The following is a 116390-nucleotide window of genomic DNA, read 5'->3' as shown; positions in this document are numbered from 1 at the left end:
CCTATGTTTTCCTTCTTTTTCTGCTTATGGTTGACATGTCTGAAGTACCCTTTCTTGGTTTTTTTTTATGTCTACAGCCAGTTTCAATTCAAATTGGGCTTTTGCTTTTCTAACTGCATCTCTGCACACTCTGGCTATGCCCTTGTAGCTCTTGATGGATAATTCTCCACTTCTCCATCCCTGGTGTGCTTCCCTTTTGGATTTGAGTAGACCCAGGAGGTCATGGTTGAGCCATGCGGGCCTCTTGCTCCGCTTACTTCCCCTTCCTTTTATGGGATAAATTGGCTTTGTGCTTCCAAGAGAGAGTTCTTGCTCCTTTGTCTTCCATGAAAGCTTCCCATCGAATCCCTCCCAACTGACCCCTGCGTGAACTGAAGTTTGCTCTTCTAAAATCGAGAACCCTTGTCTTAGAGCTGACCTTCAGCACACTCAACAGGATCCTGAACTCCACAATATTGTGGTCACTGCAGCCAAGGCTATCACTAACTGAGATATTCCAAGTCAATATTTGTTTTTATGACAAATGCATAAGGCACATTAGCAGGTAGTTGTTTTACAATTATTTCACATCAGCAGGAAAAATGAAGAGTCAATTAATTAAACTGAGCATGATCACATGGGTTTAAGAAAATTGCTTAGCCCTACTAGGCAAAGAGCAAAAACCAGGGAAACCTGAGACTCCTGTGAAAGTATAAAACCCCCAAAGCTTTCCAATGTAGCAAGGTATCCAACTCCTGCTGTGATCCATATATGACTCATGGAGTCCACACACATCTCTTGTGTTGGAGACTAATTCAGATTGTCAATGTGAAGACTGGTAATGGGAGTGCTCGGTCTGCAATGAGACCGAGCTACCTAATTAAGTATGCTACAGATGCTACTATTAAGTAATTTCCAAGCACATTAAGGCCTAAAGTTGATTAGTAGAAGGTGATTTGTCTATTGGCTGTGTTAATATAAATTCTTACTTGTAAAAAAAAAAACCAGAGGTGAGATATGCTATTGCATTGCAATGTTCAGTCACTGTCAAGATGCTTCTAAACATAGAACTTTGCTTTAAATTTCTCTCAGCTTTCTTGGGTTTCTTCTGATTTGTTTTTGACACAAAGAGAAAAGATGACAATTTTGTTATGTTACAGTAACAAGAACCTAAAGTTTACACAGCTTGCGCATTTCTCTGTTTCAATAAACTAACTAGAGGGCACTGTGCTCTTTCTTGTGACAGTACATCTGCAGACATGTCTTTAATAAAATCAAATGAAATAGTGCTTGGCTGGAAAGCACAATGAAAGCATTTGAACTATGGTATGCACAAGTTACATGAAATAAAGGCCAAATGCTCCCATCTTGAAAAGAATGATGAAGAGCAGCGTAAAAATAAGCGCCACTGTGCCAATAATTTGCTCGACTACTCTTCTTTAACAGCTTTTTCATATGCAGTAATCACTGCAGTGTGCAGTACCATACACAACGCTATGTTTATGGTAATGCTGCACTGTAACACATTTTAGGTTTTTAATTCAAAGGACTTTTTCACTGTCATTAAATCTAGGGCTTACAAAAAGTACAGATCAGAGACTCACATCTCCTGCTTATCTCTACGAGGGTAGCAGCCTTTATTTTGACCTAAATGTACTGCCAAAAGGTGAGAGGGTGAATCAGTTTTGATGCCCCTTTTATGGACAGTAACTAACAAGGTGACAATCATAGCCAGCTGTTGAGTTTCATGAGGTACCTCATTTTCCACTGCTTACTCAGCTGAGGCCATTTGCTTTGTACATATAGATAACTAAGCAGTCATTATACAAGGCTTTGATCACTTAAAATACAGGCTGGATGTGAAGCTGGTATTTCAGTGGTTATACCCAGAGAGAAAACCAGATAGATTCACAGTCCAACCAAAGAACATTTCACAATGTAGCAAACTGGAACAAACTTCTATAACCTCTTAAATGAAAATATGGTTTATTAAATAAGTTAATTGTCATGCAAAATGCTCATCTATAATTCCTGCTCCTTAATAACCTGAATTCTGATTTTTAGACCTTGTACTCCATTGAGGTGCCTGGTACACCCAGAAAGCCCCAGAGCAAAGCCTGCCAGGTGCTGTGAAGAATGATGCTGATGGTTGCCTATGAGAAGGCAGTGACACAAACTACAAACAAAACCCTACTGAACACAGTTCTCTGGCTTGACAGGGAAACACTGATTTCCCACACCCCATCACAAATCAGTCAGTTCAACACAGAGACACAAAGGCAAAAACACTTCTATATTACTGCACAACAAAGCTGAAAAAAAAGACGTGACAAAAACTTCATCTGTCTCTTGGTTCTGCTTTCAAGAGATGCTTTGCAGTGTGATGAAAGGTGCCCAATTGTGTGTATCATCGTAATACAGCTCTTCCTGGGCTGCATAAATTTGTGAAATGCAAAATTTCACTCATATCAACACCAACTTTGTAGACTGCATATCTGATTCCTTTTAAGAATCTGCTGACATCGATACGCCTAACTTGTCATTTCCTTATATCCTGGAATATTGGTTTTTAAGTTCTTCTCTTAACTGTTTTAAGCCAACATCCTTCTTATAACAGGGCCTGCTAATATCCAAAATCCTGTGACTTAAGTAAAATAAATCTGTGATCCACAGAGTCTTGATTTCATAGCAGAAATCCAAACACAGGATTAATGTGTGTACTTCATTACAGCTGCCAACTCTGATTAATTTTGTTCTTTGGACCCAGAGAGAGAACAAGACGGAGAGTGACATGTTTGTTCACATGAAGGAAAAGCAGAAGCCATGGTGCTGTCTGGTTGGAGTCCTGTGATAAAAAAACCTATAGGCCTAGAGATTAGGTTTTGCTCTCTGATGCAGGAGATCAATGCACATGCATATGTGAAAGCAAAATTTAACCTCGGATTTTGCCCTAACACTTACCAAATAATTTTTTTTTTATTTTTTATTAAGGGTGGTGGACACATTAATTGCAGGCAGGGATAGAACTCTAGATTAATGACATTTTGTATTCTGGAAAATATGCCTAGCTTTCAGGGTCACTTGTTCCATGTATCATTTCTAGTTTACTGTACCAAAAGACCCGACTAATTCAGGAGTTCAATATTCACACCAAAGCATCATTTTGTTTTTAACATTGGTGACCGAAACATAGTAATTTATAATCTATTTGGCAAAATGTTTGTTTAATATGTATGAAATAAAACCCATTTTGACAAGGTCAACATTCATTTTAAATGCTGTGAAGCACGTATGATATAGGTAACACTGAAAACACTGAATGATTTTATATTATTTTATATTATTTATATTATTTTTATATATTATATTATTTATATTATTTATATTATTAAAAATATTTGAGGTCCAGGTATCTATGGCAAGCAAAGTATGGGTTTCACCCTCATCGGCTAACATAAGTTGAATACAATTCACTCTGCACTGGAACTTCAAAACTGCTAAGTTTAAGCATGCCAGCAAAAACCGAACAAACAAACCAACCAACCACAAAAAATAAAACCCAACAATATACTCATTCTGTTTTCTGTAGTAAGGCCCACAAATTCAAGCCATTAATCTAAATCAAAATTAGTGATGAAAATTAGTGATGATAGAACTTTTAATTCTAGCGTGGGAGCAATCCATTTTCATGAGGCAGCCCACACTTATACCAATATAAAAATATGAAGAATCATATAAAACTTCTGCAAAGGTCAGAGCTCATAGGTCAAATGACTCTCCCTTGATAAAAAGTCCACACCATTTAAAAATTATTTTGATGTAATATCTTTCTATCTACCAATGAACTTCTATTCTTTCTGAAAAATCTTATAAGCAGCATTTTCCCTGATATTACTGTTTGGAAATTTGCCTTATCAAAATGCCTCTTTTCTTGCAGGACTTCCATTTTCATTGTGAAAGGTAAAAATGCTTAACTCTTCAATAGAAAGATTTATAGTTAGTTTTCTAATAAGGCTTTAGTTAGTTTTATAATAAAGCTATAAAGTAGCTTTTTCTTATATTAAGACTTTTCAGAAATGGAACAGTCAAGGTGTTTGGCATATTTTACATATATTTTTTACATTCTTTTTCTATTTAAACCTCAGCATCTTTCAGTGTTATAAAAGCTTGAAATAATTTTAATTTTTGTCCCACCAAAGTGTTGTTTAGAAACATACGACAGCCAATCTGAATACCACCTCAATCACATTAGTTCTGCAGTATCAAATCAAACCCTACAGTGAAAGTTTCTTTCCTTCTCTCTTTTTTTCCCTTAGGAACAGCAAATATATAGATTTCATTCTACATTAATCCAGAAGCTGATTCACTGCCTGTTGCCTGACCTTCGTATGACAGCTCTCACCTTCCAGCTCCTGAGGATCTGCGGGCAATCCGGTAACCGTGCCAGTCAGTACAACCCCATCACTCAGGAAGAGCTCAGCAGCTGAAGCGGTCTTGGCCACACTGACATCTGCCGTCAGAGTGTGAGCACTGTAAACAGCAGGAATATACCCTGTGGTTACTGTCGGCACACACATTTGTTATCCATCTTATTGAATGTTTAGACTGCATTTCTTCATCTTCCCCGCTGTCAGAACAACCAAAGGCAGGCTTTGTGAGAGAGAGTAAGTGCCCTGTTTTAAAACAGGAAGTAAAACTGCAATATGAACAAGAGGAAAAAACCGAACCTTTTCCATCAGGGACCCATAATTGATCAGTCTATTGCTCTGGGTCTCCTATCTCTAAAGAGTGATTGCTAAGTATGAACTACCAAGTGTCAATTGAGACAGCTGCTTACATGTTGAGCACCTGTATTTCAGAAATGTTGAGCACACACAGCTCTCTGACTTCAAGTGGGAGTTGTGGATGTGCAGTCATTCATAAATCAGATTCTGTTGCCTAGAACAGAATTAACACCCTCCGCTTCATTTCATTTAGTCCAACTAACAGAAAATATAGTTTTTACCTATGATATAATCACAGGAATCATCTTACTCAGCAGTTACAAACATCGGTTACCTGTAACCTAGCTTTTTAATGGCAGTCTTTGATATATGGGCGACGTACTTTGAAACCTAAACAATAGCATCTTTTAATTTAAATGGTTCTAAACTCTGAAAGAATTCCAGCCATTGCTGGTTCACCACCTGACTTTGTTGTTTCTATATTTCCATTTAAGTAGAAAACAGTGACTATGGCCAACATGTTGCACTGATGAGTGGCAAGGAGCCACCTCTTTCCTGGATCAGCCTGGATAGACAACGCCCTTTGGGGGGGCCATGTTCTGGCCATATTCAGAGGCAGCTTGTGCCTGCAGTGCATTCCACTCATGGCGATGGATGCAAGAGGAAGTACACTAACTCCCTTTCTGCAGCTGGAGAAAGGCAGGACTAAGTACATAATACATACAATGAGGTTGAAACAGGGCTTAAGAGTAGTAGGCACCCTAAAACTTGCATGTGGAGGATAGCCATGACACTGCAAGTAGACTACAAAAATTGTTTCTCCTTATTTCAAGAACAGGAGACTAGCAGTTCTCAGTGGCAGGCATATTTTTCTACATTAAAAGACTCAACCAACAAATCCTTTAACATTTTCCTTCTCAGCTTATGAATCTGCCTGAAACAAAAACCTTTCTTCCGTTCTTAAAAAGCAAACCTTTTGTATAACAGCAAGTATAATCCAAATATCAATTCATAAATTGTCAAGACAAAGAAAAAAAAATCACATGATGCAATAGATTTTTTATAGAAAAGTCTAATGAAATATATTTTTATACATACTTGTTTTACACATATTTATATATTTTATATACATTAATTTTTTATATAAATAAATCATTAGAAAGAAACCACTCTGAAAAGACCTTTAGAAGTTAATTTGACCATGCTGCCTTGCTTCCTTTCTATTTTGAAATTTATTACATCTTTATTAGGTATTTAAGATCTTCCAGACTTGGTTATTCTCATGATTACCCACATACTACACACAAACATTTTAATTAGGTTATTTAGCATGTATAATACATAACACTTGAGCAGTTCTTCTGAGGAAAAAAAAAAGAAAAACAAAGAGCAACATCTAAATAGCTGAAAATACCATGTGACAGGTATGATAAAGTATCAGCAGAAAAGAAACTGAATTGATCTGTCATAAGTTCCTTCTGTTTGGTAATCATAGAACATAATCTGTACATAGACAGCACTGATTTATGTAGAAGAAACCAGTATTATTGGCAGGAAGGAGAAAAAAAGATAATAGCTTTTTAAAATGCAAAAATATTATGATTTGGATGTTTTTATGTGGCAACTGCTTGCATAATTAAAATATTCCTGGATGCCTAGTCTCTAGAAACAAAATGTCTTTAAAGATAATAGGCATATACACAAGTATACAAAATCTCACCTAATGCAAGATGCAAGACTTTTACAGTCTGCACTTATAAATCCTGAAGGTTAAACAACTGCAAACTTCATAGATGCAGCAACCTGCAGCTTACAGGTGCAAATTCATTTTTAAACATATCCCCTAACAGCACTGCAAGACCTTGCTTGAACAACAAAGTTCTCCCTATATCATTAATTTCCTGACACTAAACAGGCATTAAAAAATAAATCAGAAATGGAAACAAATAAGACCATTATTATATTCATATTTAGACAAAATATTGCTTGTATTTACCTATGTTTCTTTTAATATCAGCAAAAATCTAAATGTTCTCTGCCCCAACTTGTTTTCTGTATTGTAGCAGGTTACCTGCACAGGCGTTTATAATCCCTTCATCAGCAACGTGAGAAAACACAAACCCTTCAGCCCAGATAAAATCAAGACCTGGGGAAAAAAAGAATTAATAATATCTTAGCTAAAACTGAAGACTGAAAAACAGAAGTACTAAAGCCAGATAAAACCCCACCTTATTGCCCCTCTTATTTCATCCCAACACATGTTGTTCCATGTGCTCTAGGACTAACCAACCTTGCTTTTCCACATATTTAAGTTTTATATTCTTATTTTCACCCATATTCTTTCCAACGTCTTCTTTCCAACTTACTACCTTCAACTCCCTTCTTTCCCATAGAGTCCCTCAGTTTTCTCCCTATCCCCATGGTTCCCTTCTCTTTCTCAGCCCCTATAAGTTTGTTCCCTGCCCCACCTCTTGCCATGATGTGCCAGTGGTCACGTGCCAACAAAGAAGCAGGTTGATCAAAACGTAGCTCCTTCTGTCCTAATGATGTGTCTTCTCTCCAAAAAGGGTCACTAACTTGAGTCTCTCCCCTCTTTCCAGATACTCTTCCATTGTATTACTTCTTTCCCAACACCTATTCCCCTGTCAAATATGCCTGAAGTTGGCCATCAGGTCAAAAAGCATCAAGGACATGAACACAGACAGAGGAATAGCATTAAATCTTCTTTCTTTAGGAAATCAGGCAAGAAAACACAGTCAGCGGCACATTATATACAACCTGTTTGACCCTCCATCTGAATGTAGCTTGTGTTTTCTACATAGCACCACATCAACGAATTACTTCTAGAGTTGTGCCAAAAGGTACAAAAAATTAAGGTTTGGGAAGAGTGAAACATTTTCTACTCCACTCTGAACTTACTCTGACCATCAACTCTACCATGTCTTAGCAACACATTCCATCCACCATATTCATTCATTTTTTGCAACTAGGAAGGTTTTGTGGGATGGATACTTAGAAGGAAGATTACAAATAGCAATGACTTCACACAGGCCATTCACCCACTCTCAGGGATCCCCTACAAGGCCTTGAAATATGTGTTGAAATACTGAAGCCTTAGGCCATGGTGTAGTAAGCTGTGAGGCACAAGATTGGAATCTGACTCCCTTATTGTATTTCCCTCTTCTCTCCAGTCTTTCATAGCCTTGAAGTTTCATCTGTCATGTAACTTACATGTAACTTACATGTACAAGCTTTGCACTCATCTTGTACAGCTTTTGCTGTTCTTCCAGTTTACTTTAGAGGTCTCTTCCAAGCTCTTCTGAAGCTCTGCTGCTGCTCCAGCTTTGGAGTCAGCTGCACATTTAATTAGAGCTGATATCATACCAAGGAAACCAATGCATGTGAAAGCAGCCACAAAGGATGCAATCCCACCCACCAGAGAACTGCTTAGGCAACAGAGGCCTCATCTTAGCACATTTTAAAGGTAAACTGAAACAATCTTTAAAATGTATTTACCAAATGACAAGGTGCCTATTTATTTTAAAATTTCAGTCTTGTTCCAAAATCCCTGAAGTTGCAGAAACAGAAGCTAATGCCTGATAGAGAAGAGCCTGTATTGCTTAGCAACACAGACTCCAGCAAACAAGAAACATTACAGACAGATGCCTAATTAAATATGAGCTGTCCTGTGCCTTGAGATTAGTGGGTGAAAAGCATGGAGTATTCTCAGGATCCAAAGACAAGAGTGTGCCACAAGTATAGTTAGAGGTGCTAGTAGACATTGGGTAAATAAACACAGTGCAAATAGCTAGACTGAGATTTCTGCATCTAGGAGCAAAAGCTATAGGTTCTGTTTAAATCACCCAAGCTTACTGTACAATTCAGCGTTAAGTAAGAAAAACTACTTCTCCTCTAATCATAATACTATCAATGAGTCCAGAGATAGGTTACGTTTTCACAGCAATCACAATGTCTAACTCAGGACAGGGGCTATTCACAGAGTAATATTATTTTTTGAAGTCACTGCCTACATGTCGTTTGTTGATGCTTGCTTTGTGGTTCCTTAACTTAGTAGTTTAAGACTTTCTGCTAAACATTAGGATTGTACTGAAGTTTAACAAGGCTGCACTCTCTATCTTGTTTTTGGGGACTAAGAAAATATAAATTTTAACCAACTCTAATATGTGCAGGCACTAAATCATTACCCTTCTGTTTTATGAAGCCAAAATCAGATTCCGCTAATGAATTTGTTTTTACACTCATAAAATTGTGAGAATGATACTATTGTTTACTTTCACATTTGGCAAGTTGAAAAGTAATAGCTGTTGAATAGTTAATAGGCAGTCCCATTTCAGACTTATATGGGAACAAAAAGATTTTTTAATTTCACTGGAAAACAAGAACAGGAAATTTCCAACAAAACCTAATAAACAGAACCTCAAGACTATATTAAGAACGTGGAATTAAGTAACCAGCTGCTGCAAGGCCTGTTCAAGGAACTAGAGCTTGTCTCTTCTTCAAAAGTTAGTGTTACTCCAATTACTTTAATCCTACTTAAACAGCTTTACCTAATCAGCTGTGGAGGTCTATCAGTTGTAGAGACAAGCTATACTTTTTCTTTCCTTCCCATGATAATCCATGATTAAAAGGAAAAAAATGACAGACTGAAGCATTTCTTTTGCTGGGTGAGAAAATACTGCAATGACTGAGTTGGAGGAAATAGTACTTTTACTTTATCCACCTTTAATGCTGCAAATGTGCATATCATGGTATTTTAACACCACAAAACAGTGAATTGGATGCAGCCATGGAGAAGCCATTTCTCAGGTATGTTCCTTCCTTGAGTTATAAAGTCAAAAGGAGCTGGGAACTAGGATTTACTGGTTTCACAGAAATAGGATCTGGCCTCTGCAAGGCAGCAGCTCCTGGTTGCTGAATTTTGGACTTCAGGCAAACATTTTTGCCTTTACACAAAGGCAAGATGCTGCAGGTAACTTTACTGGTGATATTTTGTTTTGTATGTGCGGTAAATCCTGGCTCCCAACTCTTCTTAATTTCTCAATTCAAAAAGAATCTGAAATGCTAATTTTGTGCTCAAAATGAAAACTCGGAGCAGTATTGACTTTGCCTGCTATTGATGCTAGAGGCATACAGTCTCCATGCTGCAAAGACCCTTTATACTTAGGACATTGTCTTACAGCAGCTCCTTCCACACTCCGCAGGAATTGCAGGCCGGGGGGAAGCATCCCCAACAGAGTTCACAGCAGAGTCTGCAGCACTCACTGCCTTGCTCTACAGGACCTGTGGATGCTCCCAAGGCATGCACGCCCCCGCTGCAGTTCTCAGCTTAGCTGCCTCCCCCACCCCCACCCCCATTAATATGGTGGCCGTTAAAAAGAATAACAAAACAGCAGTATAAAATTCTGCCCAATTCCATCCCACCTTAAACAGTATCATGGGTTGTAGCAAGTGAATTCCCATGGAGGATATCTCTGCTGGTAGGTGAGGGAAAGGAATGGACATGAAGCTTAAAGGAAAAAAGGGGAGTTTTCATAGTCAGGTAGAGGTGCAGTTGGACTAGATGATTATTTTAAGTCCCTTCCAACTGAAGTATTCTATTCTAAATTATGAGATGAGAGAAGATAAACTTAAAAACTGAGCCCTGATTCATGTTGAGTGTAACACAGGCTCACCCAGGTATAGGGAAGTTGCACTTTACAGAAGACCCTACCATCCTTGTTCCCAGGCACCCAGACCAAAGCTTTGGCCAGAACCCAAAAGCATAACTTGCCTCTGGCCCACATGCCTAGGTTTTCCACCCTGTGGGTCAAGATGCAACAGGGAGGGGTACCTGGAATATCAGAAGTGTTCCGAGCATCACTACAGAGATACAGCTATGGGGACTGTTTTATCCCTCAAAGATCAGCAAATGGCCAGGCCAATATTCCACAATAGCAATGTTTCTTGAAATCCTTCTCAACATTAACTTTATATCCAGTAGGTTAATGATGGGACAGTCATTTACTTCTTCTCAATCGCTGCTACGTGTTGGTAATGGAGAGCATGCAGAATGTGCAAAATAATAAAGGGAGTATCACCAGCATATACTGCCTGTATTATAAGGGCTCTGCATCTCCTCTGCAAAGACCTACACTGGTAGATTAGAGCCAAGCAGAACATCTTCCTAACACAAGGAAAAACATAAATAGCAGCTAAGGGCTTTTGGGCAATTGCTTTAGACACAACAGTCCCCTCTGATATGAACAGTGCTTCATAATTAGCAAATTTTCTATAAAATAAAAGCCATGTAATTTGGAAGTAGATCAACAACAAACAACATGAGTACATGAAATTAACACAATAGCTAGCTTCAGGAAACAAGACACACTGATAATTAAGTACGGAAAACCAAACACTATGCCTAAATTTGACCCAGACTTAGGGAATATATTGTGGGCATTCCTGAGCACTGAGAAAAGATAACCAATAATATTTGTTACACAGAAATAAAGGAGCTTTTGTATGTTTATCTCCTCTACAAATGCTCATGGAACCTGCTTATATACATCATTCTGTTTCAACCTCAAGCAGACATAGTTAATTAAATCAGAAACTACAAACAGGAAATGATACACCTCTAAAAAACCACATGGTACACCTGTTAATAATGAACCAATTGAAAGTAACCCTAGCAAACAAATTCTGACCTGCTTCTCTACAATGAGCATTTTAGGAAAGAAGGAAGGTAATAGAGTCTTTGGAGGATGTCATTAGAATGAACTATTAAGAAGGGTTGTTAATCTCAAATTCTTATTCTCAGAATAAGATGGCTTCCAGCCAGAAATATAAATACAAAACTGTACTATTCTATATTGTCTCTATGTTTTGCAGTCAATGGTTCCTTACTGTATTTTAAATTACAATACCTACATTAGAAGAGTATAAAAACTGAGCAGCAGAGGACTTTAAGATTAAAGAAAGCTGTGACATGAATCTCTCCCACCATTTGTGTATATAATGACACTAATTTTTGAGTGGGCTAACGTTGCCATATCTGCCCTTAGGAACAGAGGGAAATCCAGCAGCTTTCAGCATAACCTCTTGAAGTCAAAAGCGAAAGCAAAAGATCAGATGCAGTGATGCTGGTTTGTGGGGCAAAAGGAAGGGGAACCCAGGCCCTGCAGTGAGGTCCATGGCAGAAAAATGCCATGGCCTGCCAGGTGGATGCCCTTGGGCAACAGCCTCCTTCAACCCCTTGTGGTGGACCTGTTGGTGCGCTAAACCAAGAGCAATGAAAGCTGGAGTAGCAGTCTGTAATAACCTTTTGGAGCTGGGAGGATGTTGGCAACAACTGCTTTGGCTCAGTAGTTTTTTTCTGACAACATAAGGAACTGCTTGTTTCTGTCAGAAGAGTGGAGACACAGTGGTTCCCTTTTTCCTCAAGATCCTCCGCTATTTTTCCTACCACTGCCCCATACCTGTGCTGAAGCAGCCAGCACAAACATGTTTTTGCTGGCATTCCTTCCTGTAGGTGCCTAATTGAATAAATAAATCTCAACCTTCCCAGATGCCTCATCTCCTGATTTATTACTGTTATTTTCAGATTTATCTAATACCTTGTCAACATACTAGGAAAACTCAGTAATTTCATCTGTTATTATTTGGCTACCCACAACATGTTTATTAGCATAACCATGTGTTGCTGGTGTTGAGTTCCTTCTAGTCACTTTGTAAACCTGCTGACTTTTCTCCCCCATTACAAAATAAAATCATTACCTTCACCGAGAGACCACTTACGATTTCCTTGTGCAGTTCTCTTCAGAACGATTATTTCTACCAAAGATAGGAGTTTCCATGGAGAAAATTAAATGACTGTGTAGTAGCAGGAGATGCTACATATGCTTTTTAGTTAAAACACCTTCAGCAAGTATTTTTTGTAGTGAAAGCATGCAGGGCTTGCTTTATTAATAGCCACCTATTAAAACTGTATTGACATTAATGTCACTACTAGTTGTTACTGAAAAATTACTGAAAGATTTGGTACCTAGAAAATAGCACTCACTTTACTATGGCTTTGCTTAAAGTGATTTTCTTCTATTTTTGCTTTCCCATTCAGTGAACTTGAGACAATCATTTTTAGAGAAGGGCAATGAAATGCATTAAACACAGGCCTTTCCTAGCTGGCGTTCTCCAGTTGCAAAGCAAATAGTGCAGAACAGTAGTAGAGCTGAGCAAAACCCAAGCCCTCCAGGAATTCTCTTCCTCATTAATAATTTTTGAGGAGAAAGAGAAATATATTTTTCCCACACTAAGGCCCTTATTTAGTAATCAGTTTTACTCCTAAAAGGATGCATAACTCACTAACAGTCTGACTATTGCTTTTAAAAATCAGATGTGTAAATATTTTCGCAAATGCCTGTGTAACTCAAGTATCCTACATGCGTACAATCCCTAAAAACTCAAATTGGATTCTTTTAGCATTTTTATTTTAGGTTTTCATATAGGTTCTACTGCAGCAATAAAAATTAGGTTTTGTCAGTTTGTCAAGCAGCTAGATACCTTGAAAGTGTCAACTTCTGATTTTAAAACACTTAAATCTGAGTTCAAAACACATCTGCTAACAAGAATTCCCTCAAGAAAAAAGGAACTTAAGACTTCTAGAACATGTTCAACTTAATTAAAACTGCCCTTGCAGATAAGTTAGCCTACATTATTTTACATGAAGTATGGTTTGCAATTAATACCAGCATCTTCTAGTTTTGCATTCTTAAAAAATTCTGCCTGTGTATAAAATTTGTACATTCAAAAAAGTACAACCTTACTGTAATCACATATGCAATTTGGGCAAAAACAGGCATTAACCCTTAATAAATTAAGTATTTAGGAAGCAAAAGCCTTCCATATTAAGCCAGCCTCCATCTTTAAATCATGGAACGTTACATATTGAAAAACTTAAATTGCTTCAGCAAGTAGTAGGAGCAGAAAGGATAGCAAGTCTAGGATTCATGCAATAAAGATAGATTAATTTATATTTAATTTCCCAAAATGTGATTTAAGTAGTTTGGCTAGTTGTACACTCAATTTTTTGTTATTATATAAAAAGCTTCATTCCATCCATTCATTTAAAAAGGCAATGAAAACTTAGTTTTAATGGATAGCAGTAGTAGCAACAACCTATAATTAGATGCTGGAACAGGATGCTTAACCACAGTGGGTTAAATTGATCCTCAAATATAATTTAACTGAAGTAAACAGAGTTACACCAAAGGTGGCTTTTAGACATGAGTAGGTTTAAACTAATCATTATGTTTAGACAGGTTTCACCTAGAAAGCTGCAGCAGCGGCCTTGAGCTTTTCAGATGCCTCCTACTGAAGCAGTGCGCAAGTATCATCTATTATAATAAAGCAGGCATCTTTCTCAAAGTCTAATTTCTGCTTTTTCAGGGTACAGTGAGCTTTTCATGTCTCATTTTTCATGGTATCTATGTTAGTACAATGCACAATTTGCAGAGACTAAATGCCATAGCAAACAATAGTAATAACTGATGAGTCATTTCTATTACCTGCAGCAAGAGCAACTGCTGTCGCCTGATTTGCAGCACACAGGATCTGGACACCCAGCGTGAGATGGGGGCAGGTTTGTCTCACTGCAGCACTAATGACTGTCATTGCTGCAGTGACTTCACGCCCGGGACACACTGTGTAAGGAAGATCATGCATGTTTTCTACTATCAAGCCATCCTGTGGAGATTATTATAAAGAAACATGATTAAACTGGAAAAAAAGGAACTGAAAAAACATGGCTAGTTTACCATTACACTGTTTTGTATTAAAATACACAGGAGTTTAAAGGTTTTCCTTTAAAGGAAGGATTATCTATGGTAAATTGCGTTGATGCATACAACCACTTATAAAAGTGCTTTCATCAATAGCATGGTATTTGCAGGGAAATCATGAAGAGAAATAAATGTGATTTTAATTATACATTCATCAATTTAGTTTCCTTTGATCCATCCTAAAATGTGAACTATAGGCAAATGAGTTAAATCTTATACCTCATTAAAAACAGTGTAAAGTCAAACTTCAATTATCCAAGTGGAATATAGGATATTGAGTATGTTTGGATAACGGAGGATTTAGAGATAATTAAGGCAATTTTTCAGTTCAATTAATGTCAGAAAGTAAGTGTTATTTTGGATAAAGGAATTTTTGTTTGACTGTTATTGTGCCTATTTGCAGTGTGCCTAATACCATAGTATTAACTATTGATATTTCTCCCATTCTGGATAGAGAATTCCTTGAAGGAAGATACCGATATCTATTATCTACTATACCTCTCACTCCACATGGACATACTCTTAGCAAACAATGGAGTGATGATAAAATACTCTGCTGATATAATTTATGTGATTTATTGAAAATCTTTGTACATTGTCGGGTACCTTGTACTTTTCCAATCATTGTATAGTACATACCAGAAAGTCTTCAACAACTGCAAATCATATGTAATTACATCAAGGACTAAAAACAAGAGTAAAAGTATGGCCTTGAAACATATTTCAAGCCTGATGTTTTGAATTTGCAGTAAGAATGTTAAAAGAAGCGACAAATTTCTCACCTGCTTCAACCTAAAAATACAAAAGGTTTAATAGACAAATTGATTGTATATATAGAAAATAAATTCCGCTCTCTCTAGAGTCTTATCACACATCTTAATCCTTTAAAATTAGAGCTTTACATTTCAAAGATATTGTAACTGAACCAGAATAGAAAGAAGAACATTCGGCAAGAAAAAATTACAATTAGAGCTTAAACAAAGAAGTTTGGTTAATAATAACGTAGAGAATCAGGAAGGGGGGAAAAAGCTTTCCTTTTTTGAAAACTTTCATATGTAATGCTTCCTTAATCTTTGTTGTATTGTAGAAGCCCATTTGGCTGTAAAAGATGAGACAGTATATAAAATGCATTCAGCATTTAATGGTTGAATTACAGCCTACGCCACAGACATCATAAATGAACATCTAACATGGAGGATGGGGAAAACTGAGAATGGAAATTATCTGGTGGAACAATATGGTCACAAAGCACATGACCCACATAGGTTCAGTGCACCAGGATACAGCTACCTTTACCAAATGACTTAGAGCTGAGTGTTTAAATACACGCTACCTTAAAAACAAAAGGACACAATCTATTAACAGAAAAAGTGATCTAATATTATGAGCACCCAACATTAGACCTACACACTATTTGGTGCCATCCATCAGTGTATTTAACTACAGAATTCCAGTCCAAGAAAACCTCAACTCAGCAAAGGAAAACCAGATATGATAACAAACCAAAACATCTGTCCTTTATTTTGTTTCTACATCCAATTCAATGTATAATTTAACATCCACACTTCTCTACACCTGTGATGGGAGGTTGCCTTATGACAAAGATGACAACCAGTCCTCAGAAAACCCACAGCATTTTCAGAAGTGAAAAAAAAATCACAAACTTTTGGTCTGTTTCTCTGGAATGAGGTCAGGAGCGTTCCAACAAACCTGAACTGACCAGATGGTCTTGTACCTCAGGCACAACTACTGAACCCTTTGTGGTACCAACAGAAAGAGAAATCCCTTAGCCTTTTGCCATCTGTACACATAAATATATTAGGTCAGTCTAAGCAAGAATGCAAAGTTGGTCAGTAGTAGTATGTGACTAAAGAATCAACATAGAACTATAATATTTTAACAAAATAAAACAAACCCAAAAAATGCAATGAACCCTCAAAACCAGATAAGTCCTTGAGGCCACAAAACCTGGACGTCTTTGGTCCTTGGCTCAAGAATGGTCTACTTGGGAGACTTCACCAAAACTTGGATATCTGGGGAACTCTGAGCTTATCATAAGGGCAAGGAGCTAGGATCTGCAAACCAGAAACGTCAGGCTTTCAGGCAGTCAAGAACCTACCTTAACAGGACACGCAGGAAGAAAGGTGTCTGGGAATGAGGTTTCAGATGCTCAGCTCCTGAAGAGCCATGCTAGTAGCTGGAAAAGCAGCAGAACAGGCAGGCAGAATTCCACAGGAATTCAGCAGTAAAATTGAGCTTTTTGTGAGTTGCTACTACTTTGACAGCTCAGGATTTGCATAAAGCAAATTATTCCATTAGGTGCATTAATGAATTAATTCTTTTAAAAATTAATTTAAAACCCTAGCCACACTACTGTGCATAAAAAGTATCTGATTGAATTTTAGTTCAAAATGCCAGGGAGGATACCAACTTTTCTGCCTTAAACTTACTATGTTCACTTTTCAGCAGTTGTCTCTTCCTATGGCCTCAAGGTCCACAGTTGCAGTGAGAATTTCTGGTATTACTTCAATAATATGTTATTCTTTTGGTGCCATTCAATAGACTATGTTCTTCTGCATATTATGTTTTGTTTAATTAAAAAAGGAATACATATATTCTGCAATACAGAGCGCTGAATTACAGATGCATTAACTCAAAGCTTTCTGTCATATTTTATATAAAAATATAACACCACAGATTTCTGTGTTTACTGAAATGATATGTATATAAAACAGATTTCAGTACTATCAGACAGCTAATTAAAATGGTGGAAACAAAACAGTTATGCTAGATTAAAGTTCTTGGAACTTAAGCTTATGGTTTAGAAGTCTATGGGAACAGTTACTGTATTACACCCTCCAAAGCAGAATTTATTTGGATAGTACAAGATAAAATTCTAGCAAATACTTTTTTTGTGCCTTTTCTATTGAATATTAAGATGACTTAAGTGTTGTTTATATATAATAGCCTTATCATAAGTAATTCTCAAACAATATATTTCCTTTTTATTTTGTAACCTCTAAAGTGCTACATACGCACAAAGTGCCTCCTGCATCACAGTTAGCTACTGGAAAATAGATCATTTAAATAGCTTTCTGATTACATAGAAAAATAATTTCCTTAGCTTTATTCCACTTATATAAATGACCTCTTAAAACACGTCAGCCGCATGCACACGTATCACAGTAGAAAAGCCTCAAAAATAGTCACAACACTATAAATCACAACAGGTGTAACAATCATACAAGCTTTAATTCAGCATCTACGTAATGTAACTTTTACCTAGGGCAACTTTAACCCCAGTGCTTCCCGTAACAGGAAGGCTTTACATGCAAACATGGCCATACTAATACAAACCTTTGCAAGCTTAAAACAACTGCTTTTTCCTATGGGAAGAAAGGGGGGGGTTGCACCATACCCATTATTATATCGGCTTAGATGTACACTAAGACAGTTACAGCCTTTCCCACCACCACAGTCATGTGCCCCTTACAAAGGAAATCAGGTGCCTTTGTATGGCATTTATGTGCTGTGTCTAAGCACAGCTTCCTAGCAATTCCTTTAAAAACTCTACCTCCGCAGCAAGAGATTACTGTCTTAATATAGGTAAATAGGTATCTTATGTTCTCCTGCATATACCATAGGAGGCAGTTGTGGGCAGGTTTCTCTGCTATATTTTCCTACAGTAATATAGCTACGATTTGAAATGTTAACCTCTGTAATCCAAGTGATAATTACCTACATGTTTCTATGCAGAATACTAGTTTATTCGGTCTCAACTGTTATTAAATTACAAATAATTTGAATTCCAACTATCATTGTAGTTATAAGAGTAATAGTCTTGAAACCTTTCATTTTTCAAAAACATCAGTGTAAAACATGTACTGGCAACTACCCTTCCAGGTACAGAGACAAAAGAAGGGTCAGGAGGATCAGAACAGCAATGAATGCATCTCCAGAGACACCATTGGAAAAAAGAGGCAAACCTAATATTTTGTGTGGTAAGAAGCACCATAATATTTGCAACTCAGTGTAATATAGTTTTACTTAAATATCTCTATCTTTAATGTCAGCTACTCAAGTAGCTACATCTAAGTAACAGCAACTAGTAGTAATGTGATCTGTATCAATGAAATTAGGGGGAACTTGTGCTCTATTTTCTGGCTACAAAGTAAGCATCACCCAGGCTGAACAGAATGAATAAAAGTTGAATATATATTTTGCATTTTTCTTAAACAAAAGCAGATACAAATTGGAGGGATTGTAATGCCTCATAGCTTGCTGCTTATAAAATCTTGCCTAGGGAATTTCATTGTGTAGCAACACACAAGTACACGGCACATTTTGAGCACAGATGGCTTCCTAACTGAGCACTCTCTTGTCCTCATTACTCCGCTCTAATATCACAAGTCTTTCATATTTATTATGTTAAGCTGCTGATGTGCCAGATAAGTCACCTTTTTCTGAATATACTAGGATTTACTTCCAAGTGTGATGCATATTGAGAGAGCAAGACCATATACTTTATTTTTAAATGTTAGCACCAAGTCAAGCAACTTGAGATAATATATAAACATCTAGTAGCAGCAAAATGGTTAAATATCTTCTTAAATTCTACTGTAGGCAGCATTTGGAAATACTGTCAGCAGAAACATCTGTGGAAAAAATCTTGAAGTTTCTAGCACTTCCACAAGAAAAACAGACAGCTTTTAAGTTTGCTTGGAGTACTGAGGGGGAAACCCAAATATATTACAGAATATATTACAGAAGCAGGATAGCTAGTTTGGAAGAGTGGTGTTCTCTGTGCAAAAGCCAGGAAGCTCCAAAGTGTCTGTCATGAAAACTTGCATTTCTGCAGAAAGTGTTCGGCAATCATACTGATATTTTATGGAAGCTCTCCTAATTATCTCTGACCTTTATGGCATTAGTAAAGTATTTGTTTGTCTTATTGCTGTAACACTATTTTGTACAGACCTTTAGAATGAAGATTGGTGTGGAACATATACTGATGTCCTTGTCACTTCTACAGGAAATAGACAAAGCATAACTTTAAGCCCTGAATTTGTCCAAACGTGTAGAGAAATGACTGCATTCTCCTCATCTGAAAAGTAGGTTTAAAAGTATATTAAAGTTCACATACTGCAACGCAGTAGGAGAAACGGTAAACCAGTTAGACCTGGAATAACAGAATTTATTACAACTGTTGAAAAGATAATGAAATATAAAACCCAAATTAGAATTTTGTGTTAGTATTCATTTTAAAGCCTGTCTTCATGCTTCCAGCTTTGTGCATGTCAGCAGTGAAAGTAACTGCTCCTGCACCCTCCCTCACCTTTAGGTATACTTGGTGTTTTCTCCCTCCTGCTAAATGTGTAATTACTATGTAACAAGTGCTGCAAGCTGGGGCAAGGGCTTTAACAGTTACAGATCACTTGTGTAACCACTGCCTCTAACTTAAGAAGCCAGAGACCAGTACTTGCCACTCTTCCGATGTAGGTCAAATCACATTACACCTCATGTTGATACTGTAACTGTAAAGACAAAATATAACATCACAGTACAGAATACAGAGCTTTTGCACACCTGTACTTTCAACAGGCATGAAAAGGAAGAAAACTTACTCATTCTGTACAACTTGAAGTTAGAGATTATTCTTACTGGGTGGACATCTTGCACATACTGAATTGGTTACTTTCTATAATTCTGGTCTCAGGATTCTTTCCTAATTTAGCCTGACTAGCACAGCACCCTGCCCATAACCTACTTCATGTGACTTGTCTTGCATTTTGACCTTGGTCTTCTGTAATTTAGACTAAGCTGTTACATTCAATTTTGTTCAGTTGGTAACAGATAAATCTAATTTATGGCATTAAAAAGGTTTCAACTTGCTTCTTATTAATGTTTTGCAGAAAACAGCAGCTCAGAGCAGTGACTACTTGCTCATTTAAGACATTTTCAAGCCTTGGACAGTAGGAGACCACTGTACCATGCCAGAAAATGTACATAATACTCTACACAGGTCAAAGAAAAAGCACATCAACACCCAAAGCCAAGGTGCAATGAAATGTTTAAAACATATCTGACCTTTCAAAAGGACACACACCCTATTAAAATGTACTGACCTATAAAGATTACAACACCACTTTAGGTCCAACAGCAATTCAGTCAGTAGTACCTGCTTCTTCTTGCCTCTGGATGAGACTGGCCTTTTGGACCTCCTCTTCTAGATGCACAAAGCAGGCATGCTTGCTGCCAGGGGGCTAGGATAGAAGGGTTAAAGAGGGCAGAAAAGGGACTAAACTTTGCCTTTTTTTTTTTTTTTTTGTTAGAATAATCTGCACTGTTTTGGTACAAACACAAATGTGGGGCTATCCTGTAGCCTACAAGTGATTGAGGTACATACGCGGTGTCTCAGCTGTGCTGTGACTTCATGAAACCAGTGTTGTACAGAGCTAACACAGTGGCTTGTCAGACCGGATGACAAGCCATTCTACAGCCAGATACCTAGAACATTAGCAACCATCTGTATTGCACTCAGTTTTCGCTTCCCCTCCCTCCCTTCAAATTGACTTGATTCTTAGCAATTGATGGTAATCCAACTTAAGAAACTTGTACCGCACAATTTGAATCTAAGCTGTTTCAATTGTTTTGGGTGCATGTTATACTTATTTTAGGTTTTGTAATCTAGAAGGCCTACGTACTATGTTGAAATAAAAGATGTGGATTTAAACATCTTCCTAAACTGTGTGGTTTAAGATGCTTTTGATGAATTATAGACTCAATTTAAAATATTGACTATGCAGAAGCAGCTTTGTGCAAATGCTGCCATAGGAAGAAGGAAACAAAAACTTACAACTCCAGCATCCTTGTAAGATTCTGCCTTTTGACAAGCTTGGTCAATGATGTGGGTCAATGGAAGAGAATTTCTTGGTGTCCCTGCAAGATAATACTGCTTACCCCAGGGCACGCACAAACCAAAACCACATACAGTAACAGCTTTCAGGTTGAATAACTATAGGGACTGACATACTGAAATAGGGAGAAACAGGCTAACCTTACTACAAGGCTGCTGTATCTCCTTTTGACATGCCTTATTGGCATCCCTTTCCTTAGCTGAACTTGAGAGATCTGCTGTACCATTCAGCTCCTAAATCTAATTCACAAACTTGAGGAGTATCTGCTATAATCTTTTATTGTACTGGGTCAGCTCTTAGCTTGTTACTCCTGTACTTATTATAGCTTATCCTGCATTAGGGATGCCCCACGCAATATAACCTATGGCAAGACCAACCTCTAGGTCTGCAGAATACCTATGCTAAACACCAGTCAATTTAAAATCAGTTAAAGCTATCTTAAACTCTAATCTGCAAGGTTGATTGCATCTGATCTTCACTATAAGTAGGCAGAAACGAATGTGCACGGATTTTGTTGGAGTTCAATGGGTTTCCCTTAAGATCAACTCCAAAGTCTTTTCTGATACTTGGGCTCCCAAAGCCAGGCACTGAGAATCTGAAATGGGGACTGCAAGGAGCCCTCTGACAACTTTGTTAGATGGTCTGATTTCACAGCGTGGAGAAAGCTGGCCATAGTACCTGGAGACTGCTTCTCCAGGTGGAAAACCTGGAGCATGGTGAGCTCTGGGCACCAGCCTGTCAAGGGGAAGCTCAGCAGCTGTTATCAGCTCTGCTTACCCTAATCCCCTGGAAGGGGGAGATGAAGCGGTCAGGGTGGAACAAACCCTGCCTGTTGCCTGGGTGTCCTGATGCCCCTCAGGACCTTCGAGAGCTCTATCCAACATCGACCCTGTCCCAACGCTCATTTGCATGATTCATAACCGCTGCCTCTTACACCTCAGCAGCAGAGAGGTCACCAAAACCAAGCTCCTGTTTTCTCAGCCTCGCTCCCCAGGGAAGGTGTCTCCTGGCTCTTTTACCTCTAGAAAGGAGAGACGACGAAACCTGTGGCGATTCGTGCGGGGCCCATAGCGGTGGCTGAAGGGACAGGCTTCCAGGGGAGCGGGCGCTGTCCGGGAGCCGCAGCCGGGGAGAGGGCAGCCGCAGGCGGAAGGGCCCGGAGCCGCTGGCGGGAGGGCCCGGTCCCGCCGGCTGGCCGCGCTCGGGGCGGAGGGGAGCAGCGGCCCCGCCCGGCCGCAGCTTACCTGGCAGCGCTCCCACGTGCAGCACCCCGACAACCGCGCCTTCAGCCGCCCGAAGAGCCCGGGGACCCGCATGGCCTGAGGGGAGGGAGGGGACCAGTGAGGCCCGCGGGCAGGCCCCAGCCGGCCGTGGCGGTGGCCCGCCTGCCGCCGCAGACAGGCCGAGGCCGATGCCGATACCGGGCCCAGGCCCGGGCCCGTTCCCGCTCGCGGGCGGGGCGATGAGGGGCGGGGCGGCCCGGTGCCTCTCCTCGGCTCCCCTCACCTCACCTCAGCTCACCCCGGCGGTGTCCACCCACGACGGCCCCGCGCTGCCGCCACTGCTTCCGCGTCGGTGCCGCCGGCCCCGCCCCAAGCCCGGCCCCAGCCCCGCCCCGCCGCGGGATCCCGCGCCCCGCGGGGCACTGCGCCGTTCCTCCCGGTCCCGCCAAGGGCCGGCGGCGCCCCGCCGCGCCCCCCGCAGACCCCGCCCCAGCCGGGCGCCGCCGGCCCCCGGCGCTGCGCGCGGGGCCACGTGTGCGGGCGGGGAGGCGGCCCCGCGCCGCGCGTTTAAATGTCCCGCTCGGCGCGGGCCGCGCTGTGCGCAGGGACGGGAGCGGCCGCGCCGTGAGGCAAGAGGCGCCCAGCGGACCCCGCCCGCTCCATACTCCTGCTTTGCGCCCCGCCAACCCCGCTGCCCGGTGGGCATCTACCCACCCGCCCCCCCACCCACCCGCCCGCCCCTTTCGCCCGGGAAGGTACGGGGCGGCCGGCGCGGTGGTGAGTGAGCGAGCGAGCGAGTGAGTGCGCGGGCAGGGGGCTGCGGGCGCCCCTGCCGCCTCCCGGGGTGCTCGGCCGCGGGGCCGTCCCGGGGCTGCGGCCGCTCTTTCCGCACCGTGCGCCCGCGCTTCTGCGGGCCTTCGTGGGGGCTGGGGCCCGGGCCTGCGGCCGCTCCCTGTACGGCACTCCACTCCCCCCGACCCGGCCCAGGCGGGCACCATGCGCCGGGAGAGGTGAGTCCGTCGGCCCCGCCGTGCGCGGGGCCCTGTAGGCCGAGGTCTCCATCAGGCGCGCCTGAGGGGCCTCCCCGCGGCCGGGGCTCCCTTAGCTTCTCCTCTCTTGGCAGCGACAGCGTGGAGGAGAAGGCTACCGCCAAGGGGGACGGGGGCGCGGAGTGTGCCGTGCGAGCCCGCAAGAGGAAAGCCGATGTGGCCACGGTGAGTGCGGGCCCGGGGGCCCACTCCAGTGCCCGCAGGCCGGCGCCTGCCCCGCCACTGGGCTTGGCCTCCGGGCCCTCGCTGCCTTTTGTTGGGTGGCTGGTGGCCATGTGGTGGTCTAGGTGTTGGGTGGGCGGTGGTCTGCTGTGGATCCTGAGGGACCGGGCGCTCATCACAGTGGCTAGCAGTCACTTGTCCTGTGGTCTGTACTCCTGAAATTATATATTGCATATTGTAGTTCTTGCAGGATCCTGATGAAGAAATTTTTAAAATGGAGATGACTAGAAAAAAGCAATATGAAAACCAGGTAACTGATGTGGCTTTAGATCATACTTTTGTAATATTACTTAATCCTATTATTATTTTGCAGTAGTTCGTTATTATTATAACAAATGTGGTACAAGAGAGATACAACTACCACATGCTGCATAGCAACGGGTGAGGGGGACTATCAACCCTGGCTGATGAAGAGTGAAACACGTCAGGTCACACAGGTTGCTTTGGAGTCTTTGAAAGAGATGAGGCCTGTATTGGTCTAAAATATTATGTTAGTACTTCAGTATATCTGGCTGTCCTGGGGTTGCAAGGGTGCACCTTACAAACACCTTAATGTGCATTTAGGCCTACATGGACAGACTGCGCTGACCTCTCTAGAGAGCTGCAAGTGTACAATCACGTACTTACATGCCGTATATTGCAGGCCAAAGCACAAGACACTTAAGCATAGAAGCAGAATAATCTTTTGCGATTGTCTTTGCAGCAATGTCTCTACATATCACCTGGAGGGTGGAGAGGAAGGATCCCTCATTCCTTCCACCATCAGCTCTATTCCTATTGATAAGTGTCATTATCAGACTGACCGAGAGTATGAGGTTCCTGATTAGAACTTTGAAGTTTATACTGGATGCTAATATGGTAATAAAAGAGGCCTCATTTTTCTGCAGAGCAAAGGGATAATTTCTGTAAAGTCACTTAGCTGTGGAAATCAAGCCTGCAGTGGATGTTAGTAGCGACCATTGCCAGTTTTCTCAGTAAGACATTTAGAATGATCTGAGTTACAAAGTCAAAACTAACTTCAGTAGTGTCTTCTTGCTCCCTTAGTGTCCTTCCTATAATCTTTGAACCTGAGATGCTACTGATATCTTTATTGGATGCTATGTTTTTATATGGTATTGAAAGCATGATGCTTTTGTACATTGAGATGCCCACACTAAATAAAACAGAATAGCTTGTTTTCTGAAATAAGTTTATTCCCCTCTGCTTTTGTTTTTTTTCCTGCGTGCACACATGCTTGCTCAGTCACTGTCAGTAGGATTTCAGCCTGTTAATGCACATGCAGGGTGATACTTAAGCTGCAAAAGTCATGATCAGGGAGTACAGACTGTACTCATTTGGTATGCAAGGCTATGCATAATGTGGCACATCTAACCAGAAGTGGCAGCTGCAAGTTCTAAGACTAAAGTGCTACCATAGCAGATGGGCATCATTGTTTGGAACGGCCTCTGCTTGTTGCAACTGCATATACTAGTTATCAGTCAACATATTAAGCAGGGCTCAAATGGTGAGCATTTAATGAGGGGATCTCTCTTTCCCTTCTGTCTTTCTTTTGTGCAGTATATTAAACTAATTTCTCACTTCTGTCAAGGAAGAGCTGCCTGTCCTTCACCACAGTGCTCTCTTTCATTAAAAGATTCATTCTGTTTGAGCTGAGCAAGAGCTTCTTGTTTGTGTTTACTGCATAATAATAAGGTATTGTTAAAAAACCCTCAAGAGGGATCTGATTTTACCTTCTTCCAGAAAGCCAGTGGAAAGAAACTTGAAGTATATTTTGTATACGTTGACCTTCAACTTTGAAAGTAGATAAAGACTTCCAATTTTTTGTTCTTGTTTGTGTTCCTGGCCTGGTGGCCATTCAATGTTACTTTGGGAATTGATAGGTAAACGAAAATTGAAATAATTCAGGCAGTAGGCATGCAAAATACTTACTTGGGAATTTTTCAAGTTAAGTTTAGATATTGGTTGGATTTGGCCCCTTGATTCTTTAAATGGTAAATAAAATGGGTACCTGTGTATCCATCCCTACATAGAGAAGGTTATTTGTTGAGACAAAGTAGCCAGATTGTTAGAGGTCTGTTTAAAAAAAGCTAACATTTGGCTGCACAGCAGCAGCTCTTCAGTCTATGGTGTAACACAAGCTATTCTCTGATACAAATTGCCATGGGCTACTAATGAGAATATGTTTACGGTTCCAGCAGCAGTATAACAGGCTTGTATGATAGCCAGTGAGATAGTTATTCTGTTGAGGCACAACAATTCTAAAATGCAAGTAGCTATAAATCCACTGTAGCCTATACCACATAACTTCTACATTAAATAAATTGTTTACTGATGCTAGTTTATGCACAAGGCAAAATATCATAGTCACATCCCACTTTATGGCATCTTCATAGTCAATTCATTAGTTTGCTTCTGTTGAACATAAGGCCTGAGTTCTTAATTAGGATGCTGTTAGCCTTTATATGATGAAAGGGTGGCTATATCATCAGGTTTGTGACAGCAGAATATTGCATAAATTCTGTGTTTGATTTTAGGGAACTGGTGCTGCTGTAATTCTGCTAGCAATTCTCATATTAATTCTGGCTGCTTTCTGTGTATGGATACACTTCCAAGGCTCCACGTAAAACAAAATTCATCTAACTAGATTAGAGTCATTGTGCGATTGTGATACAAATTACATGGCCACCTCCATCTAGAGTGGAGAATTGAATCTAGAAGTTAGTTTCTTTAGATTAAACTAATGTTTTTGGGTGAAAATAAGATGGAGTAAACTTTCAGGAAATAGTTTTGATCGATTTCTCACTAGACATTTTTCCAGAATCCAGTCTTACTGTTGTCAGAATGTTCCACCTAACTGGCTTGAAAATATTGTCCAAAAAGTTTCTTTAACTAGTCTAGATTATCTTTGGAAGATCCAATTTTAAAAACAAAACAGAAACTCTCAAAAACAAATTGCAAGTCTTCAGACAAACAGATAAAGAATGTAAACTATATCTAGGTTGAGAGCTTGACTTGTCCCAAATCTGGGGCAGGACAATATTCAGACTTTTTAGGAAATGAATAGAAGTAGAAGCTCCTATGCTATTCAGAAAGAATTGGAACAACTTAATGTGAGTTGCTCTTCTCTCTCCTATTTATTAATTCTGGAATCCCTTTCCCATGGCAAAGAAAAACCCAATGCTTCAAACTAATGCATCCTGTGAGTGAAAAATGGCTAGAATTATAGGTCTTACTATTTTTGATGGGCAAACTACAGCTGCAGTCTAGTAGTTGGTGCTGATGTCTTTGTTTGAGGTGCCCCTTTTTAGGGTGAGACAAATAGGCCTATCCCTATCCTGTTCCTCTGCCTTTGACTTCCATGCTGAAATCCCTCTGACCTTGCTGCTTGAATGCAGTTCTGGGTCACCCTCTTCCTCTGCTTTCCTGCTGCCCTCCTTATCCAGGGTCTGTGGAAGCTTGTTACGGTGGGTCCCAGCTCATGCTGAGATGCACGAGTGTTTCAGCAGCTTGTATTCTTGGGTGTGGCTGCCTCAGTGAAGGCTCTGCCTGTAACCAGTAACCCCAATGGCTGCTACCTGCTCCATTTTGTGTTTGGCCTATGTGCCTGAAGGATGTCCAAAAGATCTGTTTAAATGAACATTTGATATATCAGTGAATGATGACACACTGCAGAAAACTGAGGTGTGGGAACATTTAAGCTTTAAGAAAAACCCTGACCTCTGAACTCCTGGGTTTTCTTTGGAGCTGTATAGGCTTGACTTCTCTGATGGACTTCTTTGGTCACCTTCCTTCTGCCCTTCTTGGTGCTCCTTCTCCTAATAAGCCTTCTCCATGTCCTCAGTTCAATTTCTCTAATCTGTATCTAGTCCTCAGGTCTGAGATACAGACCTGTATCTCTGATCAATTGTTCTTCTTTCTGTGTCTGGAATATTAGTGTGGGTGTCACCAAGATTTCTTGCTGGGCTCCATATAGATATCAGGATGCAGTTTTTCTCCACTGATTTTTGGTTTGCATCCTCCGTCAGATCCTAGCTACCTTAGAAGGAAGCCTAGGACTGTAGGATTTCCTCCATTAGGCTGCACAGATTCTCTGTAACATCTGTTGCTTTTGGGCAGCTTCCTGCTTTTGGGTTGGCTCTGTGCAAGGCCAAAGGAAGCTCTTCATGGTTTCCTCACACCCTCCCCACCTTAAACTGTTTCTTTTTTCAGTGGTTGCTCCTATTTCCTCACAGTTACAGTGTGATGTAATGCAGTTTCTTGATGTTGTTTCTTAGTTTTGGTTGAATGTCTTGCTAGATCTGCTCTAAAGACTCAAGAGTCTGATTAATACTCTCATTCCTTCAACCAAAATCCATGCCACAGCTATGGTGTTCCCGCATGCTAATTTAGACTCCTGTCTCCCTTCCCGGTAGCTTCTTGCTTTTGAGGACCCTACGCATTTGCTTCCTTCTTGCCTCTAGCTAAGCTATATGCTTTTTCTGTTGCTTGCATCTTTTCTGCAGTCATCTTGGTGAGCAACATTATCTAGTGAAAAACTTTTTCACTTTTTATCAAAACACTGAAGAGGCTCTTGGCACTTGGTTTATATTTCCTTATAGAAGATTTGGGGGTGGTGAAATCCCTTAAATCAGTTGTCATTGTTGCCACTGTGTAGTATGTGAGGTATGTACTTTGGTTAAGAACTCTGTGGAGCAGATCCCTTGTCCTTCAGAAGCTGCTGGTGTAGTAGGCATCTTTAGATGTGTATTATATAATCTACTGCCTTTCTGTTGATTTGCTGATAAGGCAGCACTTTTCCAAAAGGTGTTGGCAGCTGGGCTTGCTGTGCAGTTTGGAGGACAAAGTGTGACTAAAATCTGGTTTTGAAGGAGGACAAAAATTAACTTAAAGCAATGCTGATGTGACACTTCCATTCAAACTTTCAGTTCATAAGGAATCTGTAATTTTTAAGATAAAGATACTATTCCCTCTTTTTGCCTTCCCCCACCCAAATTAAACTGTGGCATGGCTGGGTATCTAGCTGTGCTAGATTTACCCATAGAACTCCAAGAAGAAAAACTACCCATTTGTGTGTCAGTAACTCAAAGTACGAAGCAGCCTTAGCTGTGAGTGAACTGTGAAATGTGCTTTTTGTTTCATCAAGTCAGTGGTTTCTGTTTCTGAAGCTGGTGCTAGGAGGTAGCCGTTATGCTGAAAAGTGATGTCATCTGTAGCATGGACAGGGCAAAAATCAAGTGTGGAAGCTTCTTTGCAAGAGGCAGAATTTCACGTAGAGCATCTTACTTGTTGGCACCTAATGATTCCTGTGATTTGGTTTTTTATTTTTAAGCACATTAGGAATCTTGTTAGGGAATTTGTCCTTTTAGTGCTGCAGAGAACAGATCAGTTTGCAGTAAGATGGCTGACTTCATTGTTAGGCAGAAATGCCAAACTTTACTTTGCTTAGGCATCATGACATAGGTCTGGCTTTGCATTCTACAGCAAAATAAAACAAGTAGTATTTTCATGGGGAACTGTGTGAAGCATACACCAAGACCTTGTTTAACAGACTTAGCCAGGAGAAAGGTAAACCCTAAACTTAAGTTCTGGTCCAAATAAAAGTAATATGATGGGTGAAATGTCAGATGTCTGTGGACCTTGGCAAAATTCTGTATATGAAATGGTCAACTTGATATTTTAGTGGCAATTGCTTATCATGTACTTGCTTTATTCCGAAAGCAATTGGATCATAAGCGCTTTATTTTTTTTCATATTAGCACTGCAAGATGAATGAGTAAGAAAAATTGTATGAACTACTACTTTGTTCATTGTCAAGGTTGCTTTGCATGGAACCATGACTTCAGGCATTGCATCTACATATTACTTACCAGAAATTCTGACCTTGTATTTGTGTAATTATAATCACAAATGGTTTTTAAAGTTCTGTCTGCTTATTCTTTACCTGAAGGCAAGCATCTTGCTTTCATGCAAACTGTTTTTGATCAAAACAAAATGTAACATGACAGTAGGGGACCCTGACTTGATTATTCTTCCATGAAACAGTTGTGGTCCTTCAAAAGGAGAACAGGGTACATGTTCTTCAGCTTTAGTTGCAAAGTTTCTCTAATGTGAAAATAAGCAACACCTCTCTACTCAGTACTGGTGAGGCCACACCTGGAGCTCTGTGTGCAGTTCTGGGCTCCCCAGTACAAGAGAGACTTGAACATACTGGAAAGAGTCCAGAAAAGTTCCACTAATACAATTAAGGGACCAGAGCATCTCTCCTATAAGGAGAGGCTGAGGGAGCTGGGACTGTTTAGCCTGGAAAAAAGAAGGGAGATCGTATCAATGTGTTAAATATCTGCAGGAAGGATATAAAGAATATGGAGCCAGGTTCTTTTCAGTGATGCCTGGCGATGGGACAAGAGGAAATGGACACAAACTGAAGTACAGGATCTCTGAACATCAGGAAGCACTTTTTTTAGTGTGAAGGTGACCAAGCACTGGCATATGTTGCCCAGAGAGGTTGTGGAGCCTCCATCCTTAGAGACAGTCAAAAGCCATCCAGACACCACTGGCTCTAGGTGGCTCTGCTTGAGCAGGGGGGCTGGACAAAATGACCTACAGATGTCCCTTCCTATCTCGGTGATTCTGTGCAGTTTGAAGAGGTAATCGTAGTTTCTGTCATAGTTTCTTGCCAATGTGTTGTCTTCTATTTACAGCTAAAATGATTATTTAAAAAGGCAGTGTAAAATCTTGTGTTTCATTTAACAGCCATCCTGCAATAATGTTCACAAAAATGCCCATATGCTGATTCCTACTCCAGATAAAGATGATGATCCAGTTGGTGTTGACTGTTCTCACTTTATACATCTAAGCGTTGTTCCAACTAGAGCTTCGCCGTTGCCAGTTCTAGGGTAAGTGTGCCATTTTGCTGCTTCTTGCCTGCCTTCCTTTTGCCTTATGATTAAAGACTCAACATATTGATCTGTTGTAGCTGGGCAAACAGAGACGATGTATGGAAAAACATGATAAATAAAGAAGAGATGTACGTGAGGGATAAACTTTATATGCAAAGGCATCCTCTCCTGCAACCTAAAATGAGAACAATCCTTCTAGACTGGCTAATGGAGGTAAGCTTTTCTGTGCTTTTGAGTATTTCAAGTGTGCTTTTGTCGAAGTGTATTAATTGTCATTAGTATATTTCATGATCTTTGCATAACCCATTTAGCACTAGACACCTGTCTTCATCTGAAAGTTTGTCAATTAATGGCACCAAACTTCAAAAAAAAAAAATAGATTGAGTCGATGGTGTACAAACTGACAACATATTCTGATATTCATTTAGACTGATAGTGGATAATAGTCAATTTGTCCCTAAAGTTTCACAGTGTAAGCTTTTTAATGTCATGCTGCAGGTAAAGGCTTCACAAATGATTATGAAAGGCACTGTAAAAAGGAAGGTGTGGTGGCTTAGAAGCCAGATGCATCTCACAATGTCTCTATCTGTTATTGGCGGTTAGAATGTATTACAACTCTTCTGTCCATATATGAGCCTTTTGCTGTTTGGATGACTTGGTGGCATAGTCTCTATTCTTAATTCTAAAGTATTTGTGAGAATTCTCTCTTTTAAGGTGTTGGAATGATGCATCTTCGCAAAAATGAGGAACTGATATTCTGACATTGTTAGAACATGTACTTGCATTTCCTAAAAGGGTTTTTCACTCTGATCTTTTTTTTTCCTTTGGGGGGGGCAGGGGCATTACTGTAGTGGTAGTCATCTTGTGTTAAAGGAAACTGTTTAAGCTCGTGCTCTTAGTTAACATGTTACTTCACAATAGCAGTGAAGCAGAAAGCCAATATTAATTTTGTCAGTTCTTGTTGGTTTTGTATGTACATCTGTAGCATCTGTTCTTTTACTCAATAACACTGTTCTTGACCTTTGTAATCTCTGATGTCTCTCCAGGTTTGTGAAGTCTACAAGCTTCATAGAGAAACTTTTTATTTAGCACAAGATTTCTTTGATCGGTTTATGGCAACACAACAGAATGTTGTAAAAACGCTATTGCAGCTTATTGGCATCTCTTCTTTATTCATAGCGGCAAAGCTTGAGGTAAGTGTCTCCAGCTTTACTTGAACATAAAGATGTGAATGGACAGACAGCACCCTTATTGTACACTAGATGCATTTTGTCAGCCTTTATGGAGTTTGTTTTCAGCTGGGAGACAGAAAAGAGATCCTTTTTTTTCCTTTTCAAAATTCCTGTTTTTTTTAGAAGTGGCTAAAATTAAGACTAGCTAACATCACAGTATATCTCTTTAAAGGATAGTCTTTTCAGTGTTAGAATAAATCTAAAGCTTTTAATTGCAGTTGCTAAATGAGTTTTTGGCTGGCTGCTGTATACAGAGACCACTTGTTGCAATTCTGTTGTCAGTGGAGTACCTACTGGATGCTAGTCTAAGCTATTCTTTATTTACTGGAACAAATTGAACTATTAAAATACATAGTGCTTTTTAAGTTCTTAATGCTTGTCTTTTAAAAGGGCCATTATTCTTCAATATGTTCTTCTCAAGCAAGGGATAAAAGGCATTTTCTTTAGGATGTATAAAACAAATCTTGATGTCAATTATGATACCAGCTCAGTGCTGCTGTAGTCAAACATAATGCATGTTGTACTGATCCATCAAAAGTGAAAGGTGAAGGCTATGAGCAGAAAGGTTGAAAAAGACATCTGTCTATATTAAAGGCAGATAAGAATGCCATAAGTTATGATGATGTGGGGTTGGTTCTTTTTTCTTTTCCCTCTGTTTTGAAATGCTGAAGAAGTGGTGGGTGGTTTGGTTTTTAGTTTTCTTATTTTTTTTGTTTAAGCACATGAGACTAGTTACAATCTATTCCACAAATTAAATCCTTGATCTCCTATCTTTCAGGAAATTTATCCGCCAAAGTTGCACCAGTTTGCCTATGTTACAGATGGAGCTTGTACAGAAGATGAAATCCTCAGTATGGAATTAATCATTATGAAGGTAATATTTCAAAGTGGAATTAGTTCTACTTTAGTTTTTAAAAAGTATACCATAATCAGACTAAAAGCAGAGAGCTTGTTTAATCTTATGTGATGCTGAGAGGCATTAAAATACAGTGTTCTTTAGGTAACAAGTGATTTAAAGCATTCACCAGTCTGTGTGTATTAACAAAATGCATTGTTCACCCCCCCTATCAGCAGGAGGAGGTACAGGAGAGAATTAGATTTGCATGTTTCAAAGAAGCTCTGACCAACTGGAATTGTAGCTTCTGATCTGGAGTAAATAACGTTGCATGGTTTAAGTTGGGAGCTCTTTATTAATACTGAAGTCTTGTGCATATCTACTCTTTCAGGCTCTTAACTGGAACTTAAATCCACTGACAGTTGTATCATGGCTAAATATTTACATGCAAGTTGCATATTTAAATGAGCTTTATGAGGTATTGCTGCCACAATATCCACAGCAAATATTTGTACAAATAGCAGAGGTAAGACTGATTTTCTTCCTTCAAATGCTGTTTCACCTGGAGAAAAAAAATGTCCTTGTGATTGACTTACTAAACATCTCATGTCGTATAGCTCTTGGATCTCTGTGTGCTTGATATTGGCTGCTTGGAATATACATATGGAGTACTTGCAGCTTCTGCTTTGTATCATTTCTCCTCATCTGAGCTGATGCAGAAAGTTTCAGGTATTGGCATTTTATAAACGAAGTCTAATGTGTTTACAAACATTAAGTCTTCATTCAGGCAGATAAGCATATGTCTTGTCTTCCAGGTTATGAGTGGTGTGAGATAGAGGAATGTGTAAAATGGATGGTTCCATTTGCAATGGCTATAAGGGAAGTAGGAAGCTCCAAGCTCAAACACTTTAGAGGTATAGCTCCTGAAGACTTGCACAATATACAGACGCACATAACCAGCTTGGATTTGCTGGTATGTATGGGCATAATGAAGACAAAATCTGTCTGTAAAATCCCCTAAATCTTTTTATTTGGTTAGAACAGACAGTAAATTTAAGTGAAGCATTATCAGATTGAGATTGAGTGTATTCAGATGATAAAAGGCATCAGTTGTTCTCCAGTTGCAAAATTCTTGGGACGGAAACTTGTCTTGGGACTGACTTGTTCAGTATTTAGTTTAAAAAGGTGGTTTTGACTTAAGCCTCTCATCTCAAACGGCAAATAATTACCCTAGGAATTGGAAGCATGTTTCTTTTTGGGACACTTCAAATATTGTATATTAGACCTTTCTCTATAGGAAATACAGGTCATACACCTTGCCTGATAAAAAAGAGAAAATGGACTGATCACTTGATACTGATCTTGTGGGACTGTTACATGAGTGAGTGACAAGAAGTTGAGCAGGAGTGGTTTTTAGCATGAGAAACTTGCAGAGGATCAAAATCTAACTACAATTTGTTGAACAAATCTAAGCTATTTGCTTTTTTCTATTTAGGTTATGTAATTATATAGAAATTAAAACTCTTCCTGTTCAGTTGCTTCTGAATTTTGCTTTCTTGAAGATAAAAGTACCATAATGCTGATGATCAGATTCCAAAAGTTAATACTGGTATCTTGGAGTTTGTATTCACTAGCTACTGTGTACTGCATGATTTATCAGTTACTGTTGGTAGTAGATACAGATATGCATTCCTAGATCAGCAGTCTATCAAGTTATAAAACACTGAATTATACTGATCTGTTGCATAGATATACCAAAGTATAGAATTTTATTTTTTTTCCTCCCTTGTGCTTTCAGGACAAAGCTCAAGCAAAACAAGCCATATTGGCTGAGCAAAATAGAACTTCACCTTTCCCCACTGGTGTCCTTACACCACCACAAAGTAGTAAGAAACAGTCTTCTGGACTGAAGCCAATATGACTACAGAAACTATTGACAGACAATTTTGCTGAAGTGCCTGTTCTGCTGGTTCTAACTCCTGCTCCATTATGGAAGTGCTGCCAGTGAAGTTCATAAGCTTTGATGGAATCTGAAAAAGAAACCTTACTTTTTTCATGCCAGAAGAATTTTTCTATTTGAAATATTTTTATTGAATATTAAAATATTTTAAAGAAATGGATCAAGTACACCAGCCATTTAAAAGAACACCGAAGAGTGCTCCAAATGCTGCTACGGAGGGTGAGGCTTGATGTGTCCAATTGTTCAGAAAAAGGGCTTGATTAGTTACTGTGCCACTTGTCCTGTGGATAATCTGCAGTCACATTGTCCCCTGTTGACAAATGGGCAAAAAGTGCTGTGGAAGACAACATTTCAAAGCCTCTTTTTCAAATGGTTGTCTTACAACTTGATGCATTTTAAAAAACCCTTTATTGTAAATGCTGCTATGTCTCTGTATCCATTTTTAATAAAAAAGCTGTCTAAGACAGCTGGTTTTATGTATATTCCTATTTTTCTTTTAATTATGGTCAGCTAAGGTTTTTCAGACTGTGACCACTAGTAGTGTGGGAGTCAGGGATGAATAATGTAGTAACTATCGCTTTATTTATTTACCACTACTGGCTTATCAATTAAAACTTACTGTTTTGACACTAAAATAAAATTGTCATGTTGGGCTACTTTGATTTCCCTTAGCCAGATGCAGGAGGCTAGGGAGGGGATAATTAACATGACATGTATATGGGGAGTCCTTCCACAACACACTTTCTACTGATCAGTGTATGGGGAAATCCTTGAACTGGATTGCCTGGGTTTTTTATGCTTAATAGCAAGAAGTGATCAGTAAGAAAAACTACCTTTTCTTAAAACATAATCACTTACACTTTGGGATTTTGGCATAGTCTTTGACAACTAATTGTCTTCTGTGCAAAGTTGATTTCTGGAACAGTGTGTGCCTTTTTCAGGAAGAGTTGTCCTTTGTAAGGTCTGAGAATCTGAAGTCTTAGATGTTTTCTGGAAAGTCATGGTTCTGGAGAAAAGGGAAGTAGAGAAATAAATGTGAAAAATTATTGCCTGTTTTTCTCATGATGTTCACTTTGAAGGACTGTTCAACAACACTGAAAACTTTTGAGACTACCAGGATTCATCATGTTCTCCTGTAGATAACTTAAATGCTACACCCCTTATTTCAGGAAGCTCCTACTCTGCTGTTGGTTATATTTTTCTAAACATTAGTTCACAGCAAGGCTGCTTTTTAGTTTTTTTTTTTAAGTTATTCTCCTGTTTGCTCTTCCCTGACCCAGTATGCTGGTAAATGTTAAAGCTTTAATGTAATAAAAATGCCTATGGTAACTAACGGTAAGCAAATTATTTGGTGCTGCTGGCTTTTTTTCCCCTTGCAATGAATGATTTAAGTTCTGTGCTAACATAACAAATGTAAATTCTAGCTGAAGAAGTATGCTGGTGCCAGTTCAGAGAGGTTTTAATTTCTCAGAGAACTACATATCCTGGACAAATGAATGTTATGTTTGGCTGTTATTGAAAAAGTTTGTAACATTGGAGGAATTGTCAAGACACATTTTTGTACTTTGTTCCCCCCAGTTTTGTGTTCTAAATTTAAGGACAATAACTCTCCTGTAGGCTTAACTCCTAAATCACCAGCCAAGCTTCAGTACTAGTCCTTCTGCTGTTACTTTTCAGTGCTTTGCATGTGTTTCATCTGTTTCTAAAATAAATTTAAAAAATCATATTTAAACTGTAACGAGCCCCTTAAATGCGGGATTGCATTTTCTTTATAAACTTTTAACTGTTCAAGAAAATATTCTGTAATAACACTGCAGATATGATGGACTATAGCTTTCAGGTTAAACTAAATATAACTTTCTCATTAATGAATTAATCTATTCAAGAGTGAATGCAGGTGTTCCATGTGTTCTCAGCTGTGTGGGAAACCTGTAGCTGAGAGATATATATTTATCTATGAATGCAACTGTTCAGATAACAGGCCTCTTTCTAAATTGGATCTCTGCTTTAGATGGTAGTCCTGCTAATTTTACAACTTTTTTTTTTTTCCCTCCTCCTTGAAAGGTCAACCTGCTTTATTTTGATGGGAAGCAGTCTGTTCAGAGCATGGGGATCACAGCTTTGCAGCTTCCCAGGTAGGAATGCAATCATGTGCCAGACATGGTACCTTCCAGCAGGGATGACTTACCTTAATTGCTATTTTCTTACTTTCTCATCTTTATCTCATGCTTTAAGAATCTTTGTTTTCTGGTTGTTTGCAACACATCCTTTCTAGGGTAGCTTGAAAAAATCATGCACTGGTTGCCACAGGCTGAAAAGCATCTTGGGGAGGAAGCTAATTTTAAGTGCAGCTAATTTTAAGGAAGATAGTTGTCCCTATTAAAACAAACGCACACACAAAAAACCCCAACAACAAAACACCCTGTGCTCCCTTCCCCACCCCCCAAAAAAAAACCCCACCAATAAAACAAATCCAAAGTGGAGTTCCCTCCATACTGTGCCTGACAATCCTATTCTAAATTCTCTCTGGTCCTGTATCAATCTGGAGATAGATTCATGGGAGGTTCTGCCTGACCAGATAGCAGAAAAAGGTTTAGTGTGTTTACAAGTGGGCTGAAGTTTGTGCAACAAAGATGAGCTAATATCAAATAATATGTTTCTGCAAGCTGTCTCTGACTTTAAGCATGTTACCCTGAGAGGTGGGGAGAGGGCTGCAGGGGAGGATGGCCCCGGAGCAATGTGTAAGGCTGCTGTTCCTGGTGCAGCAGTGCAGGGGCTCAAAGGTGCTGGGGAATGCTGAGAAAGCAATTTAGCTGTGCATTGCTGCGTGCTCCTCCACTGGAAACTGTCTTTCCCTTTAATAGCTACAGACAAGTATAAAGCATGCTGCAAAGTAAATTGAATTCTGCAGTAACCCAGCTGGCATATGATTATCTTCCATCTACTGGAAGTTTTGTCGTAATTATGTATCAAAACCTCACCTTGGTCTGAAAGCTGGGGGCATCTGAGAAATTTTGAACAAGAGAAATGAATCCAGTACTAATTTTCTATTACTACTATAAAATTGAAAGTTGGTGCTACCTGTAGCTGCATTGAAGGAAATAGCCCCATATGAGTGAGTTGAGGCTGCAGTTGCGAGGAGGAAAACTGGTGAGCAGAAAGGATGAAGGATGTGGAGGTCCATGCTGTGAGTTTGCCAAATGCTAAGCTGTCAAAAATGCTGTAATTGCCTAATGGTAGTTAATAGAAGTAGTTCTGCATAGCTTGTCTCCCATGAAGCAGTAGGATGGTCTGTCTGTGGCTATCAGTTTCTAGGTCTCTGGTCAGCATCCCCTCTTGGTTCTCGGGAATATCCACACAAAGGATTTTATTACATCCCTGCTTGTGTGAGGTGGAGGTAGGTAGCTGGCACAAGTTTGCTGGAGTGCTTGCACAAATATTTAGCTAGGCATCCCATGGGAACTGTAAGCTCTTATAGTCCGGCTCAAGTTTCTCTGAATTCCTTGGTGCTGTTTCCTTCATGTACAGCACAGCTGGCTTGTCTCACAGCAGTAGCAGCCTGAATTCAGGTGGCTGGGCAAAAAGTTCTTCCTTCAGCTAGGCTGTGAAGTCGGACCTTGGTGCAAGTGTACAAGACTTACTGCAGCATTGCCTCTTGGGGGGTGGCATCAGGGCACCTGAACTTTAGCTTGGGAATTGCCAAAGGCTTTCCTCCAGACTTTAATGGGAATAACACCCAGTCAGGGTACTGCAAGGTTAGGTAAAGTGTGTTAGAAAAGAGTCAGAAGGCCAATGTGTACTGTGGTGGGGGAATTGGCAAGTGCACATGTTGACATCGGATGGACCCACTTCACCTTGTTTATTGGCATAAATCTTTTCTTATTTTGGGAATGTGCTTTTTCTATGTATTTAAAAACATGCATTTAAAACATGAGATGACTCATACCCTCATCTTCCAAACCTTCTTTCCTGGCAACCCTCTCCCCTCAAAAAAAGGGAGACGGTAGCATATACTGTAAAATAATACAGGTTTACCCAGGTGTTGCCTAGCCTTGAATTTGTCAGGGATTAAGCACAGCTCCTCCTTGCTGTCTGGGTTGAGATCAGCTTGACCTGGGGTTTTGTAATTGCCTGGAGATCTACTGCTCACATAAATAAGGGGTGCAGCTTTGTCATGTGATTCCCATGGCAGGAAGCAGCATGGCTCTTACATCCTCTTCTCTTCCTGCTCTTGCAGCATCGCCTGTGCTGCAGGGTGTAAACCTGCTGAGGGTGGGGTGGGCAGTCAAGGTGGAGTAACTGAGAGGTTTTATTTTTTTTGTGTCTGTAAGATGGTAGTGTGTGATGACTATGTACAAATGGGAAGAAGACTCTAATGTTCATTTCTTGCAATTACAGCACTTGTGAAACTCCTGTGCTTTGAAGTTCATGCTCCAGCAAAAAAGTTACTTGGCTTGGGTTGTTGAACAACAAGTATTTTGGTGATGGGCTCTTTCAGCCACGCTACCTGCAAGCAAGTCATATTATGTCTTACCTTTAAAGTACAACACCTGTTTCTCTACAGTTTTTGTCTGCTACTGACACAACTTTTACTTAATCGAACATTTAATTAAGACTGCAGAATATTATAATACTGTGTAATCTGTCTCCTTTCAGTCTCTTGAAATAATCAGTTCAAGCCAAGCCCAAAAGGGTAGGTTTGTATATGAAACTTGTTATTTCTGTGTATGGTGAATTTAAGATTGTAAAAATAAATAAAGCATTGTTTGCAGACTGAATAAAACCAGGGTTTTCAAAACTCTGCAGACTGGCGCGTCTGAGGGCAAATTAGATCAAATGGCTTTCAAGGACGGAAGGAAAACCTTTCTGATACCAGGGGACTTCAGTCCTACAGCTGTTGCCAGTTCAGAGGAGCAGACTGTTTATTGGAACTGCATATCTATTTGCAAACTGGTTTTGTTTTACCGAGCTGAACATGCTCTTCTATAACAAGTATAGTGAGATGGTAAACGTTATTTTATAATGTACTGATTTTTGGTGTTTCAGTAGGGCTGCAATAATATTCAAGGAAGAAAAGTATGAAAGGCCTATTCCCGTTTGTCTTAGGATATGTGATCATCTGAGATACAAGGAAAAATGATGCGCAGAACGTCACCCTAGATTTCCTCTTGCTGGTGGACCCTGGCTGGGTAGACCCCTTCTTCCTCTTCCCAGGAATTTCAGTTAAATATCTGTTTGTTTGAACTGAAGACACTGCCACCAACACATTAGGGGCGTGTGAAGTCCCTACTCCTGGGCGTGAGACTGAGGCCTTACTTCTGCCGACTGGTGCCTGTGCTCCAAGATGGGCCCACTAGCCTCTGCTCCTCTGGTCACCCAGCAAGACCTTCTCTTTGAGGGGTACATATTTCCTTTATCAGCATGTTTTCCTGTGATGTATTACGAGTCTCAAATGTTATATTTCTGACTTGGGCTTGGCTAGAGAAATAAGGGTTTAGTTGCATTCTTAAATTTCCATGAGCATTGGAAAGAGGAGGAGCTAGTAAGTTTATGGGCAGTGGCTGTGGTGGGGAAACGGTTCTCTAAATCTGAATGCATTTAGTGTCTTTCCGGCAATAGTTCAGCTGGTCTTCACTTTGTTTAAAAAAAAAAAAGCATTCAGCCACACATGTTAAAGGACTCTTAAGCAATAAAAGCAAAATCCAATGATCAAACATTTGGTTTTTTTACAAACTGTATACAACAAAGTTCCTTGAAACTGAAACAATACCGGTTTTAATCATGAGCTAAACAATTTTCTTGATAGAGAAAAACAACAAGCCTAAAGATTTTCTGGAAAATCATGCAGCTAAAGGCCATGCCACAGGCATGATCTTCCTGGTACTAAAAGCATACCTTGGTTATGCTGTATTTTCTTCCACTGGAGGAAGATTCTTTTGTTTTCAGTAAGGTCAGGAACCCAAACTAACTTGGTACGGATGTGAGCTTTCAGAAAGAAACCACCATACATGTTGATGGTGTAAGGATGCAAAATCCACTAAAGCTGAGAGGGCGAGACTGCTGCTGGTTAGCATGATCAGGCAGCACACCCCTGTGCTCTGGATCTCAGATTGTTGCTTTTTTATTTAAATATGGATGGGGGAGTCCCCATGTAGAGCTAAAAATAAGTGGCTCAGCTGGAAATTAGGCACTCACTGCAATGACAGTAAAGCTGTAATAAAGCTGTGTAGGAAAGGGTTTGAGTTCCATCCTCCTCCCCTGGCCCAAGGCAAGAGAAGTAGGGACAGCTGTGCTTTGCCAGGTTATCTTGTTCAGACTCAAGCTAACATGAGTTTACCTATTGCGTGCCCTGCGTGTAACTAGGATAAATGGTTTGAGTGTTCTTGGATTGAATCCCAGAGTAAGAACATCAGACAGAAAATGGTAATGTGGTGCTTTATTTTATAATTCCATGTAAGGTGTTTTGATTTTGTGTTTCTTCTTTGAGGGCATGGTGGGTGGGGTTGGGTACTCCACCAAGATGCTAGCCTCTGCAGCTCAGCACCTCAGCCAAGTTTTTGTATATGTTAAAGAATTGTTGACTGTGACAAGAATGAAATGAAAACCTTTCCCACCCCCACCCCCTGCAACGTTCATCTTCCAAGTTCTTACCAGATGTCAATGTAATATTTGTAATGTACAGTCAGAGTGAGGTTTGGTTGTTACGCTTCAGTTCAAGGTTGGTCTGAGAATAAACAAATTGCGCTCTCAGCCATATCTGCAAAATATTGCTTTCTGATTTTCATAAAGCCAATGTTTCTGGGCTCACAGGAGTCATCCCCTCTCACCTATGCCAGAATGATGATGATGACATTTTTTGGGCACAGTAGAGAGCAAGTGAAAACCTTTTTACATCTTGGTTTGGGAAGTCTTGTTGTCAGCCACAGGCTCACAAGATTAAAGAAAATGTTTTAATTTTGGCTAAAATCATGCAGAATGAAGAATGTACTGAGGAAAGGTTACCTGACATGGCATGGTTTTATTAGTACTCTGGGCTTCAGTCAGGAGATTAATAATGGTCACAGACAGCATCACAGAATCACAGGTTGGAACGGACCTCAGGGATCATCTAGACCAACCTTTCTAGGAAGAGCGCAGTCTAGACAAGATGGTACCCTGTCCAGACAACTCTTAAAGGTGTCCAACGTGGCTGAGACAACCACTTCCCTGGGGAGATTATTCCAATGGTTGATTGTCCTTACTGTGAAAAATTTCCTCTGGTGTCTAATCAGAATCTCCCCAAGAGGAACTTGTGTCCGTTTCCCCTTGTCCTCTCCATGTGACTCCGTGTAAAAAGGGAGTCTCCATCTTCTTTGTAGCTACCCCTTAAGTACTGGTACATGGTGATGAGATCCCCTCTGAGCCTCCTTTTCTCAAGGCTGAACAAACCCAGTTCTCCCAGCCTATCCCCATATGGCAGGCATCCCAGTCCTTTGATCATCTTGGTGGCCCTTCTCTGGACCCCTTCCAGCCTGTCCACATCCTTTTTGTACAGCAGGGACCAGAACTGTACACGGTACTCCAGGTGTGGCCTGACAAGCGCTGAGTAGAGCGGGATGATGACTTCTTTCTCTCTGCTGGTGATGCCCTTTTTGATGCAACCCAGCATCCTGTTGGCCTGCTTGGCTGCAGCAGCACACTGTTCACTCATGTTGAGCTTTCTGTCCACCAGGACCCCCTGGTCCCTTTCCACAGAGTTGCTCTCCAGCCAGGTGGATCCCAGTCTGTGCTGCACTCCGGATTATGTTTTCCCAGGTTCATGATCTTACACTTGTCCTTGTTGAACTTCATAAGGTTCTTGCTGGCCCACTCTTCCAGCCTATCCAGATCTCCCTGGAGAGCAGCTCTCCCTTCTGGAGTGTCTACTTCCCCACTCAACTTGGTGTCATCCGCAAACTTCATCAGGCTACACTTGATGCCCTTATCCAGATCACTTATAAAGATATTGAATAACATTGGGCCCAATATCGATCCCTGGGGGACTCCACTAGTGACAGGTTGCCACTTGGAAAAGGAGCTATTTACCACCACCCTTTGGGTGTGGCCTGTCAGCCAGTTGCCCGGCCACTGCACAGACCACTTGCCTAGGCTATAACGCATTAATTTCTCCAGGAGGAGACTGTGGGGGACCGTATCAAAGGCCTTGGAGAAGTCCAGGTAGACAATGTCCACTGCCCACCCCACGTCAACCAGGCAAGTCACTTTGTCATAGAAGGCCACCAGGTTTGTCAAGCACGATCTGCCTTTAGTGAAGCCATGTTGGCTTTTCCCAATCACGTGCTTCATTTGACTTGTGATGGCCCCCAGGAGGATTTGTTCCATAACTTTCCCAGGGACTGAAGTAAGGCTGATGGGCCTATAATTACCCAGATCCTCCCTCAAGCCTTTCTTGTAGATAGGGGTAACATTTGCCTTCCTCCAGTCCTCTGGGACATCCCCCATTCTCCATGACTTCTTGAATATTATGGAGAGTGGCCTTGCAATGATGTCAGCCAGCTCTCTCAACACCCTCGGGTGGATGGTGTCAGGGCCCATTGATTTGTGGGGGTCAAGCTCCTGTAGTAATTCATGTACTAACTCTTCCTTCACTGATGGTGGGTCGGTGTTTGGATCAATCGGCAATTTCATTCCCAAAGCCTGGGACCCGACAGTGCTGGTAAAGACAGAGGTGAAGAAGGTGTTGAGGACCTCTGCCTTTTCTGCATCGTTGGTGATTGACTCTCCTTTTCTGTTTAACAGTGGGCCTATGTTTTCCTTCTTTTTCTGCTTATGGTTGACATGTCTGAAGAACCCTTTCTTGGTTTTTTTTATGTCTACAGCCAGTTTCAATTCAAATTGGGCTTTTGCTTTTCTAACTGCATCTCTGCACACTCTGGCTATGCCCTTATAGTTCTCAGCAGGTAATCCTCCACTTCTCCATCCCTGGTGTGCTTCCCTTTTGGATTTGAGTAGACCCAGGAGGTCATGGTTGAGCCATGGGGGCCTCTTGCTCCGCTTACTTCCCCTTCCTTTGTATGAATCAGTCAGAAGATTAATAATGGCCACAGACAGTGTCTCTTCATATTAAAATGTCTTCACATGAGTAGTTTGGGTGAGTGCAAAAGGACTGCAAGGCACAAACAAGCTGTCTTGTCTCGCCCTCACTGACAATGAGTCAACACTTTAATGTAAAGAAGAGACAGTTGGTAACAGTCATTAACATAACAAAGTGCACTATAGATCACTCCAAGTTCATCTAACTGTTTTTAAGCAAATGTTTTCCCCTGAGAAGTGGCAACAGAACAATTTGTTGAATGTTTTGCTGCCTGGGCTACTCTGTTCTGCTGGGAGTGGGAGAGATGCTCCTGCAGGATGGCTGGTCCTGAAACCTCCTACTAGAGGATGATATTTTCTTGCAGTGAGAGTGTGTTAATTTTTTTTTTTAGCCTGATTTCCTATCAAAGCTGGACACATGGTGGGGTTGTGGTTTTTTTGTGGTGTTTTTGTGGTTTTTTTTCCCCCTCCCTCCCCTGTCTGCTGGCTGCATTGGACAGCTTTGAGAATATATGACTTCTGTTAATACAGGTAACGAGAAAAAGGAGTCAGACAAGCTGCTGACCCTCCATGTGAAGGAGAGGCACAGGCTTGGCCATTGTGCTCTGTACTTGGCTGGACCCCTGGATGAGTGACAGCGCGGAGCCTGTCCTGGCAGGATGAAAGGTGGAAAGCAAGAGGGGAAGAAGGAATTGGGGTGTAGCACTGGCAGCTGTGATGTACATCTGTCATTGAAGGGGGCTGAGTAAAGACTAAAAGTAGCTCCAAGGAGGGAAGAAGCACCATGCACAGGAGCACGTCTGTTAGTCTGGTGCTCACAGAGAAATTTGCTTGACTTCTGTACGTACCATCGCACTGGAATGATGCAAGAAATGCATTGGTTGACTGTACCAAGAAGCCATTGCTTGTCTGCCCAAAATGATCTAGTTTTGTCATTGCTGTAACTTACATGTGCTCTTGAACCATGGTAAGACTACAGGTTTCTCCTGTGGTTTCTGAGGGCTGCCTGCTGGTGGCAACAGGGCTGGGGTGTGCTGGCAGCTGCAGTGGGTTTGGATCTTCCTGCTGCCAAGTGGACTTTGCTCCCCAGCAGCCTGCCCAAACATAAACCCTATTTCCTGGCACTGACCTAACAGAAAGGTTCGACTCTGGAGAAGGTAAGTCACAGGAGTCTGGGACACATTGCTGGCTGGCACCAAGGGTAGAGATACCAGAGCAACCCAGGCAGGGGGTAGTGTTGAAAGGCACCAATTCACTGCTTCTAGCTGTGTATCTGACTGTGCCGCATGGTTACAGATAGCTCATCACCTCGAGGGCAGCTGTAGGCACATCAGACGCTGGGTTTGGGATGGCTGTGTGTGTTCTGGCACCTGTTGTTCACTAGTGTGAGAGAAATCAATGACTCTCCCCTAGCTGTTGGTGTCAGAGGGGAACTGGACAGACCTCTTCCACCTCTGTCTCTGCCCACTGCGGCCGGGGGAGCTCTTTTGCTGGGTGTGAGGGGAGCATGAATGCATCCCTTTGTGCGGGGCTGCGCTGGGGGTCGTGTATTCCTTCAGGGCTGCAGAGAGTGGGTTGGAAGATGTCTGGGTCGAACCTGGCTGGGAGAGGGGCTGTGAAGATAGTGGGAGCAGCTCAGCAGCCCCCACGCTCATTGACTTAATTGGGGCTGCACTGCGGGGCTGGAGGAATGCAAGATGGCCAGGATTCTCACAGTGTGGGGAGGCTCACCGGCAGCGACCAGAACAGGCCAAATCATTAATGTCAATTAAGTATAGACTGTGTAGATTACTGGCATGTTATTGTTAGGGCTCTAAAGGAAATATAATTAATAAAACTCCCCCACCCACACCAAGAGGCAGCCCTTTGTGTTCCCTGTGCTTTCCCCTGCCGGCAACGTCTATCTCCTCCCACAGCCCTGCACTCCTTTCAGCAGCCTTGGACAGCGTTAACATTTGATTAACATAAAATCACTTTCTGAAATCTGTTACTGTTTATAATGTTGCTGTACTTTGCCTGATCATTGCATTTTTTCTGTTGGTTTGAGCTCGGTGAGTTTTTTTCAAATGATACCAAACATAGACCTATTATGCTGCAAAAATCACATATTTGTTTAATGATTTCCCATTGGTATCTTTGTTGCTATGAACCAAAGCATTAAACAGAAGCTAGCACATTAACGCTGTGTTGTTCTACATAATAAATTTGAATATCCCCAGATGAATATTTTTAACAGGGATTTTCTGAATAAAATGCATACCTGCCAGGATATTAGTAATTACTTAAAATAATTTTTTGACATTTAATGTTGACATCTAAAATATTTCCTTTAATTTTTGGTTGCCTCTGCAAACAGAAATAACGGCATTTGTCCTAGGGAAGGCTGGGTGGACAAATAACACTTTTACTCATAATGAAATGAAAAGCAATAAAGAAAATGTGCTAAATGTCAACAGTAAAGCATATCTTCTCTTCACGTATTATGAGAATATACCCCAAAATGTGCGTACACACACAAAAATCCTTTAAGTGATTTAATATGTTTGAATATTAATGGTTTGAACGTTAATCCATTGCAATGGTTCCTTTTTTTTTTTTTTTAATTGGCTATTCAAATACATTATTACCTCAATAAATTCTCTATGGTCACTGTGGTAGCCATTGTATGAAAAATAATAATAATAAATCTGAATTTACAAAATATCTCCAAAATTGCACAGTTTTGCTGAGAGAAACAAAAGATGAAGTATATATTATTTAACTCGATATATTGTGTACTTGCAGGAGTTACTTGTCTAAAAATCCAGAAGATGGAGTCTGTTGGAGGACGTGAGGGTCTGGCAGTAGCCTAAGAAACCAGCTCAATTTTGTAAGTGAGCAATGACTGAAAACCTTTACCATGTGAGATGCCCTCTGAAAACGTCTACTAATGAAGTTGGTTGATTCTGAAGCACTTGCATTTGCAGAGAGCAGCTTTACTGGTAACTTGGGTGAGCTGGTATGGGAACCTGTGCTCCTGGTAGAAGGGATTTTGCTGGGAGCAGTCAAAGATGGCTTGTACCATTGCTGTCACTTTATGCTGGATGTTGGAAAAACCAACAGGTTTCAGCTGCAGCACAGCCAACTGGTATTCTTCAGCATTAGTGGCTTTGCATTTAACTGCACAGAAGTACAGGATTGAGGATGTCCGACTGGCAGATGTGCTCCAATGCAGCAGCTGCCCTGGGTCCTGTGGAAGCTGTAGCCTTGCTGGGCAAGCCTTGCTGGCCTGGTGGAGTGGGGCGGTAGTTTGTGGGTGCAGGAGGGCTCCAGGAGCTGCCCCGCAGCACAGCCACACTGCAGGGCGAAGCTGCAGGGGTGGTCTGAAGGGAAAATGAATGTCATGCTGTTATCTTTCCACACAAGATGCTGCTCAGCGCTATAACATCTGTCTAAACGCAGGCTGTGATGTTTCGTGTCAGAGAGCTCTCTATGGAGGCTCAGATGCAGGAGAGGCCAGGTCAGAGCCCATGTGTGATGCTTGTGTGTGTGGTCAGGTGGGATGGGAAAGCCTCTTGTCCCTTCTCTTCTTAGTTTTTACAACTTTTTTGTTAAAATAGTTATGAGGAAAATCATGAAGCACCTCCACACTTTCGCATCCCTGAGTGTCTCTCATTATGCACAAACACATGTCTTGTCTGTGAATTTCCTGGGGTTTTTAACAGGAAAAGGATTATTATTTGCAAGTGTCAGTGATTGCTGGGATGTTCTTTGCACGGAGTTGGCCATTCAGACAGCAGCATGGCAAAGCAGAGGGAGAGGAGAGGATACCTGTGTTTTCTGAGTGCTCCCGACATTTTGCCATAGCAGAAGGAGGGTTGTGATCAGGGACTTTGCAAAAAGTTGCAGCCAGCAGGGCCTGCAGGAGAACCATGGGTATTGCTTGTGACCCAGAACTGTGGCACTTGGGTGGTTACATCATCATAACAGTAATTATAGGCAGAAGAGGGAAGACTGCTCTACCTCTGACTATATCTGTTCCCATGACCTCTACTCCTCATCATCATTTTCAGCTCCTGCCCCCTCAAGGCACCTCTCATCCATGCCTGAAGATCCTTGTGTGAGCATCTGGAAATATTACTGGCTTTTGAATTTTTTGGGCTGCATTGTCACTCACCTAATAGCATTCCACAACCGTAGACCTTGGTGAGGCAAAACTTGATAGAGCTGATAAAATACTGACCCATGTAAATCAATGAGAATTTTTTCCATTATCTTCTTTAATTTGAATTCTTATAACCAGAGTAACCTGTGTATACTGTCTTAGATAAATGATGTATCCACAGTGCTCAGCCACACGTATTGTACAAAGAGAAAGAAAGAAACCAAATGGCTCTTGGGTGCTTCACGAGCCCCATGAATGGGGACGTCACAGCAGATTGTGAAGGAGCGTGCTCAGGCAGCAAGTGCAGTGCAGATACCCCCTTTCACAGGGTGCAGAGGCCTGACCTGTGTATGCAGGGCCTGATCCTGGAGTGCCCTCACCTAGCTCAGAGTTGGGTGTCTCTGTAGGTTTAGGAATATACCAATGGGATTATCTCTCCTGCTAAACCCTCAAAAAGCTGAGCACCCCAACTATGAATTACAGCCTTTCCTTTCATATCTGCAGCTGAGTTTGACACATGTAGCTCCAGCTGGCCCTACCTCTACAGTTTTGTTTGGTAAATCTGATTGATGAGGGGTTTTTATTCCTCTCAATCTTTTAAATTAAAAAAAAAAAAAGAGAGAGAGAGAGAAGTTGAAAAGAGCTGTAATTGGAGTGAGCACTATAGAAACCCACATCCAGCAGGCATGCTTCAGAGGAAACAGGGCCAGCCTGGACCCTTTAGCTGCTGGCTAGTGAGGGCTTCAAATATGCCTACATAGTGACTGTGCTTTAATTTTTAGCCATACCAAAAGAGCTCAATTGGAAGATATTGGGGGTTTTGATGCATACGGCCTCTTCAATTCAGTAAGCAGAGGCTGCTGTTAGAGGATATGCCAAAAGTGGTCTCTAGCATGATGGGGTGGGTGTCCTGGCAGCAGGGAGCTCACTGCCAGACTCCCCCAGTGCAGGCAGGTGCAGCCCTGCCTCCTCTCCTGCCCATGGAGCTGTGGTTCGTGTTTGATCAGTATCGAGGAAAAGTTTCCTCCTCAAGGAGCAAGAGACCTGCTTGGTGCATTTAAAGCCCCGATGCTTACAGAGCAGCCTGGCTGTGCCGTGTGCTCTGACCTTCCTGGGCAGCAAGCAGGGACATGGCTGTCCCCTGTGCTTGCACATGAGTAACTTCTCTGTGCCCTTGTGTCTGCTCAGGTAGTGAGGAGGCCATTGCCTGTGCTTCTGGGCACACCCAGCCAGCTGCCTGCACAGCCTCCCAGTGCTGCCTGTCTGCATCAGCCCCCATCCCATCCCTCCATGCCCCAAGGAATGGGGTGCAAGAGCAGCAGCCTTCCTCTGCTTTCCCACCACCTTCCCTGGCATGCTCCCCTGCGTGGCCAGTGAATTACGCAACTAATTTTCATTAATGTCAATGCCCCTTGCACCTAACTCTAAACCACCAGTTAAAGTTATTGATTCTGATCAGCAGAAGTACTAAATTCCAGCCAGAACTGAAAAAGCAGGTACTAAACTTATGGAGACAATCTGTTCAATGCAGCCGCAGATTAAAGCAACTGATTTTTCATCTTTGCATCTTTACAAACGCTAATCCTCATGATGTGGGTCTGGACCAACTTCTGTGTGTTTGGAGGCTTCTTATTTTGTCCAACCAGCACAGATTTGAGCTGCAAATCTCCAGCTGTCACCCTTGAATAGCTAAGTCCTCAGAAACAGGTTGATTTTTTTGGTTCAGCTGATTAATTCTACAGGATGATTAATTATTGTATAAAGATATTTTTGTGTTTATTTGGTTTGGGACATGAGAATTTATCTGCACTCTGGAGAAGGTATTTAACATTTTTCTGTTCTAATTCTATCTGACTGAAAGTTGCATCCAAACAGTTATTGATTGTTAGGATAATTTGTTCTGGAACATGCAAAAAAGATGCTTCATCCTCTGTTACTTGGTCTGAGTTGATCTGAGAGGCATGAACACTGGCATTCCTCTGCAGCAGGAGTGACCTGTGTCTGCTCGATGCACAACAGTGGTTTAAAAAGCTAATAGTATGTTTGAACTAAGAGTGAGGGAGAATATGAAGGAATATTACAATTGTGCATAACAGAAATTTCTATAATTAAAAATTGAATTCTCTGGCATTGGAGCAGAAATGTAATTTTCTACCCAGTGAAGCTCCAAATTATTTTAGAGGGAATTAGTTGTATTCTCCTGGACTGTGATCACTCTGAAATATTTTTTTGATGCTAAACTGTATCTGAATATTGGAAAGAGCAAGCTGTGTTGTCCTCTTACCTGCTGCTAGCTTGGAAGTAAAAACGTTGGAGTCAAAGTGTCATAGCTTTTGGATTTGTTACACAGTTATGTTCTCTCTTCACGTGATTATAGAATGGGAAATACCTCCTATAACCACTGTGTATTCTCATGTACACGGTTTTTTCACTGTGCTTGAGCCAAGATGGCTATTGGTTTATATGCAGTTGCATCCTGAGGAGCTACTTTTATGGGTTAGTAGTTGAAAGGTGCAGGAGGTTCCTCCTACAGGACAGACAGCTCTGTGTGAACAGAGACCTGCAGAGCAGGCTGAGTGTTTGTGATGTGAGATACCAGTGTATCCAGGAGCTGCATGGCCTGCAGATTCCCAGATGTGCTGTCTCACCGTTCCTCCAACTCAGTGGTAAAACTGAAGAATTCCGCCCCCCTTTTTTAAAATTCTTTTTTCCCCTCCTATTTGTCCCAAATCATCTTGTGCTGTCATCAACTGTTTTAGCATAACCCTCAGTGTTTCTGGCTTTCTTTCCCAAACCTGATCTTCCACCTGCCAGAAGGCTGCCTAGATGGGCTCTGGAGATAACGGCAATGAAATATTTGGGATATGTGCTTGCGCTAGCACTGGCACTAGGTTGCCCTCTAGTTTTATTTCCACTGCAGTTCACTCAAGGCTGTTGCCATCTAGCCCAGGTTTGTCCAAGCAGTGCTTCCATGTGTCTTCCAGGCTGGGAGCCTCCTGTGCTCTCACATCAACTATCTGCCGTAGGGTAAACTACATTTGTGTGATTCATTTTACTTAACAGGGAAAAAGTCAAGTGACTGCTTGCTCATAGGAGAAGATAACCTGGCAGACTGGCTTTAGCCCTGTCCCATTTGTATGGGGTGCTGGTGGAGCTCCCCTGGGCATGGCCAAGCATCCTTTGAAAAGGTGGCGGAGGGATTGGCCCCTCCAGCTGAGCTTTGCTATGGCACATTCGGTGTAAATTATAAGAAAGCGATTGGTGTTTGCCTCCATTAGCTCAGATATAAATATTGCTGCTCTGCCTTCGCTATTGACAGTGAGCATTTTTCTGCTTGGCAGCCCAGTGCCAGGTGCTGACAGGCTGTTCCAGTACAGAGGCTGCCTGACCCAGCCTCTGACCTGGTGCTGTGGAGAAGAAGGTTGAGTTTGTGCTTAATGTACTGGGTGGGCACCCAGGGGAGCCTCTGCAATTCCCAGTTCTGCCACAAACTTCTACTGTGACCTGGGATAAATCATTTAATCTCTCTTTCTGCAACAACTCCGCTTTTGGGGAGAGAGGTGGGAGCAGCAATAATAGCCTCCTTCATCTTGTCTGCTTTAGGGCTATATTTTATTAAAAATATGTGTGTCACCAGGCATCATCTATTTAAAGGGCTGCCTTCTGAAAACAGGTTGGTTTTTACTTGGCACTTAAGACTTAAACCCATCCCTGACCTTGCATATAAGTTGGGGTATTAGGGCTTTGCTGTGATACAGCAGGTGATACAGCACATTGCTGCAAGACCCTGTCGGTGCTTCTGGTTCCTCCACCTCTCTGCTTGCTGGCTGTGCCCTGCTTTTCCCAAGGAAACACTCCAGCTGTCCCCTTATGGCTGTGATAAAGTAAGAGACAGCCAAATGCTGCCCTACCTAGCAGCATGGGGAGGTCAGGCGAGGGAACATATTTTACTTGCAGAGCTGGCATAATTATTTAATGCAAACAGACAGCTCAACATTTTTGCTAACTTAGAAAATCTGGCATCTTGGGAGAATGTGTTTGGACTCAGCAAGGTCATTTTCACAGGCAAAGCATTGTCATTAATCTGCATATTTGGCATTGCTGCTGGAGAGCCTCCTTTTTGCTTTGAATGAGATGTATATTCATGGACTGAAAGTTGCCTGGTCTTGTTTTTATGCCGGCTGCGTGATTCTGATGGGGTGGGATCTCCATGCACAGGCACTCGGCTCTCCCAGCTGCACCGGCACAAAAGCTTTGGTCACTGCTGCTGGATTGTTGAGCAGAGTGCAAGCTGTGATTGTATCGAGGCCAATGCAATCATATCACCTGCCAGTCTGGGGAAAAATAGGGTCTAAATAAGATGACGAGTGAATGATGTGGTCAGAATTAAAAGGATAAACAGCATCTTTCCCTTAATGAGTTCTGTTTAACATGTGAGAAGCCCACACATGCTTTATCTGTATTCTGACCAGCGAGGAGCCTTACCCAGACTTCATACAACAATTAATCACGGCCGATTTATGCAAGGCATATTTGAGATGTAAGATGTGTGACTCAACCTCTTTTATTCCCTCATTAATTTTCTATTCTGCCTGAAATGGGTTCTTAGAGTGCTCATCACCAGGGTATAAGTGCTGATGAAAATGGGGCGTCAGGATTTCTGCTCTTATTTTTGTCACTGTGGTTGAATAAAGGAGCAGATGTACGAACACCTGGGCTAGGATGGCTTGGTGTCCTGAGTCACCAGCACCTCCTTCCACCTGCGACTGCTCCTGTGCATGTGCAAATCTGATAATAAGGGCTGATCATGGCTGTATTGTTGACAGCATTTCTAGGAAAATTGGTGGCTGAACAATTGGAGTTTGAAGTTTTTAGCTCATGTTGACAGTTTTGAAGACCTCACCTGAAAGTGCTTGAATATCTGGTTTATTTGGTCAGCTTGCAGGCACATCTGCTGAACTGTGTATCTCATGTAGACTTGCTTTTCTGCTCCTGTATTTTCCTTTCAACACTTCTTCTTGCTGTGTCTTTGTATTGTGTGCTTTATATATCTTTCTGCTGTGATATGTATTAACTACTCAGATTCCCAAAGGCCTTATCTATAAAGCCCAAAGGCTTTATCTATAAGATTCCAGTAATAATCCATTCGTGTATGAAATGTGCTCTTCAGTATTAGTGCATCGCAGAGGGTTGGCATGATCTGATAACTGCAGAGGAGGCTATGGGCAGCAACTGTGTTCTGAGCTGTGCCTCGAGCTCTCCCAATAACTCCTGACAAGTCACTTAAATTCTTTGCAGTTAACCGTATCCAAAGGCAGACATCGCTCAGTGAGCTGCATACGTGGGGTGCTGTGTAACTTCCTAAGCTAACACCTGTGAATCATAGAATGGTCTGGGTTGGAAGCGACCTTTAGAGGTCATCTAGTCCAACCCCCCTGCAATGAGCAGAGACATCTTCAGCTAGGTCAGGTTGCTCAGAGCCCCCTCCACCCTGCCCTTGAATGTTTCCAGGGATGGGGCATCTACCACCTCTCTGGGCTACCTGTTCCAGCCTTTCACCATCCTCACTGTAAAAAATGTCTTCCTTATCTAGTCTAAATCTACCCTCTCTTAGTTTAAAACCAGGGCAACAGACCCTGCTAAAAAGTTCATCCCCATTTTTCTTATAAGCCCCCCTTTAAGCACTGAAAGGCTGCAATAAGATGTCCCTGGAGCCTTCTCTTTTCCAGGCTGAAGAAACCCAACTCTCTCAGCCTTTCCTTATATAAGAGGTGTTCCATCTCTCTCACCATTTCTGTGGCCCTCCTCTGGACCTGCTCCAACTGGTCCATGTGCTGAGGGCTCCAGAGCTGGATGCAGCACTCCAGGTGGGATCTCACCAGAGCGGAGCAGAGGGGCAGAATCACCTCCCTCAACCTGCTGGCCACGCTTCTTTTGATGCAGCCCAGGATACAGTTGGCTTTCTGGGCTGCAAGTGCACATTGTTGGGTTGTGTGCAGCTTTTCATCCACCAGTACCCCCAAGTCGTCCTCAACAGGGCTGCTCTCAATCCCTGCATCCTCCAGCCTGTATTGATACAGGGGGTTGCCCTCACCCAGGTGAAGGACCTTGCACTTGACCTTGTTGAACCTCATAGTGTTCGCAGAGGCCCACCTCTCGAGCTTGTCCAGGTCCCTCTGGATGGCATCTTGTCCCTCCAGTGTGTCAGGCACACCCCTCAGCTTAGTGTCGTCTGCAGACTTGCTGAGGGTGCACTCCATCTCATTGTCTACATCATTGATGAAGATATTAAACAGCACTGGTGCCAGCACGGACCCCTGAGGGACACCACTTGTCACTGGTCTCCATCTGGGCATTGCACCATAGACCACTACCCTCTGGATGGGACCATCCAACCAGTTCCTCATCCACTGAAGAGTCCCCCCATCAAATCCATATCTCCCCAATTTAGAGAGAAGGATGCTGTGGGGAACCGTGTCAGAGGCTTTACAGAAGTCCAGATAGGTGACATCCATAGCTCTTCCCTTGTCCACTGATGTAATCACTCCATCACAGAAGGCCATTAGCTTGGTCAGGCACCAAGCGAAGCACCAACCTTCAGGGAAATGCAACTGGTAAGCACTTATGCTCCAAGCAGTGAAACCAGGCACCTTCATGGAAGATGTGGTGGTGGTATAAGTAACAGGGCTTGGTAACACCAAGCATGCTATGTGGGGGTGTTAGAGAAGAGCCCCCTCATGTACCATCCTGCAAATCCCCACCTCTGATGGAATTGGGCTCTTCTAGTTGTTTCAGGTAATGCATGTAGCAGCACAGTAGCTTGCTCCAGTGTGCAGTGGTGTTCTCAAAGTATTGCCTACTGGCTTCTGATTTAATTTCAGATTATTTTAGTCCAGGCAAAAAAATGCAGTCTCTGCCAATCAAGAAGTATAGAGCATGCAGTAAGTACAGTTCAAAAACTGCATTACCCTTATCTATTAGTAATGATCAATTAGCATGAAGGTCAGTGGGCAGCTTGGAAATGAGTCAGGTAAGAAGGGCAGAAGGAGGATTTGAATGGAAAGGATATTCTTGATTCATATTCAGCGTTTAAAGTCATAACTCTGTAACAGTGGGGGCGGAGGGTAGCGTTAAGTAGTCCTGCTGTCACACTGACTCAAACAGAGTGTAAATCATGTTGGAGAGAGTGCTGTGGCTTTTTCCTGGTGCTAAAGCATAACATTGTACCACAGAAGAGATTGTAAGTTGCAAGAAGTCCTCCTTACCCTCCAGTCCACCCTGAAAATCCCTGGCCATGCCCCCTGGCATGGCACAGCACCACAGGGCTGGTGGCTGCTTTCAGTGCCACCAAAAGCTTAAAATTATGGTCTTTGGCTTGCACCAACACGAGCGGGATTGGTGTTGAAGGGTGGTACAGGACGGAGGCAGGGGCCCTCCGCGGTCTCCTGAGTATCATCTGGACAGGAGGTACTGTTCAACACAACATTAATGTTTTTGGGGGAAGAAGAAAAGAAGGCTTGTAACCAATTAACTAACTTGCAAATTTTGCACAGATGATCCAAGTGTGCCACATTAAACAGTAATTGGCCCTTCCCAGTGTGTATGTGCACTCTGAGATTAATAAAAAGGTATTAAAAACATTACTGAGAGTTACATGTGCACACCTGGGGTAGTGTGGGCCTCTCAACACAAGCATGTGCTGGAGTCTTGTTTCTGTTGAGAACTGTTACAGTTCAAGCAGAGATGACAGGGCACATAGTTGTGGTAGGCAGCATCATAATGCACTGCCTAAATGCTGTCTTTACCCTGTCAGCTACTTTAAGGAAGTGTGCTCAAAATGACTTTATCTTCACCTGAATCTCCTGTGAAAGCAGCCAGCAAGCGCTGAACAGACAGGTTAACATGGATAAGAAAAAGAGGTGAGTGTTTTGGTGTAACACCCCATTTGGTTTTCCTTGACTCCCATGGTGGCTGCAGGCAGAACAGCACTCCTGCTGCTGCCCATGGCTGGGGCTGTGCTATGGGCAGCCCTGGTGCAGTGGCCACCGCCACCTCGGGAGGGGAACTTGACCCAAGCACATGAGCCTCCTCCCTGGGCCAGGTAAAAGGGAGCTTCCTCGGAAGATACATCAAAGCTGTTTCTGAATATAAGAACTGCTGTCTGAGACAGCTTCTCTGGATTAAAACAGACAAGCGAACTGTGGTGCTTGCTACAAATTTCAGACAGTATGATACAATCTTTCTTGTTTTCTCAAGTTTACACATCCCAGGTATTCACTGCTGCTGTGGGGCAGGTTGGTGGATGGGTGAAAATAAATCTGTCACTTTTTGGTGTGTAAAGTTTATTTCTGCTTATTTCTCCCATGCAAATGTACATATGCACACACGCTAAAGCTTAACAAAACTATTCACCTTCTTCCATGCTGGGTGTGTGGAGGAATACATGTGCACTATGCTTCCAGCTTCTGTTCCTGAAATACCATACATTCTGGCCTGTGAGCTTGAAATATCCCAATGAAGTGGCGTTTTAAAGCATGAGTGCGCTACACGCAAGGTTTCTTCTATGTTCTCTGGAGACTCATTAATCCCCTTAAAATAGAGAGATAGTAGTGAAATAGGTGCTTTTGGTACCAAGTAACTGCACTGCCATTTGAGGATGATGAATGTAAGTACAAAAGAAAATAGGTAGGGGTAGATTAAAACCGGTGTTCCTGCCTCTGACAGTTTACTTTGAATGCACTCATTCACTCAGCCTCACCATTTGGATCCTGCATAATCAGAGATAACAGGCGGATGGTTTGCATGAATAACTTAAGTTTGTCATGTTTAATTTTCTTTAAAAAAAGAAACAGCAGTTGCTTTACCCTCATCCTTCAGGCCCAATACATATTTATAAATTGTCAGGAAATGAAAAGCCTTTTAACAGTATGCAACAAGCATGCAAAGCTACCAGGAGAAATATCTGGGGGAACAGAGGAGCCTGCCTGCAGCTTGGGTGAGCTCACCTCACTTTGCCTGGGAGGGTGGTGTGGGCAGAGGATGCTGAGCAGGTTGTCTGAATTATTAGGATGTGTGGCACCGATACTTGTTTTGTGTTCTGCAGACAGTGTCTTCTGACAACTTGACATTGTTCAACAAGAAGCATTAAAACCGAAAAATAAACCTGCATTTGGCAGTTAGCTAGTAATTCAGCAACTGACTGTGCTGCTTAATATTTGATAGGGTGCTTCCTTTATAGTGCCTATCCTGTCACCAACAATTTCTTAAAACATACAGAAGGTGCAGCTGGATTTTGTATGGAGCAACATGGTGGAGGAACCTCTTCTGCAGAGTGCTGTTCCTGGCAGCTGCGTCATCCCTTCCAAAGCCAGTCCCCACTGCCCCGGGACCTGTGTGTGGTAGAAATGTGAAGGTGAAAGGACTGACTTGCTCATAAGATGGCTTTGATTCAGGATCAGCCCTTCCCAGCCTGTGTCAGGCGTAGGTGCGGGCATCATGGCTGCTATTGGACACTGCTAATGTTACAATTAAAAAAAGTCTAGTCTTTTTATTGAGCAAATGATTTCTGCAGAGAATAGCGTGATACATTAAAATGTCTATGTAAAAAGCTCCCAAGGGAGAAATTCAGAAGAAGAAAGATTGGATCACTAAAACAGAGAGAAACCAGGAGCTGCTAATGTGAGGCTGAAGGAAGAAGACCAAATCTAGTTAGAGGGTCTTCTAACCAGCATTTCATAATCATCCTTTCAAAATGATCTTTGCAATAGACGACCTCTGACTTCAATACCAATATATATGTCACCAGACACAAATCCCTCAAGAGCTAACTCAATGATATTTCAAGTAAAAACTACTAGGCAGAAGTGCAATCTGATTATCGGCGTGTATGCAGCCTGGGAGGCACAGAAAGATCTATGAGCACTGAAGCCGGGAAGAAGCACAGGGCATGCTGAGCCCCATGCAGTGGTCCTGCTGGCTGGCCACCACTGCCCCTCCAGAAGTTCCACTGATGGCATGTGGCATGTTACAGCATATCCCCAAAGAAAAGGAATCGTGAGATGATTAGAGATCCCCTTGCTGGGTTTTAATTTGACTTTAGTATCGTTTAAAAAGATCTCAGAGTTGCTTTCAGTTACAAGTTTATCACGCCCTGAAAAGTCCTGGGTTGCTGGCAGGGTCGGTGCTGGGATCACCTGCCCTCCCTGGGGAGCTGGAGTCTCTTGGGCACTGCCTGTGCAGGCTACAAAACTGCTGCTGAGCAAAGCAGCACTGAAAGGAACTGCAAACGCGTACTTGAGCGCGGTATTTGGATTTAATGATAAAAACGATAAATCTTACCAAAAATATCACTGAGATGAAAAGTATGAAGTGTTTGCCATTAGTAGTCATCTAGGGAATAGAGAATAATGAAACAGCAAATGCAAAACCACAAGGGCCTGTAAAATGTTGTTTCCCTGCTAAAAATATATCACGGAAAAATCTTTAAAGCATCAGTCCCCCTCTTTTTTATAGACCTTGCTTCATCCAAGCACTTATGCACGTGCTTAGTTTTCAGCATGTGAGCTGTTCTGCGGATGCTATGGGGAGAGCATGGGTTTAGAGCGCTGGCATGTGGTAACATTTGGCTGGATCAGCCCATGGTGAATGCTTGTGGGAATCTGGCAGAGGGTGTCTGTGCGGAGCCTGATTCTCATTTATGCCGAGGCGGCTGTACATGGCTCCCCGGGTGACCAGAGCTCTTGAAGCGAGCATAAGTGTGTGCAAACACTAAACTATGTAATTAATTTTAAATCCCCTGAAGTTAACCCAAAATAGTCCCATGTAGACACTGTGGGGCTGGTAGACCACAGGCATCTGAGCCCACGCCCTTGTCCTTCCCTGCAAAGGTGCCGGCAGGCATCCCATGGTCATGGTGGGGCTCTCTCCAGATGCTGCCTTCCCACTCCAGCTGCTGCCCTGTACATCACCTGAGGGGCCACACCCCACCCCTTCACTCTGAGCATCTCATCTGCTGTCTAGACTGGAGAGCTTGGCCTCAAACAGAGACATTATTGCCATTAATAGGGATCTCTGTGTTGCTACATAGTCTGAATTGGCCTCTATTACTTATTAATGAAGATCCAAAAGTGCATGTACTTAAGACCTTGCTTAGCTAAGGGGAGTCTTCTAGGGCCAATTTGAGTCCTATTTAATGACTAATGGCTATTGAGACATAATGTCCACTAAGCAGATATCACATCCTATTTAGTATTTAATGTTTAAATATTTAATTAATTAAACACTGCCAAATATTTAATTAAACGCCATCAGAGCCATCCTGACACTTCCGCTATGCATAATGCAAAGGAAATCAGGACTTTCCTTATCAGCCCCACAAGTAATGCAGACTCAGCCTTACCAGGAAATAGCTGGGGCCTGTGTAGCCAAAATACCTGGAATCATACAAAATAGAGGGCTGTTTTTTAAAAAACTCTGGGTTTTGTTTTTTTTTTCAAAATGAGCTGAGCTAAATGTTTTGTTAGTAAATCAGGCTCTGAAGTGACATGTAGGCAGAGCGGTGGTACCTTATGCCGCACTGCAACAAGAATGCTATGCTTGTATATTGACTTTTAATTATTTAAAAGTAAATGACTGCTACTTAGCATGGCATACCTGCCAGAAGTTTATGCTAGTTTTGCTTAAATATTTACTCTGCTGTTCAATAAAAAATGAGTCTACTGAAGCAAAAAATGAGAACTTACCATATCACATGGTCCCTCTCCTACCTGTGGCATGACAACTTCACAAAGATTTATTCACAGAGAGATGCTAGATTTTGATGGTTTTCCTGGACTAAGCCAAAATGCAGGTTTAAATTATCCAGTTAGACTTCCAGCTACAAACTGGGTCATAATTATCACCTTTTGACATTCAGTTTCATATTTACTTATGGAAACTTGGCACTTAGAAATATAAAGATCTTTAAATCCCAGTTTAAAAGTCTGGACACCCAGTAGGTACAGAAACATTTAGGGCTGAATTGCTTATTTGAATATTTTATTACGAAGCTCCATCCTCTGATGCGTGCTGAAGCTGCTAGGTTGCGTTTCATCACTCCCAGCCAGTGTGGGGATGTCTTATTTTAATGTTCCCACATGGGATCTCCTGCTAACAAGGAATGTGGCTACCAGTTGGAGAAACCATTAAAGTCACATCGTTTTTATGCTTGGATTCAAGCCATTTATTAATGAAACGAGGTTATATATTTTGGGCTTTCTTTAGAGGATCTTACACGATCTTATTTGCTGCTCCAGCCAAATTATCATTCACTGTAAAGAGCTGATGCTCCAGTTGCTCAAATTGGGTTTTACTTATATAAACAGGCAAAAAAACCCCTGGACTCTGTAAAAAGTCTCTTTGTTAGGACCTTTATCTCTCAAGTTCAGTGATGCTTCGCTTTGTCCATTTGCTTTTATTGAACAATCAGTTGCCTGAACAACCAGGAGTTTGCCTACATCTATAGGCTGCTGGGATGTTTTGAATTTTCATGTTCTCCTGCCCACCCAAGCAATAACCTCAAACTGTATTCATTCCTTCCACTTCTCTGCTCCTTACAGTCTTTTAAACAAAGGTATATTGCCACCCAAGGTGAAAGTAAAATGCCATTGTGCCCATGCTTTGCCGAAAATAAATGTTAAAACTGATCAGGATGGAGGATTCATCCACCTTATTTAATGTAACAGACACCCAATGATCTTCTTTGATGTAGGTCATATTGTTTAGCTGTTACTTCATTCTCATATGTATACATATGATTTCCCCATAACACATTTAAAGTGGCCAGTGGTCTATGTATTGGAGATGCAAAGGAGGCAGGGAACTGGCAGCTGTGAGTCTCTACTCACACCTTCACAGGGTGAAGGACAGGGACGGTGGATGCTTGGGTCTTTGGGCTCAGCCCTCCCTGACAGCACTGTAGGCTCACAAAGGCTGGGTGGGACAGGTGAGGGAGAAGGCACCAGCTATGGCAAGAAAGCTGGACTCTTCAGAGAGGAGTATCCCTGGCAAAGCCAGGAGCTGGGAGCACTCCGCTAGAATGGCATGCACCCACTGCACTTGCTGCAGTTACCTGGGGACTTGGTCCCAGCTGCAGCCAAGGTCTTTCTGTGGTCATTTATTATTCAGCACATCTTGACTGCTTAATCGACGAGATGTATAGCAGTCTCAGCGTGTGAGCTCTTTGGGAGGCAGAAAATCAGTGCGGGCAGCAATTCCACATTCGCATTTTCAGTGTATAAAGAAAAAACTCCTTCAGCCATCTGCCATCACCCTGCAGGTTCCCTGGTACAGTTACCAGTTGCTGAATTTTGATGGTGCCCTGTCTGGGTTTGCACCACTGATCATGCCTTGTAGCTGTAGCTGAAATGAGCCCCACTTGTCCCCCGCTCCTGCAGGGGCCTCCTGCCCATTTGGGCCGTGACACCACACGGCCCCCAACACACCCATGTCTGTGGCGCCTGATGACATGGCTCCCAGAGAAGGGTGGCTGATGCAGGACTCATTAGTCCCTGGACATACCTCGTGGAAAATGCCTTAATTTTCCCCCAGCAGGCAAAGAACCGCTTTCTGCCCATTGCGTGTGAGATGGGCAAGGGACCTTCTATGCTTCAATGGTGCTGCCACCTCAGCAGGGCTTCACTGCCCAGCTTCGCCTTCCGGCTGAGAGCTTCGCAGGTTGCTCAAGATATTCGAGATACAATTTTCTCCTGTTGTTACATTTAAAAGATATCAAGAGAGTGAAGTTTCTTATCGTAGCACTAGCACGCCAGAAAGCTGTGCTGAATGTGGCAGAAAACAAAGAGCATTGCTGGGTGGATGGCAGGGGTGGGCTTGTAACGGGGCAGCTTTTTACATCCGAGCACCCCACACCTCGGAGGGAGCCCCAGTTACCGCCTGGAAAGGCTCCCCGACCGCCCTAGCCCTGCCAGGAGAGGTTTCCGTGGCAGGCCTGTCCTGCTGCAGTGTAAAAGGCAACGTGAAGCCAACTGATCCCGCGGCAGCCCCCTCGCCGTCCTGCCCAGCGCGGTCGCGGGCGGGAAGTCGCGGCGCGGGACCGGGCTGTCCCGCCAGCCCCCACCACCGCCCGCCCGCCCACCCCGCCGCCGCATTGCAAAGGGTCTGCTGCCACCTCGTGGGCCGCGCCGCGCCCGGCCACGCCGCCCGGCCCCGCCGCCGAGCCCCGCCGCGGGGCGACCGCCGGCCGGCGCCGCTCCCGCCCCGCATCCTCCCCGCGACATCCGCATCCTTCCCACTGCAGCCGCAGACCCACACCTGCATCCACGCCGCTGCATCCCCACCACCCCAAAATAACAAGTTTTCCTTGTGGGAACTTCCTCGCTGAGTAGCCTCACCCCGAGAGCCTCTGCCCCAGCCACCCAGTCCCACTGTGCGTCCACATGGATACTGGAACTCCCGGTCATCTCATGGGATTTTTTCTTCCACATGAATAACGTTTGGGTTTCAATCCCCACGGAGTGGGAACGACTCAGGCATGACCAGTGTGTTCTGTAGAACAGCTGGTGCAGCTGTGGATTAGGATTCTCTGCATTACTGAGACTAAACTAAACTAGATCGCTCCGTTTAGTATCAAAATACAAAGTTTAAAAACACTTCACTCCTTTGGGGTTCATCTCCCCACCCCGCCCCGCCCCAGTATGTGAAATACTACTGGAAACACCATGGATTTTGCCATAAAGGTTTATGGACAGTGATTTTGTGCTTACTTGAATCAATGTGTAGGAGGAAAGACGATTTTTCTCTCTACAGTTTCAAAATGTATGTATTACATTTCATTGTCTCACATAAGATTTTATCAGGCATGTTGTTTTCACTGCATGTCCTGACTTAATGCAATGTGGCCTACAAAAATTAGTCATAACACAGTACATCAGCCAGGAAGAGACAAACATTTCTGTAAACTGCATGTTCCACCAGCACATCAGTGCAACCTATGGGCAGATGGTTTTCTCCAAATTCCGCAGAATCACATGTTTTCCAGATGGCCCCAAGTTCACAGACAATGTATTCCCACACAACTCTGACCCAGACAATGGTCAAACTCAGTCCTGAAGCAAAGGTACGTTAGTAACAAACGTGACGCTTTCTCCATGCCCCATTTCTGGGTGAGCACACTATGAACCTTGGAGAGAAATCTCCTTGATTCTAAAAATAGGCTCTAGAAAAACTGAAGATCCACGAGCTTTTATTTTATTTGTTGGTTACTGTCTGCTGTGATTGAGCAGAGCCCTGACCATGCCAGGCAAGCAGGGGGGCCCACACGCTGCAGGGCCCGTGCTCACCCTGGGCTGATGCAGCCCTGGGTGGCCCCGTGAGCTCCATGGACAGCACTTGGTGGGACCTTGGCCAACGTCCTGCTCCTGCAAAGCCCAGCCGGCCGTGGGCTCCTCTGTACCAGGGCAGTGCTTTCCACACACAGTGCTCGTCTCCCAGCAGGGATCTTTGGGGCACCCGCCCACTCTCCGGCCTTGCCCTCCATTTTACGGAGGCAAAAAGCAGAGCCAGTGAGCTGCTCTGGTTATCACTCAGCACTGCATACTTCATTTCTCAAGGAAGCTGGGCTGGTGCCCCTGCAGGTCCAGCGGGACCCTCCAGGTGATGCAGGGAGGGGAAATGGGGGCCAGCAGCTGTGGCCCCCCCATACCCACACCCTCCGCACTGTCCTGTGGGTCAGCTCCACTCCTCGCTGTGGAAATGATTGTCAGTTGATCCTTCACTACTTCAGTAATACTGTTCAGCTTTTGAACTGCTGTAAATGAGGCCAATCAGCATTACTTTCGTTTCATTACTTCAAGAGCTTACTCATAAATTTCCTCTTATCCTGCTTCCCCTTTGGTCTGGAATTAGCCACAGCACTTGCTATGAGCTGCTGTACCCAGTTCTTCTACACTGGAGCTGTTTGATCTTTCCTAGGTTTAGTAATCAACTGGCAAACACACCTTATCTTGTTTGACTTAAAGCAATACACCTTCTTGCCTGTTTTCCTCCGCATTGCATGCACGGTGCTGCTGGGGGAGCAGGGGACTTGGGACGGCACTTAACTGACCTCAGTATAACATGGGAAAGAATGAATTGGCAATGAGTCCATAAAATAATTAACAACATATTTCATTTAGCTGTGTGAATTTTATTACTTGGATGTTAAAAATGGGGAGGATGGATTTCACTGCAGATGAAAGCGTGGTTCCCCCCATTACTACCAAGCAGCCCATGGCTCAGTGCACAGTGGGGATGGGTTTGATAACAGCGCTCTTCTGGGGTGAAAGCCAGCATGTTCCTGAAAAGGTACAACAGGAATGTAGAATATTTCCCTTTTTGAAACATTTTGTTGGCATTGGGGTAAGTTGAAATGAATTGAGTCTAGCTCTAGCCACGCTCCTGCCCAAAGAGGCCCAAAGCATCCCCAATTTGGACGGCTGGTCCAGGGAACTGTGGAAGCTCTTCCAGCCAGCAGCAGTTAATTAAAACCAGTGTGGATGTAAAATAGTTGTAACAAATGCAAAGCCCTTCAAATGTGTTCCCCTGTCAGGGGAGAGAAGAAAAGGGTAATTTTCAGAGGTGTTTTGCCTTGACTTTCCCAATATGTAAAGTAACTGAACCTGCTTCCGGCAGAGAGAGACCAGCAGCTGTCTTTCTTTTTAATGATGAATTTTTCATAAAATGCAAGTTAAAAAATAATTTCCTTTTTTGATGTTAGAATCTTTTTTAAAGGATTGATGAATAAAGTGAATATTGAAAATGCTGAGGTATGTAAAAGGCATCAGTGCAGATTATGCGAGCAAGCACCAAGTGCTCAGCTTGAGCCTCCCCGGCTTCTATAGGCAAGGCTGGTGCTTGGAGGCACTCAGTCCCTTACAGGTCCATCAACTTGCCCTTCTGTGATGGGCCATTTCCTAGCTAAACACAAATGGCTACACCTGTCATAAGTTATAGATTTTTCTGGGGATGCTTACATTCGTGGCACCTGGAGGAAACGAAAACTGCCCATAAGAGTCCTGTGCTGTTATGAATACTTTTGGGGCTTGACCTCTTGCCCTACACCTCTTTGTTTTACAATCTCTGCCTTGGAGTAGAGCCAAGGCAAACAGTTATTGCTCCATGCTTTGCTGGTGGCTGAAGAGGCAAGGTATGATTTCATCTTTTTTCTGTGGATCTAGAGTTTTGTGGGCATCCTCTGGGGCAGCAAAGCAGCAAATAGGAGCCTGGTGCTTGCCGAGTGTAAGGGTTGGCTCTGGTGGTATGTCATTAAGGCTGGGAAGTTTCCCACCCTTCTGCTGTTGTAGTGTGACAGGCATTCCCACAACCCCTTTTTTTTTCAGAGTGACATCATGTGCATGCAAAGTGAGAGCTAGTGCTGGAGCATGGGCTCTGCCCAGCTGAGGCTTGCTCTGGCTGTGCTGTTAACTGTGTGCTTGAGGCAAGCATCATCACCCTGGTGACTCCCGTTTATCATGTGTAAAATGGGGATAGTAATAACAACCTACGTCATGGGGATGTTGCAAGACTTAATTAATTAGTATTTGCAAAGAGCTTTCAGATAATTGGGTTAGAGGTGCTATATTAACACAAACGGTTATTGTTATTATTTATTTATTACGTACTTGTACAGTTCATCTGCGAAGGATGTTTTTGCTGAGTCTAGCTTGCAGATGTACATAGAGGAGACTGCATTGAGTTAAAAGGGGCAAAAGAAGCAAATTCTTATTCCAGCTCTTGCTTGTGACCTCCCTAATGCTAACACACACCCAGGGGCTGAGCAACAGTTACAGGAAAGTTTTGAGTGGTGCCTCCTGCTGAAATCAGGAGGATCTCTGCATTTCTGGAAAATGCCCAGAATATGGGTGAGAAAAGGTCCCACAGTTTGGGAGGCCATTGCACAACATGGCCCAGGTTTACCTTTCCTTCCCAAGCTCCTTCCAGCCCCTACCGCCAGGCACAGGATGATGTGGAATGAGACTGATGCGGGATCCTAAAATGGAAAGACCTGAGAATAATAGAATTGGTCAGGTGGAGCAGCACTGTGGGGATCTGGTGCTATGGGAATGGCCCCTGCCACCCTGGGTCATAACACGATGTGCACCAAGTCTGCACTTGTTTCCACAAAATGAAGTTACTGGTGAATATGTAAAATAAGCTTCCTAAAGCTGCAAATGCTTTTCTGTCTGACTCCAGCTTCTCTAGGTAATTCACCCCTGAGGTGAATACTTGGGTCAGAGTTAAATATAGCTGCTTTGGGATTTTGTGGGTATGAAAACAGACTAATTTGGTGCATAACTCATTTTTAGTGCACTAATTTCCTGTTTTACATGCAGAAATGGTCCATAAATGGCACAAAAGTCTTCAGGAACAAGCCTAAAGCATCTTGTTCAGATAGACTGAATGCCGGAGTCTTCCTTAAGAGCATATTATATGAAAACTCTTGGTGCTTCACTTCTTACTAGAGACCAGCAAATCTTTATCAGTTTATAGCTCTGCATAGGTCATTAGTTGTTTCAGGCTTGCACAGCTCTGTTTTTCTTCATTAATAGTAGGCTTTTATCCTTTCAATTTTTTTAAAAGCTCGAAGTCCATAGCTGAAGATCTGAAGTCTTTCTTCATTAAGAACAACAAATACAGTGTGCAAATGAGGTACATAAGGAAATTGGGCAGGAGCTGCTGTGTCTGGAGCCAGCAGCTCTGGGGTGGTTCTCCTGCAGTGCCTCCAGGTTCTGCTGATGCTGCAGCATCTCCCTCTCGGCTCTGAGGATGAGCACCCCTGGGCTGGTGCCTTGCTCTGTAGAAAGGTGAGGTGCTGCCCCGCAGTGTACTCGTGCCCCAGCCACTCTCCGCTGCCACAAAAAAAACCCAGTTTGAACCTACAGCAATGGTTGTTTTGTCTGAATTACTGTTGCATTTGCAATAATGATAACATTTGCCCTTGTGTAGTTTTCCCCCATGCACAAGACCAAAGCTTGTGCTAATGACACAACTAGAGCTTGCTGGGTGCCTTCTGCCTGGACAGGAGTGAATGTACCAGAGGTTAAGATCCTCTCTTGTCTCCTCCAGGCCCTGGATGGAAACGCAGCTTGCGAAGATTTCACATAGTGAGAGAAGCAGCCTCCTTGGAGTAGAGGTGCTGGCTCAACATTTGGGTTGTGATCCCTTTCTCCCATCTCCCGTTTCTTGGCTATGCATTGCTCTGCGCTTTCTGCAGCCCAGTGCTTAAGCTTTCAGCCAAGTTTTACCACAGTCTGTGGTATTGATCATGACATGAAGCAGTTGCTGCGTAGGTGGGATCCCGAGGGTAGCACCAGCAAGATGCAGGTGTCAAGAGTTCAGGGGCTGGCTTGTGCACCACATGGGCAGGGCAGCAGCGAGTCTGCAGCAGGCTTGGCGTGCCCAATTTATGGCTATTTACATGTGAAATTGCTCTGATCTCATTTGCATATGCAGTCATAGTAATCGTGGGCCAATTAAACTTGTTCACAAAATCTGGGCCTGAAACCTTTACAATTCTTACGAACATACTAATCTGAGTGTATATGTCACTTCATCAAATTCATGAAACCATAAATTGTTCCTGTCTGGCATAACCAGCTGCACGCGGGAGTCGCTGGGGCTGGGCTGAAGGAGCCATCAGCCCCATGCAGTGACTAGGGAAGATATTTTTAATGAGCTCTTCCCTATTCAAGGATTGAATCAGAGCTGTTAGGATGTCAGTGTAAGATTCATTGCAATATCTATGGGAGATTTATCTTTTCCATTTTAAAAAAAATATTGTTGTCCTGGAGGAGTTGTTACAATGTCAATAAATGTGTCGTCTACATGTGTTAGTGCAAATGCAGTTATAAAATGTCAGAGAAACTTGACACAAGTTTTCTATTTCTACCCTACGATTGAGGAACAGAAGTAGTTTCAAAATAGGCAGCATGATGGGCTTGTTGGGTGGGTGAGGAGTGAGCCTCTGGCCACCCTGGCCCTGGTGACCCCATTTCCCTGCCGAGCCTTGGGCAATTGGGTGTTTTGGGTCTCCGACCCCAAGATGGGGATGGTGAGGGAGTGTGGAGGTGGTTTCCCCGAGCAAGTGGAGCCAAGTGCTGCATTGGTACCCTCCCTGGCATGGCACCATCCCACCAGCTGCTCCCAGGAGCTGCCTCCTCCCTGGCTGGAAGCATCTGTAAGCATCCCAAGGCATTTGACTCTTGTGAGAACAGATTTCTAAAATTTAGTCTGTGTCTACCCAGCTTTAGTTGTCCTCTTCTCTATTTAGAGAGGCACATGCTCAATACCTTATCTAGCCTTCTTAGGATACTTACTGCATCTCCACCTACGCCTTTATGCAGTTCAGCTTCTCAGGCGCATCCTGCTAATTTAGCAACGCATCTCTGAATAGTTGGTGTTGGAGCAAGGCTTTATCATAGCCAGATGCTGTTGACGACTTGAGGTTTGGCTTTTGTTCAGTGAGAAGAGCTCTAGCTATTGAAGCACTGAGTCTGGGGCTGGCTATCGTGGAGCCAGATGGTTTTGTTCCAAATGCTTAAAATCTATAAATCTTTAATCTATAAATTCTGTTGTCACCATGAAAATGATAGGTTAAATTTTGCAATCCTCACAGATAGTTACCCTCTGAGTAGATATCATCAAAGATTAAAAAGTCATTATTTCTTGGCTTTTCATATATTTTTCCTTCTTTGTCGTTTTTGTGTAAGTTTCTACAGCGGAAAAAAAAAAATTTAAGCTCTGAGTTGAAGAACATCAGAAATCAGCTTCTCTGAACCTGATTCGAAAGATTTTTTCCAATGTATTGCTCCTCTTTGGTCTAGGTGCAATGTTGAAGGCCTTGGTGTATTTGTGAGATTTGTTATATTATTCTAGCCAACCGCAGATTTTATTCTCTCAATGATATTTTACACATTTTGCAGAAAAGTGGTTACACACTTTATTTTTCCTCTTGTATTTCTGTTTTTTAGGCCTGTAAGCAACAATATTTTTCTTCCCCCTTAAATCTGAGGTAAGTAGGGGCTCTGATGTGGTAGCTAGTTGCCTGTGGCTGGCTGGCTGAGGTTTAAGGGCACTGTGATATCCCTGTCACCTACATAATTTTTGCAGAGCAACATGGATTAAAAACCTTGCAGAAGTCATATTTGTGCTTAGACTTGCTATGCCAAGAGGCAAGAGGCATGGCTGCTCGTGCAGGATGGCACAATGGTCTGCCTGCCCTGCTGAAGGTCTCAGCTGCAAACTGCCAACATTGGGATGTGCTATGTGGACAAGGAGCCTGTGGTTTTCCCTGCCAACACCTGGTCCATGACAGTAAGTGTGTGGTGCCTTGTACCAGTGGGACTGTTCTGCTATGTAGCAGGTTATACCATAGGCTGAGGGAATGCATCCCTGGATGAAGAACACAACTGAGAGCCAAAAAACCCAATGCTTTTAAAGCAATCTCAATGTCTTGCAACAAACTTTATACCTGATCAGTTACAGATTTGAGAGATAAATCTACCCTCAGGTATGTTTCTTAGATTAGCTATAAGGAAGAAATTCTTCACTATGAGGTTGGTGAGGCACTGGAACAGGCTGCCCAGAGAAGCTGTGGATGCCCCAGCCCTGGAAGTGTTCAAGGCCAGGTCTTATGGGGCTTTGAGCAACCTGGTCTAGTGGAATGTGTCCCTGCCTACGGCAGGGGAGTTGGAATTAGATGATCTTTAAGGTGCCTTCCAACAAAAAACATTGTATGATAACTCCTTGAAAAGGCTTGGAGGTTGTTGGGGGAGCCTGGTCAGATCTGCAAGCGCTAGAGGCTTAGCCAAGGGAAGAAAGATTTGTTAGCCTGCACAAATCTAAGTCTTCTTCCAATGTCAAACCACACTTTTGTGCTCAGCTATACTTTCTACGGCTCAGTGACTGCTGTAGGTAGCATGGGGCTTATCAGCATCTCAGGGACCTAATGCTGCGCTCTAAAACATGGGAGTGAAACAATTACAGGCTACTCTAAAAGTCTGAGCCTGAGAATTTAGCTGCAGTTATAAACAAAGTCTGGGCTCTCTTATTGTACCACCAAATGATTTCTTTCCTTCTAGTTGTGTGAAGTTACACATTTGGCTACCTAGTAGTGTGTAGTATTTTCTATACACACATACATATGTGCTGTATTGTAGCCAGGGATGTGCATGTTTTTCCCAAGTATGCTGCCAGGGCAGGGTCAGGCCCAGGCCCATGCCACCTGTCCAGGTTGTGTCATCTATGGAGGGGAATACTTGCCTGCTTTAACCAACCCCTCAAAGCCACTGCTTGCAATGAGCTCTTGGTGCTAGCATTTTGCTTCAGCATAACTTTAAAATGGTTAGGGACAAAGCTTTCAATGTATTTGCCTGAGTTTATCCAAATTTATTAAAATTAATGCAAATTGCAATCTATTGATTTTTTAAAAAATTATATTGACAGGCATGAGGGAGGCAGCAAGACACTGCACTGATTTTTCACTGTCTTGCATATTTTCAAGCACTTTACCCCTGTGCACAGTGAACAGAAGTGTCTGAAACTCTGGTTTACGCTCACTTCAGAGACCAGAAAGCTGAATACACAGCAGAGATAAATTGGGCATGAATTCATTAACCATTTTGAAAATAGAGGGTTACTGTCACCAGATCCATGTATCAGTGAACAGAAAACACATGTGGAGAGGAGCAGTTTGTGCTCAATGTGTAAGAACCAGAACAGCAGTAACTCGCGTACACTGGTAGGAATGAGCTTGGGAAAAATTCCAGGAGGGGAGCAGGCATCAGGCAGGTGGAAAGGCTTCAGCAGAGGTGCCCAGAAAGCCAGCCGCTAAGGCAGCAGTCACAGTGGGCAGATGTGGGGAGACCTGTGTGTTGGGAACACCAGCAGCTTGTTGCAAGGCTGGGGAGGGGTGGCATGGTAAGCTGCTGTCGAGGAGGCAATGGGTAAGGGCAGCTTGCCTGCCTCCTGGCCAGGGCACAAACCTGTGGCCGAGTTGCTCAGAAATGGGGTGGGCATCTGAACCAGACTAAAAGCAGCAGGCGAGCCCTGGGATGCAGGGGCTGTGTACCCCAAAGCTCTGTTCTCCTGGCTTTTCCAGGAGGAGGAGATGCAGCCCTGGCCCCAAGCTGCAGCTTGTAGCAAATAACTCGGTAGTTTATTTTTAAATTCATTTTTAGTTTATAATAACTGGGCTCAACCTTGGATTCTGCATCTCCTCTCCATGTTGTTTTTTGAAGTCTGTTACAGAGTAATAGTGTTTATCAATCCCACACGGTTTTTATTTCCATGAGTTTGTTAAAAGATACACAGAAAAAGGTGACTCTTGGTATTGTATATAGGATCAGCAGGTTCAGTGGGCACTGGCAAGGGATTGATTACTGCCATGGCTTAGCTGCATGCTGAAGGGCACCAGCCCTATGCCTTGCTGGTGGGTCAGTACACAGGGACATGCTTAAAACTTATTATAATTTAACTGTAGTTCCTTTTTGTTTGAAAAACGGTCCTGTGTTTTCTTTATAAGTTGAAAGGAGTTTGTTTCCATTGCAGTTCGTTTGAAGCTAAGGGCTGGAAGGCTTAGGGAGGTACAAAGACACCCAGCTTCTTGTGAGGGTCCTCTTGAAAGCTGCAGTGAGAAGCCAGGCAAGGGTGGGATGTCACTGGCAGAGGCTGTACAGCAAAACCCACACAGCCGAAGCAGCTTCAGGGCTAATGCTGTACCCAGAGGCTGAGCTCAGCATCAGAGGGAAGTGTCTCTTTCTGTGACTTTCCCATTGTTATGTGTCGCCTCTCACCTTGACACCTGTTCAAGGCCAGCTTCTGCCAGGCATGGCTGGGGACCAGTGGCCAGATGATAGGTGCTCGGTGACCTACAAAAATGTTGCAATTTTCATACATTCCTCGCTGGTTAAATAGCCACATTACAACTTGAACTTGTTTTGTTTTGTTTTCTTTTTGGAAGTCCTTATAACAAGGCTTCAGGGGGAATAAGCATAGAAGTCAAACCTCTTTCATCTGGGAAATTGCCTTCCAACATCAGGGGAACTACAGGAAAGGGAGGCTTTGCTTGTTTCCAGGCTGCACATGCTCCTGTCCAGGAGTTTTCATCATCATGAAACTTCTGTGGCAAGCTGAACTCAAACATTGGAGGGGTAAAAACATGGGAGGCATGTTTGGTGTCCTCAGTGTTACAGACAACTGCTGGACACGGTGAAAATAATCTGATGAAGAATAATTGACCTCTATCAGAAATGTTAATGGAACATTTCTGTTGGAAGGGAATTACATGGTCATGTTTGTATGGCTTTTCATAGGAAAATATTTCATATTAATTGGCTACAGGACAAATCTTAGGGTAGAAAATGCCTCTTCATGTCTGGTTCTATATAGAAACCAATGAGGTAGAGCAAATTTGTTGCTAACTTGCAGCTTATATAGTATTTCATTTATTGGAGAGTCTAGTTGAATCCTAAACCTGCTGTTATATACCCAGTTATGGAGCAAACACTTGAAGCTCTCTACTGGTTTAATATACTATTTGCTTAATGGGCCATTGACATAATCATTTGATATAGATCCCAGTCATACCATGTTACTAAGCCATGATATATTAATATAGCTGCATATTAATGGTGGAGGGCAAGCATGCTATATTATTATCCATGACCAATTAGTTTCTGTCTATCTTAGGGACACACTTATCTAGGTGTTAGTCTTTATGGGCCTGATTTTTAAAAGTCTGAGTATTCCTAGCTTCCACTGAAGCAAACTGTGTTTCTTGATGGATCCATTATTCAGGGTTACTTGTAGCCCTCTGTCTAATATAATATGTGAGTATGTCGCTGTAACTGTATACTTCCACTTGCAGTTGGAGATTTTTATGTTTAATTGCTGTTAACTGTTTTCTACTATTTTTTATCCAATGGACAATCAAATAAGGCTTTTCTTTCCCTTTTTAGCTTTCTACTTGATCAGTCAGAAGATGGCCTAAAAAGTCAGAAGGGACTGCTTATGTCAGGAAAGCATGATACTTTGCAGAGTTTCATTAATATAATACATTAATATAATATTAATATAATACATCACAAACAGGGTTATTGTGCTATGGTTACAATATGTAGTGTAGCACTGTACAGCAGAAAATATGATCTCTTCTGTCTTTCACCCCCCTCATGCTCAGATTATTAATAACCACATGAAAATATGAGGGACCAGCATGCAGATTCTGCTCTTTGTGGGATGCCTGCAGAATTAAGTGATCATTATAAATAGGAGGCAAAATTGGCATTTTATCTGTCTCATAAGCTGTAATTAAGTAGCTGATTTCTTCCTAATGTGGCAGCAACAGTGGCTATCGAGAGAAGGAGAAAGGGTAATAGTCTTCTCGATCAGTTCTGGGAGGATGCCTTATACAGAAAAATAAAGTACAGAAACTGTAGGTGTGACAAAGGAACGCAAGAGTAAATTATAAGGACTAAAATAAGAGGTTTGATTTGCAGAGAGATTGGAAAGGATGGGATGTTTAAATGTATGGGTGAAAGAAAAAAGGGTGGGACATTCTGGATACTCAGAGCACTAGAGGCAGTGTGTATGAGCCACAGGGAAGACAGTGCTGGAGGGGAGAAGAAAGGAACTCAGATGCATGAGGAGCTCAGGCAGCTGTTTTGGAGTAGGTATTTTTAATATTCTGGACTGGTTTTAAGGTTAAAATTCAAATGCAAAAATAAAGGAACAGACCTCTTGAAGAAAAGCAGGTGAAATCTCTTGATAGTTGCTGAACAGTTACCAGAGAAACCACCATCCTGCCCATCTCACCTCCGCTGATGGTGATGCTCACAGGGAGCACACAGGCTGCTCTGCATAGCAGTCCCACACTTAGCCTGAGTGATGAGAGGCACCTCCTGTGACTCTTTTCTGCAGTGTGAAGACTATCCTATGTTCCCTGCTAGAGTCCTGGCTGTTTTCCCTAGGGTATAATGGGGACTTGTAAAAGTATCTTTAAAAGAGGCTCTGCTAAGCATCTTAAATTGTGTACTTGGTTAATATCATGTGTAGATGTACATGTTCCATGCTTGCTAATTCACAGAGTGCTATTCATGCTGTGCACTGGATAATGTAAAATCCTGTAGAAAGTGTAATATGGGAGAATATAATTAAAACTGTATGATGTGGCTGCACCAAGTAACCGAACTGAGGTCTCAAAGAAAGCCTACGCTTTGCCAATTTTAACTTACCATGTTTGATTTTTTGTCGCACTATCATAATTTAATGTTGGTAATTGTAAATAACTTTAAGTTTTTTGGATGGAGGAACATGCCCCTCCCTTCCTTCCCAAGTTGTTCTGCATAGATAATGTCGGATCTGACAGCCTGAGACAGGCGAAGCTGCTGCAGCTCCACGATCCAACCAGCAGTGAGGCTGAAGATGTATTCCCAGTAGGCACTTGTATTCACTGCATAAATATGTATGTATATATATATATATACACACACGCATACATATATAGACAAAGCTGGCAACACAGATCAGACATGAATAGAGCGCTTGCACAAATGCAGGCACCACCAACAGCTTCATCCTGCTTCCCTCTCTGGCTAAGCAGGATGGAGGGCCGCTAGTGAGAATGACAGTGTGTGTATATATGCAAGGTGCAACCCTACAGCAACCGCACTCAACCACCTGATCTGCCCAGTAGCTCCCTTCCTCAGGAGTGCTTAGTTTGGGTTGCCACCTACCATCCTGCCCCTGTGCTCCTTTGGGCTTTTACAGGCTGATGGGCCCCAAGGAGTTGCCATTGCAAAGAGGGAGGCTTGGTGCTCTTGCTGACTAACAGAGGAGACATTGAGGACTGTCAGCTGCTGCTGTGCTCAGCTCACAGGGCTGGCCAGGGCTGCCAGTAATGCCCGTCCTCTGATGTTCTTCCTTTCACTCCCTGGAGTGGATGACATCTCCTCGATTCTCCCCGAACCCTTTGGTGGGTCCTACCTGCCTGCTTCACTTGCAGAGTCCTCCTGGACCTGCTGTGGGGTGGAGCAAAGACGGTCCAAGGCCCTCTCCAAAAAGTCCCTGCAGAGGCTGGGGGAGGAATATGGACGTGCACAGATTATCCTGCTTGAACTTAGACAACTGGCAGCCATATGTGTAAGCAAACAAAGTTTTACTACTTCTCTCTAAAAGAGATCATTTAAAAAGCTTTATTTTCTTGCCAGTTGGCTAAGAAGTGAGCAAGGAACAATAGATTCAAGCTGAAATAATTTGCATTTATGATGAAGACAAGGAATATCTACCTTGCATTTTCCTAAAAAAGAAAAATTAGACCCCATTTTTAATTAACTGATAAACTATTAATCAAATTTTTGCAATGTTAGGTGACACATTATTCATTTAGATAGAATGACTGAACTTAAACTAATCAAATCTGATTTGCCCACATATGCTTGATTGAAATACATTTTAACTAGCATATACAAAGAGAAAATCTTGGATTTCTTACCTAATCTTCAGAGTATACTGCTGAGTTAATAAGGGCAGTTTTTTTTTAAATGAGACCACCATTTCTTAATCTGCATATCAAAATCAAGAGCAACTTAATTGCAAAACACATATTCCTGAAATCTAATCATTATACTGCTTTAGGGTATTTTATTGAAGCATGTTAAATTATGGACAGAATATTAATGATGAAGCTAATCAAACCCAATTAGTCACTTCTAACAATAGTCACATAAATATACGAGTCAGGTACTAAAGTACTGTAGGTATGATTTTAAGGTTTTTTTAATATAAAATTCATGTGGTATATATGAATTAGATACTCATTATTTTTAATCTAAGAATCTAGGACAAGTAATTTCAAAGAAAAAGTGATATGCCAGAAAGCAATAGGACTTGTCCCTTAGCATTAGAACTGACACTCCTGATTTTTGAATATATAAGCGCCACCCTGATGCAAGGTTGATGGGCACATGGTTAGCAGGACAGAAGGGTGGATCTGCCAGAGTTCACAAATGTGGGAAGATGGATGTGCACACACAGTTTTCTCTCCCGCTTGCTTTGTGATTACCATGACCGCACAAACTAGTCATCTGTGTGAGCAGTCTAGTCTCATACTGCCAGGTACAAGATTTGCATATGCTGCTATAATAATAGTATATAATAATTACAGATTTATTATGTCTGTATTAAAAATCAGCATCATCCTTTAAGCTTAGACACAGCATCTTGTAGAGATTTAAGCATAATGCTTATCTTCATGCTGATTCCATTTGAGTGTACTTTGATATTGATATTTTGGGTGGCTTTCAGTTTGTTTCAGCTTCCTACTTAATAATTAGGGGAGGGCAGCTGTTATCTGACTTTAGGTCTATCTACTCTATCAGAAAAACCCACACAATGCAGGGGTCACAGATGACCTTCTACTGATGTGCCTTTTGAAAGATGATGTGTTTTGAAAATCCTTTTAAATTGTAACTCTTACACTTTCCATAATTATTCAGGTCACATAAAAGAATGACTTAGTGTATTTATAACCTCTTTTTGCACTTTCAGATTTAAGGACATGTATTTTCTAATTTGAAATAATCTAATTTTTAAAAGGGGTATCCATAAATAATAGGTATGGTTTTAGTGCCAGACAGGGAAGCCCTGACAGGATTTGTGATGCCATTGGTGCCGGCAGTTGTACTGTGTGTCAGGGAACCGAACAGCACTTTCCTCCTACAAGCTGCGATTACTGGTGGCTCAGTCACTGCACTGCTGCATGGCCCTGCACAGGGCTGTCACAGGCCAGGTGTGAGGGCTAGCAAGGGTGCCAGGTGCTGGGGAAAAAAGACTCTGAAGCCTCCCCCTGCTAGATTTCAGGGAAATGAGTCTTGGGTGATGAGCAGGGAGAGCTGCTGTCAGGTGGCAAAGTGGGAAGTGAGGCAAGAAAGGGGGATAATGGCTTTTGTATGGAGCTGTCAGGTACAGTGTGAGGCTGGAGCCCCAGATGGGCACCAGCAAGGGCGGGGGGTGGATTTGGATAACCATCACACAGCTCTGTGGTAGTGAGCAGGTTGCTGTGCAAGGGGCCATCTGGGAGTGGGTTCATGGGGCTACGCCTGCCCTGGCAGTGGCTGGCTCCCAGGAGGGGTGGCTGAGGCATGGCTCTCAGGGGGTGCTGCATGTGCTGCTGAGGGTGCAACTCGCTTTTCCACACTGATTCCTTCTCTAATAACAAGATCACATGCAGGTGCTTGTGCTAGTTACCAACCAAACCATGTTGGCTCTTGTGTTTAGCAAATAGTTCCATATTAGAGACTCAGGCAGTCCCCGCAGAAGATGCTGGTGGCGGGGAGCAGCCCTGGTCTACCGATGACCACGTTGGCAACAATCTGTAATGACACTGGGATCTGCAAAGGGTTTTCTCAAATCAGTGTAAGATTAGTTGAAATTCACTTCTATGAAAAGAAAATACTTCAGTGAAACAAAAGCTGCTATTAGAAGTAGCAGTAGAGCTTTAGATTTAGATAAGATTTAGATTTCTACCTGCTGTGCAATTCCAAATTGGTTTGTCATAAATAGTGTTCATGTCCACAAAAACAGGCTGAGAGACCAAGGGCTATCTGAACTGATACACGCTTATGTGCTTTTAATGTGAGTGTTAGCTTTCTCCAAAAGGAATCAAAAGCTTCTGGCAAGTTTGAAAAGGGGGATGATGACTCATACTGCATTGTAAGTAGTCAAATTAAGACTTCCTCTACTTCATAAACTCTTCTGGAAACCTACCTATGCTCTAAAGGCCACCGGCTATTTTATTCTCTATTTCATTATGAAAAGAAGATTGAGATGTGACTCAATTATAATGTATAAGCACCTTCATGGGAAGAAATACAGGGTGCAAGAGCGCTCTCTCACCTAGCGGGGAACTGTGTCAGAAGAATCCCTGTCTCAAAACTGAAGTTCATATCAGAAATAAGGCAGTGGTTTCAAAGTAGCTGCTGGAACTCTCTGTTGGGATTTGTGATGGGTTTTACCTCTCTCTTTGTCTTCAGACCATAACAAGATGTCTCTGAATTATATTTTTTAGTTATGTAGATGCTGTTAATCAGAGTATAAGTATTAAGCTTAATGCAAGGATATTTTGGTGGTCTAGTAGCTTTTGCTGTGTAAGATGAGATAGATGATCTAATAGTCCTTTCTTGCCTTAACGTCTCCAGATTCATGTATTGTACTTCCTTGCCCATGGCAGTTGAACTTCAACAAGTACATGTTGCTGTCTTGTGAATGCAAGAGGAAACTACTGGTTCCTTGATTTTTCTAGGGTTTCAGACACATAACACAGTATTGTCCACACCAAAAGAACACTTGCAATTAAAGAATTTAGTATTTCTTTCCTCTCATTCCCAAATAATATCTGGTTGCTCCTACTATTGTTACATTAAAAGTTAATTTTCTCAAAGTCTGAATATATGCAGTATTACAAATGCATGCTGCAGCTGTGTGAGCTCAGTGGTGGCTGCCTTCAGTGTTGCCTTTGCAAAAGGGACAGTGACTGCCTGTGCAATCCCTTGGACAAAGGCACATCTGTCTTGTGCAGACAGTTAAGTGTCTGTTGGTACTGAAGACCCACCTTGGTGGGCAGGAGCAAATCAGATCATAGTGTACAGCAATTTGGGGGAAGATCCATTTCAACCATAGCTTACTATAGTGTTTTATAAGGATAAAATGGGACACTGCTGTGCTGGTTTTGGCTGAGAAGGGGGTTAATTCTCTTCACTGTAGTGCCTGTAGTAGTCAGGGTCCTTTCCAGCTTCCCATGCTCTGCCACGTGGGCAGGAGGCTGGGAGGGGCGGGGCCATGGCCGGGGCAGCTGACCCTGACTGGCCAACGGGGTGTTCATTCCATACCATGTGATGCCATGACCAGTATATTAATGGGGGAGTTGCAGCTCAGGGACTGGTGGTGTCAGGTTGGTGGGTAGTGAGCAGCTGTGTCAGGTGCTGGTTGTTTTGGTGGTTCATTCCCCACCCACCCCAGGTTTCATGCCTCTCATTGTCTTCCTTTCCACTGTGTTTTTGTTGTTTTATTTTAATTATTAAACTGTTCTTATCTCAACCCATGAGCTTTACCCTTCTGATTCTCTTCCCCCATCCCACCGGTGGGGGAGTGAGCAAGTGGCTGCGTGGGGCTGAGTTGCTGGCTAAACCACAACAACGGTGAACTAGTTAAAGCTTATTAGCTGGGTGGTTATTAAATCCTGCCTATACTGCAAATAAAAAGATACTTTGCTGTAGCTAAACTACTTCAGCATGGCTGGAGTACAGGTCTGTCTATGTCTGCAGTGTGACTTTGGACCCAGCAAGCTGCATACAGTGGTATTTGAATTCATCAGTGTTTCAAAAGAACATTAAAATTTAACAAGTACATTTAACTAAAAATCTATATCTAAATAGCATGGAGGTAGTGATAAAAAGGAGGTAATTCAGGCTAAGATATTGCATTAACTTCCCTGTGAATGGACCTTTCAGACAGTGTGGAGCCAGGTTGAAGTCACTGAACTAATGCCAGTTTCTTTACTCAGAGGCCATGCAGCCTGGCCTCAGTTTAGAGGGGTGTCATCGCCTCCTCTTTTGCTTTAACAGGATTTTTTTTAAATTTTTGACAAGGCTGAAAAAAAATATTCACAAACCCAAACCCTCACTTTGTAGGGTACTGAATTCTTTGCTAGTACTACAAAGGTATTTTGGTATTAGAATAATCTTTCTGGAAAGCTTTTTTCCTCCCCAATGGGTCCACTGAACCTGGGCAAGAGCATATTACTCCAACTTTACCAGTGACTTTATTAAGGCTAGTTTCTATCTCTGTAATAAGCGAACTTTGTGTATATTACGGCACAGGTTCTGAAATATTAGAAAAATATTAACTCCATATAACTTTGCATGATTCCTTAGAAGTGTCTACTGTAACAAGAATGACAGTCTGTCCATTGCCATTGTCTTCCTATGCCATGCTCAAACACCTCCGAAAGGCTAAAGGAACACAGCCCAGATCCCTTGAATTCTTTTAATCAATGATGAAATTAAAGTGCTTACACAATATTGTAGAGCAGTCTGCAAATACTGAGTCACCACAGTGAGTCATCAGTTCTCCTATAAAAATTACTGAAAATCATTATTGTGTGATTTATTTCCCTGGCAGTTTATCTGAAAATAAAAATCGGACCCAGATTTCCTCAAAGCCTCCACTTCTCAGCTCTTTCAAAACTGAAAGTTAACAGCGAAAGCTGCTGCCTGAGTTTAAAATCCCTTCTCCTGTATGAGCCACGGGTATGCAGCATACCCAGCACACCCAGTTCCTGGGGTGTGCATCAGCGGGTGAGAGCTCCAAGCACAGACCGCTCCTACCTAGCAGACATATATTGCTGTGTTTCCACATGCCTTTCATTTCAGAGAAGCACTGCAGAACTGCAGGTGAGGTATTGTGGAGCAACTCCTCTTCTGTAAGTCTCTTACTTGGCTTCTGGATGATCGCAAGGTTAATTTGGAGGGTTGGCTATAAAGAAAGGCCGAAGAAGGGTTTGCTGTTGCTTGGTGTGCTGCTGTTTATAGCTGTGCAATGAGTGACACATCCTCCTCCTGTGAGCAGGGAATCCATAGATATTTGCAGCCAAGTTTCCAAGCTATACAGGTCAGGGCAGACCCGTGGGCTACAAAGATTTGTGTGTACTCTCTTCTGGGGACACATGGGTTAAAGCAGAGACAGAATAAAAGCCTGACTCTATTGAAATGAGTGGCAAAACTCCCATTCACTCTGGATTGTCAAAATGATCCTTAGAGCCCCCAAAGATTTGTGTTCTGTTAATAATTATTACTTTTAAATATAGAAGTTTACTTTTATGTAAAACTTGTAACTTGGCAACCACAAAATGCACATGTCTATAATGAATAACTGTGTGAGCCTATTATTCCCACTCTCCTCCATTCTCATCCCTTCCTATGCTTTACCTGCTATTCATCTGTCTAAATTTTAGACTGTAAGGTCCCCTGGGCAGAGAACATTTTTTGTGCTGGCAAAGCAAAGCACCTCTGTGGCTCTGTATTAAATAAGTCAAGTATTTTAGATCTGGGGAAACAAATGTTCATGTGTTTGACAATTTCAGAACATGAATGCAAGTGATCAGGCATGCATGTCTAGAGATGTGCTTTCTACATACACATATTGTTTCCTTTTAAAGACATCTGCATCTACTGAATTCAGTCCAGAATTTGGCCTAGAAGTTTACCGTTATTATGCCTCAATCCAGCAAAGCATGACTATAGGGACACTTAAAATTTAGTATACATGTAAGTGCTTTGTTGGATGGAGTCCTTCAAGATTTTGTGCATTTGTGCTCTTGTAATTTTAAAATGAAACATATTACTGAAAGTCTTCAGTTCCTTATTCTGTCATTTTCTCACTTATTTTGATTTATTATATATAAATACATCTAAATTCTAGATGCCTTTGAAAAAAAAAATTCAAAATACATTGAAATCAAACAGTGGAAATAGTATCTGCTCTTCTCTAAACCATCCTCTCTGTTCATCAGCCTGACTTCTATATGTAAACAGCAGCTCACCTGTCATGGCCCTCTCATGTCAAAAACTTGTTTTAGAAGAGAGCCTGGCTATTTTTAGCCAAGAGCAAATGTGTCTGCTCCAAAACTGAGGGTTCTTCATGCAGAAACAGCCCTACCTCCTTAGCCTCCTGAGAACGGTAAATGTTGTTACATCTGCCCTTCATTGAGCTACCACCATTGATCAAAAATCTTGTTGAGTGGGTATTCAGCAGTGCTGTCCTTCCAGTCCTGCCACCTTGGGCAATGATGTTTTGGCTGTTGGTTGACCTTTCCTTTAGGCCAGCTATAATTTTCCAGGCAAATTTAAAACCATGGAGATGCCAGCTCAGGGATGTCTGCTAGCCGTTGCTGTAGCAAAGTGGACCAGGTTTGTATGGTACTTCAAAACAGAAATGAGCTAAGATGGCCAGGCAGTAACTTTCTTGCAGTGTAATGCAGTAAATGCATGTAAACAGACATAGATTAAGGCTCATCTTGTAATTGATATGGTGCCCAGTTCAGGTTGATTAAAACAGTTTGAATGTCCCCCAAACTATTAGTCAATTAGATCAATTACATTTGATATGCTGAAGGATGTGGAAATACCTGTTTATATTTTGCATAGGAGGTGGCTTCTCAGTCCTAATTTGTTGTGTTTTATAAAATCAGATCTATTTGTACATGCGTCCTGAAAACAGAGATGGCATCTTTGGATCCATTCTCTTCTTTGGGGCCCAGGAATCCTAGCCGAAATAGCTAGGGTCATCTCACTGAGATCCACTCAAATATTTGTAGTTTACATCGTTCCACACAAAATACGCACTTAAAGTCTTCCCCCCCCCCCAAAAAAAAAAAAAAAAAAAAGAAGATAAACATCTAGTGGAGATCTTCAGGGGCGGAGAAGATAAAGCTAACTGACTTTGTTAAATCTTATTTTCTAAAGATGCTATGTGAATTTAACAGTGGTTAAAAGCGCTGGATTTACACCACTGAGCCTAGAGGCCTCCATTTCCAGTGCCACCTGCAGTGGTGGTTTATGAGATGAGGTTTGCTCTCCTAGAAGTTATAATGAGACCACCCAGTCCCATTAGAATTCAGATGGTAATGATTTCTCACTATTACCAAGGCCAGATTTGATCTGGTGATGCCAAAAAGAGTTCAAATTGTGCTACAAGTCTCCTCAGCCCAGATCCTTCAGAGACACTCTTTCTTAGACAAGTCATTTGAATTTTTCTCCCTTGAGGAGAGTCTGTGATCATATGAGTACTTCCACTGAAGCTGCGAGGACTGTCTCAGTAATTGGGATTATATGTTTAAGAAAGGGCACACAGGAGTGAATCATAATGCTTTTGGTTTTGTAGCAGCTAAATAGATGACAGTGGTTTCTGGCTTTCTTCAGTTTGTCATAGTCCTATCCAAGTTGTTTTCTTAGTGAAGATCAATGTAATGCTCAATAACGTTTGGAATTTTACTGAGAGGGATTAAACAAAATTGGTAGGATATCAGGAAAGCAAAGATGTCTTTAGAAACAAAATGCTGTATTTTAGAACAGACGTCAAGAAACAAAAGGTGAAATGAAAGGGAAGTTGGATGATAAGACAGCAGGTTTAAGCTTGTCAGGGAAACGGCCTGTTTTCATATGACTACATTTGTTAAAGTGTATAAATAAGTAAATGTAAATATATGTAAATAGTTCCCTGAAGTGAATAAGAAATTGCAATTAAATGGATAGTTATTAATTGAAAGTAGTGATAAACCCAACCTTTGTAGTTTTACTTCAGCCCTAGAAACTCAGGTAAAAAGTTTGGGAAGCAATTTAAGGCTGTGATGCTGGCTTGCTGCAGTGTAGAGAAAAGAATACACTTATTCAGGAGAAATGCCTCTTTACCACTTTGAAACAAGACAGTATGAAATACCCACTTAGCAGGCACACCTCCTTTTGGGCCTTCAACTGGCAACCAAAGGAACAGCTTCCTGAGAGTTTAACAGTGTCAAACTGGCTGTCTCTGCTACAGCAAAAATTAATGGTGTATAACCTGCTCCTGATCAATAATTAGCACAAAAACCTACCCAGTAATAGTATTTAACAGGGCCACTTCCAGTTGAGAATTCTTCATGGGTCTGGGGCAGGTGCCTGGACATGATGCACAACCTGTATTAAACACACCGTCATGGGCCAAAGTCTGACAGCCTTATTTTAGCTTGCAAAAGTGAAATGCAGCCCTTCATACAAATTGTATGTGCTATCAGCTTTGGTTTGCTTGTGCCTGTTTGCTGGTTCCTATACTGAAGGGAGTTTGTGTGTCCGAGCACTAGGAAAGTTGTGCATCTGCAGTGGGGAAGACCTCTACATCTGCTCCCTGGGTCTGTATAAGGACTTCTTTAGCTCTGCCACCCTCATCATCACCTTAGCAAATGAGTACAGGAGTAAGCAGTTTGGGAGAAAGACATCCTTAATGCCACAACCTTTTCTTTAATGGAGATGTGGATTTGGTACTGTCTGTTTAAGAAGCGAAAAGAACATATAGTATAGTATCCCTCACAAAAAAAAACCCACACCTCAGAACTTGATTCTCCGTTCACTAATGCAGGTATAAACCATTACTGGAGTCAACAGAGTTATACCAGCTTTAATCCTGGTACATATGAGAAGAGATTGAGGCCCTTAAGGTATTCAGCTATCTAGGCTATCTTTACTAATACACTGCCATGATCAGAAAGCTCTCCTCCTTTACAGAGAAAAGATGAGGGGAAAAAGCCAAGTGACACTAATCTTTTCTGAGTCAGGCTTTCCTCTTGGGTGTGACTACATGCAGAAAAGCTGAGATTTCCAGGTGATACTAATCAAAGATGGCAGAAGCAACTATAAAGCATACAAATAAAGCATCCAAGTTTCATGTATTAAACCAACCAAGACAGCGCTCACAGTAAAAAAGCTAGGACACAGTCAGCTGTGTTGCTGTGAGGGGCATGCAGCTTTATTGCATGATAGTAGCATAAAAATAAATTTTAATATTATTATTACTATCAAACACATAATAAGATTAAAACATAAGTCACACTAATAGTTGGCTATCTTGCCTTCCAAAGATACCATGTATTTTACATTGATGCCTTCTGGATCAGGAAATAGAATTTCTATAGATGATCCTACCAGAAAGCTTATAGTTTGTCCCAACTTTTCTTAAATAGCTGCCCCCAGATACGTGCAGTAATATCTGTATTTGTGTGCATACATATGGGTAATTTCTGACTATTTTCTGTATCTTGACTGAGTCCAATACACAAATTCAGGCCCCTCTTCATCATTACCAATGTAGAAACACAACATACTGTATTCATGGACTTTAAGGTCCAGCAGCTTCAACCTTAATGTAACAGAAAATCAGGCCCCTTGTTCTCCCTGCAGAGGAGAAACAAATGAACATCAGCCTACTTGATACAAAATCCTGCCAAAAAACTGAACCTGAGGGCAAATCAGTTTGATGGTTCTCAGGTACCACAGTGTTAAAGATGCTATAGTTGGGTGGATGGATGGCAAGGGAGAGGATAAGTTGGTGACACTGAGCAAAAAAATATTTAGCTGTCACCTAGTGCCTCTAAAACTATATTGTAAGCATGAGTTAAGGCGTTTAAGTATGTAACTCAAAATTTAGTAACATGTTGGTGTCACCCCTGAAACCCTGTATCTTTCTCTAAGGAGAAAAGGCAGGAGAGAAGAACATGCTAATGCCAGTATCATTTGCTGATGTTTCAGACCAACAACCATTTAAAAACCTTACTTGTTTTATACCTGGACAATGGAAGGTGTCTAGTAGTTTGACTCCATTGTCATCATCCAAACACAAAAAATACTGGCCATTTCAGACTGATTAGACTGAAGGAGATGCAGGCTTTGATCATGGTTCTGCAAGCATTGCATAGCTTCACTCGTCTACGTAGCTCCACTGAGCCCAGAGGGACTGGGTCTCCGTTCAGCTTTACCAATGGAGGGAGACTCATGGCCTTAATTTTTGGCCAGAGGAAGCTCCAAAAAGACACATGTCCAATCTTGAGAATATTAATTAGAAAAATTAATAGTGGTCTTGTTCAGAATAAAACTTCTGGATATTCTTAAATATTTGCCAGTGCACTTCTCCTCCTAGCAAGTCACAGCAACAAAGGCAGGATTTTAATCTTTAGAAGGAACCTAAGAAAGTCGCTAAAAGTTCAAAATGAGCATGCACAGTGAGCATTACAGCCAGAATTATATAAAATTCTAAGACGGCATTTTGATTATGAATTAGCTTTAACATGAGGTTAGTGGGATTCAGGGATTTTTTTGTTCCAACTACAGCAATACCTTTCACAAACTGTCCATTAGAATTAGTGCTATGCCTTGATTCAAGTCTTGTAGTCAGCCATGCAGCAGGCAGGTTGTCTACAACCAGTGATGTACTATGTTGTAACAGTTGCGGTTAAAAAAAAAAAGAAAAAACCAAAACAAAAACCAAAACCTGAAAACATTTAGTTCAGAGTCGGATCCAAGGAAAAACCCAACAGTTCTAGGATGTCCATTTCATGCCAGAAGACTGAGTATGAAATTCTCCTAATGCAGATCAGGGAGTCTGCTGTTGGCCTGGGCAGTTCTTTTACTATTCATATTATCAGACTGTCTCTGTGTGCTGACAACAGAGGTGGTCTTCATAGGTCGCATCTTGTTTTCCAAAGCTGCGTTCCTCTCACAGCAGGTCTGTCTCAGTATAAGTTATTCTCCAACTTGATAACAATGAGCTCCTTTTTGTCACTTTTCCCTGGTACCCATTTTCCAGCCAATCGAAACACAACTGTTGCTCTTTGTGCAGCTCTGCATGTATGTGCATGTACATGTGAGCTCCAAGGATGACCTGGTTCTTAACCCTCTTGTACTCGTCCATGACTTTTTGTTGCAATTCAAGTTTCTGGTCTTGCAAAACAGAGGTGTCATGGCGTCACCTTTGTTTCTCTCAGCAGAAAGACTGGCTGCAGCACATTCCCCCATCTGTCTCCTCTCGTTTTCCTCTTCCATCATGCCTGCTCTCTTTGCAGAGTAGTGGTGAACGACATTGAAGGAGTATGGGGGAAGGCACAGACTTCTTCACCAAAGGGGAATGTCTTTTGACCCAGAGTCCTGGTGTAAGGTTCTCTCCTACAAACCTGACCTCTCCAAAACTTTTATTTTAATCCTGTGCTCTCAGAGGTAGAGCTGACCCATTTATACCAAAACCTAAATTATAACACTGATTTCTTGTTCTCAAAAGCTCATAGGATCTAGCTAGCTTAGGTTCTGGTAGCATCTCTGCCAGCAGCCACATCTTTGGCCACTGTATTGGCATATCTGCTGATTGCTAAGCCATCCACTTGCAACAGAACATGTAAGCTTTGCTTATTTGCATTTACCTCACTTAATTACAGAGAGTTCTCCAGAGTCTTTCCCAAGGCTTTATGAAAATCATCTGGTAGGGCATGTAAAAGATTTAATGTAGTAAACAAGTAAACAAAAATCTGCAGCTTAGAAGGCCAAATTTCAATTTGATTTATTTTATATTCCATAGAGTTTCACTGGTGACAATGGTTTTGTACAGGTAATAAGTGCAAAAGAATGTGGCCCAGAGACAGGCTTTGTGCTCCTCTCTGGCAAATGCTGTCCCCCATCTGTTTGTCACTATTAGAACATTTCTTCATTGGCAGATGAAACACAAAATGTACAAAAGGATCCAGTAAACTATTCCATACTATCATCAGTACAACCAAATGCATACAGTCATTACTCTGATAATGATGTAGCCTCTTATTTTGGCCAACTGTCAGAAGTCTTCAGTGCAATACTTTTAGTGACTACGTGATGTACTAGTGGCACGCAAAATGGCAAAGTCTTTAGAACAGGAAACAAGAAACAACTGCAAGCCTTTACATTCTACTTAGAAAATAGTGTCTTGTGATATAAAATCCCTACTTTGTGGCTCCTCCTGTTAGTTGAGTGTTTTTTCATTGTCAGGCAAAAATTTAATATCTTAAATAAGATATATATCTTTATGTTGTGCATCTGGTTTGTCCTCCCATTGAGTTGAGACAAAATGGGATCAAACTAGAGCATTTAAAAATGTCCTGTATTTGTAGTATCTCCTCTGCGAGCCCTGTTAACTAGAGAAAAGTTTAGAAGAGGTTTTAAGCAGGCTGAAAGGGAGTTACTATGAACATTTAGAAGGATCACAAGATTTGTATAACCCATTTAAACTTGAGATACTCTTTTGCTGGTGAGCTGTTTTCTGATGACAATATATTGCTGTCTCTCGCCTATTCAGAGGATCCACAATCCCTCGCTGACAAATGCGTGCCAGAGATTTCAGCTTTCAATTATTCTTGAAGATTATGGATGTAGTTATTTCATAAACCAAACTACCCAGCTGTAGTTGCATAATTTTATTTGCAATATTGGAAGCTGTATTAAAGTCTGGCTAAAAGCTAACTTCCAGCTTGAGTAACCATGCTTTGAAAATTGTTTCTAAATTCCTCATCTGTAGAGATTTAACAAGCACTTTAAGGGGGATGGGAATCTGGATTTAGAAAAGTTCACAATACGTATTATGTCATGTATATAACATAAACAGTTGTTTTGTGGTATATACAGGGCTAGTTCTGCTCATGGAAAGGAAGCGTTGCTTCTTTTGCAGGTGAAGGAAACCCCTGATCTAAACATAGGGAAGATCAACGAATCATAGAATCCTTAAGGTTGGAAAAGACCTCTAGGATAATAAAGTCCAACCTTCAACCCAACAATACCACACCTCCCCAGGTGACCCCACCAGGCCTACCAATTTAGCAGTGAAGAGGATCAGGCTCAGTCGGATGAACAGCGTAACTTAGGAGAGTCCACAATGCACCTTTGTACCTCCATCTTACAACATGCCTGCCAATGCCTGTGGGGAAGACAATATAAGCTCCTCTACTCCGCTGGCAAATACATGTGCTTGGTGTTCACATAACCCTGTTTGCTCAAGGGAAAGGTGCAGCAGTAAACACAAGGCCTATCTGTAACTGAACCCACGTATGTGGTGCTTAGCGTGTAGAAGTTAAAATACACCTGCTAGAATTGCAGCAGCTGATTAAGCACCATGTGAAGTTACTCAGGCATTCAGCTGCACTGTGATCCAGCATGCTGTTAAAGTATGGCTCCATTCCATTGCCAACATGTTACTTTGCACGTCTAACGCCATCCACGAAATCAGCTAATGAATTTAACAGACATAAATTACGCTGTGGTACTCCAAGAGCGGCTGTCTGCCACTTGCTTCCCATGCAGTAACTTTTCCATGTAGGCAAGCCCTAGTGCTGCTCTACGTGATTTCAGTGAATCTAAAACTATTTTGCAACCCTTCAGGTCCTAAGAACCTACTGTTTCTTCACTGTCAGCCCTCCTGACAAGGTCCACCCTACAGAGAAGGCATTCCGAGACCAGTTATTGTGACCTCACCTCTCTGCTATAAAAGCCATGAAGTTCTGTGTTTAGGCGTAAGTAGGGTTATTGTAGGCCGAGCAAAGCACTTCACAGGTGACGTTCGATTTCCTGAGTCCGGGGCCTACGCGCCCATGGCCGCCGCTCCTGCCGAGATCCGGGCCCAGAGCAGCCGCGCCCGCGGACCCGCTGCCGGCGGGGGCACCGGGCAGCCCGGGCGCTGCCGGGCCGGAGCGGCGCCCAGCCCGGGTCCCCGCGCCTCTAGGGGAGCCCGGCTCCGTCGCGGGGAGCAGCCGCCGTGCCCCCCGCCCTCAGCCCGCCGGGTCGGCGGCGGCGCGGCGCTGGGCAGGGGGTGGGGAGCGCCCGCCTCTCGCCGCTCGCAGCCGGGTGCCTCCAGCGGGCGCGGCGGAACGCCTGGAGGGCTGGCTGGCTACCCGGCTACCCAGAGTGCAGCAGGCAGGCGGCGGCAGGCGGCGGCCGGCACCGAGCTGCCGGCGCTCTCCCGGCCCGCCGGCGCAGCGGGAGCCGGGCCCAGGCGGCGGCGCGGCCCAGAATGCGAGTGTGAGATGCTTCCCCCGGCAGCGGCGCACCGGGCCCAGGCGGCGGCGGCCCCCGCGTGGATGCGGCTCTGGAGCCGGCGCTTCACCCTCCACAAACATTTCTATAGGACTCATTCGCCCTGCTGAGGAGATCGGCCCGGCCGCCTCTTCCCCTTGCCGCCCAACTCCGCGCCGCGGAGCGGCTCCCTCAGACATCGCCGGCCCGGCCCGGCGGGCATGGAGGCCCCCAGCGGCGCCTCGCCACTCAGCCCCGCGCTCGTGGGCCGCCTCCGCCAGGAGCACCGAAAGGTAAAGGCCAAGGCCGCGGGGCCGGGCCAGGGCGGGGAGCGCGGGCGGGGTGGCGAGGCCCCCCCCGGTGAGGGGGGAGGGGAGTCCCCCCCCCCCCCCGGGGTGGCGGCCCCGGGCAGCACGCGCCGGGGCCTGCGTGCGGCGGGCGGGCACGTGACGGGGCTGACGTCAAGGGCGGCGGTCGAGGCGGGTCGTGGCGACCGGTGGGTCCCTGGCGGGGCTCGCAGCACCGCCGGGCCGAGACTCCCCCGCCAGCCCGCTGCGGGGCTGCCTCCGCAGAGAGAAGAGGCGCCGAGGGGTGTGCGGCATGGCACGGCCCGGACCGGCGGGGCGCGGAGCTCCTCTAGAGCTTCGGCAGGAGCAGGAGCTCGGCCGAGCGGTGGGGAGGCACCGGGCCCGCCCCCGCACGCCCTGCCGTCGGCCTACGCACCCTAACAGGCCGAGCGGACCGTTACGGTTACACGGCGCTTTCTTAAACGCGTGTTTTTCACCCTCTTCCCACTTCTCTGTGGCTTTCTCTGTCGCAGGGCCGGTCACGCACCTCTTTAGACAGGCTCCTGCAGGGTAGGCCCCGTCAAGGCCCAGCGGGTGTCTCTGGACTCTGTCATCTCGTAGGCCAACAGGAAGAGTGGGTGTATCTAAAACTAATTGTCTGTGACTTGCCTTAAAAAACACTGATTACATTTGAATTGGGTTTGAAGGAGCCAAACTCCTCTGCAAAATGATTCCCGAGAATTGGGAGGCTGGTTCTGCACATGGCCATAGCATGAAACTTGGGATACCTTTCCCTGCAGGTCACGTGAGTGTGGTTTTGGGCTTGTAGGTCCCAGCCTTGTGCCCTGTGTGGGTCCAGGAGTTGCTGTGGGACTCGTGGCCACGTTCAGTGTATCACTGGCACGAGTATCTTTGCCCACAACCTGCACACCTTTCAATTTTTCTGCTGATTTTTTTCACATGATGAAAAATTTTTTAAAGCTCCTAACAGAGGGCTTTATCTTCAGCTTTATCAACACATATGTGGTGTAAAAAGTGTGCCTGGTCTGGAATACTGTGTGCAAAAATGTGTTTGCTTTTGAATAGCATGCTAGATTGTTAGTATAAGATCTACGTAACCAACTGACCGTTAATGTGGATGAATAGTAAGAGGATCTGCTGGAATACTCTGCGTCGTTCGTTCTGCACAGAGGGTAACCCGTTATACCGATAATTGGCGATCATAACCCATCTGCTGTGCAAGTGGATGTCTGTCCTAACTACGTAGAATTATTCCCAGTTCATGGTAAGACCCCTCTGTAAGCAAGTTTAAGACACCTCTTAAACAGATCTGCTCCAGTGGAAAAGAGGCCCAGGAGACCATTAATTAAGGCTCTGTTAGGCTGATGTACCAAAATTATATTTTATTGTAGGAAACTTTACATGATTTCTGCAAATTGGCTAAAAAAAAAAAAGGAGCACTTTAGCTTCATTATGAAATTATACTAAAGAACTAAATATCTTGGTTACAATGGAGTGTCATGATGAAGATGCAGTAGACTTTCCCTCTATGCAATGAATATATAGAATTGGATTACAACGGTATTTTCAGTTACGAAAACACTGTATTTTAAGAAGGAAGAGGTCTTTTTATTTCAGCTGCCTCTTTCCAGAGATTTATGGTTTTTTTCACAGAATTACTGAAGTTGAAGGCTCATGTTTTGATCTTAGCACAAAGATGAGGAAGAATTAGTTATCCAGTACTTTGGGAAATTGTTAATCATAGTATGAGCTTCATAACAAATAGTAAAGTCATTTAGCCAGTACTATATATATGCTGGTATTTAAGCAGGCACATGTGTTTCTTTTAATTACTGGGATGTGCTGCCCCAGTGATGCTCGATTACGTATAAAGAATCCTATTTATTCCCATTAGTCTGAGGGCAACCTTTAGTGTAATAGTGCGATTCACTGTTATCTGTCTGCAGAATTAAAGATATTTGAATCATAGTTGATTCTTTTAATATCGAGGCCATAGTACAACTCTGGTTCAACTACGAGTTTGAGCTTTTAAGTGCTAAAGAGCTGCTCTGGAGAACACGTGAGGTGAGGCTTCCTTCCTGTTTAAAAATAATAAAAGAACAGGATGTTCATGACTTTCTATCTTTAATCTGAGGCTGCAACTTCCAGGTTTAGGAACCCTGGTGAAAAGTAATTTAATTCTTGTTCAGGATTGCTTGCCTGTTGGACAGATTTCATACTGTTAATTTGTAGTGATAGTAAGACCAAACTGTTAAAAGCAATTTTCAGTGCTCCCACTAAAGGCACTTTGTATAAAAACATGGCTTAGAATGTGTATCTTGGGGATAAATTATAGAAGACTATCTAGTAATTTTAATGATGAAGACCATCATTGGAAGCACAGTGCCTGCATAAAGTTTTGAATATTTCTGTAAGAAGAATATGATGTATGTATCATGGATTACTTGCAAAAGCAGTAGATGTTAACTGAAAATACTGTGTTAAATCTGTTGCAAGTTAGTACAGGAATTATAAAATGAATATTTAAATAGGTGGATTCTTATGCTATAGAGCCTGCGTTTAAACAAAATATTTTATACACATTTATTCCTACAATCAAATGGGTTGGGATTACTAACTGATAGGAATTTGACAAGTCAGATCTTATGATTTGGTAGGACTTGTGTGGACAGTGAATTTACAGTGGGCTGATATAGTTTCTGAGCAATGCCATGAAGATACGCGTTAATGGAGGCATTACAAAACCATTTAGATCCAAGAGACATTTGTAGAACGCAAACATGGCCATGGAGAATCTAAAGGGTTCCAGTGGTAGCTGGCAATATGCCTTGAATTTTTTTTTGTATTGCACTGACAAACACTTTTTTTAAATTTTCTTTTTAGGAAAATTAGGACAAGGAGGTGACTCTCCTGTCACTCATCATGACAACAAAGCACAATTAGATTTAGTGCAGCTATTACTGTAACTCACTGGCCACTGTGTATTATGACATATTCTTATTTTTTATTAACTTAAATTGTGGAGCTGTATGATCTGTAGTCTCCAAATTGTTTTCAAGATTCTGGGTACTTGCAGATCTTTAACAGTTAAACAACATGTAGGTGGGTAGTGGGGAAACAAATCACAGAATTGTAAACTTACACTCTTTTAAATTGTTTTCTTCCTATATGAAATACTTCTGGGGCTGGCTGCTTCTGTCTAAGTCTTTTTCAAGTAATATCTGTGCTATAAAGTCAGCTACTTGGCAGTCTTAAAGCTGTTCCTGCAGTCTGAAAAAGAGCAGTGAGGCTGAGAAAGGTCTTGTACACTTCACACTGCTGCAGGAGCCACTGGAAATCTGGAACTGCTTGCCTGTGGACTCAGCAGATGAAATTCAGCGTGCTTTCCAGTGCAATGTCTCCCGAGGTATTGCACTTATTCCAGCCTGCACACAAGTTAACAGAATCTAGAGAAAGCCTGGGCATGAAACACCAGTGTAGTAGGACTTCATTTTGCACAGTAACTGAGAAAAGTTAACATAAGTGTCTGAAGCTTGGTTTGGCATGCTCCTTTTTAAAAGGTACCTGGACAATTACCTCTTTAGAAGCCTGTGATGACGTCCACTCCTCCCTGTCCCAGGCTTTTTTGTAATAGTGGGTTCCAATAATGTTTTCTCATGTGCCGCTTTCAAGTAAAAGGGCTAATTCAGTCATTAGCTGGAAGCTTTCAGTGTAAAACTTAATTGCTCCTTCAGTGTTAACTGATCATTACTTTTGCTTTTTGTAGTCAATATTTGTCTATGTTCTTCTTAGTATGAATTAAATATCCACTAGTTTATTTAGTGTCAGGAATTGTGAAATAAATTAATGTTTTAAATGGTAATCAAAGTCAAATTATCCACAAAACAGTTTAAAGAGTGTTGCCTTTATTCTGGAGTGGGCAAGTCTGTATATGTCCTGCCCCATCAGTAACTAAAACATGTAGATGAGATTATATCCACAGCATTTAGATGTTACTGAATCATGCTTGTCCTATAGACATCTACAGATTCTGTGAGTGGATGCAGTGACCAGAGTACTGTTTGGGTATCATCTTTAGCATCTCTAGCATTTATGCAGGTCTCCATTCCAGAAGTTACACTTATAACCTGGCTTCTCAGATTGACTTGGGTACCCCTTGCCTCATGTACTTCTTTCCTCCTTTGAGACTGTGAACTTGTGTTTTGTTTTAATCTGAAGTTCCAGTCATGCAGCTGGATATGCTAGCTTGGAGCTTGCCGTCTTGAGGCACTCAGAGCAGCACCTGCACTGAGACTTCACTTTTTTGTAGTGGGGCCAGCAGATTGTGTTGGGGCTTGGAAGGATAAGGCAGTGGAACTGAGTAGCTGAAGGCAAGGACGGATTGATGACTAGTTTACTCAGGACTGTGGCTGAATGTACCACAGCCTGAAGGTATGTCTGTGAGGCAGGTGCCATGTATGGTGTCAATTTTAAGCTAGTTAACTCCAGTATTGCTAGCAGCACAGCTGTTGCACTGTAGACAACATCAAAGCTTGCAAAACTTGCTTGACATGTTTGGTAAGTTAGATCATGGGAGTTCTATGCTTATGTTGTCTGCTGCTGTCTTGGGATGTGAACTAGCTTGGATATAGGATAGCCACATGGATATGTTGAACTGAAGTAAGCTAAAATACTAAGTTACAAGTTCCTTAGCTCTGTCTCAGGATGGAGTTACATGGCATGAATACTGACTTGCTACCAGGGAAAGATGAGGCCTTACTCCAGTTTGTTCCTTGCTTGCACCTGTTCAGTTGGTTCAGAGCTAATTGAACTCTCACTCTGTGGAAAACATCCTGCTGCCCTTGGGGTTTTTGCTGGGTTTGTGAGTTGAAATGACTCCTACAGGGGACTGGCAAACGGCAAAACAACGTAAAGGTGTTCAGAACTCATGGTTGGAGGTGAGGAAGAAGAGTGCTGGCGCATGTGAGCTGACACGGCCCGCCTGGATGTCGTGGGGGAGCAGGCTGCCATGCTTACGTGTGCGCGTGCAGTTACTGCAAGGTAACTTTAAGTTACTTGTCAGTGTGACCTATAACCACAGCAGTGGTCACAACATAAAAGTGTTGAGAGGGCAGAATTTCTCACACGGTAAAGAAGAGATGAGGTGTTTTCCATCTGCTTTATAATTCTTAGATGTTTCAAGTAGAATTTTTAATCTCCCCAAAATAATTTTGGTCAGAACTTAGTTTTTATTTATTGATAAGTAATAGTTATATAGTACTTTTTCTGGAGAACTGAGAGACCTAGTTGTGTGTGCTCAATTAGCGTAAAAATAGTAGACCTTCTCTTGTTTTCTTGTAGAGAGAGGTAAAAATTGTGGCTATATTTTTAAATAAGATTTTTTTGCTTTCAAAAGAAATGTTTGCCATGATTCAAATTTCTTTCAGTCTCTGTTTTTCTTCAGTGGTCTTCCCAGACATGTTTCTTCAAAAGGCAAAAGTATCCACCCAAAGGGGGATTTATGTTAATAATTTGTTGCAATTTAGTGTTCTTGAGTAATATGGGAGCTCAGAAATGCTTTCTTCCTTTTCCATTAGGTGGTACAGTGTGCCAACAGACTGAAGAACTTTTAATAGTTTTATTTCATTTTTTTGATTGAAAATGGGGCTTTAGGAAAAACAATTGTGCAAATGTTAATTCTGTCTTTCTCCATCAGTGATTGCTGTGTTTTAGGCAAGTACTGTGTAGTTTCCTAGAGGAAAAAATGAAAATTCATTTTAAATGAATGTTTTGCATGTGGCTTGTTACGTCCTTGTTACCAAGAGATGATTAAATAATTGACCACCCATTAGTGTTCTTCTGTAATGTAAAGTCATATTGTGAACAGGTTATTTCATCAGTAAACTTTTAGGATTTGGGGGTGCGATAGAGAAATCTCATGCATGAGTTGCATGACAGAGTGGGTCTTGATACTGCAAACATTTACAGATGGAGTAGCTTGTGCATATATCAACTGCAGTAAATACTTGAATGTACAAGGTTAAACAGTTAGAACTGCAGAGTTGGAGTAATCTGAATTAGGTCAGTAGTGGAAATTATCTTTATTTATATATATATATATAAGCCTTCCAGGCATGGATCTGTGTTTTGGAAAACCAGCATATGCTTCCATTGTAGTTTGTGGAAGGTTCTGAACAACAGAACCAAGGTCGAGCCTGAGATCTTTACACAGTCCCAAATGTCTGGGGGAGCCTCCTGAAGGCAAGTCATTGGTTTTAGACTTTATTAGACCCTTACTTTAATTACTACCTCATTACTTGCTCTGCTTCCACAAAAAGTATTCCATACTGTCATTTTCCCTAAGTAACTGGAAATGTGATTGAAAGGGATGTTTAAAGTGAGACTAATTCAAGATTAAATAGTCACAAATTATATTATTGCTACATGTAAACAAATTACTTGCATATCTGATTTTATTCAGATTACTTTTCAAGTGGTAAATAATGCTTTATCACTTATATAGTGCTCTTACATCTTTAGAGTGCTTTTCTCACATTAATTAATCATCATTAAACACTCTGAGGTGGGTAGGTTAATACTATTATCCCCATTTTGCAGATGAAGAAATGTAGACTGAGAGGTTGTGATTTGCTCAAGGCCATATAGAAGAAATAGAATCAGAGCTGGGATTAGATCTGTGTCCCTAGCTTCTAATTTCAGAAGACCAGCTAGATTGAGAGCTCCAGTTTTGAAGCAAAATATACAAGTATGCATGTAGAAACAGCACACATTTTCTGGGCCTCTCGGATGCTTAACTTGCAATTTTTTTAAACAGAAATTTTGCTTGTGTGCCACACTGCATATTTCCACATTCATACCCCACAGTGTGGAAATAGCCTCTCATTCATGTAGGAACTCTTCCTAATTTGAAGGAGCATTTTTATTTTCATAATTTTCATAGAAGTTAACTTTCATCTTAAAAATACCAGTTTCTACTTCTTTAGACTTGAAAATAACTGTGACTTGAATACAACAGGTTTAGCATTGGTATCTGCAACTGTCCACAGATGACACCAGTATCAGCTCTGTTGCTTATGATTTTTCATGAACTGAGACATAAATAAACTTCTGACCTGGCAGCTTTCCTTATTGCTGTTCAGAACAGATGAGAGGGAGAATTACCCTCAGTGTGCTAAAACCATCACCTTTGTAGGCGGTGCCTAGTGCTTGGTAGAGAGAGACATTTGCATGCATGCACTCCCCCTTGGAGAACTATCTAAATAAAACAAAATAGTCTTGGACTGGAGAGGAGAGCAGAACTATTTGTGCACCACCTTGATAATCAGGCACCAGAGAGAATTGTGTTCAGCTGTTAGTAATGGGAGCATGTACAGAAGCTAAGAAGGTAAGGAAAATGAGGTGGAAGAAAGAGGTGCCCTTGTATGTGAGGGTGAGGACCTGCTGGGGAAAGGCGGGGTAATGGGAGACAGGTTAGAGACCCTTGGGCACAGACACGTAAGAACCAGCTTCATGCTATGGTGTCCTTCTCGCCCATCTTCATTCCCATGGGAAACATTGCAAGTTACTGTAGTACTTGGCTGTTGAGTTAGGAGATTGGGCTTCTGTTTCTAGCCATTCCTGACCAGTGTTAGTGGTTAAATTACTCAGCCTGTAAAATTAGTGCAGTGCTTTTCCAAAGTAGTGTACACTTTAATTAATGGAAAAGTTTTTGAGCTCTTCAGATGGAAGATCCTGGAGAAGGTGGAATATAAATAGATAGACTGGAAAGAGAGAAAGTGTTGAAGATAAAAGGAATTTTCTGCCTTCAGCTAACAAAGTCTTTGGCTGTATGCTACAAGTTGTTGGGAGGTGATCTGGAGTCACTAGCATGCAAGATGCCTTGTGTTCAGATTGGCACGATGGAACTGGGGGACACCTTGGAAGTGATCACAGGTCTAAAGCTGATCCTTCAGCTTTGCTGTGACTCTGCTTGTGAAACCTAGAAACAAGACATACCCTAAAAGCCTCAACGCAGTCTTTCCTTTAAATAGCTCAACCTAGTAGTAATGAGAGCAGAATCAACATGTAATCTCCTGCTCTAATGGTTTGGTTTCTAATCCAGAAGGAATTACACTTTGGGTTCCAGGCACACAGAGGTGTGCTGAGGGTGGCTGCTTGTGGGGCTCCCAGGTATGGCCCTGTTTGGTCAGGGGCTTCAGAAGCACTAAATTTTAACAAGTTGTTCTTGGAGGAAAGGAAGGAAATAAGGTATTTGCCCATTTGCTTTAAGACTGTGGAATGTGCTTTCCAACAGTGGATCCTGTTTTAATAACCAGACCCATGATTAGGTAATGTTAAGTTTGCTGCAAGAGTAGTTTAATAAATATTTTAGTATGCAGATAAGCCACTGATAACTGCATGCATTCAAAAACTCATATTTTTATGCCTAAACGGGGAGAATTCAGGGTTTATTGATACCACTTCCACTACAATGTCTTAAAAGTAATGCATAGTTGGTGACACTAGGTATCCAGACAAATTGAACTCAAATGAACAGACAAACAGGTAATTTAATTTATTTACCCTGAAAGGAATTTTCATTCTTTAATTGTAACTCTAGATATAAATTGTTTGTGGAAGATAGACTAATGATTTTTCCATCTTTGATTAAAGGCAAACAATCAAAGGTTTGTTTATATTTTTATCTGTTTCCTTGCTGTGATAAAACCAGTTGTTATCCAATGTGACTGACCTAATAAAGGACATATGCATAATTGATCTTCATCTGTTTTTCAATATTTATTCTCTCTGTATTTTTAATAGAGTTCAGTTCCAGAAGTGCAGCCTGAAACATCTTTAAGGTGGTATATTTTAGCACTTCTGTAAAAGGTCTCATTTTATGCTGGCCACTGAAATGGAAAGGTTTCTTGTTGGTTCCACCCTTTAGTATCCCTTCAAGAGAGATTATATCAAAGAAGAAGAATTAAATTAAAATTGATTGGTGTTATTGATTTTTCTCTTCTTTTTTTTAAAAGGGGATAAAGGGCAATGGAAACGGCATATGCCCCTATGCTGTTTTACTGATGGACTGCTTTTTAAAAACATAAAAAGCATATGTGCCCAATTTACATATTTACTAATTAAAAAAGCTTCCTGGAAACATTAAGTAGACTATCTTCTGTAACCTTTAACATTGTAGCTAATGGATATATCCTGGAAATTTTCATAGAAGGTCCTCTAAATAATGTAAATGATTATGAATATGTAACTAGTTAATATGCAGCTACGAAAGGATTATCATGTAGAGGTTAATGAACATGCTGCTCTTATGGTTTGCAGGGCTTTTCTTTTCTGCTTTTAGCTTACTTCATGCATGGAAAGTCATGTATTGGAAATGGAAAGCTTCCTGCCTTTTCCATCTTCATCTGTAACGGGGCAATTAAACTGGAACTTTCTTAAAGGATTTAATAAGCATTTTGTATGCTTAATTATGTTGTGTACTTCACAATCACTACCAAATCTGAAAGAATGAAGGATGCTGATAGAATGGGCTCTGACTTCTACTTGTAGTGGTGGTCAGCATTGTGCATTAGCATTGTTACCAAATGTTGCTGTGCTGTATGATTTATACCTTTTATGGAAACTGTACTCTCAAAATGGGCTTAGTAGTAGTATGAATTAGATTGCTGAGTTGGTGTCCTACAGAAGCCTGTACATTTATTCTTAACCTTAAAAATAGTTAGCTTGCACATTAAGGAAAATATTTGCTTTATAGGAGTTTAAAGCAAATGATAAATTTAAACTTGGCTTACGTGGGACGAGCTACCTGGCTGAATTTCCTGATGGCTTATGAAATAGCTCTACATTTCATGAGCTGATCCTTTTCATTTAAGTACTTTACTCTGTTTAAAGAATTATTAGCTCACAAAGTCCCATTTTTTTAATTCCTATATGAGTAGAAAGTGCAAGGTCTGAGGTCTGTTCTCCAATAGCTGCACATATGCTAAATAAAAAAAAATTGTCTTTCATTCTGTTGTTTGGGGGGAAAAAAAATTATCTGCTCCAGTGATTTCAGTGGTACTTGAATGTATGTTATTGTTTTCTCTGCAAATTTTCTCATTAATTGCTTTCAAATGTTAGCATTATTTTAGCTACAGGAGAAACGGAATTTGTTAAAAAAAAAAAAATCTAGAAAACGCTTATATTGAGAAGATGTCTAGACATATTTAATTGCCTCATGGCTTCATTGCATTTCATATAACTGAAATTGTTTGTGTTATATTTTTGGTAACCATTATTCAGAGATCAGAATATGTTTTGAAAGACAAAATCTCCACGTGATTATGGCAGAGAAGGTCACAGGTTTCAGCATCTTTTCTGTTTGCTATATCTATGTAGTCTAAAAAATATAGTTTAAAAAGTGTTACATTGTAACAATGCACTTTATTTTGTAAATTATTTTTGATCTCTTGGGAAAGCTTGGGGCATAAAAAAATAGAGCAATAGAGTGAAATTTTCAGATTAAAACTTCCTTTTTTTTTTTTTTTTTTGACACCCAGAAAGAAGAGAAGGGAAGCTGGAAGCCCATAATGGTGTCAAATATCCTTGTATTCAAACACCACAAAATTAATTTGTGCTTTTTCAGGTTAAAACAGCCAGTGGAAACATTTGTTGATGTACTGATAAAGTAAAAAATGTTTTTGGTGCTGTGGCATTCATTTGGCATTTGGTTTTGTTTTTTAATGAATGAGTGTGGAAGTTACATTGATGTCTGATTATAATTTATGTTGTTTTCTTATTCTGCGAACATGTAACACTGAAAGTAGATCTCCAGATTACACAAACTACTACTTATCTTATATCGTGTGTCACCTAATACTTATGGAGCAGGTATTGTACCAAAATATGGATTGAAAAGCTGTAATTTTTTTCTGTGGTTATCATTCTGCATTAGTGTGTGATAAAGTGTGCTGCTTAAGAACTACCATTCACATGCCTTTGCACTGACAAATAAAAATGTGTATAGAGACACCACCAAATCTGTAAACCTACTGTTCTAGTTTCTGATGCATTGACATTGCAGCTGTGTGCTTAGCCTTGTGTTTTCACGAGTAGTTATCTGTTTTGATGACAGGTGGTCACTAGCTGCCAAGAAAATATCCAGCACTGGTAAGTGAAAAATGTTTGACTACATGCCTAAAATACTGATGAATAACCTAGTTATATTTTAGTAAAGTACTGCTTTTTATTATACTGATAGCCAAATCCTACTACCATGTTTTGGGGATTATAGTTAGCGATAGCTCAGAGTTATTGCAGGGAACTCTCTTTAAAATGTATATCTTTTCCACTGATATCGTTACTTTACATCACAAATACACTGAACCTTAGCATTTATAGTTCTGTTTTAAATACCCAGCTCATTCGTCATTTTTCCCTGAGTAACCTTGTGGGATGAATGTTAATTTGCCTGATTGGTGAAAAGGTACTCCCAGGGTAGAATTAATTAATCTTGTTGTTTTCCTTTCTAACTATGGAGCAAGTAGGGAAATTTTGTTCCCCCCCACCCCAGATGTACTAAACCAATGTGAAAGTAATGTTTTCCTGTTTTTTTTCACCCAGTAAAGGATGTGATAAAGCTTAGTTTGTAATGCTTAGAAAGAAATGGTTTGTTATATAAAAAAAAGTTATCTCTGGGCACTTTTTCCTTTGTTGGCAATCTATGGTTAACAGAAAACATGCTTAGTAAATAATAGTTTTGTATGGCATCTGAGGAAAATGTACATTTAATGGTGAATGAAATCTTATGAGTTACTGTGAGATATAACAGTTGATCTTACAGATATCAAATTACAATATATCCATGCTGTGTTTACCATGATTTTACTGAGAGAACAACAGGAGCTGTCTTGATTATTGTCTGCAGGGTTATTGCAGAATCACAGCAACTGCCCCTTTAGTGGTGAGATTAAACCCTTGGTTATACACCATCAAGCATATAATATTTTAAATTTATTTTAAGAGGCTTTTTCTTCATGCCTGAAAGATCTCCAAGCAAATAATTCATATTTAGTGTGTATCAAATGTTTTTAGTTTAAATGCATATAGGCTGCAAGCACTGGATAAGAGGAAAAAAGTCAAGGCAATATATACACATCATTATATTAAATTCTGACTATTGGCTTGCAAAAATAATCTAAAACTAATATGTTTCATTTATGTTTAAAATTCAGAGACTGCATTAATTTCCAGTAAGGAAAATATGATTGAAGTACCTACTGGTGCTGCTGTGATGAAGTCAGGCAGAATACCCCCAGCACACGTACTTTCTCAGGAGCTTTGCTGTGTCCCTACCAGTTTGGTCCCATGTGAAATTCTGCATGTACATTCTTTTACTGAGAGACAGTATTTTTCAGAAATAAACTAACTGACAGAAAGACTTCAAATTTGAACAGATTTTTTAAAGTTTTGAAAGTTGTGACACTTATTTCCTCTTATAAAAATGGCTGTGGTTTGTGAAGCAGGGTGGGAGGGTTGGCTAGGGAAGGAGGAGTTGCTCGTGTATTTGCTTTTATGCAAACCCTCATCATGGCTCGGTGATCCGGGGGTTTGGGGTGCAGAATGTCAAAAAGAAAACCTAACTTACTGGTATCTTTTATGTAGAAAAACAGCTTATACAGCATCCATACAATCTTTACTTTATAAAAAAATATTTAAAATTTGGTACCCTTACTTAGATCTTGATTGTGCAAGAACTAAATGCTCTTGTTTCAACTGAGTAATTTGTTCATATAAGACCTTTTGAGTAGTAAGTGACTTAGAAGAATGTTAAATAGAATTGGGTGAATAACAACAGGGTTTTAAAATGTTCAGCTTCAGTATATTTCCATTAAATTATTTTCTTTTTCATTTTTGGTATGCTTCTTGAGGTATATTTCAGAAGCCATGAATCCAATAACGGGTCTGGTTAAACATCTAGACGTGCATTTCCCTGTCTAGGGACACGTTCATAGCTGGAGTCCCAATATTCATCTTCCCTGTTTGCTTTGGTTCTTCATAGCATGTGGGGACTGAGCACAGTACAGGCACACCCCAGAGCTCGTGTGACCATTAGCTGTAGGCAAAGAGGGAGGTCAGCTTCCTTCCTTAAATTAATGCTGTTTCAGGCAAATTAATTAAAAGGATTAATTTTAATTTTCCTTATCTTGATGATTGAGTTCAGGATGTGGCCGCACTTTTAGAGATTGCCATGGTGGAGGTTTGATCAGCAAAGGGCAGTAGTCCTGCTGAAAAAGGTAACATACTTTTCTCTGTAAAGCAAAATAGCTTTTGTTGCAAGTTATTTCTGCTGTACCCTAATCAGATTGTTCAGTAACGGGCAGCAGTCAAACCTTAAAGGCAGTATCTTCTTTTCAGATTAATGAAGAAATGTTGAGTGACTTGCAGCTGGATTAAATGTTCTCGTCGTTTCATGGCTGAAAGTGGGAAGATTTTCATACCATTCCCTTCCCACGGCATCCTCTCTTTACATTTGAGACATTGGCAAGACCTTTGACTTGGGGATTGTGATTGTTTTTCAGCAAGCAGTTGAGTGCATCGGTGTCTGTTTCTCAAATACAGATCTTTGTGAGGCAAAGGCTGGATTCTGTAAATATTATTAAGTAATTGATTGTTATTGTTGACACCAAGTTGTCATTATATTTCTGCCCCCCAAAAAACACCTCGGTGAATTTTGTTAAGATTTGTGAGTTTGTCCTTCCTCTTTGAAGGAAGTTAATTATATTTTGACTTCGATGCGGACAATGGATGGAGCAACGTTCCTTAAAACGTCAGGGAGAAATCTGTCAAACCAAAGCAGCAGCAAGCATCTTTTGTAAATCAGTTATATGGAATATGGTTTTAATGTCCAAGTGGCATAAAAACCTAAATTCCTTTTTTCAGGACCAGTTCAGCAGCTTAAAATATTAAGTACTCCAGGTATTAAGTAGGGTGATTCCATAGCTGAACTTTGCTGTAAGCAAATGAGTCAAAACATAGGCATATCAGATAATTTTTCATAGTGAATGCTGAAGAAGGTTCCACTCTGCTTACGAAACTAAGAAAATCAATGATAATATTTTGAGAGTTGATAACACAACTATGACGTTCATTTTTCCGCACATTTATAGATTGCTTTCCTGAATCATCCTTAGAAAACCTGTAATTCGCATCTTGGGTCAGTGTTGTTAAGCATGCTGCTGTGCTTTTAGTTGTCTTTTACTGCAGAATTTACTACCATATATATGTTTACTATTTTGAAGTACAAGTAAACAATATAATCAAACCTAACATTTATATGCCAGCTACTTCATGCAGGAGCTGATTTCTGACTGTCTTCAGAATGGCAGTGGACCATTAAAAGACTTTTCCAGCCAAGTTTAAGTATTTAAGAATGTCTTGGCGAAAGAAGGCACTTTTAGAGGTAGTGTAGTTCCTTGTTCTGCACACCAAGGAAAATCCCTGCAGCAGTTGGAACGCTGTATCTTGCAAAGACCTCTGAAGAGCCAGGTGTCTACTGTGGGAATAGTTTGTCGAAGTTCACCAAGCCATTTCTTTCTTTGGTAGCAACATGTTGCTATATGGATACATGGATCCATGTCGCTACATAGATAGAGAAGCAGCAGAAGGGATATTCCTCACCTGTGTTGTCCTTTGTCAGGCATTGAAGATGAATGACAGAATACTAGTGGTGAAGCCATCTTTCAGGAGTGTTGACTCTTGGTAGGAACACAAAGTTCACCTGAAAATTAGAATTAATTAAAATTTTGCCCATTTATCTCAGCTCAAAGCAAGGTCATGAATCCTTTATTACAAGTGATACTTGGAAGAATTTGCCTCTTATAAAGTATAAGCTGGATTTTCAGTTATTTTTGTAAATATTGATGGTGATATAACTGTTGAACTTGAACATGGAGTGAGATATGACAAATCCTAGTGAAAGAATTGATTCTTTGCACCATCAAAAATTCAAATTCAGAAACACATGCACGATCTAAAATAATCATGTCCCTATATTAGTACATGTTATTCTAAAATAATGTAGATATTATGTTTGTCATGCCAAGTCTTTTATAAATAAGTTGTTATATGTGTTTAAGAGTAAAATAGTTTAGTTTTCTGTATTTCTTGTGTATTGTTGAATTATTAGCAGAAAAACATGAACTCTAGATGTGAAATTGAGTTAACTTGAATTTGTCAACAGGAAGAAGGTGGAGAGTGATTATGAGACTCTTCAGGAGCGACTTCGTACGTTGCCTGATAAACTGTCCTACGATATCATGGTATGTATGCTGTACAGTTTGTACAAGGAAATGGGCTAAAATGTTTTGTAACTGAGGGATCTGCACTGGCTGTGAGGTGTTATTCAGGTTGCCATGTAGTACTTAGTAATGTTACCTTTATTATGATAATAATTAAACCTGTGCTTTTGTTTCTTTCTCTTTTATTTGAAATCCATTATAAATTACAGTGTTACTGACAACTGAGAACTGATTACATAAATGCTAACACAAAACCTGACGTGTTTGATATGTAAATCTATCATATAGAAAACTACAATTATGACTAAATTATGGTACTTAGTCATTTCCTGAGAAGAAAGTGGCCATAGTATTTCCTGATTCATGGAAATAAACCCTAGAGCATTGATTTTTACATAAAAAGGTGCTGCTAATTTTTGTTTCACCGATCTTCACATTGACATAGCAATCATTTCTGGGGCTTTGAATCTTCTCTAACAACTGCACAGCTCCCTTGATAAGCTTTACCCTCTTGGCTTGCTTTCACCAGAATTTTGACCAAATTGGCTTTCCTCTCTTTTTCCTTCCCCTTCTCAGGTCCAATTCAAGATGTATCTTTGAAGGGAGGGAAGTTGTACTGTAAATAAATGATTGGCTAATCTCAGCACAAAGTGCCTGGCTATTTTCTTCCTTAGCAACCTGGCTCAGTGTATAGAGTTGAGTTGTTAGTAAGATGATGTTGGATTACACTTAAAATGTGGAGAAAGAGTGTTTCCCTTTCCTGTGATAATGATTCAGCTCTGGATTTTATGTGTGTAGTCACATCACCATGTGGATATGTGTGGCCACATGTTGTAAAGCAAAAAGATTGTGTTGTTCTGAAGCACAGAAAAAAACCCTATTTTAAAAAAGCTAGATATGGCTTATTCTTAGTTAAAACAGCAATGTCAACTCACATCTGCTATTTTAAATGTATATAAATAGTTCCTTTCCTGTTAGCCAAATATTTTCATATGTTTTCAATTTTGCTTTCATCATTTTGAGGGAAGAGTGAACAGGCAAATTGTGCAGTCTGCTACTTGAAAACTGAGTCAGGAAGGGTACATGTGCAGGAAAAGTACATTCTGCATAGTCTTAAGGTCAGGATCCTGCCTGCTGCAGAGTTGTTTCAAGCATTCAGGGGCTCTGAGCAACCTGATCTAGTTGAAGATGTCCCTGGTCATTGCAGGGGGGGACTAGATGACCTCTAAAGGTCCCTTTCAACCTAAACCATTCTATGATTGGTACCCTCCTGGATACTGAAGGTAGGGAAGATCGCTTTCCAAGGAAAAAAAGATCTACTAGGCCATGTGCTCTGCTTCAGCACAAATGTGATGAGAAAGCAAGTAGCTATCCTGAGGATATGAAGAATAAAGGAAAGCAGAGGAATAAAGTAAAGAGAACTGATACAAACTGGCTGAGGCAGATCTTTTTACCCTAAGAAAGAGAGAACTTGACATGGATGTGGTCTTAGCTTTTTGCCCCTCCATTTTAACTTTAATTTGATTTTGGCCTCCTGATTTCTTTGTGATTGAAACCCAAGGGCAGCCAGGCAGGTGGCAGTCAGTCTGAGGGTAAGAATGCTGGGGGCTGGTGCAGGAGACAGGAGCGAGGGTGGCCAAGGCTCTACCTCAGTGATAGGACTTGCCCAGGCACTGTCTGTAAAGCGTGGGCTGTGGAGGTGTCTTAAATCATAAGAATAATGTCCCATACGTTGTAATAAGTGTTAAAATGGGGGTTACACGTTTTAAGAAGCACCTCTTAAAAGTTATAAAATGTGTTTATCACCAGTGTACTCCTGTCTGAAGTATTCTGGTTCTGTGTATTGGTTCCTGTGCCTGGAGGGTCGTTGGAGGACAGGCATTGCCTGGTGGAGCACTGCTGGAAGGTTGAGGTCCACATACTGGTGAATGATAAAGTGAGATTAAGCATGGTCTGCAATTCTGCTAGTAGCCCCACAAACTTACACTAAGGTTTCTAGGTACTTGCTATTAGCAATACTGATACTGAGAAAAGCAACTCAAAGATGAGTTGCTACCTGTTTAAGTACTTTTAAAATTTTTGAAGTGTGTAAAAAATTTTAGTAAAGCTAACCTTGCTTTTAGTAGGAATTGAATGTAGTTTTTATATAACATATGTAACTCAAATGATTATATTTTTATTATCAAGGCTTACATGTTAGGATTAAGTGAATTTGTTTTCCATGTGAGCATTCATCTATAGTATTTTAATGCCACAAAGCAAGTTTTCTAGTTAAAAAACACTTTTCTGATATTGTAAGTACAATGCTAAATTCATATGGATCTGATCATTTGAATATTTATGAAGGGTTAGTCTAATTAACTGCTGTAGAATTTTTATTTCTTTAACTTTGTCTTTTACTTTTTCTTAAAAAACTAAGATATGAATGATTTAAGTGTTATTTTCACTAGTGATTTTCAGCTGTTTCTTCTGTGCCTTTGACAGGTACCTTTTGGTCCTCTTGCTTTCATGCCAGGAAAACTTGTCCACACCAATGAGGTTACTGTTCTGCTTGGGGACAACTGGTTTTCAAAATGCTCAGCAAAGCAGGCTGTCGCGCTGGTTGAGCACAGAAAAAAACGTATGTATGCTTCTGAACATAATAGTCAAAACTATGTATCTTTGTATTAATATATAAAATCAGTAGCACCCACATTGGTTTTTTTTTTCTGAGCTAGCTTACAGAAGTCTCATTCAGATGTAATATCAATGTAGCACCTTATTTTCCATCTTTACTTGGTATTTTATTGGCTATGTCTAATTTTTTTAAAACATCTAGCCAGAACTTTATTTTTTTAATGATACATCAGCTTAAGTTACCAAAATTTAGGTTTTGGTGTTAGATGTTAAAATACAAGGTCAGTCAAGATTTGTTCATTTGTTTATTATACAGAGAAGTAAAAAAAATCCAAAACAAACTAAAACACCTCTATCACTTTTCTTTAATGTAAGAAATGCTGTATTCTTTTCCAGAAAGTGAACATCATGTTGTACTTTTGGTCTTAGTCACCTTATTCCCTATTTTCTGTTCATTTGTCTCTTTTGCATCTTTGCTGACTTGTCGTCTGTTTCGGTTTTTTGTTTTCCCTTTGTCTGTATAATTTTCCAGCTTTCTTCTCCCTCTACATGTACTTTACTCCTGCTTGTTGCTTTTTTCCTTGCTTGTCGCAAAGCTGCATATCTGCCTCCTGCCCTCGATGTTCCTATCCATTGGTGCGGAGAGATCCGCTGGATTTCCCTGGATCAAGTGCCATTGGTGACCACCAAATTTGTCTTACATAGCAGTAGATCACAGAGGCAGATAGGCAATTCCTGGTTTTGTTTCCAGCTCTTTCTGGCTGGCAGTGGGATCTTGGCTTTGAAGAGCCAGGACCACCAGAAGGTGGTGTGTATGGTGCACTTTGGAACCTCTTTGTGTTGGAAAGAATGAGAACCTAAAATATTTGATGTAAATGTCAAGGAAAGAAAAGCACAATAAAATGGAAAATAAATTGGTACCTATTAGTCTTTGCTGTTTGCTTCAGATAGGCATTTGAGTACATTTTTTTGTATTGGGTTTAGCTATAATCTGTCTAATTCCTGAATGAGTGCTCACTGCAGCTTTACCCTGTGTATGTTACAACAAGCACAACCATTGACATTGGATTTTTGTTTGTAAGTTCAGCTATCCATGTTGCTGCCTGCAGTAGAATACCTCAGAGGTTCCCCCTCTGAGAACAGTTTTTTTTTTTTCAATTCTGTGCAAGCAATAGTTATGTAAGATAAGATTTTTTAAAAATAAAAATTCATTTGCTGTGTTACTTTAAAATATTCCTTTATGAAGAAAATTACCAAATGTATGTAGTTTCTATTTTACCTATTACCTTTCTTAATCTGGTTCTTCTGACACAACTTTGCAATTTTGTTTCTTACGGAACTGAATCTACATTATTTATTGTGACTCTTGTGAGATCTCAGGTTCATAGCTTTTTCCTTGATCATCTGGTATGTTTTTCAGTGCTGCAGAATATTCTTGACACCGTTACATTCAGTGAAATAATTTGACCTTTGCATAGCTGATGTTTGAACATTAAGTAGTCTGCTGGGAGACACACAATAAATGCTGGATTTTTTCCTTTATGATGTTTTAAATTTCATTTAAAATCTGAACTCAGAAATACTCATTTATTTTAAAGCAAAATAGTCATTGATGCCTGGATATAAACCCTCCTTTCAGCTGATAGTTCACTTCAGCTGTGTGATGGCTGCCAGTGGGAGGCTCCAAAACACTGATATTAACTAAAAACTTTTTTTTTAAAGGACTATTTTCAGTTTTGGGTTATAAAAACCATATTGGTACATATGATTCTGAAAAAAAAAATTTCTTCTATAGATATACTTTTCTTTTTTTAAAAAAATACAACTGAGAAACTCTTTCAACCGTTTTCACACTAAATGAGGGCAACTTAGAGGAGAATATTGGAGATTTTGTTTGTTTATTCTAATTAGAAAAATTATGTATGTGGAAGACCTGTAGGCCGTTGCTGTATAATGTGAATTGGCTGGTTGTGGCACAAATGTGAGAGACTGATGTTTCACAAGTATTAGTCGTCTTTGTGTATTGCACTGTAGTTATTTTCATAGCTACGACTTCTGATTTCCCTGGCATTTTGTGAGCATACGGGCTTCATATTTTACTGGGTGATGTATATTGGGCATTATTGTTACATTGACAAAATGTGATTTGATTTTTAGTACATAATCTTTTTGGTTTGAATGTGAATTTTGTGAGTAGGTCACACACACTGGTAAAGAGGGCATGCTTACTGCAGGGGATTACATTGCAAGCAGTCCCAAATGTCCTGCGTGCCAGTCAGAAGGTCCTAACACAGCAAAGCTTTTTCTAAGTGTGTGCTTAAAGGCTTTGATATATAGGAACTGGGGTCTGAACATAACAAAGAAAGGCTCATGCTGCAATTGCTTCCCAAACAGAAAGCTGGCAGTATTTGTTGATGGTTTGTTTCTTCACTGACCTACATATTTTTATCCAATATTACTCTATTTACTTTAGATGGGTATTTTTTCATAACGAGGTGGTCAACTCTGTTCAGATAAATGAAATGAACTTATTTAATATAGCACTAATAATTCAGTGCTTTAACAGAAATTAAGAGTTATAAAGAAATAAATACAAGACACGTTTTTGTTGCTTACCATATCTCGTGTTCCACTCTCCTGAGTGGTGAGGAGTGGGAGAGCATCTGTTGAGGGTTTAAGTTTTCTAGTGGGGACTGGCTCTTCGGTAGAAAAGGGTAAGAGATTTCTGTAACTTGCTCATTTCTGAGTGTTGTTTCTTGCTGGTTCTGGGGAGTTTTCTTTATTGCCTTTGACTAGTTTTGCATCGGTCTGCCCAATGAAGACCTGTGGTCACAGGGGTGTCCCTGTTTGTCTTTGAGGACACCACTTCCTAACAGTTAATTTGATGAAGGTTCACAGTAAATTTTCTTTAGGGCTTGATTCCTTCTGTGTATGTTGGATGCATACAAGAATAGACAATATGAATTTGCATGCTTAAGCAGTAATAGTTCCAGATAAATCAAACAATATCAGTGGCTATAATGCCTTGGAAGTTAGGGGTAGCAGTAAGAGTGTACTATATATAAAAGCTTTAAATATTACTTAGTACTAATTACATAACCCTTTTTGTCTTAGTAGTTTTGTTAAATTTGCTTTTTAAAGGGGAACAAATGAAAAAAATGTTTGCTTCTGCGGGGTAGAGAAATACCCTGCCACAGCAGATTAATTTCTTGGTTAAAATCTATTTAATTGAAAGGAATAATTGAAGGGTGACTGTACCGAATATTAAAAGTACTTTAACTGACATAGCTGTAGAAAGCCCTGTTTTGGGAATATGTTCTTGTTTGCTTAGTTTTTGATTTAGATGCAAACTATTCAGTGTTGTGATTGGTTGAAATGTATTTGGTGAAATTTGGGACAGTCACTCATGTCAAATGTTACTTTTTCATAAAAGATTGATCATGTCTTCTTGAATAATATTTGAGTTGCAGTAGATCGTTCATTTGCTATACATTTTTGTGACATCCTAGATGTTTAGTTAGTTCCAAAACTGTTTAAAAAAATTTTTAGTGACGTTTATGGAATTGCCAGGTATATTTTTAAATGTTTTAAATTTGTTATAGTTTTTTAAACCAGGTAGTACAGATAATGGGAAACACTTTACACACGTTTGTGCATAAAAATGTAAAGAAAAGGTGAAGTAGATTAAAGGATATGTGCACCAAATTCCATCATAATAAAAGAAATTAGCTTTTTAAGTATGTCACAGTTTAGCACAACAATAATGCAATTGTTTTTTTCTCTTACAATTATCTTGCTTAAGGTACTTCATAATATTTCTGTACTCCTCAAGGCAAGACTGTATTGTCTCAGAATTCAAAGAGGGAATAAAGATTCTTTTTGTGAATATGGGATTATATCTTTTACGTGTTTGTGATGATATAAATTACATTTTCTCTATATCGGTAATCGCATTAATTCTTTAAGATGTGAAATTTTTCGTTACAATAGTCCCTGTGGTAGTTACTATAGAAGGAAATTAAATAGATTTTTCTTGTAAATATTTGTGGATTAATTCAGTATGCTAGGTATTCCAAGTGTCTAAACACTTTAAAAGGTGGGAAATTAAAACATGCATGTAGAACTAGGAGTGGTTTTATTGTTAAAAATTTATCAGATTAAAAAAATCCCACTTAAAGGAGAATTGTCGAACTACTTAGCAATTGTCTTCAATATATGTAAGAATACTCTTGCAGTGTCATGCTGCAAATGAATTAATGAAACAAAAATACTGATTACATTAGCATACAGTATTGTGATAGTACCCTATTGTAAATTGCAGTATGTAACCATTAATACAAATATTTGTGTCAATCAATAATATTGACCGATAGCTTAGTATACAGTGTTTAAAAGATACCATTGTTTTAGCAAATAAGATGATTCAGGCGGATGAGGACCAGTTTGAATTTGTTCCTTATCAGCATTTCCAGAAAAAAAGGATATTGTCTCCAAAATATACGATAGGAAGGCTTTTCATTTCCCATTTGTGAATGAGTGAGGCCTTTAGAGGTTTTAATGTTTCCTCTAAGGGTGAAAATAGCTTCCTTTATATTCTAAAGAATGTAACACAAACTTGCCTACTCACTTTTTGGAGGGAAAAAGAAAAAATGCAGACATTACAAAGAAGTCTAGCTGTTGCTTTTCTTTATTAAAAAAAAATCTGCCGTTTTTGTGCATGCTGGAGAATTTTCTTTCACTACGTTTTTGAACATTTTTTTTACCATTTTTTCTGATTACCACTTTTTAGTTTGATAACCTCCATCAGTTCCTTCCTTACCCTTGTTAAGTTAGGAGCTGATTTGGTGGAGTGTTAAGTGCTCTAAATTTGCTCTGCAGTTCCCAGGAGGTGTCGTGTTTCTCACAGGACCACAGTCTAGGTATTTTAACCAGAACACAGTAGAAGAAAGTATGGAGAATAGACTCCTTTCTGTAAGTTAAATACTGTGATTCAAAGAAGCCCCTACATTTTTATAATTCTTACTGGGCAACAGAGGAGTTGTCTGAATGCCACCCTCTTTCATTTAGGAGGAATTTAAATGTATTCATATAATTCTAGGAATTACATAGGTGTGTGAACCTAAATGAGAAATGTGTTGTATTTACTTAGCGTTCCTAAAGCCAAATTATCTATACAAATTTTTAAAGAAGAAAAGCCAGATTACTTTGGTTTTGATACCAAGGGAACATGGAAAACGGAATGAAGGTTGTCTTTAAAAGACACAAAGCTACTGCACAAAGGGTTGCATTGCATTTTAAAGAACTAATGCAATTGCTGTTATAAAGAATGAATTTATTTATGTTGTTACAAGCACAAAGAGAGCTTAAATCCAGATACACAAAAAGCAATTGGGATTCTCTTTTGAACCTTAAAACAAGTGGCTCTCGAGAAAAACAAAGAAAAGAACAGGAAAATAGGGAAGGGTGTTTTGAAAAGCTCTTAGTAGATGCTGCTTATCTTACTTATTTCAAGTAACCTGTGATAGTTTGTTGGACAATTATTGGCAAAAAGTGTTGCAGATTAAATATATATTTATTTAAATATGGTTAAAAATCCTCAGATGATTGATTTACTTATGCAGACTCTTAAAAGCAAAAAAATAAGTTACGCACTTAAAATAGCATGTCATAACTCAGCCCCATTACTAGTACTTGTACTGGAGTGCTGTGCTTTTGCAAGGAAATACCTTCCATCTCCAAAGAATTCAGAGTGGAGTATGTGTGTTAGATTGCATGATATTTTACCTCTAGCCTCAGTAATATTAACATGCTCCACTAACAGCCTGCATGATAGGTATTTTGTTTGAACAGAGTTCAGTCATAATTGTACTAGAAACTGCTATTCTGTGGTTCCCCCTTGTAACTTCCCTTCTGCAGCTGAAATGGGCTGGTGGCAGCCCAGCATTTCCATGGAGGAGACTGAGAACTACTGAGGTATTGCCTTCAGGTGCATGTACTTGGTTCTCACTCTGGAGGAACTGAGCTGCTCTCAGTAATTGAGGTAGGTAGTTGTCCCCTGGCTTGTATAAACACTCTGTGTATATATAACCATCTTAAGACTGGTTACCTTCTACTTGAGAAACTCCCTTAGATGATGAAGAGATCTTAACTCAGTTATCAGTTGCATACAGAATTTTTTATTATACCTAATCTGAAATTTCTGTAGAGTCACCTATCCTCAAAGGAGATTATTTCCTAATTTTCAAGTCTCTTTCTTCTATGTCCACAAGACTTCCCCCAAAGACTGACTGAACCTAGCAAGGTAGACCAGGCTTCAGCTTCATCTCAGTTTGTTCTGTTTCACAAAGTCTGACTTTTCAAAATAGATCAACCTGTTCTCACTATTCTTGTCTGTTCTTACTATTTAAATCCCAGTGTAACACACAGTTTCCAGAAGTAACTAAAATAATGTCTATGATTCCCCAAATCCTTATAGACAACACTCCAAGGACATTAATGTCAAACTCAGATAATTAAAATTTGTATCCAGCCAAGCTAATTAACCCATTAAAGCCAAAATGCATAGATGAGAATTTGTGTCAGTTTGACATTAGTACATTGTCATGTCTTGTAAAATCTGGCTTCGGTGGACTTCATTTCAAAAATATGAAATGTGTTCCCCAATTATTTTCTTCCTCTACCAGTGTATATGTAGCAAGCAGAGGGCTGCTGCTTAAAAAGGGCTAATCATGGTGTAAAGAAATCCAGTCAAGTCCTTTCAGACTAATAAGGGAGCTGGGAAAGAATGATCTAAATGTAAAGAGATCTCACTGCCTGTAAACATTCAAAGGCTGCTGCACAGAAGAAATCTACATATCCTGATTTTCTGATTCAAATACCTTTTCCTTTTGGTGGTGTTGTAAAAGAGTCTTGGAGACTCTGGCTTGTCTGTGGCGCTGAACCATCTTTCCAAGCGGTTTAGCTGAGATGTAAATGGGAACTACTTGGGTTCACCTGAAAGCCATGTCAGACTTTTCTCAGATTATTGGATGTGACAAAGTTGGACAACAACCTCTGGTTCAATCCGTCTTAAAAGGCTCTAAGAAGCTTAAACCACAGGGTAGTAAGAGGAGGAGACTATGGAGCCTCTCTTACTCTACTGATATTTTTCTGGGGGTCTTAATAAATAAAAAAATCCCTGTGGTTTGTAAAGTGAATTGTTTCTCACTAGATAAGGTACATTTTAAAGTTCAGTGAATGATGTTGGAGGCTTTTAGGATGTGCAGTGGCAAGTTTAAAGTATGAAACCCTGAGCTTTTCCTGCAGTTATGTTCATGAGCCCTTTTCCAGGAGACCCTTTCTTCTCTCGGGGGCCTGGCCATGAGAAGGTCTCTCCTTTGGCTGACCAGGAGCCTCAGCTTTCCGCTGGCAGGGGATGCATGAGCCAACCCAGTGGGCTGACCAGGGATGTGGGGACAGTGTGTCACAGTAGTCCCAACTGTCCACTGATGGGCTGTGCAGCCCAGGGAAAATCACTTAAACTGTCTTGGTTCTTCATCTGTAAAATAGTAGAGAGTTAGACTTACTTCCCTCACAGGGCGATGGGCAGATTAGTTAATGCTTGTACAGCATTTTAAAGTAAAATGTAGTGTGTAATTGCTCAGTGTCCTTACCTAATGGAGCAAACCAACGCTCTCCAGTCTGGAAAGCAACATTGCAAGCTGGTGCTCCAGAAGCAGCGTACCTGGATGGCTGTTGAACAATATTTAGATATGCAAGCAGTGACTGACACTCGTGTTGTTTAAGAAACAGCTGAGCATCACATTTACTATGAACGTAAAATAAAAATTGGTCTCAAGCTAGACGTTTATGTATATTGAGGCTACCTTCAAAAGCTGAAAGCACAGATGGGAGAGTTTTGTACAAAAGCTATCACCACCTCTCTTTGATTTGGACTTTGCAATGTGTGTTATACACCAAAAAAGCTGTGGATGATGTTGATAGGAATTAACTGAAGAATTAAAGATGTGTGCAAGAGGTGATCGCTGCTGTGTCTAACAGAGGACGAGGTGGCTCTCAAAGGAGTTGTGTAAGGGGAGCAGGACCTTGATTGCATGTGGAAGGAGCAGTATCCTCTGAAAGGTGTGTGTTGGTACCACTCAAGACATCAAATACTTTTTGGAAATAGTATTTCATCAGCAGGAAATGAAAATGCAGAGCATTTTTCAGGGGAGAATCTTAAGCTATTTCATAGAAATAGCTTAACTAATGGAGATGAGTGCACATTTGATGCACAGGTTGTTGTTTGGTTTAAAGGCTAATGCTTTTGAAATAGCCCAGAAGTCTGAGCTGTGTCGTCGTGCTTCTATTTGGAAAGGATGGATGTTTGCTTGAGTAGCCTTTTCCAAAATACATAATGTTCTTTCTAAACTATTTACTGCAAGTAATATATTTTTAAGGAATCGTATTTGATACACTTTA

The 116390-nt window shown here is 41.4% G+C and overlaps 3 protein-coding genes and 1 long non-coding RNA gene across 13 annotated transcripts in view; 3 read left to right on the top strand and 1 right to left on the bottom strand.

Moving 5' to 3' along the window:
- Window positions 1–4391: 4391 nt before the first annotated feature.
- Window positions 4392–23674, bottom strand: LOC142061260 (uncharacterized). The gene is made up of 7 exons (XM_075102079.1): window positions 23569–23674; window positions 22473–22964; window positions 21393–21475; window positions 20715–20799; window positions 19514–19640; window positions 6700–6849; window positions 4392–4509 (listed from the first exon to the last, which is right to left on the bottom strand). The coding sequence occupies exons 1-5, from the start codon at window positions 23672–23674 to the stop codon at window positions 19516–19518; spliced, it is 891 nt and encodes a 296-aa protein (XP_074958180.1). The 3' UTR covers window positions 4392–4509; window positions 6700–6849; window positions 19514–19515.
- CCNE1 (cyclin E1) lies at window positions 23077–41629 on the top strand. Of its 6 annotated transcripts, XR_012662012.1 has the most exons (13): window positions 23276–23686; window positions 23800–23890; window positions 24129–24197; window positions 30701–30843; window positions 30924–31059; window positions 31893–32039; window positions 32857–32952; window positions 33305–33439; window positions 33531–33642; window positions 33729–33886; window positions 34712–35092; window positions 36938–37008; window positions 39272–41629. XR_012662012.1 is itself a non-coding variant. In XM_075101479.1 (11 exons), exons 3-11 carry the CDS (start codon window positions 24162–24164, stop codon window positions 34832–34834), a joined length of 1086 nt encoding a protein of 361 aa, XP_074957580.1. In that variant the 5' UTR covers window positions 23077–23431; window positions 23800–23890; window positions 24129–24161; the 3' UTR covers window positions 34835–36217. The 6 variants fall into 6 exon arrangements, 4 of the variants coding, with proteins under 4 accessions (XP_074957580.1, XP_074957577.1, XP_074957579.1 ...); XR_012662013.1 differs by lacking the exon at window positions 24129–24197 and having other exon boundaries at window positions 23303–23686; XM_075101479.1 differs by lacking the exons at window positions 36938–37008; window positions 39272–41629 and having other exon boundaries at window positions 23077–23431; window positions 34712–36217.
- A 2449-nt stretch (window positions 41630–44078) lies between these two features.
- Window positions 44079–59076, top strand: LOC142061010 (uncharacterized). 2 transcript variants are annotated; one of them, XR_012662011.1, is made up of 3 exons: window positions 44079–45146; window positions 46730–46814; window positions 57193–59076. It is a non-coding gene; the product is annotated as an uncharacterized LOC142061010 (long non-coding RNA). The 2 variants fall into 2 exon arrangements; XR_012662010.1 differs by having other exon boundaries at window positions 45064–45102.
- Window positions 59077–89641: 30565 nt separating this feature from the next.
- The window catches only part of URI1 (URI1 prefoldin like chaperone), a 41942-nt gene continuing 15193 nt past the window's right edge, over window positions 89642–116390 (top strand). Inside the window, exons 1-4 of one of the 4 annotated variants that reach the window (XM_075101472.1) lie at window positions 89642–90021; window positions 101150–101184; window positions 105257–105335; window positions 107799–107934. In XM_075101472.1, the coding sequence (XP_074957573.1) occupies window positions 89950–90021; window positions 101150–101184; window positions 105257–105335; window positions 107799–107934 (322 nt within the window). In that variant the 5' untranslated portion in view covers window positions 89642–89949. Of the gene's footprint in view, window positions 90022–90185; window positions 91301–101149; window positions 101185–103236; window positions 103311–103482; window positions 103602–105256; window positions 105336–107798; window positions 107935–116390 lie in introns of those variants that run through there. The other 3 variants (XM_075101473.1, XM_075101475.1, XM_075101474.1) reach the window with 3 other exon arrangements.

This window comes from Phalacrocorax aristotelis, chromosome 8, assembly GCF_949628215.1.
Source record: "Phalacrocorax aristotelis chromosome 8, bGulAri2.1, whole genome shotgun sequence".
NCBI classification, from domain to species: Eukaryota; Metazoa; Chordata; class Aves; order Suliformes; family Phalacrocoracidae; genus Phalacrocorax; species Phalacrocorax aristotelis.
The sequence above is the reverse complement of the archived record's forward strand: the minus strand, read 5'-3'. Positions and strand labels throughout refer to the sequence as shown.

Coding starts and splice junctions, on each gene's coding strand:
- LOC142061260 (XM_075102079.1), bottom strand. CDS start 23,674: ATGGTGCCCGCCTGGGCCGGGTCGGGGGGAGTGGAGTGCCGTACAGGG. Junction 22,965..23,568: donor CGCAGAAGCGCGGGCGCACG/GTGCGGAAAGAG, acceptor GGGTGAGCTGAG/GTGAGGTGAGGGGAGCCGAG. Junction 19,641..20,714: donor CCAGAGGCAAGAAGAAGCAG/GTACTACTGACT, acceptor CCTACTTTTCAG/ATGAGGAGAATGCAGTCATT.
- CCNE1 (XM_075101476.1), top strand. Junction 24,198..30,700: donor AAAAGCAATATGAAAACCAG/GTAACTGATGTG, acceptor TTCATTTAACAG/CCATCCTGCAATAATGTTCA. Junction 33,440..33,530: donor TATTTGTACAAATAGCAGAG/GTAAGACTGATT, acceptor CATGTCGTATAG/CTCTTGGATCTCTGTGTGCT.